Source organism: Typopeltis vanoorti, chromosome 7, assembly GCF_054136105.1.
Source record: "Typopeltis vanoorti isolate ZY-2024b chromosome 7, IOZ_Tvanoo_1.0, whole genome shotgun sequence".
NCBI classification, from domain to species: domain Eukaryota; kingdom Metazoa; phylum Arthropoda; class Arachnida; order Uropygi; family Thelyphonidae; genus Typopeltis; species Typopeltis vanoorti.
Window position 1 is genome coordinate 146,296,284 of NC_143555.1, and position 121,896 is coordinate 146,418,179.

Genomic DNA, 121,896 nt, shown 5'->3' on the forward strand with positions numbered 1-121,896 from the left:
ACTGTAGAAAATAAAAACTTAAAATATTTTAAAATTATTATGTCTTTCCGTTCTAGCTAGTAGTTGAGGTTCTCGGAGTTTTATGTCATTATATACGTAATATAATAATATGGAACATTTAAATGTATATACTTTATTTTTAGAATTTGCTAAAATATTTTAAACGATTAAAAAGTTAAATTATAAATAAAAAAAAATAAATATTGTTGTTATTATTATGACATTTTGGAGAGTGCAATATTACAAACTAAATAAAATAAAGGAAAAAATAAAATAAAAACTAGTAAAAAAAAACAACAACCCTAGCAACAGAAATTGCGTCACACAAGCAAATACAATCCACAATTCTGTACTTTTAGAACAATGAATTTATTATCTCAAAGACGTGCAATTAGAACCAACTTTATGGTAGCAAACATTTGTGTAATATCAAAAAGGCAATTAAACAAAATAAATTACTTTAAAGCTTACAACCAATCAGAAAACTCTCAGCCTTAGATGCCACCTATAGAACAGATATCTTTGATATTTTTCCAGAAAAACTAGTCATCCAAATCCACTTTCTGCTTATTTTTAATTTTATTCTCAATAAATTTTAAAATTTTATATATAATTTTAAATGGACTTTAATATACTTTTTCAATACCAAAAAAAATAAACAATGAAATCAAAAATTTTTTATATATCAATATTTATTTTATAATCCATTTCAAATAATCAATAATTAAAATTGATATGAATGGCTTTTTGTATATTATGGAGCTTTATGTTCTGCTTTATTAACGTATTGATTTCCATATTTTGAGCTCTATGTTCTGCTTTAACTCTACACCAAAAGCATAGATTATCTTGTTTTCAAAGTAAGGATTTATGAGGATTTATTTCTGTTAAATGTTAAATATACATTAAACATTCTTTCCCTCCCTCAATGTTTATTGTTCTATTAAATATTAATGATACTTCCCCCCCCCCCCCTCAATGTTTATTGTTCTATTAAACTTACTATTTTCAAAGTAAGGATTTATGAGGATTTATTTCTGTTAAATGTTAAATATACATTAAACATTCTTTCCCTCCCTCAATGTTTATTGTTCTATTAAATATTAATGATACTTCACCCCCCCCCTCAATGTTTATTGTTCTATTAAACTTACTAATCCATCCTAATATATATATTATATTAATGATTCTTTCCCCCCCTCAATCTTTATTGTTCTATTAAACTTACTAATCCACCCTAATATATATATTAATGATTCTTTGCCCCCCCCCTTTCAATCTTTATTGTTCTATTAAATTTACCAATCCACCCTAATAGAACCAAATATTGAGCTCCATATTTTGATTTTGAGTTTATGCTTGCCTTTACTTTCATGCCTTTCAACTTCACACTAAAAACATAGATTGTCGTTTTCAAAGCAAGGATTTATTTCTGTTAAATATATATTAATGATTCTTTTTCCCCCTCAATCTTTACTGTTCTATTAAACTTACTAATCCACCCTAATAGAACAAAACAGAAGGAACTTGAACAATCCATGCAGAAAATATTAAAATTGTAGAACATGCCTGGAGAAGTTTAGATGAGTTATAAGCTAGCTGGGTTAGCATGCGTTTGTTGTATGTTTCTGGGGACTTCCAATGTTTGAAATACAGAACATGAAGAAATAACAAATCAGTATGAATTAGCGATCTAATTTGCTTCTTCCGCCAATCTTCCTTTGCATATTAGGCACAATGGCTTTCTCTATAGCCAAGTAATTTGGATTCTTATAAATCTAATTTGACTAATGATAGGACGGTTAATTCATTTTACATTGAAAAAGCCTATTATGAATGCCATTTTTTGATTCGAATGTTACAACCTGAGAAAACACATAGATAGCACAATGACCACCTTAGTTACATTGCCAGTAACTCCAACCAGATAAATTTATTTGAACCTAGTATCATAAGCTGCAAACTATAGATTGTACTCACAAGAATTCACGCGATTTGAGATTTTAATACTGCATAATAAAATGCAACCACAACATAAAAGTAAACAAACAAAACCAAAAATAAACAAGCAAGCTTAACTTACATTGTGCACAATTCCAGTTTCATTTCCCCAGATGGCACCACATCTGCAATAACAATAATAAAAACACAACATGCACAAATCAGTGGATGTATTTCATCTATAAAACAAAATGTACTACAGACATATTACAGATCCCGAAAAGCTTAAAAACTTCGTATGACATTTTAAATCAGTGGAAGTAAGACAGGAAAACCTCTTTGATGTGTTAATTTAGTTTTCTTTCATTTTTTTATTTATGTTTTAAGTAAACATTCAGCTAATACTCCGTGTTTTTTTAATATACTTCCCCAGTTAGAAGAAAAAATGGGAGAAAAACATTGTCGAAGCCTTTGAAGATGAAAAGAGAGAAAAAAAGACATTCCATCAGTTAAGGTGTAAGTTTTTTTTTTTTTTTAATGTAAGATCAAGCAGTAACACACAGTAAAAGCTTTTGTTGGAGATGAAGAAAACATTCCACATGAATCTCTAGTTTTTTACCTTTAAACTTAAAAGGCACATTCTGTTCATGTTAGATTTCCCACTGCTAGTATAGTAGCTGGTTATTTTTGCATTTAACACACAATGTTGATCACATATCTACTACAGTTAAAGAACACCTTTCCCTTTATAATTATCATTTAGGGAACATTTATTCAATAATAATAATAATAATAATAATAATAATAATAATAATAATAATAATAATAATAATTTCATTTTGTAATTGTGTTTTTGCATACGAGCTACTGGATTTTATAATCCAGACATTAACTGCCCACGATGATCTTTGTTTGGAAATATCCAGTTCCAAATCCATCTAGGATGATAAGAATTTATAACGACTTTTCAGCTGAAGGTGAATTAGTCGATCTCATATGAAAAGGTTGTGCTTTTCATCCCAGGACACCCAAACCATCAGAATAAAGTTACTTGCTTCGGCCTCACTTCTGAATGAGATCCATCTCGGAAAAAAGACAACCCAGCTGAGAACACACACACACACACACACGCCTAACAGGTATAACACATGCCATTTAGACCTTATGTCCTCATCGTATAGGGCCGATATTTTATGTCTGTAAATGGCGTGTGTCATTCTGGATGGTTTATATGTTTTCCGGCATGAAAAATCCTAGTGAAGGGGAAAAAAAAACATCTTCCACTTTTGTATGAGATACGAAAACTTGTTTTGAATATAAAAACTTCTGCGGACGCTTATGGAAATGTAAACAGATGTGTTATTGATTGTGAACAAGCACTCAATATGACACAACATTCTATGGAAGTTTTTTTCACTTGGCTATGCTACTAATCATATATTTGGTTTTATCCTTTATCCAAGCATAAGCAAACAAAGTTTGTGCCTGAAGTAATTTCAGGACTGGGGCAACTCGTGTTAAAGGTGGTATAAGTTCTCATCACTTCCTTTAGTATCCCATAATGCAAAGCACATTTCCTTGCGAACATGAATAATGCTATGCATTAAGGGAAGGGTCACTACCCAGACCGGTTTCCCTGTATTAAGTGAGGTGTTACCTCTTCAAAAAACTCATGAGATCCCCAGCTTCCCCAACAATGAGTGACCCAAAGGATCAAAAACTGAGAGTTGTTCTCCCCAGTAACAGGCTCACCCTGTCACCGAGAATTCTTAGCGTTTAGCTCTACCCAGTGGCACGCTCACCCCCATCACCGAACAGAACCATTCATATTTCATCTGAGGAATAACAGCAACAGCCGAGTCTCAGTTAACTTCATGGGCTACAGCATTGCCTTCCACTACCCCTCTACATGGGTCTATGCAACAGCCGAGTCTCAGTTAAAACTTCATTGGCTACAGCATTGCTGTCCATCACCCAATCTTCCAACCGGTTTCGTCAGTGGGAGCCAGACCCAGAAGTGATGATACTAAGTCCTTATAAGGATGGCTTAAAGGGGCGAAGCAATAATGCTTTTCATCTTCCCCGTTATCAGTAGAGGACAGTGTAGGGATAAGGTGTTATTGACCTATTAAATCTCTGATCTTGGCAGGAGGGTAACAGCAATAGCCGAGCCTCAGTTAGAACTTCATTGGCGATGTGTAAGTAAAGCCAACTCTAAAAATTCGGACGATCCCTAGGCCACTCAATCGTGGGCGAAAGACCGTCCATCTCAGCGGTAGCTCCACTCAGCGATGGCCTTCCACCCACACACCACGACCACCACCGAGCAGAACCGCTCATATTCCGAAGAAAATCATTCACCGACAAAGCCCCTCAGCGGGCCGTACCGGAGAACACTTTCCCCGGAGACTCAAATTGCTCCCTTAAGGCAAAAACCTTAAGAGAGCGAACTCAAAACTCTCGAATCTCTGTGCCCCAGGGGGTAACAGCAACAGCCGAACCTCAGTTAGAACTTCATTGGTACAGCATTGCCATCCATTACTCTCCAAGGGTATCGATGATATTGATGATACTAAGTCCTTATAGTCCTTATAAGGACTGGCTTAAAGGGGCGAAGCAAGAATGCTTTTCATATTCCCCGTTGTCTGTAGAGGACAGTGTAAGGAGAAGGTGTTATTGAGCTATGAATAAAGCTCTGATCATGGCAAGATGGTAACAGCAGTGGCAGAGCCTCAGTTAGAACTTCATTGGCTACAGCATTGCCATCCATTACCCTCCAAGGGTACCAATTTTAGTCGCCTCGTACGACATGCATTAGCTACATTGGTGCCATTACTAAGTTCTTAGTTCTAAGAACTGGGCGATGGACTGAGTCCTTGACTCTTTATCCCGTCATCTGAATGAAGTAAATCTGTGTGGATGGAGTGTTATTGAGCTAAAAAGCTCTAGTCATGGCTGGGTAGCTGCAATAGCCGAGCCTCAGTTAAAACTTCATTGGCTACAGCATTGCCATCCGCTACCCTGGAAGTCCTAAAAAGGACTACTTCTAGGTCTAGAAATTCGGAATTGCTATTACTAAGGTGGAAGTGTTGGAGAAGTCATATTTCTATATACTAGTCGCCAAAAGGTGTCGCACCTTATTATTAAAATTCTCTGGATTAGAGATAAGTTTATGGAAATGTTTTTCACTTGGCTATTCTAATAATCATATATTTGGTTTTATCCTTTAACTAAGTTTTATTATTTTAATTTTACTCAACCCCTTTATCTAGTTAGGATGTGAAGTCATTTGTGCCATCCCGAAATATGAAAAATGAAAATAGATTGCAAAATCTACACATGAGAAAATGAAAAACATGCTATGTAATAGAATTCCCAACTACGTAATCCAACAAACAGGCATTACAGTGCTTTAGCACACCTACAATCACCTTATGTCCAAATATCGCTTGTGAAATGACATTCCGACTAAATTTCCTGACTGTTTACGAATTTATCGACCCTGCGTTCAGTTTTCATGGGTGATTTCATTGGCTAGCTCTGTAAAAATTTAATAACAATATCGTTTTAAATTATGATTTCGATTACCTGTTACTAGCTGTCTTACATTTTATGTCCAAAATTGTTAGATATTGATCAGGTCATTGGCTGTTAGTGACGTCACCAGAGGGTGTTTTAATCCATTAAAATAGAAATAATATTTCAATATTGTAAAAAAAAGTCTTATTCATATAAAATAGAAATAAGAATTATTTGTTATGAAAACTTTAATTAAAATACTTGAAATCATAAAATTTTAAATATTATACGGAGTTATAGAAATACACTTTTTTATTATTAATATAATATTTTTAACGTAGTTACAGAAGGCAAGATAAAAACCTTTTAAGGTTTTTGCCTTAAAGGAGCAATTTGAGTCTCCGAGGAAGGTGTTTTCGGCACGGCCAGGTGATGGGCTTTGTCGGTGAATGCTTTTCTTCGGAATTTGAGCGGTTCTGCTCGGTGGAGGGTGGAAGGCCATCATTGAGTGGAGCCAACGCGGAGATGGACGGTCTTTCTGCCATATTGAGTGGTCTAGGGATCGTCTTAATTTTTAGAGATTGGCGTTACTTAAGTATCACCTTTGGAGGGTAATGGATGGCAATGCTGTAGCCAATGAAGATCTAACTGAGGCTCGGCTATTGCTGTTACCCTCCTGCCATGATCAGAGCTTTAATAGCTCAATAACACCTTATCCCTACATTGTCCTCTACAGATAAAGGGGAAGATGAAAAGCATGCTTGCTTCACCCCTTTAAGCCAGTCCTTATAACGACGATAAGTGAAGAAGTAGTCGACCGTGAGATGCAGTGATTAATACCCTTCGAGGGTAATGGATGGCAATTCTGTAGCCAATGAAGTCCTAACTGAGGCTCGGCTATTGCTGTTACCCCCGTGCCATGATCAGAGCTTTAATAGCTCAATAACACCTTATCAATACACTGTCCTCTACAGATAAAGGGGAAGATGAAAAGCATTCTGCTTCGCCCTTTTAAGCCGGTCCTTATGAATAAGGACGATAAGTGAAGGATGGAAATAGAGCAATCCAGTGTCCTTTTTAGGACTTCCAGGGTAACGAATGACAATGCTGCAGCCAATGAAGTTGTTACTGAGGCTCGGCTATTGCTGTTACCCAGCCATGACTAGAGCTTTTAGCTCAATAACACCCATCCACACAGATTTTCTTCATTCAGATGACGGGATAAAGAGTCAAGGACTCAGTCCATCTCCCAGTTCTTTTAAGAACTTTAAGAACGATAAGTGAACTGTAGACCAAATTATACAAATATTATCCAAAAAGAAAATAATAATAATATTTTTTGAAAACAAGAATCAAACTTCAGGTCTCAGTGTCAGACAGTGAAAAAAACATTGAGTGATTCAGACAGAGTGACATGTGACGAAATTGTTTGCACAAATAGAAAAATCAGAAACCCATGAAGATCTCAGGAAGCTAAGGAGGCAATGATGGGAAACATCGTGGGATAAACCAGAAAAATCCTATTTAGGACTTCCAGGGTAACGAATGGCAATGTTGTAGCCAATGAGGTTTTAACTGAGGCTCGGCTATTGCCGTTACCCAGCCATGACTAGAGCTTTTAGCTCAATAACACTCCATCCACACAGATTTACTTCATTCAGATGACGGGATAAAGAGTCAAGGACTCAGTCCATCTCCCAGTTCTTTTAAGAACGATAAATAGGGTGTGATTCTTGATACCACCGAATAAGATATAAGATAATACATGGTGACTAATAGAGTTTACTGTAAATTATAAGCTTACCTATAAAGGATTTTTTTTTATTAATAATTTAATATGATGGTAATTTTTTGAGAAACCCTCGATGCCTAACCCTATTAAATGTCTTAGAAATGTGCAAAACAGAGCCATATGGTTCGAACTGTATTAGAAAAATCATAATATTTTAATTCACGAAGCGGAACCTCTCGCACTTCCCTTGAGTGGATAGAAGAAGAAAAATGCCTTGTGTGCGTCGTGCTCCCGAATGTTTTTAACAGTCTACATAGCGTTTTTGCCTGTGCGTTAGTTTTGTTATATTATATGTATGTATGGGATAAGATGAGTACTATGACAGTTTTAGTTATTTTTTTATGTAACTTGCATCAAGAAAATACTTTTTTAAACTTATAGTATATTAGTACCATGGTGAACCATAGCCTTTTTCTATTATTTTTAATAATTTAATAAATTTTTTTCTTATATTTTTTCGCATAAACTAGAAATTGTATTAGGAAAAGTATAAAAATACTATTTTTTATTGATTATAATGACCGATAAATGGAATGTTATTTTCACACCAGAAAATAAAATCATTTACCACTTGAAATAAATCACAAGGAGTAAATTGTCGTCTTCGAGATTCATTCAATCCAATACCCTTGGAGGGTAATGGATGGCAATGCTGTAGCCAATGAAGTTCTAAATGTGGCTCGGCTATTGCTGTTACCCTCCTGCCATGATCAGAGCTTTAATTGCTCATAATAACACCTTATCCCTACACTGTCCTCTACAAATAACGGGGAAGAGGAAAAGCATTCTTGCTTCGCCCCTTTAAGCTACTTCTTATAAGGACTATAAGGATTGTCGTCTACGATCGATAAATATATAGCGGTGAACTTGAAGAAGTCAGCTGGTACGAATTTCTAGATAATGAGTATTCAACCTTTCAGCGGACCACATTAAAAATTAAAAATTTCAATGAAGCCCGCTAGCCACTAACCTATACTGCGGTATTTAGAATTGTAAGATGCTTTCCAGATTCACAAGGGACATTGTGCATTTGATACTGTACATAAAAACCTATAAAAATAAACAAACTCAGCTTTAAGACCGTAGGTAGGAGTCCAGTTCATGATAAGTAAATACAGGTGTCCCAAAATTCACGCAAGATTTAAATTTAGCGCCATTTGTGCGGTAAAGTGTTTCCAACGTGAAAAAAAAGACAGCGTGACAGCTGACAGTTCAGGGTTATTAAAAATGGAGCGCTACACGAAAGAACAACGCATTTTCATTGTTGAGCAATATTTTAAAAATAATGAAGGTTTGGCAGCTACAGTTCGCAATTTTCGTACAGAATATGGTCGGGATAGTGATTTAACTTCATCGACTGTGAAAAGATTAATTAAAAAATTCAAGGAAACTGGATCAATTAGTGATCTTATACACTCTGGCCGTCGTTCAACAGAAAACATCGAAGCAGTTCGTGAGAGTGTTGCTGAGAGTCCAGGAACATCAATTCGGCACCGTGGTCTTGAATTGGGCATTTCGAGAAGCTCTCTACAGCGTATTCTCAAGAAAGATTTGCATCTTTATGCTTACAAAGTTCAATTGACTCAAGAACTGAAGCCAATGGATTATGGAACAACAACAAGTGGATGCTTATTTTTCGAATAAAATCATCTTCAGCGATGAGGCTCATTTTCATCTTGATGGCTTCGTTAATCGACAAAATTGTCGCATTTAGGGTTCAGAAAATCCACGAGTGATTGTTGAGAAACAAATGCATTCACAACGTGTCACTGTTTGGTGCGGGTTTTGGACTGGAGGCATCATCGGTCCATTCTTCTTCGAAAATGCGGCTGGTAAGGCAATAACAGTTAATGGTGCTCGCTATCGCGACATGATAATCCAGTTTTTTCTGTCTAAATTGCAAGATATGGATGTGGACGACATGTGGTTTCAACAAGACGGTGCCACATGCCATACAGTCCGAGAAACAATTCAATTACTGCATGAGTTATTTCATGGTCGTATAATTTCCCGTTTTGGTGATCAGAATTGGCCGCCCAGATCATGTGACTGAACGGCATTGGACTTTTTTCTTTGGGGTTTTTTGAGGTCTAAGGTTTATGCCAACAAGCCCACGACCACCCACGCCTTGAAGGAGGAAATTGAGCGCTGTATCAACGAAATTCAGCCACATTTATGCAAAACGGTCATGGAAAATTTCGACAAAACAGTGCGTATGTGCCAGCAAAGCCGTGGAGGCCATTTACCCGATATGCTATTCCATGCATAACCCTATACCGTATACTTTATGAATCAATAGGAAATTACAATTTTTAATTAAAAACCTGTGTTTTCTATCAAAATCACTTCTTGCGTGAATTTTGGGACACCCTGTACAATCACTACTTGAAAAAACGATAATTTTACGAAGAAAACATTCATTTTTTACAATGTCAATGGGAAACTTGGCAATGCTTTTCCTTGATCAGCTTGTCCATGTTGGCATCAATGTTGGAAGTTGCTATGCGCAGAGTATTCTCTGAGTTTTTGTCTTGGACTTTACATGCTTCATTCTGGAGAAGAACTGCTCAGAGAAGTATGTGCTTCCTAACGAAGCGCACATCTTCAAAGAATGCCGGCGAAGATTAGGGAATGCGTCCTCAGAAATGTAGTCTTTGTAAAATGTAAGCAAGAGCACATTGAATAATTTTTCTCTCAAAGAAGAGTTGTTTTGGAGTTTAAGCAGCTCCATCTGTACTGAGCCTGCCATTTCGGCAGCACTGACACTGAATGGCATTGAAAATAAATTTAAAGAATATTGTGGGTTACGAAAATCACTAAATCTCACTTCGCAGCAGGGATAATTTTGTAGCGCATTCATCAAGAGACGAACAGTTGGACTCAGCGAGAAGCTGAAAATGAGTTAAGTCTTATTTTGCAAGTTGTGCCTCTCAAAGTTTGAGCTTGGCCACAAAAGCTTTCATCTGATCAAATAGAGTATTGACCAGTCGATCTTTGGATTGTAGCCGCGTATTTAGGTCATTCATATGCAACGAGATGTCGATCACAAAGGCAAAGTCTGTCATTCACTTCGGATCGTTAAATTCCGCAATCGGATTTCCCCTTGGTTTGCATGAACTGCTGTATTTCGCTCCTTAAGTCAAAGGCTCTTTTAAGAACCTTCCATCTGCTCAACCAACTCACATCACTATAATAAACCACATCGCCGTGATCCGCTTCGCACTCTTGGGTCAAAAACTCTTGGAATTGACGATGATTCAATCCTCTTGCCTTAATAATGTTGATGACAGTCACAATAACTTTCATGACATTCTCAAATCCAATAGTTTTGGCGCACAAATTCTCCTGGTGGATTAAACAGTGGTAATGGACGAAATCTTTTCCTTCTAGTTGCGGTTCTTTCCTAAGCAGCGCAACAAACCTTTCGTTCTTTCCCACCATAGCAGGGGCACCATCAGTTACCACACCCTCGAGGTTAGTTAAGCTAAGTCGAAACGCTGGAGCGTTTTCTTAGCGGCTTCAAGAATATCAGTGCCTTTCGTCGTTCCCTTCATAGGTACGAGCGCTAGCAGTTCTTCTGTCACACTGAATTGTTGATCAATGCCACGGACAAAGATTGCCAGTTGTGCTGTATCTTTCACATCTGTGCTCTCGTCTAAAGCAAGTGAATATGACGTAAATTCGGACGACCGTTTTTTTAAAGTTCCTTCAATGTCATTGGCAAGTTCTTCGACACGTTGTGATATAGTTACCCCGAGACAAACTCGGTTTTTTGAACACTTCCTTATTATTTGGGCACAGAATTTCCCCAGCAGCGATCAGACACGCTTTCACAAACTCGCTGTCCAAGAAGGCTTTTGGTTTTTTACCAATTTTTTCAGCTATTACAGAACTTACTTTGAATGCACGCTTCGCTCTCTTCCCTCTGTCTTTTAAACGTACCCTGCTGGCATTTTAAATCCACACGAAGCCGTCCTTGAAGGTGATCGAAATTGGACGCATGCTTTGTCTCATAGTGTCGTTTTTTATTGTATTCTTTCGATACTGACACTGACTCACGACAAATTAAACACACTGGCTTATCGTCGATCGGCACACAAAAAGTCCAAATTGGTCCACTTTTCATTAAAAACCCGACAAGAATCACTTGATTTACGCTTTTTACAAAGAAGCATGTCTATTTAATATTTATTTTCATAGGATTTCATGTAAAGTATCAAATGCACAGCGTTCCTTGTGAATCTGGGAAGCATCTTACAATTCTAAATACCGCAGTATAGCTTAGTAACCCGCGGTCTTCGTTGAAATTATTTTTTATTTAACTGCGTTTTAATGTTGAGTAGTTATTTTTTTCAAAATGGCCTGCGGGCCACGGCAAAGAGCTCCGCGTGCCATGCGTTGAAGACCCCTGCTCTAGAGGGTGGGGAGAGCTGATCAAACTAATTCTTAAACCACTGTTTTTCCTTCCCTTCAGTTAAAGTGTCTTCTTCCGATGTTATTGGTCTACCATGAGGACTGCTCAGGAGGATTAGGAAAACATGTAAGGTCACAGGACACTAAAGTGTCCTGTGACCCCAGAAAGGCTTTTTTATAGGGACTGAAAGATGGCATGAGAGGTCTTCAGTGTTCAGCCGTTAACTTAGAGCTCTGTCATCATATGTTGCTACTCACTACTGATTATAACGAGCCTGGAACAACCTGACACGGAAATTGAGCGTACATTTTTTTCTATTATCTTATTTTTCAACTCGAATTCCACTTCTTTATTCTCTGATTCTCTGCTTGGTACAGTACCACCCCAGTTCTCTGTGTAAGTGTCTCATTGGTGGGGTTGTTAATATTTTCTCTTTCTTTCTCTCTTGCACTTTTCGTAAAAAAGTTCTTTCAGCTTTTAATGGTGACCCATGCATCCCAATCCCAGTGTGGGGTGTTCCTCCATTTGTTACATAGCCTCAGATCCTAGTCTAATACGTGAGGTTCTTGAATGTTTCGCCGATCTGGAATAATTCGATCATGGTATTGAATTACCAACCATTATGTGTCTTGCTATTCCAAAAAAAAAAAAAAAAAAAAAAAAAAAAAGGTTTGTCTCTAGGTTACTGGAAATGTAAAAGAGTCTTACCTCCCCGCGAGCAGGTGAATATCGACTGCATAGAGTTTGCTTCTCCCCGTTGTCTATTAGTTTGAGGTTGCCAAAGTAGAGTGCAGTCCCTGGAGCAGCTACTACCAGAACCGATGTTATCATCCACCTTATCACAGCGTGTGTCTTCGATGCATTTCCAGTCTACTAATGCGATGATGTATTGGACTTTAAGAAAAGGATTCAAATAACTTGATAAACCTGCATCTCTTATAGACATTATTAGGGCATAGAAGCTATCAGTTTCACCTCCTCTATTACATTATTTTCACCGACGATGGAGGGTCTAGAGCCCTGTCGATATCAGATGGAGGGGTGGTTGTGCTTTCGTGTTTGTGTGAGTCTATACAATGTGCCCCTTAAGTAATGAGATTGATTTTTTTTTACAGGACAGCCGTTTGAATAGAAGTAACAAACGTGTTTATAATTTTGATCGCTAGAGTGTGTTGTAATTGTAGGGCAACTTTCGAGTCGGGTGACGCAGCAGTTTTCGTGTGACAACCGTTGAAGTAAGAGGGTGTGAGTGGAGCGTGTTAGAAGTTGATTCATACAGCAAAGAGCTGTGATAAAACTTTACTGTAAGTTAGGAAAAACAGCTACAGAAGTGTAAGACCTAAAAAGTGTGTATTTGTGTGTATTGCATTTGTGTGTATTGCACCCATCTCCATTCGTTCTGCGTTTGTCCGATCGTGTATTGACTTTGTGATCTTTTCCACACATTCTGCAAGGGCTTTTATATGTTCTTGGTCCTGTTTCAACGCAGTTCCTGCATTTTATGATGAACAATTTCGCACCAAGATTGGGTCGGACGAATCACCTAAAACCCATCTTCATTATTCTTCCAAGGTAATGGTAGTTGACCATTGTTCTATACATTTCTTGATGTCTTTCACGATAACTCATTTTGTAATGATCTTAGGTCCTGGGGATAGTAACTCGCTCCCTGCGGTAAACACCGCGCCCTCCCCAACAGCGTCACTATACTGAAGATGCAAGAAAAACAAGTAGTTTTATTGTATCACTGAATAAGGTATAGACATTTGCAGTCTGTGTAATATATTTCCTCAACAAATAGTAGTGCAATTAGAGACAACTGGGATAAAAAAGGCACTAACTAATGAATCACATCTCCCCTCCCCCTCCAACAGAAACTGCTGTATATACTCAAACAAAACCATATGTTGCACTGGCAACATATGGTTTTGCTTGACACTCCACGTCGTGAACGTGTTAAAACTAAGAAATATATAGTGAATGTGTTTCAGATATTATGGAATTCGGTTGAAGAGAATTAGCATTTCAACTCAACTGTTGGCTTACCTTTGTCTTTGGTTCCCGCAATCTTTCGTTAATACAGCACCAATCATAGGCTCTTCTTCATAGCTGCTCTACAAAGAAGTGCAAATGATTTTCAAAGGATTAAGTATGGATCACTGGTTAAAGATTGGATTTATAAAACCCCCAAAAGAGAGCAATATAGCAAATACAAGTAGCTGTAAGCAACAAGAAAACGTTGATGGTATTTCATCTGGATCAAATGAAATTGTTAAGGGTGTGTCGTCTGACATCTCTAGAGAACCAACTAGGAAGAAGATGAAAAATCTTCGTAAGTGTGATATGAATTACTTGAAATGTGGATTTTCATGGACGGGAAATGAAGAGGAACCTATTCCAAATTTTGTTCTATTAAAAATAAATCATATTTTTTGTTCACATGAACATATAAATTCAAATAAAATGACATTTACGATGAAATATACTTTATTTATTTATTCATTATTTGATTAGGGGGTACTTGGTAATAATGAAAATTTAAGAAGGGGAGCGGAGATATCTGATCTACTGGAATCCTTACTTCCTTACTATTCATTCTCAATTTTTGGTTCAACTTCAAAACCAAAAGTTCTTACTTTTGGCAAAACGAGGCAACTAAGTGATTCGCAATTGATTTTTTTTAAATAACTCAACTACTACTCGGTAAATTAATGAAATGAAATATTTATTCGAACTGAAGATTCCACTTACTTATAAGGACTGGCTTAAAGGGGGTCAAGCAAGAATGCTTTTTCATCTTCCCCGTTATCTGTAGAGGACAATGTATATATATATATATATATATATAAGGAGCTCTGATCATGGCAGGAGGGTAACAGCAATAGCCGTTACCCTCCTGCCATAACAATAACAGCAATAGCCTCAGTTAGAAACTTCATTGGCTACAGCATTGCCATCCATTACCCTCCCTGTAAAATCTCCAACCGAAGGTTCCACTATTGGTTGAGGTATATTATATAAATAATATTTATATACAAGGACATTATATATATATATATATATATTTAAAGGTAAAGCCGTCTCTAAAAATTCGGACGATCCCTAGGCCACTCAATCGTGGGCGAAAGACCGTCCATCTCAGCGTTGGCTCCACTCAGTGATGGCCTTCCGCCCACACACCATCATCACCACTCATATTCCAAAGAAAAGCTCACCGACAAAGCCCCTCAGCGGGACATGCCGGAGAACACTTTCCCCGGAGATTCAAATTGCTCCCTTAAGGCAAAAACCTTAAGAGAGCGAACTCAAACTCCCAGTGGGTAACAGCAACAGCCGAGCCTAAGTTAAATTTCATTGGCTACAGCATTGCCATCCATTACCCTTCCTGTAAAATCTCCAACCTAAGGTTCCACTTATATAGTCCTTATAAGGACTGGCTTAAAGGGGACGAAGCAAAAATGCTTTTCATCTTCTCCATTATCTGTAGAGGACAGTATAGGGATAAGGTGTAATTGAACTATTAAAGCTCTGATCATGGTAGGATCTTAACAGCAATAGTCGAGCCTCAGTTAGAACTTCATTTGTTACAGCATAACCATCCCAGGGTATCATCCTTCTACCAGCTTAAGGTTCCACTTATAGTCCTTATAAGGACTGGCTTAAAGGGGCGAAGCAAGAATGCTTTTCATATTCCCCGTTATCTGTAGCGGACAGTGTAGGGATAAGGTTATTGAGCTATTATTAAAGCTCTGATCATGGCAGGAGGGTAACAGCAATAGCCGAGCCTCAGTTAGAGCTTCATTAGCTACAGCATTGCTATCCATTACCCTCCAAGGGTATTGGATTGAATGAATCATCAATCACCGCATCTCACGGTCGATTGATTCACTCCCTCCTTAAGGTTCCACTATTGGTTGAGGTATAATATATAGATAATATTTATAAATCTGAATATGGTGAGTAAAAATAATTTCAAATAAATATGAGATTTTACTATAATTTAAATAATTCGAAACAAGATCATTAATGATTTATTTTATTATTTATAAAAATATAAGAAATATTAGTTTTTCTTATACAAATAAAAAAATTTAAATAAAAACTATCGAAAGCATTAAAACATAACTTTTATAAACATTACATTATGTTTTAATGGCTTCAAGATTTTTTAAATTTGAATTGTAAGAATGATCTTCACTCTGGTAGAAAGCCTATGGGATAATTTGCTTGGTGCATCACACGATTCATTCGTGTAAGTTGCCTCTTCAAATAACGCTTCGTCAACAGAGTTAGTTCTCGGGTACATTCAAATAAGGGCAAATGAATCTGATAACGTGTGCGTGAGGATATTTCAGTGACAGAGGCTTCAGTGAGAGACAGATCGATTAAGTGACGGACGGTAATGCCTTTGATTGCTACGAGCCGACACGGTATAGGTTTCATCGTGTGTAATAATCGGCGCATGTTAAAGACATTAGCTGTTTGAAGGCAGTTTGATCAAAGGAAATGAAACAAGAACGAGTGCATTTCAACCAAACAGAAAAATAAATCAATCGATTTCTTGACATATTCTGATGACAATTTGATTTCGTTCACTATCTCTTTTTCAGCTTAAACTTTACAGACCGACGAGCATTCTTACAATTCAGATTTAAAAAATCCTGAAGCCATTAAACCATAACGCGTTTTGCTTTTAAAAGTTATGTTTTAATGTTTTGGAAAGCTTTTATTTATATTTTTGTATTCTTATAAGAAAAACTGATATTTCTTATATTTTTATAAATAAAGAAATAAATAATTAATGATTTTATTTCGAATTATTTAAAGTATAGTAATATTTCATATTTATTTGAAATTATTTTTAACCACCATATTTAGATTTATAAATATTATCTATATATCATACCTCAAAGAAATTGATAGACAAGGGGGATGAATTCGAAGAGGGCTTCAGTGAGCCTAAAAAAGTCCTTTTTAGGGCTTCCAGGGTAACAAATGGCAATGCTGTACCAATGAAGTTTTAACTGAGGTTCGGCTATTGCCGTTACCCAGCCATGACTAGAGCTTTTTAGCTCAATAACACCCCATCCACACAGATTTTCTTCATTCAGATGACGGGATAAAGAGTCAAGGACTCAGTCCATCGCCCAGTTCTTTTAAGAACTGATAGACAAGGACTGACAGGTGTTCCTTCTCACTTCTTACTTGGGCACTGTATGTATAGGAATCTGAAAAACAAATCTCTTTCCTCCTCTACAATCGGGCCTGGGCCTTGTGCACACGGATGCAGAGAAGGCAGAAACCATTGCAAAAAAATTAAGGGCAGTGTTGACCTGCTTATGAAAACTTAAATTTTAACCACTTGTTTAAAATTCATCATCATGTCAGACACGTGCTAAAACCTCCTGATGCCTGTGCTAATCAAATCGTTCCTACGTCATCAGCAGAAATGTACGAGATCATTAAGAACGTTAACAACAAAAAAGCTCCTGGTCCCGATGGCATCACCAATAAAGTCATTGAACTATTACCCCGCAGAGCCTTACCAACATAATAAACATCATTAGATTCTGATAATTCCCTTCCTCGTGTAAAACTGCTTATATAACCCCATTCATAAACCAGGCAAAGATCCACATCTACCACACAATTATCGTCCCATTAGCCTGATTTCAAACTTGGGAAAGATTGCCGAAAGGGTCATTCTCACCAGGCTCCAATCCACAGTAAATAAGCTGAATATCCTCCCAAATGAAGAATTTGGATTCAGTCAGCATCACAGCACCACTCAACAGACTCATAGACTAACTGAATATCTTACCACAGGCTACAATTGGCATCAACTTACTGGAGCTGTCTTTCTGGACATGGTCAAGGCCTTCGATAAGGTGTGACATTATGGTCTACTCCACAAGCTCATCGACTTTCACATCCCGCTACAGATTGTACAGTTGATCCAATCATACCTCATCAACAGATTTATGCAGGTCAAGATAAACGGAACTATACCTACCAAGCGTCGCATTCTGGCTGGAGGGCCGCAAGGATCTTTACTGGCCCCAGTTCTGTTCTCGATATTTATGGCAGATATTCCACACAACCTAATGTCATCTGTCTTGGCCGTCTAAGCTGATGATACAGCGATAGTAACAAGATTTCTTCACCACACCTAGTCACCAAAATACTCCAAGAAAAATGGTTCTCCAATTGGAGATTACAAGTAAATCCCTTGAAGAGCATAGCCGTGCTCTTCTCCAGAAGAACAGTATCTCCTACAGGGGACATCTTCCTGTTTAACAGCAAAATTCCTTGGAAAACAGAAGTCAGATATCTTGGTGTATTGCTGGACAAACGACTAACCTTCAACTACCACATCTTGGACTCGTGTGCAAAAGGCATCAAAACCCATCCCCCAGCTCTGTCCCCTAATTAACAGAAACAGTAAATTACACACCAGAATTAAACTGCTCCTCTACAAACTGATGATGCGCCCTATAATCACATATGCTTAACCAGCTTGGAGCCATACTGCCGATACTGATATCTTCAAAGTGCAGCGAGTGCAAAACAAGTGCCTACGTTCAGAACAAGTGATTCTGAACGCCTCATGGTTTGTCAGAGGTGTGCAACTTCATCGGGACATCGATATCCCTTATTTCTATTCTTTCCTTCAGTCTCTTGCAGCAAAGTATTCCCTAAAAACGTCTACATATCCCAATCTATTGGTGCAACAAGATGCTGACTATGATCTATGAGCCATTACAAACACAAAAGATCGAAAGCCATCCTGATTTCAAGAAATGATCTATAATCCCCTTGCCCTCTCAGGGCGAGCATATTGCTCATAAAGGTTTTCCTTCACTGCATCCATTCAGACAGCGGGGAATATGAAAAGCATCTTGCTTCACCCTTGGAGTCAGTAAAGATGAAGTTGATATCTAGTGTGGTATTACTCTTCGTCTATCCTTAAAAAATGATATATCTTATTCTGGAGGAAATGGGTATTCTGTGAATCAGGTTTGGAGAATATATCGAAAAGTAACTTAAGTTTTTTTTTTTTCCCATATTCTGAAATGCTCATTATAGTGCCACACGTTAAATATGTTTTTTATTCTCTTACAAATCAGAAATTCAATGTTGCTTGTCACAAAATACGAACGTAATTAATATAATAAGGATTTCTTAAAACTATTCGTTCTAAATTGAATTTTTGAACGCTAATCAAGGAATTTGTGTTTAGAATAAAGACAAAATACACTCTCTGTCCAAAACGAAACCGAACTTTTCGAAAATAGAAGAAACTAGTGGTGCCACTTATTGTGTCTTTTTGCTGTCGTAAGCGGCAACCTTCGTTAGTGTGGTGCCAACTGTTTATGACATTTGTTTCATTAGAAGTCGAGTTATAGTGCCAAGAGTGACAGTGAGTTTTCACGAAAGGTCGGAAAATGCGTTTCAAACAGAGAGCTGCGATTGACTTTTGTGTTAAACTTGGTAAATGTTTTACTGAAACGTATCAAATGCTTCAAAAAGCATACGGTGATGAATGCTTATCCCGTACTCAAGTTTACGAGTGGTTTAAGCGATTTCAAAGTGGTCGTGAGACGCTTGAGGACGACGAAAAGCCGGGCCGTCCAAAAACTGGACTGAGCGAAGTTAATATCGAAAAAGTGCGTGATTTCATCAAAGAAAACCTGAAATCATTCGTGAGATTGATTGAAGATGAATTTCGGATTCCAAAATCAACTGTTCACAACATTTTAACCGAGAGTTTGGGCCTTCGGAAATGGAATTCGCGATTTGTTCCCCACAAGTTGACCGAAGACCAAAAAATGTATCGAATTCAACACTGCAAGGACCTCATTAAAACCGCTCGTAAGGACTCAAACTTCCTTGAAACGATCGTTACTGATGAGGAGACCTAGAATGAACCCGAAATAAGTAGTATGAGCCCGAAACAAAGCACCAGAGAGCTGAGTGGAGACCACCAGAAGAGGAGCATCCGAAAAAACGTCGCTTGGAGAAGTCAAAAGTAAAGACAATGCTGATTTGTTTCTACGATTCCAAAGGCATTATCCACAAAAAATCCTTCCGCCTGGCCAAACGGTGAATGGTGAGTTTTATCTCGAAGTTTTGAAGCGATTGTTAGCGAGAATTCGTCGTGTACGGCATGAATATTGTGACTACCGACCGTTCGTCAAAACACACTGCCACTCTTGGCACTATAACTCAGCTTCTAATGAAACAAATGTCATAAACTGTTGACACAACACTAATGAAGGTTGTCGCTTTCGATAACAAAAGGATACAACAGGTGGCGCACTAGTTTCTTCTATTTTCTAAATGTTCGGTTTCTTTTTGGACTTCTAGTTGATTATTATATTGCTATATAATAATCAACTTGCTTATTCTTTATTGTACTGGCTTGTTATCCAGTGATGATCACCGGAGAAAAATCAAAATATGAATAACAGCTGACAGGTTTCTGATTAAATAGGTTATGATGATAATGATATCAGCTTGTTACATTCCATTTTTGGCCAAATATCATACCCGAATTTCTCTACTCGTCTCTCTATTTCGCACGCACGGACACACACACACAGGCCATCCTGATCCAACTGTGTCCAGTGTTCCTCTGATCTCGTCTCTTCACCTCATCCACTGCTTTACCATCGGGCTTTTGTTCTCTCTTATAATCCAAACTGCAGTAAGGAGTGTCCATCTTCCACCTTTCATCGTGACTACACGGCCAGCTCAGTGCCGCTGTAATTGTTTGAATTTTTGAATAGCATCAACAATTTTTTGTGACCTACCTTAATGGCTGATTTTTTTACTTAATCCGCTTTTTCAAGAATATAATTCCATCTTCTCATCAGCAAATCAAAGATTCCGTAGTTATCTTCCTAAGTTACTGATACCCTTGTTGGTCCAATGAAGTTTCCGGAACACACAGTCTATTCAAGTGTAGCTGTATAATGGACACACAAAATAATCGAGTAAATTATATTATAAGTACATGCAATATTGAATATACACAAAAATAATGAAATAAAAATAAAAATAAATGAAGAGTTGTCTGAAAAACAATCTATAAACCAAGGAGTGAGACAGGGATGCCCTCTGTCTCCAACACTTTTCAATATTTACATTAACGAAATATTAATACAGTGGAACACCTTAAACAATCAAGGTATAGAAATTTCCCGAAATAACAAAATAAATTCGCTATTATTTCGAGATGATCAGGTAATAATATCAGATAAGGAAGACAATTTACAAAGAGCGATATATAATTTAAACATCATAGTAGAACAGTTTGGAATGAAAATTTCCATAGATAAAACTAAAACAATGGCGTTTTGTGGACAAACTCCAGTTAGAAGCAAAATAGTTATTACTAATAAAATAATAGAATAAATATTTTCTGTTGTCTTGGTTGTGAAATATCATATGGAGAAAAAGACATAAAATTAAAAACTTCAAAATGTTTACAGATTATAGGTCTGATAAATAGAACACTCCACTCAAATATAGTACCAAACGAAACATGCTTGAAAATGCATAATACTTTAGCAGTGCCCACATTATTATATGGCAGTGAAATTTGGGCAATAAACAAACAAGATAAACAAAGAATAAAAACAAGTGAAATGAGATTTAGGAGAAGAACTGCAAAATACACATTATTGGATCAAAAAAATGAACGAAGACATTTTAAAAGAACTAAAAACAAAATCAATAGAAAAAACTAAACAATTATAAAATGGATTGAACATGTAAACCGAATGGGCAACACCCGACATCCCAAACAAATACTAAAATATAAGCCAACTGGAAAGAGAAGGCAAGGTAGACCCTCAAAAAAGGATATCGGATGGATAATAAGACCGGAAGAACAGACCAATATGGTCTATATCCCTAATTAGTGTTATGATGATGATTATATTATACTAAAGCCTACCGTCAACTAACTCGGCACTGGTCTTGTGTAGACTATGATCTGTTGTTTGTCTAGAAAACCAAATATTTCCTAGAGGAACTGCAAATAGATACGCCATGGAAAACTTAATGGTAGTATGCGTCCATGGTGCTATTTTATAAATCGAATCATAGAAAAAAAACATTATTCATTATACTTATCAGAAATTAAAGTATATATTATACCACAACATCATCACTATTTACCATCGTTTGTATTGTATTGAAAAGTGGATTTCAGTGATTCTTAAGGTATAATTGTAGTCCTTGAAGCTTGGACAACCTTTATAGATTCCAATCATTTGCACCTAGGTAAACAGTTCAGAGTTACATTTTAAGCATTTCAATCCAGGTTAGAATTAAAAATAAATTTTATTATAAATCTTTACTGTGAGTTAAGAATGTTTTGCATTTCAATGTCTAAGGCCTATTTTAAGTCTGTTTTTTATCTGTATTAATATAAAAATGAAGATTTAAATTGCTGAAGTGAAATTGGTTCAGTATTTATGCGTAGTTGCAAGAGCAATCCAGGATCCGAATTAGAAATAGCTTTAATATGGATGCAACTCAACTCGAACTGTTCCAAATGAATGGCTTTGAGTTACTCTGTCGTATTCTGTGTATCATTTCCATCTTGAAACCTCCATTCTTTAAGTGCAGATTTATCTTCCTCCAGAATTTGGTGGCAGGATCCAACTGAGATTCCTCTTTCACAAACAAGCTCTCCAACAGTAATTCACCCATTGACGATGACAATTTTCGCTAAAACCGCTCTCTAAATCGTTGGTGCACATCGATGGTCGTCCAGAGGTGACGGCATGACTTTGGGCTTGTTTCATCATGTTACGACTTGTCTATATACATATGTTTACAGAACAATACGCTAGCATGCCCAGTTTCTTCATACTAATAATTATCCCTGAACTATTTGAACAACTCTTCAAATTGTGGCGCTGATTGCAATTACACTCGACGCAATTAATACTATAAGAACAATGTAGCTATTAATTATGTATTCTGCAGACAGATTTGTTTATTTCAAATGAATGCTTCAAACTGTCGGTTTATCCAATCAAAGGGTATTATTCTGTCTGAGCTACAGAAGCTTCATTATACTCAACTTCTGTAGTCATGTAATTAAGTATAGTAAGTACCTTAAAACAGTTCTTTGGTGCAAAAAGAACAAGGAAGCCTTTGCACTTTATGTTATTTCTCTATTCATTTGTTCCTTTGTGTGATCCCACTTACGAAAGGGTTCGAGCATACAGCACACTAGTATCATGGGTGAGCTAAAGAGATTTTTATTTTTATTAATTTTATAATTTTTTTTGTATTCTTTAATAAATTTTTATATAATCTGAAAAGCTGCTCTTGTAGATAAACGTATTTTTTTAAGAAATTAGGTCTTCAGTATGCTGAACAAATCTCCTACATCTGAAAATAAAATTGAAAATAAAATAAAAATAAGAAAAATAAAAACATTTCACATCTTTTAATTAGAGAATTCTAAATTTCACCAGAAGCCATTTACTAACAAAATGTAAAATTCGTTATTATTTTATTCTTTGTCTCTTCGTATATGATGAAATATTTAACAGAGACGAATGTGACGTCATGTTTCCATGACAACACTGAGTTCCTTTTTTATTAGCTGAGCGGATATGATGAGTATTGTTACTTCCTAAATGTGTTCGTATCAAACTTACCGCGCAAAAATTATTTTCGAAAAAAAAGAAAAAGAAAAAAAAAGAAGCAAAATGTGCTTGTTTTTGCTAATTTCTAATGCATGATCAATTTTCATATTTTATAGCTTCATTGCAAATGAAAGCTAAAATATTATAAATTCCTTATAAAAATCCAAGCGAATGATATGCAGCAGATTTTAGATAAATGACTTTACAACTATCTATTTAACAGACTTATTTTTTCAGGAACTAATTAATTGATACCAATCATTGTTGTAAATATTGGAATTAATATTATCCTAAAATATTATATTTCCGGAGAGAATTATCAGAAGAACAATTAATTGATTATTAACAAATTATTATTAATTATATATATTTCCAGAGGGGGAAACTTTGCCAATTCCATCTAGACCAAATGTAACAAATCCATTTAGCTTACGTCAATTACATATAATTTTCTCTAGTATTAATTTCAACAAAGATGAAAAAAAAATTGTTATCATATATTATTTTAAAAATATAAAAGGTTTCGAAACCTTTAAAGAAATACCAAAAAATTTTGGAAATACCAAATTTGTTTAGAATATATAAATACACCCAGTGGCGTATCTAGAGCTGTTGCCGCCTGGGGCGGTCCCTGAGTTTGCCGCCCCTCTCAATACACACCAAAAATACCACAAAAAGTCAAAACGACGCACAGGAAAATAAATTAAAATACTATATTTAGTTTTGAAGAAAAACTTTAATTTCAACATTTAAAATGTTATTTTTCTTGCTTTTCTGTTAGTAAAATCGTTCGATGACATTGGAGGAGTCTATTTCATAGTAATGGAGGTAAAGCTTAATCAAATTTTATTTAGAAAATCTGCTCTCACAACTAGCAACACTTACAGCAATTGTGAGGAAATTCGCAGTATTACAATATTTGGAACTGAGTTCTCCAGACTGTATTTTAGAAATAACTGCAAAAGTTCAAAGTGTCGCCCGGGACGGACCGCCCGCCCTAGCTACGTCACTGAATACACCATTATAATTTTTATATATAGAAATTATGAACATAATCATCACGCTGAGTTTAATTATGAGCTTTTTAGCTCAACAAGACTCCATCCACACAGATTTTCTTCATACAGATGACGGGATAAAGAGTCAAGGACTCAGTCCATCGCCCAGTTCTTTTAAGAACTTAAGAACTTTAAGTTTAATTATGCCTCGTGTGGTGGCCGGGATAAGAATAGCCTCACTGTAGCCCATGCATGTCGTACGAGCCGACCAAAATGGGTAGGGAGGGAGGGTAATGGATGGCAATGCTGTAGCTAATGAAATTCTGAGGCTAGGCTATTGCTGTTACCTCCTACCATGATCAGAGCTTTAATTGCTCAATAAAACCCTATCCTTACATTGTCCTCTACAGGTAACGGGGAAGATGAAAAGCATTCTTGCTTCGCCCATTTAGCCAAAAAAAAAAAAAAAAAGCATTGCAGTCAGCTCAATCATCGGCTTTACATTTATTTATAATAATAATGTTTCAAAGCGAGGAAATCGAAGAAGGTTACATCTATAATATTAATAGGAAAGTAAATTACTAACAATTTTGAACAGGTAAAGAGTTCTGAAAATGGAATAAGCATACCAGTGCCACCTATGGGATAGGCAACGAACTAAAATACACATTCCTACTCAAGTAAGTGGAGTTTTTTTTTTTTTTCTGTCTCTCTACTCAAGGAGTAGGGGAGGTAACGAATGATGACAAATAAAATGCCGCCTTAATGGTAAATAAACTGTCAACAAAATACAGCTGAAATATAGAGTAATTGACTTTAGTTTTCTTCGATTTTTTGCTATATTTTTATTGACTCTCACCTCCCACGAAAGATTGTAAACGTATAGCATATTAGTAACGTGAGTAGGCGAAATTTTCTTCTTCTTATTATTATATATACAGTATATGAAAGATTAAACTTTTTTCTGAGTAATCTCAGGGACGGCACTGGAGGGAAGTGGCCTCACCTTGAAGATGACATTCATCTCTCACCTCAAGACTTTCACAAACATCCGTGCCCACGCGGGATTCCAACCCACATCCTGTTAGCTGGAGAGCGGGGATGCTATACATTCTACCAATTAGGTCTACCTTTAACTGGAAATTCAATTTTTTTTTGTTCTATTTTTTTCCGATGGAGAGGAGGGAAGATCTATCCCCGAAGTTACTATTGTGTGCAAGTGTTGATATAACGAAATGTATTATTGTGTTGCCGCCACAGAGGGGGGCGTTATTACTATCGCCAAGTCTTCTCGATGTGTAGAGAAGGAGACGCTCTAGCGAGCCCAATGAAAGATTTGAGTTTACCCAACGAATTCTCAAGGGGAATCCATCGAAAGTATGTTCGACAAGTCACAAAATATTGGAGTTCCTTCAAATACGCTTCGACCGACTTTAATTCAGCGTTTCTTTTGATTGAGTATTGTTAATTGCTATACTTTTGTATGTGTCCAAATTGAAACCAGCGTTGTGATTGAATTCATTTGGCGACATGACAAAGCGATTGGGGATAGTTTAAACTCACAGGACATGTTGCAAAGAGTGAATCGAAACAGAAAGGATTAGAGATTTGAACAGTAGGGAACTCCCATGGAGAAAACTCGATGTGTAGTGTTTGGAAATTGACTTTTGGGATTAGAAAAAATTATATAGCGATGCTTGCGTGTAAGATTTTACTTTCTGAGGACTTTAAACCATTTTCCCCAGCTAATATATCTGTTGAAATTGAATAGTAGAGATACTTGTAATTGATCTTACTTCTGCTTTCTTACTTAGCTAGCATTCTTCTTTTTCTTCTCCTCATGAGCTATGAATGATGATCCATTTCTTGTTGTGGAGAACAAATAAAAGAGTGTCATCGAGAGGTCGTTAATAGCCGTAAAAATGAAGATGTGCAGGTGGACAAACAAAGCAAAAAAATCAAGAATAAGATTCTCCATATTTATGGTTTGTTTGTGAAATTTTAGTGATTGATGAATAGAAGCTCACAGCGCGAAAACAACAGACTAAAAGGTCATCTTCGTACCAAACATTCTCAACTTTTCAATAAGAATATACTGCAGAACTCAACAGTTGTGTTCTGCAGTATATTCTTATTGAAAACTAACACAAATTTCCATCCCTATCTCACTAAAAGTATAATCGTAAAATTTATTTATTCGCATTGAATAAAGTTATTTAATGGTGTGTGTGTGCGCGCGCGCGCGTGTGTTCATTTTTGTTTAGTGTCCAGGATATCATTGTTGGCATTTTGATCCCGAGTTCAGTTATTGGTCAGAAGTTACTATTTCCTCCGGTGGAGGCTACCGTTCCTGATATGCAGTAGCCACACCCAGGACCGGCCTTCTCTATAAAGGGGCCCGGGTGCAAGAAACCTTTTGGGTGCCCTAAAATATTTTTCAAAGGAAAAAATTAAAGGATTCGAAATAAACGTATTGTAAAACCTCTTACCTGCAAATGATTTTGGCGCAGGAAAACAAAAAAAAAAACATTCGAAAAATAATACGTTTCCGCAAATGTGTACCGATTGTGCCCACTCAATCGTGGGGCCCGGGTGCATTGCACCCCTGAGATGGCGGCCCTGGTCACACCTTATCTAAGATTACTATGAAAGCAGCTAACTCACCTTCAGTTGAAAAGTCCTTATAAATGTTTCAAATATAATTAATCAAACCGCTTGTATTTATTATTATTATTATTATTATTATTATTATTATTATTATTATTATTATTATTATTATTATTATTATTACATTGCATTTGTATATTGTGTGTGTATATAACTAGTTAGGATTAGAGCGAAAGGAGACCAAAACTTGAAAGATAACGCCTCCATTTCATGATCCTAATCCTAACTAGTTATAGTTACGTGTGTTATGTATTTTAAGATCGATTTTACTGGAATGGGGATGTTAAAACACTTTTTTTCCTAAGAAATTTACTTGCTTTTTCAAACATAATAATTCTGGAATCAGCTGAAAATAAAATCAAATCAACCTTGTAAATCTTTAGTTCTCTAATTTAGATCCATGGACATCTTACAAAGTTAAGCAGTTTTGTATAGCATACAAAAGAAAGCCATCATCATCATCATCATTTCAGCCTTCCACCAGAAGACCTAAGTTCACTTTGCCAAGGTCGCAGTGACATAAATTCTCAGTTACATTCAATTATTTTTTTACATTTAAATAATTTTTTGAGAAAAAAGTTAAAATGTTAACAGTTATATGAATACTTGAAAGTAGTATACAATGGTATAATATAATAATTATAATAATAGCAAATAAATATTTATTCTTCAAAACATTATATTAATAGAAATTTAAATGACATAAACAGGTTTAAACAAATTGTTTACATATTTAATAAGCTCAAAATAAATAAAAGAATAAATATAGTTTGAAAAACTTAATAAACTTTAAAAAAATACAGATAAATAATCCGAAACTTGAAATATTTATACAAAAATCTACATTTATAAAATTACACCTTTAATTTTAATTAATAGTCATTATAAATAAAAACGTTAAGAATAGCTTTTTAAGAAAACAACTGTACAATGTGAAATGCAGTGCAGATTTTTTTTATTCATTTTTGCTTGATTCTTCATTGACCTGAGATATTACTGATAGCCTTACAAAATTGTTCAGCAAACCCGCCAGTAGAGAGTCCTCGGTTGGGAGCTGACCGTTAGGAGCATTCATACATATCCTATTATTAAGCAAATCTCTAAATAACAGTGTAAACATTTAGTGACGTTCCCATCTCTCACCTGATTTGCTTTGGCATCTCTCTCTCTCTCTCTCTCTCTCTCTCTCTCTCTCTCTCTCTCTCTCTCTCTCTCTCTCTCTCCAAATAAATGCTGCATATTTAAAGCAATCTTTCATAATTAGCGATGTCTTCACTTTTCACATTAATTGCGCAGGAACTTGGATGCGCCCATTAGCTGCTCGGAATTCTGCAATTCGTTTCCCCTCTTTTTTTTCTTTCAAAGCCCGAATGTCGATTTATTGTTAGAAGCGCAAGACTCGAAAGCACACGTGTTGGGCCAGGTGTTTAACGTGCATGCGCCACATGTCATCGATACCCGAGGTAGCAGCGTCGTCTCCCAAGTCTGATATCAGGTCGTGAAGTGCAATTCACGTTTCGGTGGCGATCGGCTTTTAATGAAAGTATTTTGGAGCACGACAAACAGTTTTTGATTTGCAGTTGGTGCTCAACGAAGTCTCCTCTGTCGGACGTGACGAAACTACCACAGTCTATTTAATAGCCAAACTCTTCGGGTGTCCCCCAGGAGACGTTTTATCTCAGCTCCGGCGTGATCAGAGGTCCTTAACAGCAAGCCATGTGAGGTAAGCATCCATCACACTTCATTTCGTATTTATCATGATGAACTGTAATAAGAAAGAAAAATAAGAATCATAATAAGCGATCTAATTGGTCCCAATCCTAATCTCAACGCAACTTAGGATGTGTTTATTTATAGTAGAGCTTTTACGCGTGAAAATATTTCATATTCTGCATTCCCTTCTTGCGCGATGTTTCCAGTTACCCATCTCGTCTATTGTCAATACTTTTCTTGTACCCTTGACATTCTTTAGCACATTCCAGGGCATGAAGTCAAAGATTTGGGGTAAAGGTAGTGCGTAAGGTATCTTTTCCATGACGTTGCCGGTTGTCATGGATACCGAAATATCACACCTGACTCCTTCCTATAAAGAATTATTTACATAATCGTTTGTAATCTAAGTAAGAACTTATACCGTGATATTTTATGTATTTCTCCTTTGATCACCGTAGTATATTGTTCGACTAATCTTTCTATAATATTCTTAAGATTTAATTGGACAGATTGGGTTATTATTTTTAATAAACCACTGTCGCTAATGAGAATTTTTTTTCCCTTTCAATCTCCTTTAGCTGTGCCACATGAATTCATCCTGACTAAATATATCTAAATTCCTACAACGTTGACTCCGACTGCTGATATTTTAAAGTGTAAAATCATCAAATAAACTTTTAAATTTATAAATTATATATATTAACCCTCTTTTCGAAAGGTTCTAGACGGAACCTGTTGATATGTGTTTTTGAACAATCAGAGGTTGTGGTTTCCTTAGGAAGATCTGCTGCGAAGCACAAATGTAGGTTAAAGGATTGACAGGGATGAGAAACTGGTTCGGTATGTTTGCAACCGGAGTATAAACAGATGTCAACCAGAAGTTGCTGGCGTGCTTACAGACTGAAGGAAAAGTGAAGGAATGTAGTAGCCACTTCACCGGAACTGGATTCGTAAAAATGGCTGTAAAACATAGCGTTGATGAGAACGTGACTAGAGAGAGAGAGAGAGAGAGAGAGAGAGAGAGACACACACAGAGAGAGAGAGAGAGAGAGAGAGAGAATACCAGTTAACTTTACCTTAATTATACTTTTATTATCCATCATTATGGGCTATTGACTTCACTGTTTGCATTGTCGAGAGATAACCGATTGTCGGTATGGAAAAGTGAAGAAATACTGAAATGTTTCTGGGTATTATAAAAACAGAGTGCTATCGAGATTTTTAATCTTCCTCTCTTTATTTATAGCCAGTCGTTAGCATGGGTAAAATAGTAAGAAACTTCCCAAACATCTCTTGTAATTATCCCAACTGCAGAGCGATTTTGGCTCGTAAAAGGTCGTGCGTTATCAAATCTTATTTAAGTCATACGAGGTAAAATATCAATGATCTGGTGTTCCTTTGCTAGAAATTTGTAACTTTTACATAGGATTATAAGAGCTAAACCAAGTTCTTTTAGCACTTTATAACAAACGTGAAAAAAAAGGAATATAACTGCATTTAGAATTTTGTTTTTAAATTCAATTCATCCATGGAACTGAATAATCCCAAGTGTGAGCTTTTTGAATAGCTTGTTAATAAAACCTGTTTTAGCGGAATCTCACACAAAATGTTGTAAACGTATTAGACACTTGTACGGTGGGTTGGCTGAGTTATATAATCCGGAATCCTTACTCTAGAGAAATCTGTCTGTCTGTATGTTCACTGGGCATCAACAGATGCCGTATGGTTAATCCGATGCTCGATAATGTGCCATATCAGGCCTCGCCATATAATCCTCTTGTTTGCTTTTCTGAAGGCCTCAACTCTCTGAAGATAAGTCACTCCACACACACCATCCGTCCATCTCATTGATGGTCTATCCTTGCCTCTTTTTCCAGGAACGTTACCTTCTATTACTGTTCTGAGAAATCCCCTTCCATCCTTTCTATGTGTCCAAAATGTTTTAACTTTCTTCTGCCAATATCCTTAAGGAGCCTTAAAGTTCTACTTATCTTTTCTAACACCCATTCATTTGTACGCCTTTCATATATGATATCCTCAACAGCCTTCTGTAACACCAGGTCTCAAAAGCAGATATCCGTTTCTTATCTCACTTCTTTAGATTCAAGTCTCACATCCATAAGTCGTTGTTAGAAGGACAACTGCATCCAAAATCCTCAACTTTGTTCCCATGGAGGTAGATCCATCCTTCCAGATTTTAGACAGGTCTCTGACTGTTGTTTTAACCATGCCTAACCTTCTTCTGAACAGCAATTCTTCACATTAATAATGGATCCCAGGTACGGTACTCAAACTTGCTGACTTTCTCAATTCTTTCTCCATTAAGGTACACTTGTTTCTCAAGAACTTCCCTGTTTGTATTTCCTTTGAGAACCATAATCTTGGTCTTGCTAAGATTGAGTTGAAGTCCTCTGTTATTACTGATTTTGTTAATTTTGTCAAGAAATAGTCCTAGTTCTTCCATGTCATTACAAAGGAGTACTGTGTCATCAGCATGCCCCAGAATACTGATCAATCTACTTCCTATCCTAATTCCTGTCTTGAACTTATCTAATGCTACACGCATGATGTCTTCCTCTAGAGAAAGAAAGATGGAACTTTTACAAAACTTCATGCTTCCAACAAGCAGGGTGTTGGTCTCACACTTGGCCATGAAATTCATCTACCACTTAGAAACTTTTATAAACACCTATGCCCATGATGATTTTGAACCCCCGATAGATTGGTTGGAAAATGGATATGCTATCCACTCGGTCAAAAAGCAGATATTTTGTTTAAGCCCATTTTGCCGTTATTATTGAAGTTATTATTCATTATTGAAGATGGAACATAAATGATTCCAGGTATATCCTTAAACTTTTGATCAAATCGACTGTTGGTAACAAGGACATAATGAATATTTGTATTTTAGTACCAAGCCTGAATTTTTCCCATTTCCAGTAACAGTTTTGATGTTCCTTTTAACGGAAGCTCTAAAAATGTGCTGTCTACCACATATGTGTTAAAAAAATTGTCACTTTTTTAAAGATGGAATATTTTTATTCCAAAATATTGATAACTTTTTCGACAGATTGTACAAAGCGAACGATTCCGTTAAATTAAAGAAATTCAGAATTTGTAGATGTTATTTCAGTAAATGCATTCTTATATTGAAAACACCCTCCGTTGCTATCTGAAGAAACGTCTTGAATAAATCAACACAGTTTTCAATCTTACTAGGATGCACTTTTCCGTTATAAGAGTTTCAATGATTCCCAGACACAAATACCTTATGATTGTGTCACAGACATTCCAGATCTCTAATATCCACGAAACCTCTGGCGATAAATATCTTCCTAATTGGTTAGTGTAATCGCCCGGATTAGATCATGCCTCGTGTCATACGTACATGAACACTTTCAATACAGTACATCAGTGTCCAGGCAAACCTCTTTTGCTAGGTGACATATAACCAATGTCTGGTTGGCTGAATTTAATTATTGCTCAATGTGAATAATGATCCTTGTTTCTATGGCAATAGCACGTCAGTTGAGGACACCAATAACAGTTTAAAGCCTTAAGTACTTGATTATGACATGTCTTGTTATGACAACCAAGAGCATGAAGGATTAACCAAATCAGATGCAATACACAAAGATTAAAGTTTTCGAAATCTTGTTGCCATGGAGAAACATTAATACTGATGTAGTTATTACCTTAAGTAACTTCTTCATACTGTTGTCAGGTTAATTAAAATCGGGCTTTGTAGCAAGATTTGTTTATCAGTTTTTTTTTGCAGAATAAAAGAGACGTCTTCTTGGACTATCTCACCTACTGAAGATGTCACTTACAGTGACGTCTTCAACAGCTAACAAGAAATGCAGCGAGTGGTAATTTCTATGTATACCAAAAAGAAAAACTAAAGGACATTATCAATGTTATGTAGTTTAATTATAATGGTTTAGGTAATTTATAGTGGTCATAGAGTAAACGAGAAAAAATAATGGATACATTACGGGATGAGATATACTATAGGTACTTTTGGTTCTCAAAAAAGGGTGAAGAAGAATGATTACATCGCGAAATATAGTATTTTCTTTATCTCATCGATAGTGTCGAATACTTCTCTCACTATTTCAGTAGTATAAGAAGAGGATATTATCAGCTATAGATATAGCTGACATCTTTTTAAAGAAATAAAATAAACAAATCTGCAACTCCTTTTATTCTAAACGGAATTAGGTTAAACTCTGTTAGATCTGATCAACATTTCGGAAAATCGGAATGGCCGCCTGTCTCTACCCTTAGCCATCACTGATAGCTGAGCCCAAGACTATCAGTGATTTCATAGGCATTCAAAGGATAGAGAGCATGGCTTCCGCTAACACTGCGATTCCAAATTCCATCAGGCATACGTTACTGTATGAAACAATGTGAGTTCTGTGATTGATATTTGGAATTGCGGGTTAAAACCCAAGTATTTTAGAGGAAAAAAAAACCTTTCTATTCTAAAGATAGACCTATTCTGAAACTGGCTAAAGAAAGAGACAGGAAATAGTTCCTACAGTCAACAACTAGAATTAAACGTATGAGTCTGTTTTTCTGACTATTTAGCACGATGAAGATAGATGCCATTTCCATAGAGTTACCCAAGCATTTCACAGAAATAAAGGTATGGAATTTTACTAGAGGTTCCTAAAATAGTTACATCATATTCGAAAATGCGAATGTAATAAATCTAAAGGTTATGTGGTAAAACTAATTGAGCGATTGTTCCACTGCTAGATATGTCAATTCTTGACGTTCATGTGGATCGAAAAGTGATTGACCTTGCATACTACTCCTCCATTCTCTTGTTCCATGTAAATTGAAAATAAAATCCCCGACAACAGTCAGAAGGAGAGAAGTTTGTTAGATTTATTGTCTTTCAAATTCTTATGTTTACACGGACATCATTTATCGACTGGTACTTTGCAAATGTCGGAAGCAGAACCATTTCCGCTGGCAAGAATGCCAGTGGATACGATATTTAGCTTCTTTTATTACTGTTATGTGGCAATCAACCATTTCAACAAATATTGAGCGGCCCATCTCTTGTGAGATCTGCCCGACCAATATTTATGGAAATATTTTGCTCAGAATCATTTATATTTTCCTGTGAATAATTTTATGACTTAAAATAAAATGTAATGAAATATTTTCATGTTAGAATATCAGTAAGATTTTATTTTATATCATTCTGAATGTTAAATCCCTGTAATTTCGTATGATGATGATTACAGTATCTAACTTTCGTATAAGCTGTTGGAACTTAATTATGCATTATTTCTTAACGAATTACAGAAGCAATTTCACGGTTCCAATTTTGCAGAGGGCGCTATTAAACAGCGATCATTATACTGCAGGGAGATTTAAATTCTAATCGTTTGGCAGTATCATAGAAACGTAAAAGCAGCGAATTTTGTACTGCATATTTACTTGAATTCATTAATATTGGTCTAATTATCTTCATTCATGTAAGTAATGTGTATCGGTTTAACTTAGTTTAAATGTCAGAATAATATTTCAGTAAACAGTGCTAAGTTTAAGATTTCTCGGTCATTCGTCCATTCTGCGATGCTTATCGCATGTTACTGAATTAAGCATTTATTTTTAGCACAGGACTCCAATCATTTGTAAGAATTAATCATAATTCGCCAATTAGTAACTCTTTGTATATTGTCCATAAGTTAAATTAATTTGCCAATAATATGCAATAGGTGCTCGTACCGAGTTAATGATGACATTGAGAAATACTTAATGCATCCATACAGGTATGGGCTCGTAATTGTAAAATTACATCACAAAATACCAAGCAACTAGTTAAATTAATTGCTGTTCATTTAGTATCTTTTGAATTTCTAATTAATGATACGCCACTTTTAACGATGTATCTTTAATAATGACGTTATTTACAACTTTCAGAGCGATCATATTTCCCTATTTTTACCAGAAAATATGATTATATTGCTTTTTTGCTATTCGTTAACTTTGTTGGTATTTAATTATATGAACTCCTTAAAATATTTAGAACAATGACTAATATTGAGCTTTTTTATTAGAAAGGACATAGACTCGATTTTCTTCATGAATTTTTTTTTATGGAAATCCCACATCAGAAAGGCTGTGGAAATAAAGTAAATGCTTTTTTTAAAGCGTCTGAATAACCAGATTCCTTTCTTTAGAGAATCTTTATTCACTGGGCGTTGAAATATGATTCATAATAATACCTGAAGTCATTTTGGAGTCGCCTATTTATATGCTCTAGTTCAGTTCAATTCTCGTAATTTGCAAAATGGTAGGAAAATAACGTGAGGATATTTCTCTGAAATTAAAGGTCTTTTTTTCAGCTGAAACCAGTCTCAAAAGAAGATGGAAGGATTTTTTTTTTCATCTTGGATAACTGTTTTTCATCTCATAAACAGACGAACCGATTTCTTAACACAGCGAAGTATAATGACCTAATTGGGCTGAATACATGGTATTAAGAGAGGGTTTAACCTCATGGAACCTATAATTAAGGGCTCATAATATCGGCACAATGATCAAGACGCAAGAAAAATCTGCATGCTTACAACTTAAGCAACTGGATTCTAATATAGAAACCTCTAATAAAAAGATCTTTACCCTTGGTATACAACCAACCAACTAGTAAAATTTGTATGGGTACTAATACTGCTTTTTTTAACTGTTGTGTGTATTTATTGGTGGAGGAAAGATTTTAGAAGGTGGAAAGATTTCAGTATTTAGGTAGCTGGATCTCAATGAAAGGAACTTCAGAGTTGGACATTAGAAATAGAATAGGCAAAGCTAAATCGGCATTTACGGAAATTAAGAGAATTTTAATAAACAAGAATATTAAAATAGGTGTTAGAATTGGAATAGTTAAAGCAACAGTTTGGAATATTGCAAGTTATGGAAGAGTGTCATGGACACTCAGAAAGAGAGATATGGAAAGAATTAATGCATTGGAAATGTGGTGTTATAGAAAGATGGAAAAGATTAGCTATATGATAGAATATTAAATCAAGAAATTTTAATACGAGTTGGGATGGAAAGAACACTGCTCAAGAATATTATGCAAAGAAAGACCAGATTTGCAAGACATCTTCTGAGAGGTTCTTCGGGACACCTGACAAGAACTATATTACAAGGAAAAGTTGAGGGGAAGAGAAGTCGTGGAAGACCAACTAGAGAGTGGTTCAATGACATCGTGGAATGATGTTTAAGAATGACAGACAGAGAGAAATGGAGAAGAGCTGCTCATCTGCTGTAACCCTTTTGCTAGAGGATGCTACCGGACGACGACGTGTATTTATTAAAAACATTCTCATGAATAACTTATTCGCGTTGAGAAGCTTTATATCTTGTTTTTAATCACCCTATTAAAAATATCCCTTGTCTAAATGGATAGTAAAGGAGACTTCAAAACCTTTGACACTTTAATTCTCTCTCTCCGATCTGGGGACAACTCTTGTAATTGTGGTTTGCACATAAAGAAGGGATAGAAAAAAGAACAAGACGAAGAAGAAGAAGAAGGAGAGAGAGAGAGTAGTAGTATTTTTTCGCCACACGCTGAAGAAATTATTTATTTATATTTGATTTATAGAACTGAATACGTTGAAACTCAAAATTGCTAAAATCAAACTCGATCGATTCTGTTAACGAAGTCCCAAACTCTTCTAATCAAAGTTCACTGCTTTTAAAGGCATTGATCTAATTTGGTTTCTTTCGATAGATTTTTCAACGCAACTTTGATATCTTTGATGACATCATAATAAGAAATTTTATAATAAGTTTATATTTAAATGGAGTTATGCACTAAATAGCAATAAGCGATTCTCGCACTGAAAGGACTCGGCTTTAAACGCTAACGGATTATCCAACATAAAAAAAAATTACTTAATCTAACACTGCAGAGTTTATTTTCTTAAGGAGCACCCCCTGATATGAAAACACTAGCTTTTTCCTGTGATTTGAATGAGTAAAAATATTATGGCATAAATAATGTATATTCAGACATACCTTGGGGTAGACCTCGAGTGCCTCGTGCTCTAGTCTTGCTAACTTTAAAATTTACTTGGAACATAAACCAAGATAATACATCGTTGATAAGTTTAAAATCATAAAAGCGAACACCATAAAAGAATAAATTACAAGAGAATTAAAACCGAACTGTAAAATAAAATTAAAATACACGGAAAATTCAAAATCAGAAAGGAATGCATAATGTGCGACATAAAGGTACCTTCAAGAAATAAAATAAAATTGTTGCATGAGCCGTTCCGACTTTGTTGTCGTCATCAGGGATGTGAGGGGCGCTCGAGAGAAAATAGATGAAAGAGCTGAAGCCAGTGGCGAAGTATACTCGCATTCTTTCAAAAACTAATCACTTAATTTTTTTGGAATTTACCAAACCTCCAGTTCAGTAACGTTTGACAAAAGTATTGTCAAAAGTTAGCGAACGTTTGCTTTGCCTAATATTACCATTACAAATGACCGATTAACACCAAAGTTGAAGCGATTCGACAAATGTGAATTAAGATCCTAAATGTCAAATTTCATTGAATGTCATTCAGTGAGTACGGAATTATGATCCCTCGAGTTGTCTTGCCAGCACAATTGAAACTAAAATTAACCCATATGGATCGTCCTGTGAATAACCCAACCTTTTGGCCATCTTCTGTTCCTTTTCCTGTAAGTTTACATTGGTAACCTTTCGTTGTATTCGCTTTTCTAGTGTTATTCGATTTTGTTGGCAGTGTTGCATTTTCCCTCCATCACCGGTTTTACTTCTAGTTCTTTTAATATTTACCTACTTACGATCCCACAAAGAATAGCCATCGATTGTCCGCACATATCTCACTTCCGCTGTTCTGATTCTCTTTCTGGTCCTGCTTCATTTGCCATCACATATCCATATTGTGATAGTGGAATGCTAATACCTCGTAAGTCATTATTTTGGGGAAAGGGATTTTGATCGTATTAGTTATATTTATTAATTTTGTTATTTTCAAAAAGTTGGTAATTTTGCTGATAATGTATGACACCCTAAGTAATTAAAAGTATTAACTCGTTCCTGTTTTCTGCATCACTGTTTTATTTATGGGTTCTGTTCTGCTACGTCATGCTTGTGGATAGAATGAAACGCACTAGCAAAGCATTAATTATGTTTATGTGAAGTCAGGTTACTTGTCCGTGACAGGTTATTGAGCCCAACTCGTTAAAGAGGTGGGGAGGATGGATAAACATCCCCCACCTCTTCAATGCCATTGTTTTACTTGCTGAAATTATAAGTCCAAAATTCTTTGCAGTTTTACTTAATTGATATTTATATACCGCTCACATGGTTCTGAAAACTTGTTCACATACAAAAAGAAATATGCTTGTCGTATCTTTTGTTATTTTAATTTCTTCTCCGTGGGAAATGTTCCATTCTGACGGGATGCAGAATTCTCATCGATTTGCGTTTCATTATGTTCATAAATAGACTCAGCCAAACATGCCGTCGATTTGGTTGGCTTGCGGATTAATTGTTTCCGACTCCAGATATCTCTAGTTGTTAGTTTCGAATCGTATAAGCTTTGGATGTTTATGAATGTCTTTAAGTGGTTGACAATTTTTGTCCCAGATCATTCGAGGCATTAAATAACTTGAAAAAAGTTTCATGTTTGGTCTCTAGACTAGAGTAGGATCACTAGATTATTATTTAGCATTTAGCCAACCTACGGTACCGTAAAGTTAATGGGTGTGTTCCCTTCATTCAAAGAATAAAATAAATAAATACTGGAGAACACCAATCATATTATATAATTTATACCTTAAAATGACTTATCTTTGAGCATTAATTTTTAGACATCTAAAATTACGTTAAAATGCATGCTTAATAAATAAGTTGAACCATAAATCATTTCAGATTTGGATTATATACACATAACAGTACGATTACTTATCGCATTTTAATTAGCAAATCAAATCTAGCAGAAAAACAAGCTGCGACTCATGATCGCTAAGCACTCCTATCCTAAAGATATTTATTACTCCAAACATTGTAGAGTTTTATTGTAGAGTTTAAATGCATCCAGCAATTACTCAAGCAGAGAAAGAAGCTTCTTGGGAGTGCTGAATATTTAGGGAATAATTATTTTTTCGACATATTTTCTTAATTCGGTTTATTTTACAAAATAATCAATTTGAAGCCTGCTGTGGCGGCCGCGGTGTGTGTGCGTGCGTGTGCGCGCGCGCGTGTGTGTGTGTGGGGGGGGGGGGGGAGGTCAACATTTTCAGCAGTCCAGGATGCCATTAATACCAGCGGAGGATGATTCTTTCTGTTTGTGCCAAGAGTTCTTTAGCACTTCTCTCTTTTACCATTATCTACTGAAATGTCGTATTCGATCTCCTCTAAGTGAAACATTCTGATTAGTTTCTTCTCTCTCTTCTCCTCACCCTTTCGGATTTGGAAAAACGACAAGATTGTTTTTCTCCTTCAGGATGCCAGGATTTTTTTTTTTCTTTCTCAAAAAGAAACAAAAATCACCCGAGAATGCACACAATTATAATATATGCTTACTTCGAAACTTTAGCGTGATCCTGAAACGACAATAAATTATATCTTGATAAATATATGCTACAGATGGTACACAGACACCAAGAACTGAGATCAAATTTTATTACCGAAACTAGATTACAGTTTTGCTGTCTAAAGTATAATATATCTAATTGTTAGAAAAACGTACAAAATTTATCTGGCAAACATTCCATTTTTTAAAAAGTTTCTCCCACTAAGGGAACATCGATTTTTAAAATCAGCGAATTCTTAGGCAAGCTTTATTAATATTATGTATTCAAAATTCTGGGACTCTTAAGCAAGATCCCGAGATTGCACCCTCCCTACATAAACTCACTTGCGATGTCAGCAAAGGAGCCATAAACTATTCGAGAGGAGGAAAAGCAATATTGTGTCAAAGAAGTGCCGTAGGAAGAGGTGCGAGCTCTCAGGAGAAAGGGAAATATCAAAATTAGAATTGGGGCGTGTTATTTTGAATCACCCATCTTGGATAACTAAGAGAGTTACGACAGTATTCCTGTCTGTCAAATGAACTTCTGCAGATATCGCCGAGATTTTATGCAAATTAAAAACTAATGCAGTCTTTCGTCCAAAAAATATCCACTCCACCCGCTTCAATCATTGATAAACAAGATGTCTTGCTCATGCGACCCTTCTTGACGGTGCTAGATGCGGAGGTGAGAGTCAAAGAAACAAAGATCAAATCACAACTATCACACACTATATGGGATCTTGGCGCTTATCATACTTTCTATCCCTCTTTGAGATACCATTCTTTCTTCAGCATAACCGCCAATTCCTATACCTTTATTGGACACACCAAATATTCCCTTGGAATGCGTGTAGGATTCTGTATAGGCAGTCAAATGTTTCGTCACATAATTTTCTTGAAACTATGTCAACTTTCAGTTTTACAGTGAGCATTGTTATCGTTAAAGTGTCATAAGTCTTTTTGCAAAACTTGCCCACTGTCGGAGCATTGCATTATCTAGAAGTGTCGTCCTAATAATAATTATTATGAGGACACCTAATAATAATAATTATTATTATTAGGTGACCCTCCAAAGACTCATCGCTGGAGAGGAGAGCGCTTCACTCCATACAGTCCACTGCTTACACTACTTAATCCTCCATTTATACACAACGCCATCTACCGCCCACTAATAGTCTTTTTGTTTCTAAATTGCGTGTATACTCTGGCGGATTTTACCATATTAGTTAGTCGGCTTTCATCCATCTAGATATCTCAACCAAAGTCCTTTAACAAGAGAAGCTGCTCCAGACCATTTTGCCTTTGCCACCGAAATTCACATTTGGGGGTTGTGTGCTTGGACATAAGATGTTACGAGGCATTTGCCAGACCTACAGGTTGTTTCAGATTAAAGTACCCCTATTCTGAGCAATCTGTAGAGAGAGAACCAGTAGATTTCCTCATACTTCGTGGGTACCTCAAGAACAGATTCTGACAACAACAACAACAAAAATAAATAAATAAATAAAACATTAAATTAAATTAAAAATGACTGAAAGATGGGCCTGTGAGCGGGAGAAAATTACCTTAATGTGAACTGGGAGTGTCATCTGACAGTATTGGCATTTTTCTTCTTCTTTTTTTACTAACCTCGAAATGTCTTACAAGTTTGTGACGAACTGGTTCCTTATGTGTTGCCAAAACATGAAACAGTCATCAAGTTCTTCCCTATTGGGAACTAAATATTCGGCTAGTCTTTTATTAATTGTTAAAACCAAGTAACTTGGCTTTCCATGACCTAAATTTATGCTGTACTAGAGAGGTTAATGCACCCTCCGCTATATCTGTCGCGTGTGTGTTCTTAGGCTGATTTGTCTTTCTCTTGAGAGTGAGAGCGAATCTGAGTTTCCGTGATGGAAAAACTGCCATTTTTATCAGATTAGTTAATTCGCTGTCAGTTGAAAATATCTTATAGATAACGTATTTCTCAATACTAGGTACGATTCGAGGCATTTATACTTATTTAATAAGTTATTTTAAGATTTATGAAGAGTATTTTATCAAGATTAAAATTTGTCTTGTTTTTATTGAAAAGAAAATTTAAGAAAAAGAAATCTAAATCAACATATTCAAATACGCACTTTTTTTCCTCTCTCAGTGGCAAATTTGGATTACTTGCGAATGAAAAGTTTTATTAAACTTTATAAAGCAACAAAATATCAAGACATAATGGAAATGTTACGTACATAAGGATGACGGTGTAGTCGTTCAGATGTCTTCGGGTGCTTTTAAAACATTTTAAAACAGGCCAAGAAATCCTTGAAGATGACTTTGTCAAAAGTTCATTGCTCATCACAAGATCGAGAATTACATTTTGCAGGCTTCAACACGTTGCATTGCAGACGTCAAAACGGGCAACATGTTGCGCCTTCTGGTGTCATATTTTTCTCTGTTTAAACAATGGTGGCAGCAAAGCATCATAAACATTTTTTGACTTCAATTGGAACTGTCAGTCTTCTGATATTTAATTTACCACTGAAAAATGACAAGTTCGGTAATAAAGTGTATCCATACTTCGGTGTCACTTATATTGTTTCCAGAACATGTAGAGTTCAATGTTAAAATGGCATTTAAGTAATTTTAACTGCAAGCATATTTTTATTATAATTTTGCAAGTAATCTACTCTGACAAGGTGTGTTCACAAACACAAAAACACATCCAAGGATTTGCGTTTATTTGCCGGTTGCATTAAGGCTTAAGGTTCGTGATTATTTCATACAAGCCAAATATTTTAGTAAAATAATTTTTTCCTTGCGAAGAATGTACGGCTTTCCGTTTGTATTAATTCACTATCTTAGAAAGAGTAACTGGTGACAGCTTCTTTATCTGCATGTTACATTTCATCTAACGGATTTCTTGACGGATTGTGGAAGACATAATTTATAGGAAAGCAAGAAGCGTTGTACAAGTCTGTTCTGCAATTCTTCTAGAGAATATTTTTTTTTTTTTACTTTAAGGCAAAGGATTTTTACATTTTATTAATATTTGTTCGAGCCTCTATAAGTCGGGATAGACGAAGTCCTTTGGTCGGAAAGACCTGGATTCGATTCCGTCCATGACGTGAGGGACCTTTATTTGGTCTCTTTCGACTAAAGGTGAGTTGACCGGTCTCATACGGAGGTAGAGAGTTTTTTTCTCACCCGGGAATTCGCGTTTTTCGTCCCTCAGAACAGGCAAACCGGCCCCGTGAACACACACACACGGATTTAGAGTCAAAAATACATACTTAGAAGTCCCTCACTGGAGGGCACAACCTCAATCGGTCCTAAGGGACGGATGAGGAAAAATTGGGGAGAGGACACATGACAACAACAACATTAATATTTGTTTACATTGAGCCTCTATGAACCAAAACATAAACTAAAAAAAAAAAGAAAGGCTCTAACAAAGGCCCTTTTGTTGCCAGGCCTTTACGACTTACGTAAACAGTTACGCCACCGTTTAAATTTTAAATGTACAACCATATTTATTTAAAATTTTAAAAATATAAAAAGTTTAGAAAATATAAGTTCAATTATATTTCATTTATACTATAAGACAATTATTTAAATACATAATTGTGACTTACAAAAATAAAGATTTTTATCTACGAGTCCTGTTTTTAATTTGATTCTGATCCTGAAAACTGATATCTTTTCCTCTGTACTAACATGTCAATATCTGCTTTTTGAAATATGAAAAACTATGCCTTCAAAGAAATATGCCTTCTCCCATTTTTCTTGAAAAGTTCTGCCATCTTGATCTATTTTTCTTTTTTTTTTAACTTTAAATTCAGACATCGTTATGGGCAAAAAAATATTAAGTTATTCAGGTAACTTTTTATTCACACACTATCATATTACAACGGTAACCTGTAACTTATTGACATTGTATCACGTGGCTTAAAATGGCTTCGTTACAAGTAACTTCATTCAGTGTTGCCAACATTTCATGTAGAAACATGATACAAAGAATTATAGTAATAAGTTTTACTTTTGTTTAAGGTAGTCATAAAACATTTAGAAGTTTGAATTTTCTCTGTTTTAATCCCCGCAGGATATTAGAAACATTGACTTTTAGAAAAGAAATCATTAAGGTCGCGGGCCGAATACGAAGCCTTCGCGGGCCATATCCGGCCCGCAGCCCGCCAGTTTGCGACCCCTGATAAATTATCAAAAAATTGTATTATCCAAATAACTTCAGTTGAAATTATGAAACTTTAAAGTTCAGATTAGTTTGGTTTCCTTGCAAAATGAATAACATATTGTTTAGCTTCCAAAATGATTATTATTTTTTTATTATTCAAAACAAAAAATTTTTAACTCCCTTCGTTTTGTTGACTTTTAAGATTTTTACAACATAATTTTAAATAATTATGGAGTAAAAATTACATCAAGGAATTAAACTTTCACCTACAGTTAACTTAAACACTCTCCTCTTTGCAGACGACCAAATAATAATTACAAATTCTGAAGATAACTTACAGAAAGCTATTTTAAATCTAAATGAGATATCCAAAGATTATGGTATGATAATATCAACGGAAAAATCAAAAACTATGGCCTTTAAAGGACAAGATCCAGCAAGAACTAAAATAGTATTAGATAATAAGACCTTAGAACAGGTGAATTCATTTAACTACCTAGGATGTATGATCACTTATAAAAATGAAAAAGATATAAACATAAAAATTGCAAAATATTTAAAAATAACAGGTGTAATTAACTCTATATTTAAACCAAACCTAATTCAAAAACAAACCAGGCTAAAAGTATACAATACATTAGCCCTACCAGTGTTAATGTATGGAAGCGAAATCTGGACAATAAAACAAAAAGACAAACAAAGATTAACAACAGCAGAAATGAAGTTTATGAGAAAAACTGCAAAGTATACCCTATTTGATCACAAAAGAAACGAAGATATTATGAAAGAATTAAACCAAGAACCAGTAATTGAAAAAATTAAAAAATATAAACATAGATGGATGGAACACGTTCAAAGAATGAAAACAGAAAGATTACCAAAACAAGCCTTAAAGTACAAGCCATTAGGAAAAAGAAAACCAGGACGTCCTCTTAAACGATTCAACGATGACTTCTAAGGCCGGAACAGGCCATACTAGGCCTAAATCCTTGATACGCATGATGATGATGATGAATTTTAAAAAAAAATGATTTTTTTAAGGAATCGTGTATTTAATGAAATAAAAACCAATCTTTTCCCGTTAATGTAGCCATTTTATTTTAATATAATCACAGCTATAAAATCTTCATACTAAACGTTTCAAAAATAATCATTTTTTCCTTTTTTTTTTTTTTGTTTTTGTTTATGTCAACGGCATTCTGCCTTTGTAAATGGGATCCCAAGCATGCGTTTGCTTTGATAGTGCCCTGCTAATTATGAAATATAGAAACTCTGCTGATTTTATAATTCGTTTGAGATTTGTAACTTCGTATTTCATCAGACTAGTAAGCATTCTTTGAAGCGTTTTGACTTGTACGCCTCAACGGATTTCATTTAAAACCTTCATGACGATAGCTGCATTTGGAAGACTAAAAAAAAAATGCCCAGCAAGTTGTCAACGATCCACCTGAGTCATGATGTATGATGCTAATAACTGTGCAAGTGGGAAATATAAACATCTACTCAAACGACAGAACCAGTGCACGCGGTGCATGGATAGACGTGAGACGTAAGCTCAGATTGAGCGTTTTCAATATTCTGTGTATTGCATATGTAGTAGTAGTCACCTGGGAGAATCCTCCTGAAAGTGGGTCATCGTGCACATTATCCCGATCTTAGAGAAATGGTTCGGATGTTGTGCATCCGTTTCAAACATACTTCCTATCACAAGCAGGAATATTTCCTCCTTCTTGAAATCCGCGTAACTTAACGTAAATTATCATGTTAAAGGTTTGACACGAATCTGTTTGATCATGCAGGTGAATTGTTACGGATTAGCCGTCGATTGACACTCTGCATTTAAATAAAGCTCCTCTGTTAGGTATGGATAACGTAGTGTTGTAACGATTGTGATTTTTTCGCTATCCACGTGCCTCGAGTTCCGCTTCAAGCTTTGTCTAAGTTGGCTCAGTGCCTTAATTTCTACGATGTCTACATTTAATTTTTTTTTTGAGTGAGATAACTCATTTTAAATATTTAATGACGTTATTTACTAAAATAAGAGACAAAAGGCTTCAGTTCGGCGATTGCAAAAATTATAAAAATCAAGCGGACACGTGACCAACATTATTTCAAAGCCGAATGTAGAAACTATGAAAGTTTCGTAAAAATCCTTGGATTTCGCAACCATATTTTTTAGGATAAGGCCTTACGCCTAAATATATATTTTTAAGTGTAAAATTTTGCTTCGTTGCGAAGCGAAAAAAACCAGGATTTCCAAAAGGAAAAAAAAAAACTTTCTACCTGCTATGAAAACGGCGAGCTAACTTAATTTCTGCGGAAAATCCCCGATAAAGGTTTTTCTCCTAGACGGAATTATAACTCAAATCTTTCCAGAGACCTTCGTCGAAACTCATTCACCTACGGAGGCTCGGTTTTCCGGGTACGGGAAAGCCGGAGTTTTATGTGGCGAATCATTGTCTGCACATTTCCTTCGATTAATAATTTATTTACACCACATCTCGTAATTCATGATTTATCTCTGTAAAGTTGATGTCTTAGTCAGGTACAACGCAATGTTTCCATAGCAACAGTTGGTTGAGTCTTTAGTAGCTCGTTGGAAAAATCTTGCCACTATTTTTAAGGCGTTATGCCCTCGAGCCCAACTTAAGCTCCATATTTTTTCTTCAACTCTTAAAAAGAAGAAGAAGAAGAAGAAGAAGAAAAAATGGAATAGGCGATATTTTTCGATCGACGAAAGGCAAGGGGGCTCCTCCTTCTGACGCCTACGGCGCCCCCCCCCCCGTGTTTCGGACTGGTAGGCCGGTTCTCCTTGAATTCCGATGATTCGAATTTTGAAGACTCGACACTCAGGGTAGCCCCTGAGTTTTAAAACGTTTCAAATAACTTGACAAAAACGCTACACAAAACCGTTACAGCCTACATCCGTTTGAAGCCGACGTCACATCCGTTTCCAATTTCAGCTTATCATTTTATAGTATAGAAGATATATTGTGTTTAAAGTCAAAATGCCAACAAATCTTTGAGCTTCTACGAACACTCATCTCATCTCTCTCTCTCTCTCTCTCTCTCTCTATCGCTGACTTCCACATGACTGAATCCATTCTTGGTCAGAGCACACAGTTAGGGAAGATAATCTCCCAGATTTTTTTTTTTTTTTTTTTGCTTTCTTTGAGCGAATATAAGCCATTTGTTTTCAAAATAAATAATGTCATTCAATTATAAAAATCAAGCGGACATTATATCCAGCATTATTTCAAAGCCGAATGTAGAAAGTATGAAAGTTTCGTAAAAATAAGTTGACCTGAGAGCTTACGGCATTTACGAGTTGCCCTGGCGTGGACCATTTAGAAAACATGCACCCTGCCCGGGCATCCATATATTCGCTTTCTAATTTGGTTCATTTTTTAAGGTTTCACTGGTCTGACTGTTTCGAACTGGTTGGTTCTCTTCAGAGATCAGGCAGAAACCTTAAGAGAGCAAAAACTCTCTTTCAATATTAAGGAACTTGAAACGTCGCAGAGGTGTATTTTTCATAAGCGAACTCTCGGTCGGTGCGTAAAAGTATTTACTAAAATAAGATCCAAAAGGCTTCATTTCGGCGATGCAAATACACCTCTCTGAGCCAACTTAGACAAAGCTTGAAGCGGAACTTGAGGCACATGGACTATTCTGTGATCATTCAAAGCATTCAACATCACATACAAATCTGGTGAGCCATTTGGTCGCCAGATTTATGTCACGTTGAATGCTTTTTGTCATATTGAATGCCTACATTATTATAGATGAATACTATAGCTGTTTCATCTAAGTATCTTGCATCTGAAAGGTAGCCGGTTAATATCATTGAAAATTGAGCGAAAAAACTTCTTTGTGTGAGACTCCACAGGTTACTGGTAACTCTCCACTCCTGCTTTGATAGGGTAATTTCTAAATCACGTTTACAGAGGCCCTACTATTCCAGCATGTGTTAACTTTTTTACTTCAACTATGACAGTTTTGTTTTTATCTAAGGCAGCGTGGTTATAAGTCTGTAATTTTTGATTTAATTTCTTTTCCCAAGTTTATATATAGATGTGATTAGCGTAGTCAGTAAATATGCTCAGTAAATGTCCAGTTTCAAATATTTTATTTATTAATTTTGGTATGATCGGACACAGGTCACGTGTGCGTGGTTTTAATTTTATTTTTAGTTTCTGATACCACTGACATCTCGACCTTCGTTTGATTTAGTTTGATGGATACAAAGAACACTTCTGTTTCTCTTATGATTTGGAAACTATAGCATCTTTCTTGTGACAGTGAATGATATGCTTGTGGTTCGAGTGGAGAATCGTGCTTTTTTTGAATTTACAGAGAAGCCTTTATCTGTAGCTTTAGGATGGAATCTACGAAGTACTGGTTAAAGTCATTTGCTAGCTGTTGCAATTGGTCGCTTTAATGAAGCTATATTCTAAGGTTTTAAAGGCAGTTGCTTTGGAAATGCAATCCACTATCTCGTTAATCGCACAAGTTTGTCTTATATGACCCTGTTAGTCGATTTTTAAACCTACGTTAACAATAATAATAATAATCCCACTAACTTCGAAGCTCGTGTTAGCTTTTACGAAGAGAGTGGGATTAAATAATAATAATAAGAACAATTTCTTAAATACTGAATAGACTGCAGTATGCTCTTAAGTACGTCACTTTCAGAGAGAGAGAGAGAGAGAGAGAGAGAGAGAGAGATGGCAGAGAAAAGGCTGATATTTCGACTCCTGTTATGCTGTATTGTTTCAATGCTATCTTCAAATAACAGTGAGGGATTGTCGTGTCACAGTCAATGCCATATTATCCTTCCAGAAGTTGCAAGAGCTTTTCTGCCAGAAGACAATCGTGCTTTCTGATGGATTTTTATTGATTGTTACAGAGGGCATCCTTACTTTGACAAAAGACTTTCATATCTTTCGAAGGGATATTTTGCGCTCATTTTATCGTTCCTTCGCTGCAAACAAAGCAAAGAGTCACGCAGACTCTGGCCGACACAGACAGATTCGTGTTACAGAGAAGCGGACAGAGAAATAACGCGATAATGACGACTTATTCGCCCCCCCCTCCCCCCATATTCCCAAGTTATCTTCCCATTCTCGGTCCTTCTGTTGCATCCCGAGGCAACGGCATTGCTAATTAAAAAGACGTGGTTTCTCAATTCAAAGTTGCAATCCATGCATAAATCCATGGAAGTTGTGTAGGCAGGGCAGAGAGGTTACGTTTTTTTGAATATTCACTTGCACGGAATGCACGAAACGGAATTTGTGTGTGTGCGTGTTGTTGCACTTGTAATAGTTATCTTCCCTTTTATGATCACGGGGAGCGAAATCAGCTATTCATGACCTCAAATATTCGATTATTTACCCGACTATCCTCTAAGCACATGCAATCTCTTCGTGTTGGTTTGTTTGTTTAATGAATCACTGTGTACGTGACTATCGTTTATCAAGCAAATAACAGGCAATTATGTTTCGTTTTACTTGTTTGATTTCTTCTTTGGAAGCATCTTCAGTAACAACAACAAAACTAAAATAATAATAAACGTTAGTTAGGATGGGAGCATATCAGCCAGTGCTACTGGTAATCAATACAGATGTACATAATAGTTTCATGAGAAGGCGAATGAATTAAAATGAGTAATGGGATGACGCTCTCTCTCTCTCTCTCTCTCTCTCTCTCTCTAGGCTGTTATGATTAAAGAGATAGAGAACGGATTTATCCATTGATCATCAACGGTGTTCTACGTTTATTAAAGATGCATTACTGGGAAAAACCCTTTGGCGATATTATCCTGTGGACTTTCTTATTTTGTATTCAAGCAGTTCAACTGTGAACCAACATTTTCATTCATTTGTGTGTTTTGTTATCTACGGTCAGATTCATGATAAAAATTGTCCAATCAGTTGCACGCTGGTGATAAAAAATCTCTCCGCCGACAAACCAGAAGGATAAAAAATGTTTCACCAAATATTTCTGCTCGTTCTGGTCATTTAACAAAGGAGAATGGGAAAATGACTTTAGCGTCCATAGCGCTAGGCCACCCGAAGGAACACCGTTCTCAGTTCGATTCTAGTCGTCGACTAGGAACATTTTTAAGCCTTTCTTCAGCCGCTTCTCGAATTAGTTGAGTTGAGTTTTCAATCCTGAAACTCGAGAAAAATAGACTTTAGCATTTACTATTTCAGACAATATTATGCAGTGTTAGGGTTAGAGACCACGAGATGGTAGCAGCTGTCTGCCATCCCCCCTCCCCCCCAGATACCAGTTAAAAGCATTGGCTGAAGATGGACTATCCTCCAGCTTCTAAGACTTAGGGCTAACTAAACGGCCTAGCCTGATAATTAAAAGACATAGCGGATTTTTTTATTGATAGAATTTAAAACGAAATAGAATTTAAAACAATTCTGCAAATGTTTTTAAGAAGACAATAGCATAAACGCAGTTAAAGTCTGTTTCAGTGGCGACTCGTGACTTAAAGTCGTGCTGGTGCTGCAACTTTCGAAATATACATACACACTGTAAGTACAGCGTATACGTGTTTGGATAAAATATCAAAATTATGGTAAAAAAAATGAAACACGAAAAAAAATTGTTTATTATCAATAAAATTATACAGTTTAGTATAATTCAAAATTACTTTAAAATAAAATATATTCTTCTTGTTTTGTTTTTCATGAATATTTTTCATGAAAAATATTGTTTATTATCGATAACATTATGCATTTTAGTATAATTCAAAATTACTTAAAAATAAAATCCATTATCATAATCATCCCAATAATGTTTTAAAATAAAAACTATAACAAATGTTATGTCTTTAATTGTAATGTCCAAATATTTAAAGAGACGGAGTAAACACGATAAGCATTACGAACACTCTATTACTGGCGCAAACTGCATATACACAACAGTGGAACTGCGCGACGGACAGTGCCGCATTACGCTAATAGCTCGTATCTCACTATGACGTGCATATGCTTGCGCGTAGCAATATAGCACTGTATTTACCACAGTGCTTCTAGCACCCTCCTAAGTGCTACAAGATGGATTTTTATTATTTTTTATACAAAATAAGAGAATTGTATAGGATTGTTGATGACAAAATTAAATATTAGAAACCAATATAAACAAATTAATAAATATATTTATATATCGAGAAAAAATTGGGGGTTCCTCAGTGCCTATGCATGAGCCGCCCCTGGTCTAGCTACCAAGCGATTTCCAAACGTCAGGGCTAGAAATTACCACCTATTTCCGTCAGAAATAATAAAAAAAAAGTAGAGAATTCCTTTTTTAAAATTTACATCGTAACCAACTTTGTAGCTCATCATTTGATGCCATATCAATGACTTGGTTCTTTAAATCTCGCGAACGAAGGGTTTAATATTTCATTCTTTTATTTTCTTGTGCTGTTCATTGTCTTTCTATTCGTTGTGATATTCATGGATCGTTCTTCTCCAATGGAAGTAAACTATTTGCTTTTGTTTCGGTTTCATTCTTGAATAGTATTTCAGACAACACACGTTTCTAATTTCTAGACCTCTAAAATTTAGCATCGCTTAAAGATTTCAAAAGGCATAAGTCGAGTCCTGCTTTGGCAAGTTTAATATAATAAACTGTTTTTTCCAGACTTCATTCGTGTGGAGATCAATGTTCATTTCTGAATTATGAATGTGATCTAAGTTACGAGTATTTGGAAGTTGTTCAAGACTCTCATGGGACTTAAGAAAATGCAGATTTTATGTTGTTATTTTTTGTCCATATAGTAACGAAATTTTCCAGAGTATCTAAGGATGGTAGCTTTGATGGCAGACGAAGCTTGTAATTCCAGATTCTCCTCTTCCAATTTAATTTAATTCTTCTAAGAGATTTAACCCATTCTCAGATAATAGTTCCATTATGACAGACATCGAAGTAGATGCGGGTATCTGACGAGACTTGTTCTCTATTTATTTCCATTAGGGATTACATTCAAAATTGTTGACCCCTCATGTCGTGTGTTAGCAGACGCTGGTATTTATAACAAGCCACAATATAAATAAAAAAATTCAAGGATAAAGTTATCAGTGTATGTGATTATTTTAACAAACAATCGAGATCAGTAATAAATACAGATAAGACTGGTCTTAGGCATTTTCTTCCGAACATAAAGACAAAAATAATCCATTTAAATTACGGGCAATCAGTTAATGCTAGGGGATTTGAGAGAAAGTAGAAAAGTTATCTTGGAAAACAAAGTGGTTGGATATTTCCTCTTCGATAGAGGGAGCTGCAGTAATTTACCACAAGATCTTATCTTTAATCTGGTAGCGTTACCTCTTAAAACAAATAGTTTTTCTTCTTCCTATCTGTGCACTAAATTGCCTAGTATTAAATTATAAACCTTGGGGGAAAAATAACTTAAGAGATCGTGTTTGGAAAATATTACTAACCATTTTAACGAAGTTGGATGAAAATTATAATTTTTTTCCGCTGTAAAAACAAATGAAAACTTGTAAAAGTGAAAAATAAGTTGATAATATTGATAGTTTCAAAAACAAGGATGTTTTTTTTCTACCGCAGCCATTTTTTTAGCAGACTTTATTTTAAAATGCATTTTCCAACTACGCGTAAATAACTATTAGAACTGGTTTTGCCCGTCTTCTATCTGTATAGTGCTGTAATATTGACATTGTTTGCAGACCGTAAATTAATACAAAATTATAAGGTATTACGGATTGATTGCTGCTGACACCTGTGACCTCTCTCCTCCTCACTGTTGATATTATTATTGTTATTATCATTTGCTTTTCCTTTATCCTACCTTAGCATGCCTTTCGTTGATGGCGATTGATATTTTTGTATTAATATAACTCATAAAAAATCTCACAAGTAAAATCGTGAGACAGCACCAAGAAATCAGAAGGTTGAAAGCAACTCAAAAGCATACTTTTTATGTTGATTAATTTATGATACTGTTGCTTTTGTGCATTGATATTGCTGGAATATCAGAGGGGAATTAATATTCTTAGCACTTAAAACAAGAATGGCTTTCAAGCAGCCTTTCTAATTTTGGGTCTTTTTTAAATGTGAAAATTTTTTTAATATGTTATTATATTTCTATAGCTCGATTGTTTATTTAATCAGGGTTTAGCATTAGGGGCTGAATACGTAGCTCCCTCTTATCTAAATAAATAAATAATAATAAATAAATAAAGTAAAGCGACGTATGGATCTCGACGGAAAAGTTGCTGACAAGCAAGTATTTGGCTTGCACAAACGATATTCAAATTTTGTGCGAAAACTATAAATATACATAATTCTATGCTATTCACTAAAAGGTGTCGTTTAGATGTTTTTCTAAATTGAAAATTTTCTCTCTATTTAGTTGTTTTAATATAATAATTTAATAACTATTTAAACTTATTATTATAATTATATTAAAGCATTTCATTGTTTAAAAATATTTTATATAAATCTCTGACGTAGTTTATATTTTATTTAAAAGTTATTAACGAAATTTAAAACAACTTAAAATGTTCTCTGTAAGTTTAAAAATATATCAAACACCTCTAACTTTCCCATATCATAATATTACAATCTTATCAAGAGAAGCTCTTGGAATTGAATCGACATTTAGATAGTGATTTAGATAGTGAAAAAGTCCTTTTTAGGACTTCCAGGGTAACAAATGGCAATGCTGAACCAAGGAAGTTAACTGAGGTTCGGCTGTTGCTGTTATCCTGGGTGATGAGTTTTTGAGTTCGCTCCCTTAAGGTTTTTGCCTTAAGGGAGCACTTTGAGTCTCCGGGGAAGGTGTTCTCCGGCACGGCCCGCTGAGGGGTTCTTGTCGGTGAATTATTTTCCTCGGAATTTGAGCGGTTCTGCTCAGTGGTCGGGGTGCTAGGACGGGGCGGCCGTCACTGAGTGGAACCAACGCTGAGCGGTTCTGCTAGGTCGGGGAGCCCGTTACTGAGTGCAACCAACGCTGAGATATATAGACGGTCTTTCGCCCACTATGGAGTGGCCTAGAGATCGTCCGATTTTTTGAGATTTTACCCTTTACTTACTAACCAGGGTAACAAATGGCAATGCTGTAGCCAATGAAGTTTTAACTGACGCTCGGTTATTGCCGTTACCCAGCCATGACTAGAGCGTTTTAGCTCAATAACACTCTATCCACACAGATTTACTTCATTCAAATGACGGGATAAAGAGTCATGGACTCAGTCCATCGCCCAGTTCTTATAAGAACTATTTGGAATTGAATCGACGAAAGGGAAAAAAAGTCCTTTTTAGGACTTCCATGGTAACAAATGGCAATGCTGTAGCCAATGAAGTTTTAACTGAGGCTCTGCTATTCCCGTTACCCAGCCATGGCTAGAGCTTTTTAGCTCAATAACACTCCATCCACACAGAGTTTCTTCATTCAGATGACGGGATAAAGAGTCAAGGACTCAGTCCATCGCCCAGTTCTTTTAAGAACTTAAGAACTTGGAAATGAATCAAGGAAGGAGGTTTTGGAAGCGACCGTGAGATGCGGTGATTAATATCCTTGGAGGGTAATGGATGACAATGCTGTAGCCAATGAAATTCTAACAATGTTTACAATTTTCAAACTATTAATTGAAAGCCATGATCAGAGCTTTAATAGCTCAATAACACCTTATCCCTACACTGTCCTCTACAGATAACGGGGAATATGAAAAGCATTCTTGCTTCGCCCCTTTAAGCCAGTCCTTATAAGGACTTGAAGGCATTATGTTACATTTGACAATGTCAATTATAACATGCACAGAGATGGCAATATGAGGAAAACGAAATTAGAAATTCTATAGGCACAGAATACAAAAATTACAGAGGCGTAACATTGATCGCATTTTGACTCTCAAGGATACTGAAATGAGTGTTATGAGGTAGCAAGAAAGAATTTTTTTATATCTCGAAATTCTAAGAAAGTAAGGGGGGGGGGACTTAATGAACACATTGGCTAGATTTCCAGTAAACGACTTGCTAATATACGTGTTAAGCAAAAATAACCTTCATCTCGAGTATATAAGTAAAATACTAGCAAGGATAATATTAGAAAGAATGAAAAGAGAAATAGAAAGATAACTAAGACCAGAACAGACAGGATTTAGAGCCAACAGATCATGTACCGAGCACATTGCTACTTTACGAATCATCATAGAGCAATCATTGGAATGGCAGGCAAGCTTATATTTAAATTTTATCGATTTTGAACAAGCTTTCGACAGTGTAAACAGATCTTCCCTATGGAAATTACTTGGACATTATGGACTCCCAGAAAAAATAATAGGATTAATTTAAAAAATGTATGGAGATTTTGAAATTAAACAATACATGGAAATACCCTCTCAAAACCATTTAAAACAAAGACAGGAGTAAGGCAAGGTTGTATACTCTCCCTTACTATGTTTTTAATTGTCATAGACTGGGCGATGAGGAAAGTATCTCATGAAAACACAGGATTACAATAGTCAGGGGCACGCCAAGGGTATTTGTCGCCCTGGTGCAAACTTTTATCGACCACCCCTAATACTGCATTGTATAATCCAAATTAGATATTAGCTACATAAAATGCCTCCCTATCAATGTTATCGCCCGGGTGCGGTGCATCCCTTGCACCCTGACAATGGTTACTTCAAAATCAACTCCAGGATTTAGATTTTGCAGATGATATCTGCTTACTTTCACAGAAACACCAACATATAGAACAAAAAACAACAACACTTGTCGAAACAGCCAAATCGTTGGTCTTAGGATAAATAAAAATGAAACATTGTTGACGAAAATAAATGCAAAGCAAAATAAACAAATAACAGTAGAAAAAACACCGTTTAAAGAAGTAGAACAGTTTAATACACCTTGGTTCAATAGTATCAATAAAAGGAAGAACTACTGAGGATATAAATAGAAGGAAACAGCTGGCTTATTAAACTTTCAACCAACTTAGAAAAATTTGGAAAAACTAAATTAAGTATGGCCCAGAAACATGAATGTTAAACAAAAAGATAGTTAACAATGTCCAGGTCTTTTTAAACAAGTGTTTAAAAATGATATTGGGAATACATTGGCCAAAACAAATATCAAACGAAGAACTATGGCAGAGAACAAACCAGAAGCCGATGTTGCAACAGATACGCGAAAGGAAATGGTTGCAGCATGTGCTAAGGAAAGAAGATAAAATAACAGTAAAACGGGCTCTAGATTGTAACCCACAGGGTAAAAGAAGGCCAAGAGAAACATGGAAAAGAACAATAGTAAAAGAAATAACAAATATTAATAATTAACTGGAACCAAATAAACACAGAAGCGAAAAAACAAATGGTTATGCTCCCAGGTGGAGTGAAGAAAATTAAGTAAGTAAGATGTGGATTTTATCGGATTCGATTTATGGAATTTTAATAATTTAGAAAAATAGATAAACTTCCTTTACACGATGAAAAATCTTTTACTTTTCGATAAATGTTTTCTTAAATGTTTTGGATAAATAAATGGAAGTTGGGTGTATGACTTTTACACGGGGCAGAAACTTCAGTAAATACAGAGTTGACTAATTGCTGGTGATTCGATAGCAGCTGACGGGCTAATAACAATAAACCAAAGTTGTCCGCATACACGTTCCGGTGCCGTGAGCTCACTCGAGTGACCCCCAAGAGAACTAAACGCGAGTTCACTGCTGGCATCTTCTGCTTTAACGACCTTGTGACACAAGAATGCTTCTCAACTGCCGACTTATGTTCCACACGGCAATAAAACGAACGGTAGCAATAACGAGAGGTCATTGTGCTGGAAACCACGATAGCTGTTGTTCTAGGGTGGTTTATGTTCGCGTCGTCTGATTCCACGGATTGTTGCCTTCCGCACTTTACGGAAACCAGGCTGGGTCACGTGGTTATCGCATGAAGTTAGGCTTCCCCTAATGTGTACTGGCGTCATCATGTCTTCCCTCCTTCATCATAACAAACATGATCATAAAGTATTTTCTTTCTGCAAACACTTTTTTTTAAAGTCCTTTTATCACCCCCCCCCCTTTTTTTTTTTCAATTCTGAATGTTTGATCACTTCCCTGTTATTTCCCCCCCCCCCCCCACATTGCACTTTACATTTACATTACAAATTGAAACATTGTTGTATATGTAAAATTGAAACTTGCAATTATGGATTCTGTTCATAGGCGGCGCAACATGTTTGCTTCTTATCCATTCTTTATTTCTGTCCAGTATCATTTCCAGATTGATAGGAAATCAAAATAAATATATGTGGTGTTGAAATATTTCCCCTTGACAGTAGTTACATAATAGAATGATTCTGTCAACTTTAGGTACTGTTACAAGCATTTAAATGACCATTGAATATGTTCTGGAAGTATTACAGTTGCACAGCCGACGTCAATCATTGAAATATGGCTTCAAGAAATTAATTATTATATTAGTGGAATATCATAACGAGCTATTTCACCGAAAGAAACTTTTTTTTGGAATTCCAACTACTTATACTTTATAAGGGTACAGCTAAGCTAACGCCTTTTTTATTCCCGTATAGGGAGTAGGCGAGACCTTTATACCCTATCTGGCTTTTGGAGACTGAGTGTGCAATTCAATCTCCACTGATAGCCAATCAAAGATAGTTGGCCCAAGGCTATCACTAATGAAGCAGCACGCAGTGAAGAGATGGCTAACAAGTGCCGCCATCTCGTGGTACCTAACCCTAACACAATATTTTTAATGTCTGAAAATAGTGTGCGTTCTACAGTCGATTTTCTTGAGTTTACCGGACGACAAATCCGAGTTTCCGGGAGAAAAAACCTGCTTGCCCGTGCCAGAGAAAAAAGTTCCTCTAGTCGGCGACTAGAATCGAACTCGCGACGCTCTCGCTCTTTCTTCAGGCGGTTTAACGCTGAGGAGTGTGAGCACCACTTCCATAGAGTTACACAGGAACTTCTCTAAAAGTGCAACAACCTATATTTTATATTCTTCAAGAAAGGCATCAACAAATTCCTTTCTTCTTTCTAACTACTTGCCTACACATGGCACTGCCGTGTCATAGTTCTTGAGGATTTCTTAGTCTCGTTGTGAGTTTTTAACAATCATTCAACAGTTGATCTTCATACTCAGTGACGATGGGCAGTTTTGCTAGTTACGTCATGATGAAACAAATGATACTCAATGTCAGTATTAACAATGACTTTACTGACACAAACACCAAGTCCTCTTGTCAAAGAGTCATGTTTGAGATAACGAAATCGTTCAAACCGCTCAAGAAAATTATTTACAATCCTATTGTGAGTCTCATATTTTGCTAGAATATCATTATGATCTCCTTAAAGTCTTCTTCAATGTTTTCTCCAATGATTAACACAGATAAAGCAACTAAAATCTTCTTTATGCTACCAAGATAAATTTAGAAACAAACTCTCCACTAAGAGACCACATATTTTGCTAGCAGAGATGTTGAGTTTCTTTCAGATAAATAATCTTCCACTGGTTATTCGATTAACTCGGTCCAAATGATGCTGTCCCGGTTTCTGACGTCTTGGAAATAACTAGGAATTATGAAACTAAATTGAGGTTCATTGCACATCATTTCTCTTTGTTCTTCAAGATGGGTTTATTTATGATTTTTTTCTACTTCACCATTATAAAGAAACAAGTAGCAAAAATATTAATGAGAGAGAGAGGAAGTATTTATCTTCATCGAAATAAAAGTATTTCCCAAAATGCAAGTGGTAAATACTTGACTCTGAGACAGCAGTTCCACACTGTCTTGCATTTGCAGCTCTTGAAGAAGAGTAATGACTTTGCAATTCACTTCAAAAGCTCGAGGCCGTTCAAGTGCAGTTGGTCATGTAAACTAGTAGTGTGTGTGTGTGCGACGTCTTACAGCAAAATGAATTATGGTTTGTTTACAGGTGTTCACTGACTTTATGGTTTCACTTCTACCAGTTTTCCACGCAGATCAAATTGATTAATCGCCTGAAATACTATACTACAACGAAATACTGTATGTCACTGACTTCTCATTTATAGTCCAACAACAGTGCTGTTATACATAAAGAAATCAATAACAACAGAAGTCCTTATAAGGACTGGCTTAAAGGGGCGAAGCAGGGATGATTTTCATCTCCCCGTTATCTGTAGAGGACAGTGTAGGGATAAGGTGTTATTGAGCTATTAAAGCTCTGATCATGGCAGGAGGGTAACAGCAATAGCCGAGCCTCGGTTAGAACTTCATTGGCTACAGCATTGCCATTCATTACCCTCCAAAGGTATTGGATTGAATGAATCAATCACCGCATCCGATCTCACGGTCGATTGATTCCTCCACACCAAAAGTCCTTATCCTTATAAGGACTGGCTTAAAGGGGCGAAGCAAGAATGCTTTTCATATTCCCCGTTATCTGTAGAGGACAGTGTAGGGATAAGGTGGTATTGAGCAATTAAAGCTCTGATCATGGCAGTGAATTATAATCAATTTTATCATTTTTACTTATGAGAAAAACAAAATGGTGTCTCATTAATATATACAGGGTGTTCGGGATAAATTTGACAGTTTCGTAAGGAAAAAGAAAATCTTCTTTGTATCTATTAAATTTAATGAATTGACAAAAAAACATTACAGGCAGAGTTAATTACAATACTATCAACAAGATTTACTCAAAATAACCACCATTAGCATTAACCATTAACGATCACAGCTTCAATTCTGCTTCGGAACCTCGAACAAGCTGATGCTACAGTCTCCCTGGGAAGGGCCGCAGAAACTGTTTTAATTTTATCCATTAACTGGGCTTTTGTATTACTGGAAGTGCGATTGGTGTCTTTTTCAACTGCGCCCCATACAAAATAATCCATGGGGTTAAGGTCTGGGGAGTTTGGAGGCCAAACATTTGGACTGGTGAAGTCGTAGAAATTTTCAGACAACCATTTTTGACTTTTCCCAGAGGTGTGGCAAGGGGCCGAATCCTGCTGCCATACATACGGCCTACCGTTGGCTACCCTTGTTATCCAGGGCTTGACTACAGTTAGCAACTCCACGAACAAAGCCCGAATTCCAATGCCAGGGTTCTTCAACACCCGTTCCTGCAGATTTGCGAGGAATTCTGCTGTACGAACGCAATCAGATCGTCTGCTAGGGATCTTTCTTCTTGCTACATCCTCGTAGTCACCATTGCAAGTCTCTAGTTCATGCCTGATTGTTTTTACTGTATTCAGGGAGCATTGGGCAGCAGTCGTAATATCCTTATTTTGATGGCGGGCACGAATCATCATGATACAAGTTATTCTCTTCCATGATTCAGGTGGGTTCCAGCTATCCATCCTTTCTGACATCTTGTATATGAATGAAGAAGGGTCCAAACTTTTAAATGAAGAGAAGTGTGTGTTAATACATGTAACTTACGGAAAAATATAATTAATTATAAATATGTCAAATTTATCCCGAACACCCTGTATATATATATATATATATATATATATTAATGATAATATAATTAATAATGTTAATATATATATATTAATGTTATATTAATATATATTAATATGAAGAAAATATAGATTTAATGACTATAAAACCGAGATAACATATAAAGATTTTAATGATAAATACTACTAGTTTCGGCATATAGCAGCCTTCTTCAGGTATTTATAAAGGAAAGGAATACTAATAAACATTGAATTATTTAAATAAACAAACTGGAAATTACAGGTACAAATTGCCTCACATAATCGATACATAAAAACGTTGTATTTTTTCAAGTTGTTCCAACTGGCGTGCCATTGTTTATTGCAATTGCGCGTGCAGGTTCACGTGAACGCCAATGTTGAACAACTGCAGCATGGCTATCTGGGATGTTATAACTTAAATTGTTGTTTAAGTGGACCGGGTTCAGCAGGATTTCCCTTGATTCTACAATTTTCCTCTCAAACTCATCTTCACAGCGAAAGATATTTTCTGATCTATTCCAGCAAACGGAGTGGCTTTGTTGGTCATCATTAGGATTATTTGAAAAAAGAACATGACTGGATAACGCAGTTGCATGAGATCTTTTGTAAGAGATGCTCTCTCTTATACTCTTCTATCCATTGTTCAATAGATTTGTTTGGTTGTCCAAAGTATGGGATATTGCAATCGCACCACAATTTATATACTCCAGGGTACTTAAGGTTGTGATGAGTAGGTTTTGGATGGCTGATTAGAGAACGCATTTTAGGAAGTGTGGTGAAGAAGGTCCTGATATTATATATTTTAAGGACTTTAGCTAATTTTTTGGAGACTGTGCTAATGTATGGAATGGAGATGCTACCTTTAAAATTAATAGTCTCTGTTGAGCACTGCCTAGGAGGATCCAGAAGAAATTTCTTAATTGTTTTTTCAGAGTATCCATTTTGTTTAAAAGTAAGAGTGAGGTGATTCATTTCTTTTTGTAGTTCATCTTGTTCATTCAAGAGAGAGCGTGCTCTGTGTCCTAAGGTAGATATAGTTCCAAGTTTTTGTGGTGGAAAATGATGAGAAAGATTATACAGATATCTATTGGTATGCGTAGGTTTTTTTAAGATGTTATGCTTACACGATGCTCTGAAAGATTAAAAATCTCTATGTACAGAAAACCTACGCATACCAGTAGATATCTGCATAATCTTTCTCATCATTTTCCACCACAAAAACTTGGAACTATATCTACCTTAGGACACAGAGCACGCTCTCTCTTGAATGAACAAGATGAACTACAAAAAGAAATGAATCACCTGACTCTTATTTTTAAACAAAATGGATACTCTGAAAAAACAATTAAGAAATTTCTTCTGGATCCTCCTAGGCAGTGCACAACAGAGACTATTAATTTTAAAGGTAGCATCTCCATTCCATACATTAGCACAGTCTCCAAAAAATTAGCTAAAGTCCTTAAAAAATATAATATCAGGACCATCTTCACCACACTTCCTAAAATGCGTTCTCTAATCAGCCATCCAAAACCTACTCATCACAAGCTTAAGTACCCTGGAGTATATAAATTGTGGTGCGATTGCAATATCCCATACTTTGGACAAACAAACAAATCTATTGAACAACGGATAGAAGAGCATAAGAGAGACATCTCTTACAAAAGATCTCATGCAACTGCGTTATCCAGTCATGTTCTTTTTTCAAATAATCCTAATGATGACCAACAAAGCCACTCCGTTTGCTGGAATAGATCAGAAAATATTTTTCGCTGTGATGATGAGTTTGAGAGGAAAATTGTAGAATCAAGGGAAATCCTGCTGAACCCGGTCCACTTAAACAACAATTTAAGTTATAACATCCCAGATAGCCATGCTGCAGTTATTCAATATTGGCGTTCACATGAACCTGCATGCGCAATTGCAATAAACAATGGCACGCCAGTTGGAACAACTTGAAAAAATACAACGTTTTTATGTATCGATTATGTGAGGCAATTTGTACCTGTAATTTCCAGTTTGTTTAGATTATTCAATGTTTATTAGTATTCCTTTATAAATACCTGACGAAGGCTGCTATATGCCGAAACTAGTAGTATTTATCATTAAAATCTTTATATGTTATCTCGGTTTTATAGTCATTAAATCTATTTTTTTCAAATGTACAACAACCGAGTAAAAGCTGATCACCACACACATATATATATATATATATATATATATATATATATATTCGTTTTTCTAAAATAACTGACTTAAAACCCGAGAATTATAACACAATGACATTTATTTGAAAAAACGCAACATGTTTCGTCAAGAATGACTTCATCAGGCGATAAGAACACAGAAAGATATTAAAAGACACGAAATTAACATTGACACACTCTAAAGCTATACAATTATAAAGCCATAATATTCGACTGTAAATTACAGTTATTATGAGCTTGAGCTACAGTCCGAGTTAAAGTTCTATGGTTGTACACCTGTGCGTGTGTGGAATCACGCGATCTCCAGTATCTAATAGTAGAGTTGAAAGAGTCGGGCAAATTATAGCTAAGATTGTTATTCATGTGAAAAGGGTCCAAGGTGATTTCCTTTGACTCGACAATGCAGCGCTCTATCTCATCATGGCAGATGTGTAGGTTTGAAGTTGATGTCCAATTTATTTCATGTTGGTGGCTTTCGTTGTTCGTGTTTATTGAAAGCAGGACATGGCTTGACAGAGCAGTTGCTCTGCTTCTTTTATAACAATATCGCGCTGGTGCTCTTCGAGACGTAGTAAGATAGATTTCTCTGTCTGCCCATAGTAATGCTTTCCGCATTCACAAGTGACCTTGTATGCACCTGGGAATTGTAGAAGGTTGTGAGGTTGTTTATAGTTGTTGAAGCGTGATCTTATTTTTGGCATAGTCGAGAAGCACGTTTTTATGTTAAACTTCTTTAGAATTCTACTCAGCTTTTTGGATAGTATGCTGATATATGGCAAGACGATATGACCTTTGGAGTCGTCCTGTGTCTCTACGTTGCTACGTTGACGGTGGGATAATTGGTTGTTAATATTTTTTAGAGAGTAGCCATTGTTTTTAAAGGTCCATTTAAGATGTTGTAGTTCCTTTTTCAGTTCTTCTTCATCTGACAGTACAGATCTTGCACGATTCGCTAGAGTTGATATAATACCCAACTTTTGTGCTGGATGGTGATGGGATGATGCATGCAAATATCTGTCTGTATGAGTTGGCTTTCTAAATATAGAGACTTTAATTTGGGTATTATATCAACTCTAGCGAATCGTGCAAGATCTGTACTGTCAGATGAGGAAGAACTGAAAAAGGAACTACAACATCTTAAATGGACCTTTAAAAACAATGGCTACTCTCTAAAAAATATTAACAACCAATTATCCCACCGTCAACGTAGCAACGTAGAGACACAGGACGACTCCAAAGGTCATATCGTCTTGCCATATATCAGCACACTATCCAATAAGCTGAGTAGAATTCTAAAGAAGTTTAACATAAAAACGTGCTTCTCGACTATGCCAAAAATAAGATCACGCTTCAACAACTATAAACAACCTCACAAACTTCTACAATTCCCAGGTGTATACAAGGTCACTTGTGAATGCGGAAAGCCTTACCATGGGCAGACAGAGAAATCTATCTTACTACGTCTCGAAGAGCACCAGTGCGACATTGCTTATAAAAGAACCAGAGCAACTGCTCTGTCAGGCCATGTCCTGCTTTCAATAAACACGAACAACGAAAGCCACCAACATGAAATAAATTGGACATCAACTTCAAACCTACACATCTGCCATGATGAGGTAGAGCGCCGCATTGTCGAGTCAAAGGAAATCACCTTGGACCCTTTTCACATGAATAACAATCTTAGCTATAATTTGCCCGACTCTTTCAACTCTACTATTAGATACTGGAGATCGCGTGATTCTACACACGCACAGGTGTACAACAATAGAACTTTAACTCGGACTGTAGTTCAAGCTCATAATAACTGGAATTTACAGTCGAATATTATGGCTTTATAATTGTATAGCTTTAGAGTGTGTCAATGTTAATTTCAGTGTCTTTTAATATCTTTCTGCGTTCTTATCGCCTGATGAAGTCATTCTTGATGAAACATGTTGCATTTTTTCAAATAAATGTCATTGTGTTATAATTCTTGGGTTTTAAGTCAGTTAATTTAGTAAAATGAACATATCCCAATCCCGAGTTAATAGTACTAATCATATATATATATATATATATATATATATATATATATATATATATATATATATATATATATACAGGGTGTTCGGGATAAATTTGACAGTTTCGTAAGGAAAAAGAAAATCTTCTTTGTATCTATTAAATTTAATGAATTGACAAAAAAACATTACAGGCAGAGTTAATTACAATACTATCAACAAGATTTACTCAAAATAACCACCATTAGCATCGATCACAGCTTCAATTCTGCTTCGGAACCTCGAACAAGCTGATGCTACAGTCTCCCTGGGAAGGGCCGCAAAAACTGTTTTAATTTTATCCATTAACTGGGCTTTTGTATTACTGGAAGTGCGATTGGTGTCTTTTTCAACTGCGCCCCATACAAAATAATCCATGGGGTTAAGGTCTGGGGAGTTTGGAGGCCAAACATTTGGACTGGTGAAGTCGTAGAAATTTTCAGACAACCATTTTTGACTTTTCCCAGAGGTGTGGCAAGGGGCCGAATCCTGCTGCCATACATACAGCCTACCATTGGCTACCCTTGTTATCCAGGGCTTGACTACAGTTAGCAACTCCACGAACAAAGCCCGAATTCCAATGCCAGGGTTCTTCAACACCTGTTCCTGCAGATTTGCGAGGAATTCTGCTGTACGAACGCAATCAGATCGTCTGCTAGGGATCTTTCTTCTTGCTACATCCTCGTAGTCACCATTGCAAGTCTCTAGTTCATGCCTGATTGTTTTTACTGTATTCAGGGAGCATTGGGCAGCAGTCGTAATATCCTTATTTTGATGGCGGGCACGAATCATCATGATACAAGTTATTCTCTTCCATGATTCAGGTGGGTTCCAGCTATCCATCCTTTCTGACATCTTGTATATGAATGAAGAAGGGTCCAAACTTTTAAATGAAGAGAAGTGTGCGTTAATACATGTAACTTACGGAAAAATATAATTAATTATAAATATATCAAATTTATCCCGAACACCCTGTATATATATATATATATATATATATATATATATTCTAGTTATATTTTGTATACTAGGGATCTATGAAGAAAAGATAATTTAACACATTATAGTTTAAAAGTAACTGAATGTTAGGTTTTATCTTTATTATTTGAATAATAAAATTCAAATAGTAGTTACAGAAAATCTTTTTCTGTCCAATCCAACAGAATACGCCGACGTGACTTGCGTACTGGTATTTTACGTCATTGTTACGTCACTAGTTGAATTTTGAACGTCTTTGATACAGTAATGAAACTGATAATCTGCATTCATTTTGTCTTGAATAAAGTGCATGCACATTGCTGCATGCCAGCTATATACAATATAACTATACTACTTTTATTAAATATAATAATACTAATACAATATAATTTTTCATTTGTTAAAATGATTATAGAATTTTTCACTGTTGCTAAAATATTATAGGAATGAAGAATACATAAATATATATAAGCTTAGTTTAGAATTTCGATTTTATGTTTAGAATTTAGCGTCGAAATTTTCTTGAAGGGACCAAAACATCTTCAGAGTTTTTTTTTTTTATTGGTGATGAATCTAGTGAGGAATGGGAATAGTATCAAGAGAATGACAATAAAGAGATTGATAAAACGGATGTTACCTAGTATAAATGGAGTAAAGTTGAATTCATGAAGATTCAATGGTAAGGGAGGTTGGAAATATATTGGATTCAAATTGACAACAACAATGTTACTCGAAGAAGTTTTAGGCGAGGTTGAGGATCTAAAAATTCTAAACTAAGGAAGTGAATTCTAACCAGCAGAAAGTAACGACATAAAATTGGTTATTTAAAAAATTATTTCTTGGCACTCATTATTAAATAGAGCTATGAAAAGCTAAGATTAATCGAAAAAACGTTTTTTTTTATAAATATGTGAAAAGAATAAGGCTAATTAGGACCAAGGCTAAATATAACCCTGGTGCGCTGTCGAAGGAGTTTAATAATCTCTTTCGAGTTTTTATGTAGAGGAAGGGAAGTTAGAAGATAAAAACATACAAAAGGGTAATGTTTAGTGCACCTTAATACACAATAATACAACAGAAGATCCATCAAAGAATCAGATGATGAGAAGTAGAATATCTTAAGTTTCGGTTTTGGGAGAGTTTTTAAAAAATATATTCCTCAATCATTAAGTTTATTCATTAGTGATGCGTGAAATAGGGTCGAGTAGTTAATTGTTCAAATTATTTCAATTCTTTTCAGGATTGTTTTTATAAGTTTAGAAGCGAGATCAGTAAAGGGGATGTGAAAACTTAATGAGGGGAAATGTAAATATATGCGAATTGCTGACAAGATAGGATTACGTGGATGGATACAAACTAAAGACAAGCTTTTCCAAAAGACGCTAAATGTGAGAATTTCGTATTTTGGTCGAAAGCGAATTTGAATTTGACTTCAGTAACTTGTTAATTACAGAAGACTGATGCATCCCTTTTACAGAGAAAGAAGTTTAAGTTGGATTGGATGGGATTTAGATTACGACTCCCAACTCTGGTCACAAGGATTCCTAAGACGTTGATTTTGTACATGTAAAGTGGAGAATATATGGACTTGCCCTCAACAAAGGGTTGTGAATGCAGATTATTTAGATGGCTTTTATGGATGAATTAGATAAACGCTATGGATGGAGAGATGGTTTCAATAATATCACTTAATGTGAGATGATTAGTCAAAGCATTAATATACTAATGGTTATTTATTATAGTAATGTCGATTGAATCTCACTCAATGGGAGAAGGTATTAATAATAATAACAATAATAGATTAAAATTAGCAGATATTAAATTATAATAATTCGCTATAATTATAGTTAATGAAAGATAATATATATGAATTCTAATTTTTATATTTTAATCATCATCATCATCAAATTCTTGATATGTACCCTCAGAGGGGGTGTACAGGATAATATGATAGTACTACACGAAAAGGTTACACCATAACTAACTTCCTATCAATAATTTTCCTCCCAATTAATCTGTTATCTGTCAAGACCCAACATTATCAGATCTTATATTTCTGTCTTCTAAACCACTTTTTACTGTATCAGTCCACTTACATCTTACTTGCTTCTTGGTCTTCCTCCCGGTCTTTTTCCTGCCAACCTGGCAGAGAACACTTGTTTTGCTAATCTTTCCTCTCCCATTCTGTTTAAGTGACCATATCAGCTGAGATTAGCTCTGCTAACGCATTCCTGGATGCTGACAATGTTAAGTTCTTTCCTAATATCCTCATTTTTAATATGATATTGCCATTGATGCCATCTGTTCGTGCCCCTAATCATTCTCAGCATATCTGCAGTCTCTAGTCTTTAGCCAAATGTTTTACTTCAGACCCAGCTCTCAGATCCATAAGTTAAAATTGGTTTAAACAGTCTTGTATACAGCTAATTATTGTTTTGGCTAATTCTCTCTTATTCCATATGAATTTATTTAACTGACTTCCTACCATACCAGCTTTGTTGATTCTGTTGTCTATTTCTATATTTAATTTATCATCTTCAGTAAAAATCGTGCGTAAGTAGCTGAAATGTTTCACTTGTTCCACAGGTTCTCCATTCACAACACAGTTGACATTTTCAATACTTCTGCCTATTTTCATTGTCTTTGTCTTGTTGTTGCTGACCTTTATACCATATCTATTACAACAATTATTCAATTTAGTTAAGGAATCTTGCAGACTTGTAGCAGATTTATTTAGAAGTATAACATCATCCGCATAAAGCAAAGAGCTGACATTAACATCTCCAATTTTGATATCAGGTTTAATACCACTTTCCTTCATAATGTGATCCATATAGATAACGAATAACAGAGGGGATAATGTACATCCTTGTCTCACACCAGATTTACCATTAAACCATCTTCCTGTGCTTCCTTCAATTCTAACTGCTGACTCACAACTCAAATAAAGACTAAGTATTGCTCGATATAATGCCCCATTGACACCATATAACTGCAGCGTATTGAATAGCTTCTCTCTTGGCACCTTGTCATATGCCTTTACCAGATCTATAAAACTTAAATTCAGATCTTTTTTATATTCCCATGATTTCTGAACTATTTGTCGTAAAGTGAAGTTCTGATCCTGACAGCCTCTATTTGGCCTGAATCCAGCTTGTTCTTCACCAAGCTTTTCTTCCACAATTCTTCTCAACCGTTTCTCAAGTATAATTGCATATAGATCTTGCCAGGAACACTCAGTAGAGAAATACCTCTGTAATTCTCACATTCAGTTTTATTTCCCTTTTTATATATGGATATTATGAGAGCGCTTCTCCATTATCATATGGAATTTGTCCGTCTATCCAGGACTTCTGAACTATGCAGTGCAGCCACTGTACGACTTTTATACCTCCATACTTGAGCATTTCTGGTCGAATATCATCTACTCCCATTGCCTTTCCACATTTCAGGCTTTTGGTGGCTTTTTCTACTTGAAGTATGGATATGTATTCCTGATTGCATGTTTTTTTTACTACTATGTTGTCACTGATTGTTTCGATTAGGAATTTTACAAAGTAATTGTACCATCAGAATATAAAATGATGATACAAGTTGTATCATCATTTTATATTATGTTGTATCATACAACATATCTTAATCATTATATTTTCATTTTAACTGATTTTCCTGTTAGAATGAGACGAAAAAAGAACGTTAATGACTCATAATTAAAATGCAAAGCAGCCGTGTGCATAGTGATTGCTCATTTTCTACAAATCACCTACGCATAAATGGCAACGTCAGTTCTATCACCTCCTCTTTCTAATTCGTCTACGCACACCTCAGTGCCATTTGCGCGTCCAGTCGCATCCATCTGCCAGATTATCTCGTCATTAGCAAACCCATAATTCACCTTCACGCGGTCACTAACCCGCATTGTGTGTGAACATGACGACGCATGTTATCACCCTCTAAAATGAATGTATTTGCATGGCGTCGAGAATTGGCGCTCATAAACACGAGGCACGCGGTTACATTTTGCTAATGTGTTACCATTCGCTGGAAGTGACCTGAATTATTTATCGAACAAGCAGAACACTCTCGAATATATAATCACGTGAATAGGCACTCTCGATAACAACCACTGAATCAAATCACTATAAAACGTGCAAATAAAATGCAAACACAAACAATAATAACATAATTATTTATTTTTTGTTTTATAATTCGTAATTTCTTACCAGAAATTGAAATTAAAATCCATAAAAAAATGAGTATATAGATTGAGTTATAAAATTCAAAATTTTTTTTTAAAAAAAGAAAGAACAAAAATAAATAAATCGTGTAAAAAAAAAATTGTGGTAATTTCCCGACTCTAGATCGACTGATAAAAGCCCATTATATATAGATTGGATTCTTGCTTTTTTTTTTTTTTCGTCCGAAACTCTAGTTATTAACACCTAATAAAAAATCGACTAGTTGTCTATCAAATTCTCGTTTCCTTTGCACTAGAAATCATCGGTGGAAATAGACTCAACTACTACTGATGATGAAAGACGAGGAGTTTTCTTACTAAACATGTATCGCCTCCAGTTAAGGGACCGTCACTTATCGCAATTTGGAAACTTTATATTGGTTATCTGGTGGGTTCAAAGTATGAGTTTTAGCCTCTGGTTATGTACAGAGGTTTGTAGTAGAGTAGGCCGACATATGCGAGACCCTTCGACAATTCTGCAAATGTCAGAAGAAGTAGAATCTATTCCGATATTAGGGTAATCAATGCGTTTCTTGGGATGAATGTTTATTATTATACGTCAGAAAATTAGCTTTTCTGTTGTGAACATTGTAGTTCTTAAAGTGGTAACTATTTTGCTTGTACAACAGTTGGAAATTTTACGTATAAAGCACGTGATTTCGTGTGTTGATGACCAATTCGTACATCCTTTATTACTTTCCCCACTTCAGCATGAATCGACTATTCTTGGCGCATTGCCATCCCCGGTTCTATGAACTGTGGTACAGTACTGTTGTTCTCATGTAGGTTTTATTGACTTGTTAGGATTACGTGGTGCATCTCAGGTTTCTTTTAGCAAACGATGCCACATGATTATCTCAAAGCAGTTCAGATCACGACATGGAGATTTTTTTTTTCAAATTCAAATTTGATACACTACTCATCAGGAAATAAAAATGGATTCGTTTCTAAAAAAATTGTCTACGTTGTCGCTATTTGCATCGATCTACTAAAGCAAAGGTCACACTATTCTCCGTGGCTTGAATATTTTACAGGAGATACGAAAGTCTTTGTGCCAAATGTCATAAAATTATTACTGTTCGAATGTTGTTAACAGCCAGCTAATCTGCAGGAAGGAATATACGAGAAGTCAACATCCATGACGAACGCATTTATCACGTCAAAACTTTCCTCCATACATTTGAAGAAAGCTTCTCTGAGCCATCATAATCGACTCCAACATTACTATTTTCTTCTGCGATAACCCACGGACTGTTCTCATTATCGCTCCCGCTGAAGCTGGGCTGCTATCTGAATGTAGCACATTCTACCAGAAGTTGGACTGCATGCGCGCTTGCGTCAAGTCAAGTGAGTGTTATTGCAGGTAAGCATTAATGAATGAACCTGCCGACAGCTTTATTCACATATATTAGCCAGATATTTATGTTAGGAATCCAGTTTTGGAGAAAGAGTTGTTATTAATGCAGCACTATGTGTGATAGTGTGAGTAGTCGATTTTAGATTTGTGATAATTTACGTTTGCACTGTATTGCTATTTATTACCCAAATCAATCAGTTCCTTTAGATATCATTGCAATTTGAAGATGGAGGGATGGTGTGTGGATATTGTTAGTGGGCGTATTGATATATACGCCTAGTAAAAGGAATCAAAAGCAGGCTCGTCGCCAGAATAAATCGCGCCCTGAGGCAAACAATTAAACATCGCCCCTGATGGATTATAAGACAAAAATACAAGAAAATCTCCAATTGCTATTTTGTTTTTATTACAAGAGAAACATTAATCAAAACGATTACATAATAATATTAATTCAATGTTTGCTCTACAGGGATATCGCATAATAAAACTGTTTATAAGCGCTTCTAGATTTAAATTATAAGCTATGTCCGCCTCTGTCGATAAAGTTGCTAGACCAACCAATCTTTCTTGGGTCGTTGCTGTTCGCAAATAATTTTTAATCAGTTAAACTTGGAAGAACTACTTTCCGCACTTGCTACACTAACAAGAATTATAATAAATTTAGTTTAATCCTTTATCCAAGTATAAGCAAAGAAAGTTTGCTCCTGAAGTATCTTCAGGACTGAGCCAACTCCAGTGGTGTAGCTAGAGATTTTGCCGCCCCTCTCAATAGACAGCAAAAATACTACAAAAAGTCAAAACGACGTATAGAGAAATAAATTAAAACACTGTTTATTTTTGAAGTAAAACTTTAAATTCAACATTCTGAAATGTTATTTTTTTGCTTTTCTGTAGTAAAATCGTCGATGACATTGGCAAAGTCTATTTCATAGTAATATTGGTAATTCTTAATCGATTTTATTCAGAAAAACTCCTCTCACAACTAACAACAGTTACAGCATTTGTGAGGAAAATTCGCATTAGTATTGCAATATTTGGCAATGACTTCTCGAGACTGTATTTTAGAATTAGCTGCAAAAGTTCAAAAAGGTTCAAAGTGTCGCCCGGGGCGGACCACCCCTCCCCACTCCCCGGGGAAACTCTTGGTAAAGGTGGACCAAGCTCTCATCACTTCTTGTCTCAGTATCTCCCATAATACAAAACACATCTCCTTGCGGACATGTATAATGTTATGCATTAAGGGAAGGGCCACTACCCAGACCGGTTTCGACCTTTATTGAGGTTTCGTCAGTGGAAGCCAGACCCAGAAGTGATGATACTAAGGTGGAAGCAATGGAGAGGTCATATTTACCTATACAAGTTGCCAAAAGGTGTCCCACCTTATTATTAAATTACTCTGGATTTAGAGAGCTTGGTCCACCTTTTCCACGAGTTGTCTCAGTCCTGAAGATACTTCAGGCGCAAACTTTGTTTGCTTACACTTGGATAAAGGATTAAACTAAATTCATTATAGTCTAACCAAGTGGGAAAAAACTTCCAACATTTTGAAAGTTTTCGATAACTCTTGATGGATTTTACATTGTATTTATACTTCTAGCTCTGGCCTGTGTCAGTTCTGGAGGAAATTTAACATGAAATCATCCAACTGGCCAGAAAAACTCACGCAGTTAACAGACCAAATACATTGTTCGTTCATAGCTGTATTTGCTTCTGCCGTCAAACCAAATAAACCAGGTTGCTCTTTAATTTATTTACTTCATCCGTATTTAACGATAAAAGGTATCGAATGAATTGGGATGTTCGAAGTATAAAGATAAAGATTTATTTTTGTTTTATTTTTTAAATTGAGAACAATATTTAGTAAAATAAAAAGCCAAAAGCTTCACTTCGGCGATGAAAAATTATATAAATCAAGTGGATATTAAATCTAGCATTATTTCAAAGCCGAATATAGAAACTATAAAAGTTTCGTATGGAATTTGACAAGACAGCCTACTGGAATACACTCGCCGATATTTACGAGTTGTCCTAGTCGGACCTGAGAACAATATTTATTGTAGCGCTTCTTCTTTTATTTTGTTATTTTTTTTAAAGCGTTATTGCTTTTGAGAAATATTATTTTATTATTACATGTAATTTTGTTATTATTATTGTTATTATTATTATTATTATTATTATTACTATTATTATTATTATTATTATTATTTATTTTATTTTATTTTAAATTTGATTGAGAAATTGATAATGAGTTCGCAATATCGTTTTCATTTCATTTATTTATTTTTAATATAATATTTATTATATAACCTGGCAGGCAACAATGAGAGAAACAAATGCCCCCCCCCTATTAATTTCTACATTTCAATTATTTTATTGAAACCCATTTAAGTACCTCAATTCGTTCCCTGCACCTCATATTTCAGTCATCTTCCTTTCAACTGTCCACCTTCCTCCTAGGTGGCGCTACCACAAAAGCAGTTTTCTTCTGATTATCATCAAGAATCCGAGTCTCCCACTTCGGGAATAATTGATTGTCTCATACCTTATCGCTGACGCAAATCACTTCACTTACGATTCAGAGAAGGAGACAATTATATCGACACACACACACACACACACACACACACACACACATACACACACACACACACACACACACACACGGCAATCGGTTTGTGCACGTGCTACGCTGACGAATGCTAGACGATCCCAAAGGGATTTTACAGGTACTCAGGTTGTTGTGCTCATTCCGCATGTGTGTGGGCGTGTGAAATTATTTCGTGTACTGAAGTGTGTTTATGTGATGGAATCAGATTTATTTCTGACATGGCTTCAGTAAATATTGAGTAGTTTAACTTGAAAAAAAAAATGGAAAAGAAAGAAAAGTAATTAATTGCAAGTTCTAACAAACTGCATTATAATACGTTTCTGCATTGCAAGTTCTAACAAACTGCATTATAATACGTTTCTGCTTTGCTTGATTACCTGAGATTAATTAAAGGCTGTGCGTATTGATTATTTTGGAGATCATTGTTTTTATAGCAGAAAAACGAAGCACAGCGAGTAATGGCGTGACGTATATCCAGGCACTTGTAATTGGAGTGCGCGTGCTGTATTTGACAGAAAATAGAAATAGCAGACGAAACGAAATCGAAGCAGACGAACGATTGCTATCATGTTATGTTACAAGTTTCAACCTGCGCGGTTTTGTCTTTTTTGGAACATCGTTAATTTTATTTTGTCTTTCGTTAAATTGGAGTTCAAAAAGCTGTTATAAGGGTTAAAGAAATAGTTGATAAGCAGAAGGAATTATATATATATATATATATATATATATATATATAACATTTTCCTACACCTGTGTGGAAAATTCTGTCTGTTGACTTGCGTTCATGAATATCTACCAAACGATACTGAGTTTTAAAATAAATTAATTAATAAAATAAAATTTCAAAAAATAATATTGATGAAAGAGCCTTCGTAGCTCGCGAAGCCCTTTGGTCGGAAAGACCTGGGTTCGATTCCTGCTCGTGAGGAACATTTATCTGGTCTCTTTCGACGGAAGGTGAGTTAACCGGTCTCATACGGAGGTAGGTTTTTTCACTCGGAAACTCGTTTTTTTCGTCCCCCAGAACAGGCAAACCTTCCCCATGAACACACGCATCTACAGACATAGGATACACAAAGAGGCATAAGGTTAACTACCTTAATGACGGTTGCGAAGTTCAAAAATACTTGGAAGGTCGTGGGCGTTTAAGTGCCTGATAGGATAGAATATTGATGATAAGACAGTTATAAAAAATCTTAAATATCGCAATACTATTCTTGTATAATATTTGATTCGCAAATAAAAACGATCCATACCAAATTTTATTCCACTTCATCTAGCTAGAGGACATATGATTACATATAATTTCAAAACATTTTTCCTTCACAAATTGTCCATTGAGACGGCCTGGCAAATTTGTGTAAGAATTCCAAATATCAGATTTCAATATTTAAAATTTCTTTTAATTTTTTTTTCCAGGCGACAGAAACGTTCGAGTCAGTTCGGGTGTCAACTGCTACCATTTACACGCCACACGCGCACTCTCACATTTCATTACCGAATTACGAGGATTACTATTATTTGAAAAGTAAAATTTTATTTTATTTAGTTATTTATTTTATAGTATTTTATTTCATTATTAATTTGTTTATTTATTTATTTGTTTGTTTGTGTGTGTGCATTACAGACAGATAACATAAACTGCACGTTATAGGTTATCTTTGACTAGGTTGTATTTAATGACAGAGCTGAAAATAGAGACGTTCATTCCCTTTTCAGGTGAGTTGCAGAAAAGCTACTTGAACGAGAGTTCTGTAAGTGTACTCTCACATAACTGCCCAAGGCCTTCTCACAACCTTTTCTCGCTGCATTATTAGGCAGACGAATACTGCATTACAAGATTCTATTGTTGCCTGTTACCGGGAACTATTCAACGTCACACGCACGAGTCTAGCCATAGAGAACGGTTGCTAAGAGACGAGTTGAAGATGGGTTCCTGTTAGTTGCTACGAAATACCCAGAATGACTGAACATGCTAATATTATATTGAAGCCTCAGTGGAAAAATAATTTGAAAAAACGTGTGTGTTGTTGTCGTTATTTCCACATATAACTTAATTAGCTCTGAAGTTAATAGATTTGGTAGCTGCATATAGTATCGTTACCTATTTCGTAGTCAAATTCCCATTACACAGTCGACTGAAGGAAGTTGCTGTCGATAGCCACTAGATGGCAGTAAGTTGTATCCCTTGCAGTCTCACAAGAAAAAAGAAATCAGTTTAGCAAATAAATGCAGCCTCTGTTTTTACTTCTGTTGGTTTTTTCATGATGTTCCAACTGTAAACGTAAGATATTATTTATTTACAATGAAGTTGGCAGGGAAAATGATAAAAAAATGGTAATAAACTTTGGTGACTGCTATCGAAGAGAAGCTATTCCGTATTTATGACTCAGGCCATAAAAAGTTTATATGATAACAACGATGGTTATTCGCTTCTGAAAAAGACAGTCTAAAGAACACTTGATTCACAAAGGAATTAAAACAGGATATACTTTCTTCCATAGTTATTTAATTATATATTTGAGTATGCTTATACGATTGGAAATATAATCGCAATTTTGAAGCATAGTTTAATGGCACTACAACACAGGGAAACTCACGGTTTCCCCCCCCACACTACTACTTAATCCTCTAACTACATACAACTCACCGACTACTCTACTTAATTATCCAACTATGCACAACGCCATCTACCGCCCACTACCACCGACAACAATAGTATTATTTGTCTGTAAAATGCGTGTGTTCGCATGGCCGATTTGTCTGTATGCGGGATGAAAAACTTGAGTTTCCGGGAGGAAAAATCAACTAACTCAACTTCAATTGATGCATTTCTTGCAAAGCTTTAAAAAAAAGAAAAAAAGTCGTAAGATACTTTTATATCATGAACTATTCCATGAATAATTGTTTTCATAAATATTTTAATGATTCATAGCTATTTCATATGATACATTTGAAGAACCGGATAGCCTATTAACGATCTTATTAATGCACTGATCGAATTTACGAGATCTAAGGAATGAAAGACAAAGAAAACAGTAGAATAAGATCTTGCGAATAATGAAAGATTAAGAAATTCTATTAATGAAATAGGCGCATGCGCACTCTTGTGGTAATCTTTCCTTTCATAATGCTATACTGCCAGAAGCACAAAGACTGTTATAGGTTTCGACTAAACTTACTCGCTGATTTTAATCGGCTAGTATGGTCAACGAGTAAAGTGAATAAAAAAATGGACTAGAAAAATTTCTTTTAGGAACTTTGCAACTCAGACAATAATACAATAAGACAATAATACCTGTTTGGATTTACGATCGTACCCTGCAACCTTCAAAATCGTCGGTAATCATGAACTCAACTATCAGTGACGACTAAGACTGGATTCTGCTTCCTACCATTAGGGTTTTACAGAGTTCGCACTGAGTTTGGAGCTCTGTAACTGTATGCATCTGCGTCACTCAGTGATAAGAGGAATTGTTTGTAGCCCATTCATCATGGATTAATCGCTCCGTTCATCTGGAATTATGTTGAAATTTGGAGAAGAGGAAAGACAAAGGCGTCTTTTTTGTTTGTTTTTCATTAGGATATAAGATATAAAAATGTAATACTCGAAAATCGTTGTTTTTTATGGGAAGAACTGATGAAAGGTGTGTTTTTTCGTTATCAATTAATGTATAATTTTACCTGATACTGAAATTTACTTATCTTCATCATATTTACCTTGTGGAGCATACAAAATTACAAACTTTTTTTGAAGTTTTGGCAAGACCAAAACTACAAAAAAAAAAAAAAAAAAAAAAAAACTTCGGATTATCTTTTCTTCCATTTCAGAGTTTTTTTTTTTTTTTTTTTTTTTTTTTTTTTTTATCAGCCGAAGAACTCAACTTATTTCCGTCACTAACAAACGCAATGAAAAGTAATAATTAAATGCCAAACTTTAAAGACCTCGTCCGAAATAACATTTCTCTTCTCAAAGAGATAATATTTAATGCTGTTTTGTTTTTCTCTCCTGTAGAGTGCTTCAGATAAGTACGCGTCAAAAAGCAGACTTTCTTTTTACTTCATCAAAGGATATTTCTCCCCCCCCCGCTTCTTCAAAAAATCTTCAAAAGAAAATTAATGAAAAAGTGTTTCTGTTCGTCCTCATCCTCCTTCCCCTTTCACGATTTCATAGAAGATTAAACCCGCCCGTTTCAATTCTGTGACGGGCTTCTTTGAGTGTCAATAATTTTCTTTATTCAATTTATAAAGAGCGCTTTGATAATATCGCTTCATTAAAGGGATTATTAAAATGCATTCTCTTTGTTCTTGAATCATTTGACTGCATTTTAGGAGTTCGTATCCAGGCAAGCTTGGTAAATAACAAATTGCTTGATGACGTAATGAAGCGAGTCTCAGAACACGAAGTAATACGAGGGTGGTCTGAAAGGTTCTCGGCCTCGATCATAGATGGCAGCACTATCGGCAAGAGTTTTTTTTGTCAAATTTCTTTGTAAAAGAAGGTTTAACGCCAAAAGAAATTCATTCGAAGTTCATAAAAGTTTATGAGCACTCTTCTCCTTCGTTATCGACAATTAAGAAAGGGTTGCCGAGTTTAAACGCGACCGTACAAGCCTTGAAGATGATCGACGTGAAGGACGTCCAAAAAGTTTAGCAACCCCAGAAATCATTGATTAGTGCACGATATGATATTGGATGATCGGCGAGTCAAAAGTGCGTGAAATTGCTGAGACTATAGGCATTTCAAACGAACGTGTCTTACATATATTTTGCATGAAGAATCGCAAATGAAAAAGCTTTTCGCAAGATGGGTGACGCGCTTGCTCACAGCAGATCAAAAACGAACTCGCAAGAAAATCTCTGAACAGTGCTTGGAGCGTTTTAAGAAGATTAAAACGGATTTTGTGCATCGATTTATTACCATGGATGAGACTTGGATTCACCATTACACACCCGAATCCAAACAGCAGTAAAAACAATCAAAACAGAAGCCGGTTGTTCAGCACCAAAGAAGACAAATTCGGCTCCATCAGCAGGAAAGGTCATGGAATTTGTGTTTCGGGATGCTAAAAGCATTTTTTATTGAAAAGGGTAAAACAATAAACAGGGAATATTATTCCGATATTTTAACCAGACTAGACAAAAAAAATCGTGAGAAAAGACCCGGTTTGCAGAAGAAAAAAAATCATCTTTCATCAGAACAATGCACCTGCCCACAAAGGTGTTTTGGCAATGGGAAAATTAAGGGATCTGCACTATGAATTGTTGAAACATCCACCCTATTCCCCAGATTTGGCGTCCTCTGACTTCTATCTCTTCGCAAAACTAAACCTCTTCCTCCACTGGTAAGCGTTTTTCTTCAAATCAAGAGGTGATTGCAGTGAAGAGGGGTATTTTGCAGATCTTACTGAGAACCACTACAGGGACGGGATAAACGTATTAGTCTTAAGGGAGATTATGTTTTTTTCTTAAAGTTGCAATAAGTAATTTATTTTCCGTCTCTAAAGCACTTGCATAGTAGGACAGTGGCACTCGCAAAATGAATACTTCCATTCCGGTTAGAAAGACCTAATTCTGAATGTCATCTAGAACACGCGAGTCATTTATAACTGCTTTTCAACTAAATAATTCGCTCTAATATGGAGATGGTGGAGTTTCTCCCTCTTTTTTTGTAAATCTATTTTTTGTTTCGACATAAAAAAGCGTTAACAGGCATTTGTATTGCTGCATATCTTCTTAATTGCTTCGACTGTCATTGCCAACGAACTGGCCAATTTTTTTTTAAATCATTTTTTTTAGAATACTTAAATATTTCAGAATACACTGTGGTAACGCGCTTCAGACTGCTTAGATCCAGAAACTTGAAAAAAAAAAAACACCAAAAAGCGTAATGTGTGCCCTAAAATTGTAATTAAGTTATGCAAATAGTGCACAATCTGATTCGACGTGAACTAATTCTGATACGTCTTTGAACAGAAATTTAATTAACCACCCATACATATCTTAGTACTTAAGTCTCATTAACTTAAAAGGGATCGGGGCATCTTTTTTGGACACAAAATGTTGATAATTTGTCAATAGAGTCGTTAGTTTAATTAGCAGGGGATGATGTAATCAACTATCTTAAAGCAAGTCGCAATTTGTGAAAAGCGCGACTTGCTTTTAGGAGAAATATAAGATTAAAAAAAAAATAAACTTAGAAATACTTTGTAAAATAACACTTTTCGATTACACGTTTCTACAACAATGAATAATTTATTTTAATTTATTAGTTATTCATTATTATTTTTTGAGATTTCATCTACGAAGATAGATGATTAAAAGTGGTGTATGATATAAAAATTTACTAGGCAAACCAATATACAAATAAACAAAAAAGAACTGATATTTTAAGTAATATTTTTCCTATTTCAAGGTTATTTTTAAAAAGAGCTCATGAAAAAATGGGTCTCATACCTCCTATTAAAGTAACTAAAATGAACATGGCATTCCGTAGGTTTTCTTAGGTAGGTGGACCTAATAAATCTTGTGTACTGCTATAACCTTTGATATGGCACAGTATGACCTTTGCTGTCCTTGTGTCATTAAAACTATAAGTCTTCATCATCACCTAATAAATTTATTAGGCGATGTTTGATCTTACACTTCCTGATACAAAATGCCAAAACATATAACATTATTCTTTTTATAGTCTTGATAGAGAGAATGTTGCATGTTTGAGTCCGTAATCGATATATACGAAAAAATATACGAAGTCTTAAATTAAAAAAAAAAAATCAAGATGACTTTACTTTCGTAGTAAGTCATACTATCCATTGCTTTGGTTCATATAGTAACAAGTCTAGACAAGTTACTACTCGTCTAGATACTGTATAGTAGTATTCTTTGAGCGTTAGTTTATTAAATATCGCTGTTTTTAACAGGTGTCAATTTGTGATATCGGAAAATCGGAATATAACATTACGTTTTCTGTCATTTAAAAAAATTATATTTTTTGAAAGGCTTCTCAAGAGGTTTCGAGAAGTTGTCCTGTTGTGAAGAAGGCCCATCTATTGGAATTGAAATGAAAAATAAAGAAAGTGACATCAGTCAGCATTTTTTTTTTCTTATTTTGACAATTATTTACAGAAATTTCACATAAAAATCTGTATTTATATGTTTCAAATATATAATAATAAAATAATAATGAATTTTAATTTTAATGATATTATTATTATTATGAGAAAGAATGAAAACACTCGAGTTTGTATAGTTACAAGTGAACCCGAACTTACACAGCCTACCAATATAATACACTAACTCTTCACATCCTTAAGAACAAGATTAGAAATCATTTAAAAATTATATAATGGAGATCTCAAACAGAGGCGAACATATCCAGTCGGACAATATAAACTTCTTTGAATCTTTGAAGAAATGGTCAGACAACATTTCCACCAATACCGACTTCATTATCGTACACACAAACATAAGAAGTATAAAAAAAATACTGGCTTACATTGATAACACTGTTCAACTACATCATGATAAACATAGATGCGCTAATAAGGACCGAAGTTGCAATAAACGACACAGAAATTTACGCATACAAGATAAATAATTATCAAACCTACAACTTATGTAGACCAAACAAAAGAGGAGGTGGCATCGTGGCATTTATCAAAGAAAAATACAATGTGACTGAAAAACAAACTCACTTCGAACATGCGCAAACAAACACCAATTTTGGAAATCACAAATAGCCACAATAGTATCAAATACACAATAAACGCAATATACAGACCCCCAGATAATTATCTACTCAGCTTTCTTCATGAGTTAGAAGCATAGCTAAGTGGCATCGAACCCCGTACAACAAACAGGCTCATCCTAATAGGAGACATTAACATAAATACTCTTGACCGAGCTTCTTCAACCACTAACACAAACCTTGACATACTAAGTCAGTACAACATAAACCCTACCATTAACTCCCCAACAAGAGAAGAAATACTCAATAACTCACTAATACAATCATGCATTGATCATATCAACATACGGACTCCCATCCATCCATATACATAGTCAAGAGAAAAATACAGGAATGGATTGATGAAAATAAGATACTGTATGGGGCACAGCATGGTTTTGTGAAGGAAAGATCATGCCTCAGTAACTTGCTCAAGTTTTATAACACAGTGACGGCTGAACTGGATAAGGGTAATGGGTTTACAGTGATACTGCCGGAACAGGCTAAGGCCTTTGACAGGATACCACATGGAATTCTAATCCGAAACTGCAACATATGGGGATGTATATAGGGTTGATGAGATGGATAGGTGGGTGGTTGATGGAGAGATATCAGAGAATAGTTTATTCGGGAGTAGAGTCCAAAAGACGGCCTGTGACTAGTGGTGTGTGCCGCAAGGTTCTGTTCTTGGACCACTACTGTTCAATTTGTTCATTACTGATATAGGAAAGGATCTGAGAAGAATGGTTCATTTGTTCTCTGATGATGAAAAGTTGGGTAGGGCAATAGTGAATGCAGAAGATGTCAACATTTTGCAGGATGATTTGGATAGATTGAAGGACTGGGCTAAGGAGAATGGATGTCAATTTAATGTGGCAAAATGTAAGGTTATGCATTTTGGAGTGAAAAGATTAACAGCAGTATACCACATTGGTGGAACTGTACTCCAGGAGATTGATGAGGTCAGGGATTTGAGAGTGTTGGTGGATTAGGGAGTTGAAGTTTAGGGGACACATTGCAAAGTGGCTAAATCAGCTCATCAAATCTGATTTGATGCTGATTTGATGAGCTGATTTAGACAGAGACAAGCAAGTTATTGTTCCTCTGTATCGAGTTAATAAGACCCCATCTCGACTACTGTGCCCAGATTTGGTCACCTAGGTTTCTTCTAGATGGGGAGGAGGTGGAGAGGATCCAGAGGCGAGTGACAAAGATGATAACAGGTCTATGGAATGAACCTTATGAGAACAGATTGAAGATTTGTGGGTTGCAAAAATTGGTTGATAGGCGGAAAAGGGGTGATATGATTGAGACATTCAAATTACTGAAGGGTTTCTATAAGATTAATTCAGAGGATATTTTTGAGAACAGGACTGGGGTGAGAGGACTAGGGGCCATCCATGGAAGCTGGGCAAGAGTGTGGTTAGTAAGGGTGTTAGAGCTAGGTTTTTTACTTTTAGAGTGGTAAATGAGTGGAATAAGCTGCCAGAGTCTGTTGTGGGTGCTATGACAGTGAGTGAGTGCAAAATATGATAGATACTGTGAGAATGTCGACTAGTTCTGATGGACATGATGTTCAGGACCTCCTTCGATGTGTCTAAGGACTCTTTGGAGTTGCCCGTAATAATAATAATAATAATAATAATAATAATAATAATAATAATAATAATAATAATAATAATAATATACATCATCAGTAATTAATGTCAAAATTGCAGATCACTACTTTGTTTCAACTTCGTTTTATTACGTTTCCTCCCCCCCTCCCCCCCACAACCACAAAAGTCGACAAAACTCGATCATACTAAAGAGCATTGTCGATAACCAAGTAGAAAATACAGACTGGAATTCCCTACTTAAAATAAACGATCCTGTAACATTATACGAGAATTTTTAACTAAAGTTCACAGAAATATACAAAAAAGCAACAAAGCCTACACAAATGAGGCGACAAACAGACAATAATCCATGGATAAATGACGACATACTAAATACTATTACTTTAAAGGAAAATCTAAGGAAAAGACTAAAAAAGTCACCCAGTAACACACATTTACAAACCTTATACAAAAACACAAGAAATAAACTAACAACAAAAATTCGTAGTGCAAAAAAAGACGCTACTACTTCCAAATATTCATGGAATATAATGACAACATGAAGCAAAGATGGGCTACACTCAACGAATTAGTAACTCGAAAAAAGAAAACTTCAGCACAAACTTTTATTGCAAAAAGCTTCGGTCAGGACACAAACCAAGAGGAACTATCAAACTCATTCAACCATGCCTTCACAAACAATATCACACAACTCAAAAAAGACAAACTACCAACGATCAACAAAAAGTACCGATCAACGATTATTATAAAATAATAATGAATTTTAATTTAAATGATATTAAAGATATTATCTTTTAATTATTATTATTATTATTACTATTATTATTATTATTATTATTATTATTATTATTATTATTATGTTAAATTTTTATTATTAAATATATTAGTTTTAAATTATATTATTTTATTAATTAAATAATAAATAATTTTATGTAGTTGATTAAATAAACACTAAAACATTAAAGAATAAATTGAAGAATAAATGAAATACACTATGTTTATTTCATTAGTCGATGAAAATTTTCAATAATAAACATAAATACTATTTATTAATTTATTAAATATAATAATGATAAAGAATAAATTTTAATTCTCTCAAATGTTTTAAATAAATTAAAGTACTGCAATAGTTAACTTAGACACCACTTATAAAATATAAATTCTAATTATAAACTGACTTGCTACTTATTACGTTAAATGGGAGAGGAGATTGATTCATTCAATCCAAAATACCCTTGGAGGGTAATGGATAGCAATGCTGTAGCTAATGAAGTTCTAACTGAGGCTCGGCTATTGCTGTTACCCTCCTGCCATGATCAGAGCTTTAATAGCTCAATAACACCTTATCCCTACACTGTCCTTTACAGATAACGGGGAAGATGAAAAGCATTCTTGCTTCGCCCCTTTAAGCCAGTCCTTATAAGGACGTTAAATGGGAGAGCGAATTGGGATCAATTGACCGTGATTAATTGATGCGGTGATTGATTCATTCAATCCAATACCCTTGGAGGGTAATGGATGGCAATGCTGTAGCCAATGAAGTTCTAACTGAGGCTCGGACATTGCTGTTACCCTTCTGCAATGATCAGAGCTTTAAATAGCTCAATAACACCTTATTCCTACACTGTCCTCTATAGATAACGGGGAGGATGAAAATCATTCTTGCTTCGCCCCTTTAAGCCAGTCCTTATAAGGACTATGACGTTATTGGGGGGAGAGAATCGACCGTGAGATGCGGTAATTAATACCCTTGGCGGGTAATGGATGGCAATGCTGTAGCCAATGAAGTCCTAACTGAGGCTGGGCTATTGCTGTTACCCTCCTGCCATGATTAGAGCTTTAATAGCTCAATAACACCTTATCCCTACTCTGTTACCCTCCTGCCATGATCAGAGCATTAATTGCACTATAACACCCTATCCCTACACTGTCCTCTACTGATAACGGGGAAGGTGAAAAGCATTCTTGCTTCGCCCCTTTAAGCCAGTCCTTATAAGGACTATGACGTTATTGGATAAGTTATATTAAATTTCCAATTGTTTTTGGGACTATCGTTTTATTTTGCTTTTTTCCGCTTAATCACGTGACATGGAAGCGATATGGCAGAGCTTTTATAGCTTTCACATTAGTAAATATGCAACAGTTTATTGACAACAACGATAAATTTAAGTGCATTCTTTAGATCCATTTACGGACTATTCAAAACATCGCATAGAGCCTCTCATTATTTGCTTAAAAAGAATAAACTAGTTCTGATTTTTTTTTTCCGCATCGAAATGTAATTCACCAACAGAATTCTGTCGAAGCACATATTTGACAAGTAACAAAAAACACATTTGCTTTCTGAACCCATAATTAAAAATGAAAGACGCAAAAAATGACTTTTTTTTATATCCAACATGCAATCTGAGGAAATATCTTTAATTAGTTTGTTTAAGAAGGGAAATATATAAAAAAAAGAAAACTTACCAAATAGTTTTGGAATTTCCTCGATATAAAAACATTTTCATGTATTAACACAATTTTTTGCTTTTAATTTAAGAAAATTATATTGCTCACTTGCTTTATGAAATGAAGGCAACGTGTTGACGTCATTTCGAAGAGACATCTGGTGACGAAAAAAAAGTTATTTTTTAAAAAGATAGAAATTGAACACTAATATTGATATAAATAAAAAAAAACATATTTCACACAAAATTTTAATTAGGGGTTAATGCCAGCTGTGATTTTTTTTCCAATCGTGACGCATTATTTATTATAATTTGCTTAGATATCGCAGATATATTTCCATTGCATTTTTTAAAGTATCAAGGCCCTGTTGCGATTATGTAACTTGGCTTCTTTAAAAACTCTTTCGTTATAAACATAAAATGTAAGAGCTAAATGCTAAAAAAACAACTTTAATGAGGCTTTTTGGGTGGATTAAGGGCTGTTTTTCTATTTTATTAATATTATATACTTTTTATATTTTATTTTTTTTTTCTTTGTCTTGTTTGAAGTTAGAATAATCTAAATTTTGGACAGAAAAAAAATACCCTTAACTTAACTTTCTGTTTGAAACCGTATTCAACTCACATGCTGTTTTAAAATCCTTAGAAATGTTTCTGTCCTAGACGGGACTTGAACCGAAATTTTTCCTTCCAAATGACACCATGGTTTTGAATTGCATTGGGGCCTTGGCATGTAATTTATTTATAAGAATAAGAAAAGGATGGGGTTTTCGTAAATTATCAAACCAGCAATTTCATGTGGTTGATGAATTTTAAGAAAAGCAACAATAAGAGTTTGTTTCTTCGAAAAGATTGTACTGAGGCTTAATGCAAAAAAGCTATTGAAGCATATAATACAGTTCACAACCGTACTCATGCGAGATTGTTAATTCTAAGCTACTTTAAAAAGCCTCATTATTATGATTTTATTAATTACAATAGGCAATTTAAATAGTCCTGGATATAGTGCGCTAATTAACAGCAGAATCTTCGATAATAAAGTTACCAACTAAACTCTACAGATATTTCCAATTTGCAGGCAGTTTCCATAATACATTTATGAAAGTTTTCTTGTTATTCTCTTGAGATGCAAGTACAATAAAGGAAGAAGAAATTCATGAGTCTAACAAATATTTGATTAAGGATTATTTCGATAGTTACTTAGGTTGGAAAGAATTTATATAAGGCTGTAAACTTAGACATGGGAAGGAAGGAGAAATAATTAAGACAGCGTGTTCTTTCTCCACACCATAATCACCACAATTAGAAGTTTCCAAATTCTAATCTCTTATCTTGGTTCGTGTTTGAAGCACGAAGGATGACGTGAGGTAGTCTGAAGATTATCAAGGGAAGAAATAGAGAGAGAGAGAGAGAGAGAGAGAGAGAGAGAGAGAGAGAGAGAGAGAGAGAATGAAGATGTCTGTCAGTGGAAAGCAGCTTTACACAGATTAAGACACAGACGACCTTTTGTCCTTCGCGTTTTTCGCTAGTTTACAGTTGAACACATCCATTGAGACGAAGGCGCTTATCTGCTTGCTAATGAGAGTATACCGTTCTTTACATTTACTTCCCCACATTTATTTTATATTCAGTATTATATTAGGATCAAAGATGCTTATTAAGCCCGATAAATATTCCTTTAACCAACCAGTTAGTAAAAGCATCGTGTTGCAGTTTCAGTCAAAGAGAAAACTGTTTCGTTTGAATTGGAGCTCATCAGAAAGCGATTGACAACACACACACCTGGCTCTTTTGTTCTTGTTCATAAGGTGAAAATGTGTGTTGTTACCTTGAAAGGATCGTTTCGGTTACATTGAACAATTATCATTATCTTTCGAGGATTCACGTGCACATAGAGTGCCCCCCAAGAACAACAAACAACTCCTTGCCACATTATCTATACTGTTTGATACGAGAGCTACATTTATTGTTTGAAAGTGTTAACGCGATGATGGATATTTTTACTCTACAACTAATAACCCCCATACCTCTTTTCCTCCCATGCTACTGACGCATTCTGAAAAATCTCATTTAGCAGATATCACCGAAATATCTTTAAACTGTGTAAATGCAAACTAAAAGAACAATGAACTCAAAAATTGAACAATTGCCGATGTTATTTTAAAGTTTGTGTTGTCATGCCAACCATAGCGCTAGTTGGTAGAAAAAGTGACCAAATAAATTACCCTTAAAATTATAAATTCGCTAACGCTTTAGCCCTAATTTTTGAAGACTAAGAGAGAAAGCCAATCTCCTCCTTTAGACAATTATTAACAGAGCTGGTCCGAAGCTATCAACGATATTAATAGGCATTGAGAGAGAGAGAGAGAGAGAGAGAGAGAGAATGATCTCATCTTGCAGTTCCAAATACTATATTATTGTCTAAAATAGTGTGGGTTCCCTAGTTAGATTTTCTTGATATGCGAGAATTAAAACCATTTTTTTTTTTTTAAAACCTACTTGCCCATACCAGAGATCCTTTAACTCGGGAACCAGTAAAAGAAAGGCTTTAGAAAAACTTCCTCTACTCGGTGACAAGAATTGAACTTATGGTCTTTCTTCAAGCGGCCTAGCACTATGGAGGCGAACGCCATTTTTAGGTCATCCATGAGTGTTTTAATAATACAATTTTAATACTAGTTTCAGGAATTCGTTATCTATTTCATAATAAGATGGGATTCTAAATAGTAATTTGGATCCCTGAATAGTAGTATTGAAGGCTTAGATAGTTTAAGTAGCCCAAGTACTTCAAGTTTAAGTCTGTCAATTATAATATGTTCGTAGACTATTTTTTAAAAATTCGCCTTATTTACGTTTTAGAGTCATTTAGGCTAAATAAACAAATAAAAATGACCCAGTAAAACTAAATATTTTTAGGTCAAGTAAATTTGGCTTTCATTAACTGAATTGTTGCTAGACAAGACCGTTAATCCTCCCTAATCTGCGATGTCACTCTAAATGCGTTTTCTAGTGGGTTTGTATGCTTTATAGGAAGAATAACTGGAATTTTTAGATAGGGAGAAATGGATATGGTTTCGAATCGGGATTCGAAAATTAGGATTCGAATCCGGGTCTTTCAACAAAGGGCATCGTTTCTTCAGAATGTACTAGGAACTACTAAGAATTTCAGTCATTTTAGTATATTTTTAAATGTGAATTCCACCTATAAAAGGTTATAAACCTATTGTATATTTTAATAGCCTCCGTAGCTTAGTTGCAAAGACCTGGGTTCGATTCCCGTCAGTGGCGTGAGGAACTTTATCTGGTCTCTTTCGATGAAAGGTGAGTTAACCGGTCTCATACGGAGGTATCAGACTGGCTTTTTCAAAATCCCCAAATACAGGGTTTTGAATAATAAATCTATTTGAAACGTTTTTTTTTTTTCCACCCGGAAACTCGGGTTTTTCGTTTTCCAGAACAGACAAACCGGTCCTATGAACACACGGATTACTGTCATGAATCTGCTTCATCCCTTGGGGATGCAGACAGCACGACTTGGCTGAAATGTTGAACGGACTTGAAGGAACGCAAGAAACTTATATTTCAGGTTTGGCCGAAATAGGATGAATGAAGTTTAATGCTAAATATAATAGAAATTCCAGCCAGGTTTTCAACTATAAAACACAACTTTCCCCACCGCATGTCTTTGAAATGCTATATAATTTATCAGTTTAATTCTATCAAGTCCAAAAAAGAAAGAATATTTTCCAAAGTCCAAATGTAGTTACTCTGTTGTATTAAGGAAAAAGGCATGCGATAGTGGTGCCATCTCTCGCAATATTCTGTCACTATAGTTGACTAGCCTACAAAATAAAGAAGAAAAGGTTTGGTCGTTTGGTCCCCCCCCCCCCCCCCAAACCCAAACTCCCCGCAGGAATTGTTCTTAAATTTCTAGCGCCCTTATAAAGTTCTTTAATAAACAAATTATTAGAATTAAATATAATCTGTTGTACCCAAGCAAAAACAGAAAAAAACTACCCATTTTTGTGGATCAGAGATGCCAAGATATTCTTGAGGAAGTCATAAACTTCAAAACCGATACAAATTAAAAGCTCAGAAGACATAGAAAGGCTGCCACAGTGGGAAAAAAAAGCCTCCTAATTATTCATAAAGAACACCATAATAAAAATGAATGTGAACCACTTGACCTGCCAGACATCAGTCTAATCCAACACAGCAATCAAATCAAATAAATAAATAAATAAATAAATAAAAACATATATCTAACCGGTGTCATCCTCAGATAAGTTCATTAAAAAGAACTTCGAGGATGCAAGCAAAGATATTACATCTCAACAGAGATCAACAAAAAGAAAAAAAAGAATTATTTATTAAACTATAAATTACCATCCATAGTAACTATTACTAATGCATTTCAGAATACAAACACGGAAAATCTGTATGAAATTCACTGTAAAAAAAAAAAAAAAACAATATATATAATGTGTAAATATGTGGATATATGTAAATACTCAGTAAGATAATGATAAAATAAATTATTTTACTTCTTTAAAAAAAAATAAATAAATAAAATATAAAATAAAAAGAATATATATATATATATATATATATTTAAAAATATTATTAACTTGCAACTATCTGTTATTCACAACTGTAATGTATTATAAATATTATATATATATATATATATATATATATATATATATATATATATATATATATATATATATATATATATATATATATATATATATATATATATATATATATATATATATATATTTATATATATAAATATATATATATATAAAATATTTATATATATAAAATATATATATATATATATATATATATTTTAAAAGATAGCAAAAAATCTGTTATCATCATCATTATTGAAATTTTATTATATGTAGCACTTAGTGCCTTGTAAAATAATATACCGAATATTACTCAAGATGGTAATTGTGCATATGTAAATATTTGAGAGATCAATAAAAAAAATAATAAATTTAGTAATATATAATACTAATTGAAAAATAATTTCAGAGAAAAACCCTGCTACCCCCGCCTGAGACATTCCAACTCACCTTTCGATAAATGTTCTTTGCCGTCTACATGAAATTCGAACCCACACCTTTCCAACGAAAGGCTGTAGTTAAAACCAATCGAGCTATGGAGGCTCTAACGTAAAAAGAGTTTGCCAAGCACCCTCGTTAATCTAATTATTAATCAAAAACACTTTTTAGACGACTCACTGAAGCCTGGAAGCAGCCCCAGATCTTACAAAACTATTTTAATTGCAACAGAAAAAATGTTTTCATTTTAAATAAATATGAGCTGGCTGCCTTAAATTCTTTTTAGCCCGAATTGCCACGAGGAATCCAATGCACACTTCTACATGAAGCACTCGACATTCTCCCTTTCTCTATCTCAGGCTATTTCTTTTATGCCTATTCTTTGAGCTCGTCTTTTTAAATAGAATAAAGGTCGGAATACATCCGACCTTCATTCTCTTTAATTTTGCTTCTTTCATTTTTGAAAGGATAACAAGATGTTGCTGCTTGGAACAAAAGAGCGTGCAGTTTTAAAAGGAACTTGAAGGTTTATATACAATGTGTTGATATCTTGGATGAAAATATTGAGAGGATGGGCAACCACCGTACTTTAATTGAAATAACGTAACATTAAAGGAAACTAAATAAAAATAAGTGATTTAAAATAAAATTAACATAGTCTAAAATTGGGTATGCTAATGCGTAAATCAGAGTAGGAAAGTTGACTCACAGGAGAGCATAATGATGTCAAGAATTTAAAGAGGGTATGATTGTTGGTACTACTTGAGCATTGGTACATCATTGAGGATACGGTATACTTTAGTTTCTGACAGCAACGGTTGTTAAGGTGTACTCAGAATGACGCCAAATAGACAAAATAGACACGGCAGATGGATGTTCCAGGTGAGCGATAGTAGCAACTCATAAGAGCTAATTAACAACAATATCCAAAATGGTGATGCGTAACACCCGCATGTTTGCAGTTTCAGAACCGTAGTCCCACAAGACGTCTCTCTTCAACGAAGGCCATTGTCGACAGCTATGTCAGCAGTGCGCTGATTGGCCGCTAGAGGAGTAACCCAAAAAAAAAACGTTGTGCTGATGCAACGAATCGCGAGTCCACCTGTGTCATGAAGATGGATGGCTATGCGTTTCGCAGAAACAACGAGTCCATGGACCCTTTGTGAATGGTTGCGATCACCCAGGCCAGTGAACAGAATTCCCCACAACTTGTAGGAAACTAGGAAGAGATTCAGCATCCTTCTCATATTTTTCAGGTTACCAACGACACATATTTTGTCTTTTTTATGTGAATTCCACCAATGAACACTACAGAAAACGAGTATACATTGCTAGTATTGTGGGATGGGCAGGAGTTAGATATCCTGGAAATCCCGTTCTCAGGACAATAGGGAAGAAATCATCAAGGCACCTCAAGTTCCAAGTAAGTAAGATGGTGATGTCATAATAAGTAGTAGAATTCATCTTCCACCCAATGCTGTTCTTGTTGTTGTCGAGTCCGGTGAAGCGCTTCTAGATATGACCGTGGGCCTGTGGAACTGCTATAGCAATCTGTTGAACTTTAACAAAGAAGAGGTTTTCTCAGTGGCATGTTAACAAACTTGAGCACCCTGAGCTAAAAAAATGGTGCCTTAATCATATTGGATTGAGCAATAATTAAATAATACATATAATTGATTATATGTATTATTTAATACATATATGGATCAATGGAACCCCTGGGCTAGAGCCCATTTAGACCAATGGATAAGGATAGGGTTATTGTCAAGTTTTTGTAGAGCAGCGGCAATTGCTGGACAAGAATAGATATGGGCAGGTGTTAATTCGACTCCTGGACAGTTCTTGCATATTTAATAGCTTCTAGTATCGTCCGGATGAATTTTCTTACCATTAAAATGTTCCGTCCTTCGTCTGGTGATGATTGTGGTTATTTATCTATTTTCATTAATTTCTCTGATTCCATTCTTCTTCTTGGTAGTTTGTTTTACCAATCTTATTTTCGCGACAGAGTTAGCATCAGTTAGTGGTAGTGAGTACAATTCTTGAGGGTGAGCTTCTTGCTTCTTTGGCTAGTCTGTGTGCTCTTTCATTGCCTTCAATATTTACACGGACTGGTATCCATTGCAGTGTACACTTCTTATCTTTCAAATTTAAAGTTATTAATAGTTCATGAATTTCCTGTGTAAGTTTTATTTTTTTCACTTTTACTGCCTGAAGTGCAGATTTTGAGTCGCTGTAGATGGTTATTCCTTCTGTGATGTTTATTACTGGATTTGAGAGATAGAACTTGAGAGCTGTTTATATGGCTGTTAATTCACAAGTTCAGTTTGAAGCTATTTTGCCAGCTGTGGTTTTGATTTGCGTTTCCTTGCCGCCAGGTAGAGGTAGAGAAACCCCTGATCTTCTCTGGTTCAGATGAACCATCAGTGTAGGCAATGACATGGTTTGGATTATTTAAGTGATGTATAGTGTTAAGTCCTTTTTTTTATTTTCTTGCTGTGAATCCTTTTTTGAAGACGGTTTGAAGAGATTTAAATTTGTCAGTGTGTTTTCTTTTTGGTAGAATATTGGAGAAGAATTGCTCTTTGCTTATTTCAATGGATAGGTGCTCTAAGTCAACCTGTTTTCTAATTTCATGATCATATTGTAACGTAGATGATCTCTTTAGTCTAGATTTTCTTGTCCAGGCATCGAAAGTCCTGAGTGAAATGTCATCCTGTTCGTGGCTCCTGATTCTGTTAGTGAATTTATGGAGAATTTTTTGCAATCTTTAGAATGTGAAGCCCACACTCTTGTTGAGCTTTTAAATTATTCATGGACAAGACTGAACCTATAATAATTTTTGCTGTTCTTGATTGTACTCTGTCAAGTTTTTCATTTGAGCTGGTAGAAGCTGAAACCCAGACGGATGAGGCATATTCCATAGTGGGTCATATGAGTGTTGTATATGTAGTTTTAAATGTCTTCGGTTTTGCACCCCACTTTGTTCCACAAAGTCTTTTGATGATATTAAGCTTTTTAATAGCGTATTACATATATTTGTAATATGAGTTGTAAACCTCAGTTCAGTATCTATAGTTAGGCGTAAGTATTTTGGAGATTTTTTTTATATTTTGGTATTGCAGTATATATTTTGATTTGGGAGTTGTAAGTGGGTCTATTTTTTCTGTCAGTGGAGAAGATACTCAGTTTTTGTTTTTCCGGGTTTATCTGTAATTTATGTTCCTTTGCTCATCCTTCTAAGCCTTTTATTGAATTGTTTACGACTTTTTCATATTGTTGAGGATTACTGCTTGTGTACCAAATTGCTATATCAACGTCATTTATTATGCGAGGATGAACACGAGAAATAGGAGTGGGCTTAAAACAGAACTTTGTGGGACGACTCCAGCCGAAGTTTGATGCATGTCGGAATAAATTCCATTAACTTTTACTTTCATTTTTCTTCCGTTCATGAAATCTGAAATCCAAATTAATGCATTCCCCTTATTCCAGTATCGTGTGCAAGTTTTATTAGTTTTTGTCTCCAAACGCGATCGAAGGCAGCTGTTAGATCCAAGAAGATTGCTGTTGTCTTCTTTGGTGGTTTTTCTTGAAAGCAATGTATGACTGATTGGCAAAGTAAAATAATTGATCTTCTGTACTGTGTTGAGACCTGTATACTGTTTGGTAGAATTTGATCTTGTTATTTTCTAAGAGCCACTTCATAAATGTGGTATGTATTATTCTTTCGTTTAGTTTACAGAGAGCACTAGTCAAACTATTGGTCTGTAGCTTCTACAGTCACAAGGATTTTTGTTAGGTTTTAGTAAGGATATAATTACTGATGTTTTCCAGATTTTTGGCCGTTTTCTTGTATTCCAGGAAGTGTTAAATATTTCCAGAAGGCAGTTTTTGCATATTTCCAGAAGGCAGTTTTTGCATATTTCCCCTACGTTTTTAATCATATGTCCAAATGTATATGATCTTTGGGGTCAATTTGACTAATTGATGTTTCTAATTCTGTCATTGTGAGGTCCTCAGTAAAGATGTCTTCAGAAGGATAGGTTCTGAATTTTGTTAGCAGGTATTTCGCAGTTATCATGCACTTTTTTCTTTGTCGTATTGCAGTTTGCTTACTTTAGAGTAATGTTTGGCTAGTATATTTGCCATCTGTTTATTTGTTGCTGCTGTATTAATTCCTGAGGAGACTATGTTTGAAGAGCGATCAGTATCTGGAAGTGTTGTGTTATTTAATAATCTGATGATATTCCAGTATTGTGAGTCTTTTCTTGGATCTAGTCTATTGCAGAATTCTTCCCGCTTTTTTGTTTGCAGTTAGAAATTTCCTCTTCAATTATTTTTGGAGTTAATTCTATTAACTTCTTTCTATTGTCTTCTGTGTGGTGTCTTCCACCCAATGACATTCACAAAACATAACTGACCATGGTGGGATACAAATCTACAGCCTTTTAGTTATAAAGCTGATATGCTAACCATTTGGCCAACATGGCCAACAATATCTCCTTGAAAGGCTCCCGTTTTTAAATATTTGTTAACAATCAAGACAAGACTTATAAGTCTCAAAGAGCTAACATGCTCGTCTAGAGCAGGCTTCTGCAAACATTCATGTCAAAGATGGGATTTGAATCCAAAATCTGTTAGTGTCAGGGTCTGCGCCTTTGAGACAAACTCCGTGATTTTCTCGTCTTACTTTACAAAATATCTTGCTTTGGTAGCAGATATGTTGGTTGACTATTTCTTCTTTACATATATAGCAAGTGTTGTCAAGTCAGGTTGCAGCTGCTTATTTCCGACTCCTAGTATCTCAGAACACACACACACACACACACACACACACACACACACACACACACACACACACACACACACACACACACACACACACACACACACACACACACACACACACACACACACACACACACACACACACACACACACACACACACACACACACACACACACACACACGGAGTTTGTCTCAAAGCAAACGACATCTAAGAAAAGCAAAGATTCATCTTAGAAAAAATATGTCGTTTATTCAAACGATATGTTAGAAAAATAATCCAGTCTCATCTACTGTATTAGCCAAGTGGAAAACTATAATAATTTTATTATATGTATATTTCTATATATGTTTCCATAAAATTCAACAGGTTTTTCTCTGCGAAGAAATCAGTTTATGCTGTTTCTTCTTTAACAGATGATGTGTGTGCGTGTTTTCAAGTGTCTTCAATTTGCTATTTATTATTTGCATAACATGTCCTTCCTGTTATCATATGTGCAACCTGTCTGAAGTGCATCAACTTAACTTTCCTTCTTTTTTCTTGTTTCAGATTCAAGGTACAGATCGGATCTGCACTTAAAAAGTACTTTTGTGTTCTTACTAATGGCTGAAGAGTGTCGCATTCGTTTGGTGACTCTAGGAGGGGGAGGAGTAGGGAAAAGTTGCTTAGTGAAGCGTTTTCTATTCAACACTTTTATAGAAAGGCATCGTCCTACAGTGGAGGACTTGTACTGTCGCGAGTTCGACTTGAACTCTGTGACCTTGAAGGTGGATATTTTGGATACAGCTGGAGATTTTCAGTTCCCGGCAATGCGCCGATTGTCCATTGCAACTGCTCACGCATTTCTCCTGGTGTATGGTGTGGACAGCAAAGAATCATTCGAAACAGTCAAACGATGTTTCCAAGAAGTTCGAGAACATAAGTCCGATTTTCAAGACATTCCTATGATGGTTGCTGGAAACAAATGTGATATCCCCCCGGAAAAGAGGCAGGTCACCAAGGAGGACGTTGCAGAATGGTTATTTTGCGATTTACCACGATTACGAGCCAAGTTCATCGAGTGTTCCGCAAAGGATAACATCAACGTCAAAGATACGTTTAAGGGATTCCTGCAGCTGGCTAAAATTCCATTACCTGAGGACCCATCAAGTCTTCGGCGACGGTCTAGTGCTCACGTGCCAGTCAGCAAAACCACTTCTCTCCAGAATCCACCAAGGGAACAACCATCAGAACCAGAAGCCACCACGTCCCAAAGACCAAAACCAAGAAGTCGGAGCTTAATAAGGAGGTTCAGCAAGAAAGCATCGAAGATGAGAGAGAATCGACACGTGACCACAAACAAGGAGGATTGCACTATTTCATAATCGACTCCGGAAAGAGCTTTTAAATTTAGTCCATGTACACCCCTCTTGAATACATATTTCCTCAATTACAAATCTAGTTTCTTATTGCTACGCAGTAGATCATTCTATGTGGTATGTATACGGAGTTGTGTATAATTGTAAAAATTAAGAGGATGTAATTATTTAGTTTTTCCAAATTAATTTGTAGTCATGATCTGTATCGTCTTCTGTACTAAACTCCCTTGTATAATGATGGTAAGTCCCTTACAGTGGCCTATAAAAAAAGAATCGAATTTTCATCGCTTCAAACGAAAGAATTATTAAGATCCACTTTTTCGTGTTTTTCATTTTCCATATTCTTTTATAATATTTTTTTTTTAATTGAAACACTCGTCAAAGAAAAGCAAAAAGGAATATGTATATAGGAAGCATTCTTGGTTGTTTCAGCTAAAAATGTGATAAACGAAATACTCAAGGAATTGATCATTCCACTTCGTTTCCATCCACAAGGTGCTAAATTACAACGACTTTGTACGAAATCTACGAAAACAGATTTTTAACTCTCCATCGAGCAGACTATGAAATATTTTGTTGTAAGATGAGAACGATTTTGAAGAAACTACGACCAGAACATAGAAACAGAGATCTGTCACTTTTTCAGACGTTCCTAATTGATTACTTAAAGAATTTTATTTTTTACATCCACACAACTGCCTCATTTTGAGTTATTTGACATCACAAGAAAGGCATGTACTATGAATGTAACACGTCTATATTTGTATGTCTGTGTAACTAATAAAGGTAATAAAATTGACATCCTAAAGCTGAGCATTTAATTTAGTAGTATGTATATGAAACATGTATGACCAAACGAAATATTCTGATTTTATAAAAACAATTCTGTAAAACTAGAGGGCGCCAAACTTCAACTTCTTAGCACTCATTCATGTCGATTTTGGAAAGTAGGTTATGTATTCTGAGAAATACTTTTATTAGTATGTACTGAATCTTCTGGTAAATAGTTTACATTCTATACATTATATTACTCTGTATATGTATAAATCACATAGTGTATAGCGAGAAGAAGGAAACGCAACATCGACATTTTATAAGTGAAATTGGAAAAGTTCGCATATTTCTATTATTACGTTCGTTTAAAATTAAGGTGTGTTGCCCCTGGTGTCGAAAGTGCAAAACAAATGTCAAAGAACTAATGTGCGCTTTAGCTAAATTATTTTACAAAATTGAAAATAACTGCATTTTTTGCAAGATCTTTACAAATAATTCTGAAACGGAAAGAAATTTAAGTAAATAGAAAATTTTAAAAGGACAATGCAATTAATTATATCTGCGCTAAATAATTTTTTGAAAAAAAATACTAATGTGATTCTTTTAAATATAATTTTATTTGTCATAAACTTCCCCTAGTGTCGAAAGACAAAAGGTTTTGATTAAACATAACTTTAAATAACTATTCATAATTCACATTCACAATTTAGAAATGTGCAGAAATTTAAGATATTCTTAAATATCTTAAATATTTAAGATATTTAAGATTCTCGAAATTCATAAATAGAATGAATAGCTTTCGAATGAAATTTTGAGTATATAACTCTGAATTTATGTGTAATATTCTCCCAAGTAGTTACGGAAAAAAATTATATATGGCGACTTGTTGTACATTGTATACTCTAATGTATAATTTTAATGACAGTTTATAATATAATATTCATATTATAATAAATTTCTGACTGTGAAATTCAAGAATTTTTTCCCCTGCTGATCCTGTCTGGAATTCTGTCGCGTTCGTTAAGTATTTTAAAGAATTTTGAGAACAATTCAAAATGCATGGGAGGATTTATTGTAAGAACTTTCACATGTATCAATATATCAGGTATTTATGGTACCTATGATTCTGACTTATGGGAACATATGACTGAAAAATGCGTTCTTGCAACTATGATATTTTCTTTTTAGAATATATAAACTTTTCTGGTTAACATATTCAGAAACCGAACGAAAAGACAGACAGAGAGAGAGAGAGAGAGAGAGAGAGTGTGTGTTCATTTGCTCAATCTATCATATGTTTGTTATTTTTTTCCTGCAGTATATCATTTCTTTTTATCTCTGTTGATAACCGACATCATAAGTCAATATACAGCTATTCAGTTGAATAGAAATACAAATATCGACTAAAATGATTGCTTTAGTAAGAATACTTCATCTTTAAGACAACCGACAAGACCAGATCGAACTGCAAAAGAAACGAATATTTGTTTTATTTTTTGCTTTCTCGTTTTGGCTCAATCGTTCAGCGTCAGAATTTATTTACTGACAGTCCCAATTTATGATTCGGGTATACGAAAAAAATATAAGACTTTTCTCTCCTTTGTCCACCAGATTATCTGCGCGAATGCAATACATCCAGGAGGATAATTTATTTTACCAATTGTTCCTCAGTATCTTGGGACACTTTTAAATCTTTAGCGCTTTGTACCATTTACAAGCACAGTCACCTTTACAGTCAGGAATACGTGTTGGTGGGCAGTAGTAAATGGTGAAATATAGACAGTGGATCTTGTAGGGTTGTCGGAGAAGATGCTGTCCTCAGTGACACCTGGACTCCGCGGAGATGCCATATAATAATAGTAATAATGAAAATAATGATAGCATAAAATCAGATCAAGCTCTAGTCAGACAGTATGTACTAAATATAATCTAGATCATATACCCAAAGCACACAATAACTAGTTGCTTTACAATGAACTAAATTATGCCCAATTCCAAGAAAAATCACTGGAATAAGCTTCGAATAATTATACTGAGGAATGAACGTAATATTAAATTCTTAGAAAGACATTGGGACCTCAGAGTTCTGTGAGGTAGAAATTAAGCGGTGTTCAAATATGATTGTTTGTGCAAGTGATCTTTCAAATGTTAATATATTAAATGGTTTTTCTTTAAACAAAAATATGCCAAAATTACAGAATTTTAAATTGAGCTTTATTAATTGAACAAGACTGTGTAGTGCAGTGGAAGTGGTGTTTGCACTCCTCAGCGCTAAACCGCCTGAAGATAGACTTCGAGTTCAAGTCTAGTCTACGATTAGAGGAACTTTTACTAAACCTTTTTTTTCGACCGGTTCCCGAGTTAGTCGATCTCTAGCACGCGCAAGCAGATTTTTTCTCACTCTGGTGTTTTGTCCCTTAAATTCAAGAAAATCGACAGTAGAACCCACACTATTTCGGACATTAAAAATATTGTCTTAGGGACCACGAGATGATGGCACTTGTTCTGCCATATTTCCACTGTGGGCTGCTTAATTAGTGATAGCCTTGGACCAGCTATCTTTGATTGGCTACCAGTGGAGATTGAACTGCCCACTCAGTCTCCAAAAGTTAGATAGGGTTAAAACGGCCTCGCCTACTCCCTATATGTTAATAAAAAGGCGTTAGCTGCTTTTTAATTGAACAAAAGTCTCAGTAAAAACATTTTCAAAAATTCTAAGGAAGTCACTGAGATATGTTTTCAAATCTCAGTGACTTCCTTGGAATTTTTTTAGTTCCAAAGTTCCAATTTTCGAATTCGGTTTATTTATTAAAGGTATGCTATACTTTTATAGTGAGGGTCTGTTATATGACCTGCGTAAAGTATAATTTCTAAGAAATAAGAGCATTATAAGCATTATTCCTATTATTACATGGAATCCCAAGGAATATAAAGACTCATCATGGGCGACGTATACTACACCCGCCATTAATATTCAACAATAGCGGCTACACAACGACGCCATCCATACTATCGCCCACCATTGTTCCGTGTTCAAATATATAGCATTCAATGCTAGTCATTTATAAGAAAAAGAGAAAATTTAGGCATTTTTTAAAAATTCGATGCTGCAAATTATCTCGATTGATTCATCATTCTTTGTTGGAATTATTCCATTCTCAACGTTTAACAAAGTGACTCTCTGGTGTTATTTTTTATTAATTCATCTTCACAACTATTCTTCAACTTTTAGTTTCCGAATTTTAAATAACAGCGCCCTCTAATTAATAAAGTGTTTCATTACGCTCTCTTTTTTTTAATTCACTGATTTACAAAAATCCGCTACCACTTTTTATTCCCTTATAGGGAGTAGACGAGGCGATTTTAGTCCTATTTCACATTTGGAGCCTGACTCTGCATTAGCTGGTCCAAGATTCATCATTCTTTAACTTTAACACTAACTTTAAGCAGCATCTTGTTAAAAGAAACTGGCAAACAGGTGCTGCCATCTCGTGTTCCCAACTCTAACACGACAGTTTATAAAAGAAAGGGGCGCAACTAAATGTTTTATTTATACATAACAATTTAATCATATTTAATTATTACAAAATACATGTTACATAATAAGTATTTATTAAATGTAACAAAGCATTAATAAAATTTAATAATACTGCTTAATATTTAAATAGTAATATTTAATAATACTAAAGTATTATTATTACAAAACAGATTACTGCATAGAAATTTGCGGATCTTGTATTTTGAATAATAATAATAATAATAATTATAATTATAATGACTGCAGCAAAAATGCAGTAAAAGCAGCAGCAGCAGCAGTAGCTAATGAAGCCAAAAATCCAGGAGTTTTTATTATATGAGACCAACAGAAGAATGAATGATTATGGAAGGATGGCATTGATTGGTCAAAATGGAAGAATGATAACCGCTGCGGAGGATATAGTTGAGGTATTCAATGAGCAGTTCATGAAGGTATTTCTTTCTTGTGAATGTGATATCATGCAGAGCTTGAATGCGGTGAGAAGGGAGGAGGAACTGTTAGTAAGTGAGCAGGAGGTATATGAGGAACTCAATAGATTTGATGTCTGTAGGACTTGATGATATTTCGACACGTATTTTGAGGGGATGTTTTTCCGGGAGTAAACAGCACCTTTAACACGAGTCTTGCACTGCACCAAGTACTACAGGAATGCAAAGGGGGAAAATTGTTCCATAAGGGGGATGATAAGACTAGAGCTTTGAATTATAAGTCGCCCTGTGTGTCCGGAGTTGTGAATAAGGTGTTAGAGCGATTAATAAGGACCAAGATGCAGAACTGAATTGACAACAGAAAAATACTCTTTGGTGGCCAGCATTGGACTGTTAAAGGAAGATCATGTTTTAGCAATCTACTTACTTATTATAATAAAGTAAGAAAAGCAGTGGATGAGGGGGATGCATACATTGTGGAATATTTAGATTTTGCAGAAGCCTTTGATAAATTGCCACATGACGAGCTGGTAATGAAATTGGATCGGATGGGACTAAACAGTAGATTAGCGCGCTGGATTGGAGATCGGCTCTCTGATGGGTATCAACGAGTTGTCTGTGGAGAAACGCTATCCCGGAAGTGAAAGTCACTAGTGTTGTATCCCAAGAATCTGTTATGGGACTATTGTTCAAATTGCATGTTATTGATATTGAAAGATGTGTTAAATAGTGATATGCAGTTGTTTGCAGAATGCAAAGTTGGGGAGTTTCACCAGGAGTAGAGCGGATGCTGTGACTTTGCAAGAGGACTTGAATACACTGGCTGAATATGAAGTGAGTGGAGTGATGAGTTCAAGTGTAAGGTTTTGAAATTTGGGAAGGAAAGATGGAATATAGAGTACACATTTGTGGAATTGGTGGAAATATCTTGGAGAAGGTAGAGAAGAGAAGATAAGAGATCTGGGAGTGACTGGGGACAAGTCCTAAAATTTCGGGGACATTGCTAAAATTGTGAGGACAGCACAGCAGATAATGGGAATCATGTGGAGGGCACTGACTTGTAGTAGTTGTGGAAGGTGTCATTGTGTAATGCTTTAATCAGGCCATATATAGGTTACCATGCACAAATTTGGTCACTTGCAATTCTCGGGAATGTCGAATATAAAGATATTTAGAAATTGCAATTGGCAGAAAGCAGTGGGGCGGGGGTGAGGATGTGATTGAGATTTATAAGTTTCTGATAGGTTATTACCAGATTAATGTGGACGGGATTTTTCAGAGAATGGGTGAAGACGGAGAGAAGAAGAGGTCTTCCCTGAAAGTTGCAAAAGGAGATCGTGAGCATGAGGAGAGGAGCAGCTTATTTGCATGATCGCATCCGCACAAAAAACTATTATTTTTCACCTTATCAACAGCTGAAACTTGTTATATGATAAGCTGGCAATGAAATTGGGTCGGATGGGAATAAACATTAGATTAGCGCTGTTAGCATCATCTCAAACTGTTATAACAGTTAGAGATAATGTTGTTTAAAATATGTTCTCTTCACCGATACTTTCTTTACACACATAAGTTGTAGAATATCATATTCTCGACTGGAGTTTGTTGTGGATGAACTCAGAAGAACAGCTTACTACATCTACTGCAGACGCATCCTTTATTCACAAACTTGTTATTCCAATATTCTGCTTTGGAACTTCATCTCGTCCATCCTTCTAAAGTTTTAATTTCCATTGTAGACGCTTCTCATAAAGCCATAAGCAACCTTATCCTTTTTGCACCTGAGACATCAACTTGGCTTCTGCAATTGGTGTCGTAATAACTAAAACGTAACATTTATTTTTTTTAAATTAAATTAAGTTAAACTGAATGAATAAATGTCAAATGCATGCTGCATATGAGGTGTGTGTGGGGGGGGATCTGCTTCTGATAAAAACCTAGAACAAAATGATATTAAAGGAACTGGGATAATCGTACGAAAGAACATACTAGTTATGAAGGTAACTCTTATGTTTTTATAGTCTTATATCCTCGTATGTTATTTCTTGTGCGCAAACTTGATTTACTTGTCTGTTTGCTTACTTGCGAAAAAGGATTAAAACCTAGCTTATAAAATTGCTTGGTATCTTTAACATATATATCAGTGACTTTAATATCATATTTGTTGTAGGTGTTTATCAGAACTTTACAGACGCCCTCGTATAATAACGTACATTCAATGTTATAGTTTACATTGAGTGTAAACTATGCTTGTAGTTATTTGAATTCACTGTTTGCATAATGAAATGTTAGAGTTTTTATGATTGTATATATATATATATATATATATATATATATATATATATATATATATATATATATATATATATATATATATATAAGTAAGTCAAGTTTGAGCCTCCACGTAGTGCCACTCTAGGCAATTCGTGGTAAAAGTGGATTAAGCTCTGATCATTTTCCTTAGTATTTTTCCCATAATGTAAAGCACATCCCCTTCCGGAGATGTATGATGCCGTGCATTAAAGGCAATGGTCACTACCCATACCGGTTTCTACCTTTATTGAGGTCTCATCAGTGCGAACCAGACCTGACAATGCATTGTTGAAGTAATACAGAACTTATAAATTTTATCTAAACAAGTTGCCACAAGGTGCTTTGACCTTAGTGAATAAAATCTCAGGATGAGAGATAGATGTAGAAAGTTTTTTAACTTGGGTATATTATGTATTCAAGATACCAAGTACATCCTTGTCGCGCACCTGACTCCATATCAAACCATCTTTCTGTACCTACTTCAATTCTAGCTGCTGATTTACAACTCAGATAGAGACTATGCATTGCACCAAGACTATGCACCAAGTTTATATAAAATTACTTGGTATCTTGAATACATAATGTACCCAAGCTAAAAAACTTTCTGCACATATATATATAAAGATGCCAAGCTATTTTAAACCTGGTTTTACTCCATTTCCCAGGTAAGCAAACAGACAAATAAGTCAAGTTTGACTTATTTGTCTGTTTGCCTATGTGTGTGCGTGCTTCACATTATGGGAAATACTAAGAATAGCGATCAGAGCTTTACCCATATATATATATATATATATATATCTGCACATTATCCAAAAAGCTGAGTAGAATTCTAAAGAAGTTTAACATAAAACGTGCTTCTCGACCGACTATGCCAAAAATAAGATCACGCTTCAACAACTATAAACAACCTCACAACCTTCTACAATTCCCAGGTGTATACAAGGTCACTTGTGAATGCGGAAAGCCTTACTATGGGCAGACAGAGAAATCTATCTTACTACGTCTCGAAGAGCACCAGCGCGATATTGCTTATAAAAGAACCAGAGCAACTGCTCTGTCAAGCCATGTCCTGCTTTCAATAAACACGAACAACGAAAGCCACTAACATGAAATAAATTGGACATCAACTTCAAACCTACAAATCTGCCATGATGAGGTAGAGCGCTGCATTGTCGAGTCAAAGGAAATCACCTTGGACCCTTTTCACATGAATAACAATCTTAGGTATAATTTGCCCGACTCTTTCAACTCTACTATTAGATACTGGAGATCGCGTGATTCCACACACGCACAGGTGTACAACAATAGAACTTTAACTCGGACTGTAGTTCAAGCTCATAACTGTAATTTACAGTCGAATATTATGGCTTTATAATTGTATAGCTTTATAGAGTGTGTCAATGTTAATTTCGTGTCTTTAAATATCTTTCTATGTTCTTATTGCCTGATGAAGTCATTCTTGACGAAACATGTTGCGTTTTTTTTTCTCAAATAAATGTCATTGTGTTATAATTCTCGGGTTTTAAGTCAGTTAATTTAGAAAAATGAACATATCCCAACCCCGAGTTAATAGTACTAATCATATATATATATATATATATATATACCATACCAAGGTTAACATTACATAACATCATTGGCCAGAAGGGTGAAACAAGATGCTTTTATTCCCCGTTGTCTGATAGGGAGGATGAATTGAAGGAAAGATTTATGAGCTGAGAGCTCGCCCTGGGGGCACGGAGATTAGTCATTGTTGCTAGTATTTAGGATGGCTTTTGGCCTCTTGTATTTGAAGAGGTCAAGCCTCTTCATAGTTTGCTGCTTGTTTAACTAGATCATTTGGGTGTGTAGAGACCTTTGAGAAGAATTTTTCTGCTGTAGTTAACAGGAAGGAGTAGATGTAAGGGCTATAAGGGATATTTATATCTCTATGCAGTACCAAGGTTTTAGTAATACGGAGCCTTATCACCTTTACCTATAGAAGTTACAACAAGGTGTTATTATTTTTAATAAAAATCTCTGGAGAAGATAAAGATGTAATAAATTTTTTAACTTAGGGATATTGTATATTAAGATAACCAACTAATTTTATAAATTTGGTTATTTTAATTCCTAATCCCAAGTATGCAAACAATTAAGTTTGAGCTTGAAACAAAGTTCAAGTCTAAAGATGGTACAACACCAGGGCAACTCATTGTAAAAGTGGGTAAAGCTCTGATCACTATTCTTAGTATTTTCCCATAATGTGTGTAAAGCACATTTCACTAAAAGATGTATATACTGCAATGCATTATGGGTGGGGGGTCACTACCCAGACCGGTTTCAACCTTTTTTGAGGTCTCCTCAGTGAGTAGCTAGACCCTAAATACCAAGGTTTTAGTAATACAGAGCCTTATCAACTTTACCTATACAAGTTGCTAAAACGTGTTTTTATTTTGAATAAGAATCTCTGGAGGAGATATATAGGGTCTGGGTAGTGATCCCACCCATAATGTACTGCAGTATACATCTCTTTCAGACGCAAACTTAACTGTTTGCTTACTTGGGATTCGGAGTAAAATAACTAAGTTCATAAAATTACTTGTTAACCTTAATATACATTCCCCAAGTTAAAACAAAAATTATTTACATTTATATCTCCTCCAGAGATTCTTATTCAAAATAAATACACCTTGTAGCAACTTATATAGGTAAAGTCCATAAGGCTCTGTATTATTAAAACCTTGGTCCTTATATATTATATTTAGGGTCTAGCTGATCTCTCATATTTACAAATATATTTGTAAATCTGGAAAAGGCATATGGCAAGGTGTCAAGAGAGAAAAGTTGTTCAAAACGCTCCAGTTATATGGTGTAAATGGGACATTATATCTAGCAATGTATAGGTTCTCTGTGATTTGTAAATCAGCAGCTAGAATTGAAGTAGGTACAGAAAGATGGTTTGATATGGAGTCAGGTGTGCGACAAGGATGTACATTATCTCCACTGTTGTTCATCATCCATATGGGTTACATTATGAAAGAAAGTGGTATTAAACCTGATATCAAGATTGGAGATATTGGTCTTAGCTCTACTTTATGCAGGTGATGATATACTTCTAAATAAATCCGCTACAAGTGTGCAAGATTCCCTGAAATGAATATCTGTTGTAATAAATTTGGTATGAAAATCAGCATTATAAAGATAAAGACAATGAAAATAAGCAGAAACATTGAAAAGGTTAACTGTATCCTTAATGGTGAACCTGTAGCAAGTAAAACATTTCACTATTTATACACAATTTTTAGTGAAGATGGCAAATAAAATTTGGAAATAGACAGCAGAATTAGCAAAGCTAGCATGGTAGGAAGTCAAGTGAATAAATTTATATGGAATAAGAAAGAAATTAATCAAAAAACTAAATTAGCTGTATACAAGTCGGTGTTCAAACCCATTTAACTTATGGATCTGAGTGCTGGGTCAGAAGGAAAACACTTGACCAAAGACTAGAGACCGCAGATAATGAGAGTCCTGAGAAAGATTAGGGGCATGAACAGATGACATCAATGGTAGTATCATATTAAAAACAATGCTACTAGGAAAGAACTTGACATTGTTGGCATTCACGAATGTGTGAGCATACGCAGGTGATATGGTTACCTGAACAGAATGGGAGAGGAAAGATGAGCCAAACAAGTGTTCGTTGTCAAGATTGCAGGAAAAAGACCTAGAAGAAGACCGAGATGTAGGATGGGCTGAAACAGTAAAATGTGCTTTAGAAGAAAGACAGCATTATAAAGTCTGATAATATTGGAATGTTGACAGATGATAGACTAATCTGGAGGAAAATTGTTGATAAGAAGTTAGTAATGATGTAACTTTTCATGTAGTACTATCATAAGATCCTGTACTTATATCAAATATCAGTGGATGTGGCGTTTGCACACCACGGCGCTTGGCCGCACAAAGGAAGACTTGGTTTCGAGTCTAGTCGGCGACTAGAGGAAATTTTTCTAAGCCTTTTTTCGACCGGTTCCCGAGTTAGTCGATTTCTGGCACGGGCAAGCAGGTTTTTCCTCCCGGAAACTCGGGTTTTTCGTCCTGTAAACTCAAGAAAATCGACCGTAGAACCCACATTATTTCAGACATTAAATATATTGTGTTAGGGTTAGGGACTACGAGATGGCGGCACATTTGAGCCGTCTCTCTTCACTGTGTGCCGCTTAATTAGTGATAGCCTTGGGCCATCTATCTCTGATTGGTACCAGTGGAGATTGATCTGCCCACTCAGTCTCCAAAAAGTTAGATAGGGCTAAATGGCCTTGCCTACTCCCCGTATACGGGAATAAAAAGGCGTTAGCTGATTTTTTATTTATTTATTTATATATATATATATATATATATATATACAGGGTGTTCGGGATAAATTTGACATATTTATAATTAATTATATTTTTCCGTAAGTTACATGTATTAACACACACTTCTCTTCATTTAAAAGTTTGGACCCTTCTTCATTCATATACAAGATGTCAGAAAGGATGGATAGCTGGAACCCACCTGAATCATGGAAGAGAATAACTTGTATCATGATGGTTCGTGCCCGCCATCAAAATAAGGATATTACGACTGCTGCCCAATGCTCCCTGAATACAGTAAAAACAATCAGGCATGAACTAGAGACTTGCAATGGTGACTACGAGGATGTAGCAAGAAGAAAGATCCCTAGCAGACGATCTGATTGCGTTCGTACAGCAGAATTCCTCGCAAATCTGCAGGAACAGGTGTTGAAGAACCCTGGCATTGGAATTCGGGCTTTGTTCGTGGAGTTGCTAACTGTAGTCAAGCCCTGGATAACAAGGGTAGCCAATGGTAGGCCGTATGTATGGCAGCAGGATTCGGCCCCTTGCCACACCTCTGGGAAAAGTCAAAAATGGTTGTCTGAAAATTTCTACGACTTCACCAGTCCAAATGTTTGGCCTCCAAACTCCCCAGACCTTAACCCCATGGATTATTTTGTATGGGGCGCAGTTGAAAAAGACACCAATCGCACTTCCAGTAATACAAAAGCCCAGTTAATGGATAAAATTAAAACAGTTTTTGCGGCCCTTCCCAGGGAGACTGTAGCATCAGCTTGTTCGAGGTTCCGAAGCAGAATTGAAGCTGTGATCGATGCTAATGGTGGTTATTTTGAGTAAATCTTGTTGATAGTATTGTAATTAACTCTGCCTGTAATGTTTTTTTGTCAATTCATTAAATTTAATAGATACAAAGAAGATTTTCTTTTTCCTTACGAAACTGTCAAATTTATCCCGAACACCCTGTATGTAGAAAGTTTTTTTAACTTGGGTATACCATGTTAAAGATACGAAGCAATTTTATAAGTTAGGTTTTAATCCTTTTTCCCAAGTAAGCAAACAGACAAGTAAGTCAAGTTTGCGCCTGCACGTAGTGCAAGTCTGAGGCAACTCGTGGTAAAGGCTTACTCTCATCCATAAAATCTCTGGAAGAGAGTAAGATTTTTATTTAATAAGGTCAAAACACCTTGTGGCAACTTGTTTAGGTAAAATTTATAAGCTCTGCATTACTTCAACCTTGGAATTTTTGGGTCTGGCTCCCACTGACGAGACCTCAATAAAGGTCGAAACCAGTATGGGTAGTGGCCCTTGCCTTTAATGCATAGCATCATACATCTCCGTAAGGGGATGTGCTTTGCATTATTAGGGAGAAATACTAAGGAAAGTGATCGGAACTTACTCCACCTTTACCACGAGTTGCCTCAGACTTGAACTACGTTCAGGCGCAAACTTGATTTACTTGCCTGTTTGCTTACTTGGGAAAAAGGATTAAAACCTAGCTTATAAAATTGCTTGGTATCTTTAACATATATATCCGCTAACTTCTTTTATTCCTCAATAGGGAATAGACCGTTTTTAGTCCTAACTTTTGGAGACTGGAAAGTTCAGTCTCTACCGATCAGAGATAGCTGGCACAAGACTATCACTGTCACTATAAACGGCATCCAATGAAGAGACGGCTGATAAGTGTCGCCATCTCGTGGCCCATAATCCTAATACTATATTTATTGTTTGAAATAGTGTGGATACTGCTGCCGATTTTTTTGAGTTTACAGTACGGGAAAAAAAACAAAAAAAAAACACGAGTTACCGATGCAAAAACCTCTTACCCGTGCCAGAGAAGGATTAACTCTGGAACCGGTCGAATGAAGGCTTACAAGTAGTTCGAAAGTAGTAGAAGCAGTTCAGGCGGGCTAGGGCTATGGATTGCTAACTTCATTTCCACTATGCTACATAGGCGCTTGAACTTAATACGGTTTAAAAATGAAATTTTAAGAAACTTGTTGTTGAAAATTGATTTATACAGCAATTTAAAGATCTTTATAATCGAAGCCACTGCTGAAATATCTCTCTTTGATACTGCAGAGGTAACCAAAACAGATTTTTTTTTTCGATTGCGAAATCTACTGAAGCATACTCTGAAAAAAAAAAAAAAAAAAAAAATCCAGACTGCTACTCAGTCACATATAGAATATTATTCCAACGGTGGGTTGTTTCGTAGCCCTGCAGCCAGATATTATGCCTAATCCATCCTCCATTGAAAGTTATTTAAAAGATTCTTCGCGTTCTTGACAGGATCGAAGTAAGATCTTTCCAATCAAAGGACATCGTTGTTAACGACTGAACTCGGGAGGTTCCTTTGTCCATTAACGTCATAGATTATACTGCATTTAGTCATTTCTCCTAATAATTAAACAAAGGGACTCTTTACCACCCCACCCGTTTTTGCAGTTTACTGAACACCATTAAAGAAAGATAGACTCATTTTCGCGAGTGGGAGGACGCAGGGTTTCGATTACTGAGATTAATCCACCTGCCTTTCGATGAGCATTCATGTTTACCAACATCAGAAAGTCCACTTGCTAAAATAGAGAAATTAAGGCCTGTACAGCCCTGAGGAAGTGGTGTTTGCATACATAGCTCTAGGCCTCCAGAAGAAAACCATTCTGAGATCGATCCCAGTTGCCGACTAGAGGAACATTTTCTAACCCTTTCTTCGACCAGTTCCAGAGTTATCAAAAACTGATACCGGCAAGCGTGTTTTCTCCCGGAAACTGCTTTTTGCACATCTTCTTTACACGTGCTCGAAAGTATTAAAAACAATATTTCCTTATAAAGACAGAAGCAAGCTAACGTTTCTATTGTACGCCCACACTTCATAGAACCGACTTTAGCAGATTGCCAAGAAGAGTCAATTCATGCTGAAGGGGAGAAAGAAATAAAGGATGTACGAATTTGTTATCAACACACGAAATCACATGCTTTATGCGTAAATTTTCCAACTGTTGTACAAGCAAAATAGTTACCACTTTAAAAACTATAATGATCATAAAAGAGAAGTTAATTTTCCGAAGTGTAATAATAAACACTCATCCACGAAACGCATTGATTACCCTAATATCGGAATGGATTCTCCTTCTTCTACCATGCGCAGGAGTGTCGAAGGGGCTCGCATCTGTGGGCGTACGGAAATATAAGAAACCAATGTTCTTGAAAATGATACCACATCAATAGCATACAGACTTATTCCACCTTTGCCACGAGTTGCCTTAGTGCATTAACTAATGGTTATACTACTGTGACCATATTTCGCCTTCTATTTTTAAGGTTTTCTATGATATTCACTCATCCAAACATTTTATGTTCTGTTTAGAATGAGTAGACACTTAGAACATTTTGTGGTAACTTAGAAACTTTTCCGTTTTTCCATGGATTAAATATTTGTTTATCTTTAGTAACAAAGTGTTTATACCAATTACACGCAACTTGTATTTCTCATTATGTGCTATTGGATTGGTTGGGAGAAATGCAGGACGTATTAGAGATTGGCCATATATTGAAGGTATAGCTATCGACTTCATTATTATTATTATCATTGTATTATTATTTAAAATGGGTGCTGAATCGTTTTGAAATTTAAAATAGCATTTTTCGTAATACTTTAAAAGGTCAAAAAATAGTGGGATTAATTTAGTAGAGATGGGAGGAGAATAAAATTTTTCGTTTGTTTGTTTTTCAATTTCCTTTCCCAATCTGTATTTTGTTTTTCAACAATTATATTGTTGAAAAACAAAATATTTATGCCAAAAAAAAATTTATGCCAAAAAACTTATGCCACCTGGTGAAAAATACTAAAACACCGAAATAACTTTGTGCAAATATTCAAGATGCCAGATGGCAAATGACTTAAAGCCAGTATGGAAATAGAGTAAAAAAAAAAAAAAAAAAAAAAAAAAAAACGATATAAAGCTTTTAAAATGTATATAAAAAAAAATCTAAACATCAAACGAGAGACCCCTTCCCCCCCTCAAATAATAAAAATACCGTGCGAAGTTATTCCAGTATAACCAATACAAACGGACACACGTTTTTCATACTGCAATTAGAATAATATCAAATTCTGTACCAAGAAGTTATTCATGAAAATATTTATATTACACATTATCCTATCCTCCTCGTCCGTCCTAGGAAGAGTTGAGTCCCCTCCTAATGAGGGGGTTACTGGCTTATTAATGTAGCCGGTTCGCCACTCCCCTACTGCGGGATGAAAAACCCCAGATAAACTGTGGGAAAAAACTGTGTTTTCTACGCTCAAGACCGGATAACTTGGCTATGGCAGATCCTTAAGCTTCTCACGTCGTCGACGGGAATCGAACCCAGGACACGCCTTCCCCGGCATATGGTTGCAAAGCGCATAGCCACTAGGCTAACCGTGTATATATCATAAATAACATAATATTATACAATACATCGTGTTAATATGTTTCGTTTAAATCGCTCGCATAAAGAATTAACAAAATCATGTTTTGATAAATTTAGTTGGGACATTAATCGAAATGATAGTAATTTTAAAATAAATTATTTTAAAATTTATCATCATCATCATACGTATCAAGGATTTAGGCCTAGTATGGCCTGTTCCGGCCTTAGAAGTCATCGTTGAATCGTTTAAGAGGACGTCCTGGTTTTCTTTTTCCTAATGGCTTGTACTTTAAGGCTTGTTTTGGTAATCTTTCTGTTTTCATTCTTTGAACGTGTTCCATCCATCTATGTTTATATTTTTTAATTTTTTCAATTACTGGTTCTTGGTTTAATTCTTTCATAATATCTTCTTTTCTTTTGTGATCAAATAGGGTATAACCTTGCAGTTTTTCTCATAAACTTCATTTCTGCTGTTCTTAATCTTCGTTTGTCTTTTTGTTTTATTGTCCAGATTTCACTTCCATACATTAAGACTGGCAGGGCTAATGTATTGTATACTTTTAGCCTGGTTTGTTTTTGAACTAGGTTTGGTTTAAATATAGAGTTAATTACACCTGTTATTTTTAAATATTTTGCAATTTTTACGTTTATATCTTTTTTATTTTCATATGTAATCGTACATCCTGGGTAGTTAAATGAATTCACCTGTTCTAAGATCTTGTTATCTAATACTATTTTAGTTCTTGTTGGATCTTGTCCTTTAAAGGCCATAGTTTTTGATTTTTACGTTGATATTATCATACCATAATCTTTGGATATCTCATTTAGATTTAAAATAGCTTTCTGTAAGTTATCTTCTGAATTTGTAATTATTATTTGGTCGTCTGCAAAGAGGAGAGTGTTTAAGTTAACTGTAGAAAGTTTAATTCCTTGATGTAAATTTTTACTCCATTTTATTATTATTTCATTTAAGTAGATATTAAAAAGAGTTGCTGAGAAGGGACATCCCTATCCGACCCCTTGGTTTATCTCTCTTGTATATGATAGCTCATGATTGAATCTTATTTGTATTTGATTATTTTCATATATAATTGTGACAGCTTTTAGGATATTATTTGGTATTTGTCTTTCTTTTAATATGTTAAATAATATGTTTCTTTTAACTTTGTCAAATGCTTTTTCAAAGTCAATAAATGCAATATGTGTTTCTAAATTATATTCTCTTCTTTTCTCTATTATTAATTTTAGGCAGAAGGCTGGGTCTATACATGATCGTCCTTTTCTAAATCCATTTTGTACCTCTAGAATAAAGTTTTCGGAATATTTCATTAGTTTGTTATTTAAGATTCTGCTGTATATTTTGTAACATGAATTTAGTATTCTGATACCTCTATAGTTTTTAGGGTCATCTCTATTACCTTTCTTAAAGATAGGAATCACAATTGCTTTTTTCCATTCTATTGGGGGGGATACCAGTTGAGTAAATTTTATTTAAAAATAATAAGAGTCTTCCTTTGAATCTTGTTCCTGCGTATTTATATAGTTCTGAACCTAGCTTATCTTCTCCAGGTGATTTTCCGTTTCTTGTTTCTTTCAGGCTGATTTCTAATTCTTCTTCACTTATTTCCTTTTCATTTTCGTTAATTGTTTGCCAGTTGTCTTTTTTAAAATATTTGTCTGTCCACAGTTCTGTGTAGTAATTTAGAAATTCTTCTAATTTCAATTCAGTGTTTAATTTTATGTTCTCTTTGGTATCTGCATTTAAGTGTTTCAAAATCTTATATACATTGGGTCTTATTTTATATAAATCATGTTCTAAAATTTTTAAAATTTATAAATCATAAAAACATATTTAATGATGTTATAAGAGTAAATATTAATGCCAGTATTAAAAAAATATATATTGCAAATTCCCTAAACACTTTAAACACCTTTTTATTTATTATGAAATGTCACTATATATAATTCCTGAAAATTAATAATAAGTTTTATTCTTTTATAAGTAATAATTAGTTAACATTTTTGTCATTCTTTTATATTTATGTCATTCTTTTATTTTTATATTTATTTATACTATATGTATATCATTCTTTTGTATATTCCTGAAGCTGAATCTATGTTCTTCAAAATAGGTTGATTCGGTAGCTTATTTTAGTTCAAGTTCTTCTGCTTGAGTATTCTGCAATTGAGCAGGTTCTTCTTTTAGTAGCAGAAACTTTCCCTCCACCCTCTTTTGTTCTGAGCCTTCTCTTTCAAGGTTGTGTCTCCATTGAGCATGTCATCTAGCATCGTTTTCTTTACTCTTCCTCTGGGTCTTTTCCCGTCTATTTTTCCTTCGATGGCATCTCTAATGATTCCATTCCCTCTCAGAATATGTCCGATCCAGTTTCCCTTTCTTCTTTTTATCTTCCTTAACAGACTTCGTTCTTCTTCTACTCTTTTTAAGACCACTTCATTAGTTATTTTTTCTGTGCACTTGATTTTTTCCATCTTTCTCCAAATCCACATCTCAAAGCTTTCCAAAATCTTAATTTTTTCTTTCTTCAATGTCCACGTTTGCTGCATAGAGGGCAACACTCCCCACATAACATTTTATTAGTCTTTTCTTTAGGTTTCTATCCATTTTATTTCTGAATAAATTCCATTTTCTATTAAAAGCATATCTTCCCATCGCTATTCTTGCTTTTATGTCGCTTTTACATCTTCAATCACTGCTAATCACACTTCCTACATATTTAAATGTCTTTACTTGATTCAATTTTTCCCCATTTATTCTGATATCCATATTTGCCCCTTTCCTTGCTATTTTCATTACTTTTGTTTTTCTGATGTTAATTTGCATTCCATAATTGATACAAGATTCCAGTAATCTTTTCAACAGATGTTGTGGTCCTGTTTCAGTGTTTGATAGTAATGCCTTGTCATCTGTGCATCTTATTGCAAATATCTGTCTACCTCCAATCTTTATTCCTTCTTTCGAATTCTCCAGCGCTTCTTTTAACATTGCTTCGGAATACATGATGAACAAAATTGGTGACAGAGAACAGCCTTGTCTTACTCCTCGTCCAATGATACCTGGTTCTGTTGTACCATATATGTCTCTCACCGTGGCAGTTTGTTACATATGTAGTGAAATAATTAGCCTTCTGTCTTTCCAATAGTAGTTCAAGTTAGGGATTAACAAAATCTTAATTAACGGAGACGGTTGTGTACCTAGTATTCAAATAGACTTACTTAATGAAAGTTACATTTTTCACTACGCCTTTAAGATATTTCCTGTATTAAAAATTTCTTTATATTTGCTATCAAGTTTTGTTAACAATTATAATATGCAATGGACATTTGACATTAATGGCTTTAGGGGTGAAGCAAGATGCTTTTCATATTCCCCACTATCTGTTATAGTCTGTTTCTTCAGTGAGAGTAAAATTTTATGAGCAGTTTGCTCGTCCTGAATGGGCATGGAGATTATGCATCGCTACAGGAAGTTAAAAATGACTTTTATGTATTTTATGTTTAAATATATTCGTTGCATCTCAGTGTTGCTAAACTGGCTCGTTGGAGTGTATGGACGCTTTTAGGAAAACGTTTGTTGCTAAAGATTGTATGAGAGAGAAGCTATAAGGAATATTTGTATCTCGATGAAGTTGCTTGTAACGAACCATGAAGCGTTTAGAATCATTTGCAGGCACTTTTGTACACGTTGCAGTTTGAGGATATTAGAATTGGAGGTATGGCTCCAGGCTGGAGAAGCGTAAGTGACTATGGGACGAATCAGCAACTGGTATAAAAGCAATTTGATTCTGATGTTTAGCTTGCTGTTCCTATTCGTTAGGGGGTAGATCTGAGCAATGGCTTTAGATGCCTTTGCACACGTAGTCTTGATGTGTTGATTAAAAGATTTTTTGTCGAGCACGACACCAAGGTATTTTGTTTCTATCTGCCAGGGAATTTTAGTATTGAACAGTAAGACGTCTCCTGCAGGAGATATCGATCTTTTCGTGAAGAGAATGGCTGAGCTTTTTTGGGGAATTCACTTATAGTTTTCATTTGGAGAACTGTTTCTCTAACTTTAGAAGGTTTTGTAGAAGCTTTTTATTAAAAAGATGTGACCGAAGAGATCTGGCTAATAATGTCGTATCATCCGTATATAGGGCCATGATGGATGACAATGGGTTGTGTGGAATGTCTGAAATGTATATAGAGAATAGTAATGGAGCCAGCAGGGATCCCTGTGGTATTTCGGCCAAGATATGGCGCTGGAATGCAGTAGTACCATTGATCTTGACTTGCATGCTTCTATTCTGTACATATGATCTAATCAGGTGTACCATCTTCAGTGAGATACCGGCTGAGATAAGTTTATATAGCAATCCGAAGTGCCATATTTTGTGAAATGCTTTGGATAAATCAAGAAATACACTCCAATGTATTGTCGCCAGTTGTAGCTGGTGGTAATATACTCAACTATTCTGAGGATTCGTTGGGTAGTACTATGGTATTGCCGAAAACCGAATTGCTCTTTAGGAAGGATGTTTAGATCGTTTGCTGAAGGTTGAAGTCGTGTGAGGATGACTTTCTCTGCAACCTTACCGAGGTTGGAGATGAGACTGATTGGACGATAATTTTGAGGCAGGTGTGGGTCCTTGCCTGGCTTATGAATAGGGATTACATCAGCCAGTTTCCAAGTGGTAGAAAAATAGTGAAACCTCAGGATTGCATTTATTATTATGGTCAGGCGCACTACAGCTTTTCGGAGCAGCAGCTTGATTACTTTATTTGGGATGCCATCTGGACCAGGAGCTTTTCTGTTCTTTAAATTTGAAGGGATTGTAGTCTAAGTTTTCATATGAAGGTTTGCACTGCTCTTGTAAATTTTTTGCTATGGCTTCTGTCTGGTCAGAAAGTATAGGGGTGAAGGGATCTGCCTTTGTTTCTGATATTCCTCAGTAGTCCCCAGATAGAATGATCAATAGGTGAGATAAAATCTTTTCTTCCCATAGTTGATCTCTGTAAGATTTGAGTGTACTTCTCACTACACTACCCCATTTAGTCTGTTGAGAACTGTTTTGTCTTGTGGTGCGCGGGTACTGTGAAATCTTTTCATTGCTCTATTTTTTTCCCTGATCAAGTTCATAATGTCTTCAGGCAGACGACCAGGCTTGGGGACAGATTTGTAGGAGGTGGTTGCCATTATAGCGGAGTTAATTTGTTGGCTGAGGCTTGTGACTGCGGTTTCAACATCTTCTTTTGAACTTATATGAGGAACAGGTCCAATGTAATCCCGGAGTACTTTTGGCAATTTTTCACACCATATAAATGAGTGAGAGGGAGAAGAAAGGTATTCTGGTTTTCCCAGCTGTAGTAGAACTGGGTTATGATCAGATGACAACTCGTTCAATGATTTTAGGCTGTACCGAAGTTTAATATCTTGCAGGATAGCTATACAGTGCCAAATATACCAAGATGAATTAGTTCGGTGGGGCCTGCCACAACAGCATAGTTTGATCCTATGTAGTTGGAAAGGATGCAGCCATTCTTGTTGGTGATTCTACAATTCCAGGCAGGGCTTGAAGTTTAACTCCCCGGCAATAATGCTGGACTCTCTGACGCCTAAGATGGCATTTGGATCAGAATGCAGTAGAGGATTTAAGGGTGGGTTGTATGCTGAATAGATTTTCAGTCTGCCAGCCGAGCTAGTGAATACTTCCACGTCTGTGAGCTTAAAGTTAGTGGTTGGAGGGTTGTTTACAGAATGGCGTTTGATATAATTTTTAATGAAGATGGCAGTGCCGCTGCCTCTATAGTTTAGCCTGTCGGTTCTGTATAGGAGATATCCCCTTATTTTGGGGCTATCAGGGCCTTAGATGCGTTTCGCTTATTAGAATAACATTTGGCTGATATCTATGAGTTAAGTCTTGGTTTGTTTCTAAAAGTTTGTTTCTGAAGCCATTTGCATTCCATGCAACGATCTGAAGAGAGGCTGGAATTAGTTTGTTTCTGTTCATCTATAAGTGCTGAGTATGGCTTGTGTTTCGCGTAGGAATCTTTTAGTGGAGGTTGCTGAAGGGTTTGAAATGCTGAACTCTTGTAGCATGTTTGCTAGAGAGGCAGTAATACCAGCGGTTAGGTTTGTAAGTGCTGTTTGTTGATTCTGTTCTGGTGTCGACATGTTTGAATGGGCCATCTGCATAACTTCTTGTTTGCCTTTTGTATACTCTGTTCTTGAAGGCCTCTGAGCCTCCGGCTGTGATGCAGCCGGAGGCTCAGAGGTCTTATTCGTGTTTTAGAGGAGGAAAACTGTTTAGCTGTCTCCAACTTTAGCTGTTCTTAGGGTGTTGAGTACATCCCTTTAGCCACCCCAGCTGAATATGCCACCGCAGTTGGCATATTTAGCTGGGGTGGTTTTCGGCTTTGTACAGATATTGGTTGGGTGGCTGTCCCCACATTTCAGACATTTAAACTGAGCTTTACATAGTTACTGGGCGTGGCCAAACTTTTGGTACCTGTGGCATTGCCCAGAAGATGCCCTTATCTGTAGTGACTGTGGTGTGATGATGAGCCCGCAAATTGATTTTAAGTTGTAAATGTTTTTGTAAATGTTATAGATCTCTACAAGAACTAACGGCATGGGGGGACCTGCCGGATCTGTACATTCTGCTGACCTTAATAGGAGGCAGATCCTGTAAGTTAAGATCAGCAGCTATCTCTTCTGGATTAATTTCTTCACAGACGCCACGGAGGACCTCTTTTAATTTTTTTTCTGAACTGAGCGAGAAGATCTGGTAATGAATACCTCTGGCGTCCATTTCCTTTGTTAATTTTCTATAATCTGTCACTGTGGCGGGTTGTATCTTTATACTCTCATCCATATTTTTGGCCTTTGTGTAATCAATTTGTAAACTGGACATTGTAGATCTTAGAGCTGAGTTGTTATTAAGCAGCTCGCCTAGTCTGGTGAATTCATGATATACTTCCTCAAATATCGTCTCATCTATTTGTTTTTTCATGACTATCAATGTGATGTGACAGAAGCTGAAAAAAAAAAAAAAAAAACGCTTACCGTGCAGTTGTAGCCTGGCCGGCACGTCTGCAAAACTCGGAAAGCACTGGCATAAAATGGGGAGATCTTCAGAACTCATCTGCAACAAGTATCACTTAACTCTTCGAATAAGAATTCATATATAAAAGCATGGATGTTATGAATTAACATTTCTGGCTAGATGGGTGAAGCAAAATTGCTTTTGATATTCCCCTTTGTCTTGTAATGGAAGAACTTTGAATGGAGTGTTTGTGAGCTATATGCTCGCCCATTGAGGGCAGTGAAGTCAGCTGTGTTCAGCTGAACTTAAGATAGACTTTGGTCTTTTATATTTGTAACTTTCCGCTTCATTATATTCCGAGGCTTCCTTGATTAACGGGTTTGGGTGGTTACTTGTCTTGGTAAAGAACTTCTCAGCTAGATTTAGTAGAAGGGACGAGATATAAGAGATATTAACTTCTCTATGGATCTGGGTGTTTCTCATAAACCAAGGGGCATTCAGAATCATCCTCAGGCACTTATTCTGTAATCTCTGAAGTTTTAGAATGTTTGAATTTGCGGTGTGGCTCCACGCTGGGGATGCGTAAGTGATGACTTATATCCTTATAAGGACTAGCTTAAAGGAGCGAAGCAAGAATGCTTTTCATCTTCCCCGTTATTTGTAGAGGACAGTGTCGGGAAAAGTCGTTATTGAGCTATTAAAGCTCTTATCATGGCCGGAGGGTAACAGCAATAGCCGAACTTCGGTTAGAACTTCATTGGCTCCAGCATTGCCATCCATTACCCTGCAAGGTTAATAATCACCGCATCTCACAGTCGATCAGGGTGACCACTCAGCAAAAATATTTCGTACCAACTCATGCAAGAAAAAGGTACTAAATCTGAAAAAAAATTACTAGATTTTTATTTGCTTTCGTTTCACTCTGTTTTAGGCATTTTATCACATTATCACTACCTTATTATTATAGATGAACTCGATGTAAAACCTCTAAATTAACACATGTACGACAAAAATGAAAAGAAAAAAAAAAGTCAAAACTCATCTCACTGTAGTCATCTGTGAATCCAAGAGCTGCAGTTGTCATTCATCATAACAGAAGTTCCAGTTGTAACTCTAGAACTTAATATGTGTATTAATTTAATATATAATATTTAGTGTTTAACATAATATAATGTGTTTAGTTATATTAAAATTGTTTAGTGTTTAAAATAATGTAACATTAACTATTCAGTTATTTAATATTCTATTTTCATATATACAGGGGGTTCCCACTCACAAGAAAAACACTTGAAGTATTTATTCGTTATTTTCATCAGATTTTGCTAAATTAATTAACTCTTCAAAAATAGTAAAATCTATATCTGATGAATGTTTCAATTTTTCTTTTGTCAAAAGGAGTCCATTCATCAAGGGAGTTGATTTCTTATTTTATTCTTATTTATTTTCCCTGCTGAACATAGTCTTTCAGTTGCTGCTGATGAATGAGGGAGGCACCGTATAGTTTTAACTAATGTTGTTAAATTAGGGAATATTTGTTCTCCTACAGCATTTTTCATTTCAAAAACTTAATTCCAAAAAAAACCTTTTTTCAAATGCTTCTACAGTCTTCAATAGTTGCCATTCTCTATCAAGCTCTTCGTAACGCCCCTAGATATACATTTCTATGTCTAAAAACTGACCATTGTCGGCAGGATTTATCTTTTCAATGGGGTTCAAATGACGCTGTGCATAAATAAAAGGTGGTTACTCATATTAAAATATTTAATTTTTCCACTTGTTTTAATTGCTGTGGTGATCTTATGATGCGCGCGAGAGATGTTTGAATTGCAAAGAATATATTTTCATTAGCTGGTACCAGTCGGATTGTGTGAGTATGGGTTCGGGGGTGGGGAAGAGAAGGTTAGCGAACAGTGAGAAGGGGAGAAAAAAAAAGAGAGAAATCATGCTTCTGTCACTGAATGTGACATATGGGGAGGTGGGAGAAGACAAAAATATTAAACTCATATGTCTAACTCTCATGTTGTTGTTATTATTATTATTATTATTATTATTATTATTATTATTATTATTCGGAAGGAGGAATAATAATAATAATATTATTATTATTCGTGTCTGAGGGAGAAGAAGGTTCCGGAGAAATATGTCAGGTTGGTGCAGGAAATGTACAGAAATGTGAAGAGAAGTGTTCGGACCTGTTTGGGACAGACAGAAAGTTTTCAAGTAACAGTTGGCTTGCATCGAGGGAAAGCATTAAGCCCGTTTCTGTTTAATATTGTGATGGAGGTGGTAACAGAGGAGGTGAGAGAAGATGCACCTTGGACAATGTTGTATGCAGATGACATCTTGCTGTGTGTAGATTCAAGAGAAGAAGCGGAAACTAAACTGGAAAGATGGAGAAAAGTACTGGAAGAGAGAGGTATGAGACTGGGCAGAAGTAAGACAGAGTATATGTGTTGCGCAGTGGGCGGTGGCCAGGAGACAGACCTGAGGCTGGAAGGAAATGTCATCAGGAAGGTGAGAGACTTTAGATACTTAGGTTCGACAGTGGAAGAAGATGGAGGAGGTGAGAAGGAAGTGGGATGCAGGATACAAACAGGTTGGAGGAACTGGAGGGAGATGGCTGGAGTGTTATGTGATAAGAGGGTGCCGATCAATCTGAAA

General features: G+C 35.5%; 1 protein-coding gene across 1 annotated transcript; it reads left to right on the plus strand.

Moving 5' to 3' along the window:
* Positions 1-28,532: 28,532 nt before the first annotated feature.
* LOC150105172 (GTP-binding protein Di-Ras2-like) lies at positions 28,533-97,044 on the plus strand. The gene is made up of 3 exons (XM_090396187.1): positions 28,533-28,726; positions 74,779-74,887; positions 95,572-97,044. The coding sequence occupies exon 3, from the start codon at positions 95,625-95,627 to the stop codon at positions 96,384-96,386; it is 762 nt and encodes a 253-aa protein (XP_090252313.1). The 5' UTR covers positions 28,533-28,726; positions 74,779-74,887; positions 95,572-95,624; the 3' UTR covers positions 96,387-97,044.
* Positions 97,045-121,896: the final 24,852 nt, after the last annotated feature.

Bases quoted from the DNA above. Each gene is read 5' to 3' on its own strand.
- LOC150105172 (XM_090396187.1), top strand. From the start codon at position 95,625: ATGGCTGAAGAGTGTCGCATTCGTTTGGTGACTCTAGGAGGGGGAGGA.